This window comes from Balaenoptera physalus (assembly GCF_965194825.1).
Source record: "Balaenoptera physalus genome assembly, chromosome: 4".
In the NCBI taxonomy this organism is placed as follows: Eukaryota; Metazoa; Chordata; class Mammalia; order Artiodactyla; family Balaenopteridae; genus Balaenoptera; species Balaenoptera physalus.
In genome coordinates, this window is record NC_138891.1 from 33,800,790 (window position 1) to 33,922,685 (window position 121,896).

At 35.6% G+C, this 121,896-nt stretch overlaps 1 long non-coding RNA gene across 1 annotated transcript; it reads left to right on the forward strand.

The window, feature by feature from the left end:
- Window positions 1–48,313: 48,313 nt before the first annotated feature.
- On the forward strand, window positions 48,314–121,513 carry LOC309659735. Its single transcript, XR_014262925.1, has 3 exons — window positions 48,314–112,229; window positions 112,534–120,631; window positions 120,951–121,513. It is a non-coding gene; the product is annotated as an uncharacterized lncRNA (long non-coding RNA).
- Window positions 121,514–121,896: the final 383 nt, after the last annotated feature.

A 121,896-nucleotide genomic window follows, 5' to 3' on the forward strand; every position in this document is an offset into this window, starting at 1 on the left:
AGTCCTATAGGAACTTTTGATCTTTGCCAGTCTTATAAGAATAAAAAACGGCATATCAGTTTTGGTTTAATTAGCAGTTTTCATACCTGAAGGTGGAGTCTTTACATATGTTTAAGTACCATTTACAGCACACTTTCTGTAAATTTTACGTTCATATTTGTATTTGTACTCTTTGCTCATTATCTGTTGGATTCTTGGTCATTTTCAAATTGATTTATATTGTCATTGTCTGTGATATGAGTTGGCAATAATATTTTTCTGTTTTGGTCTTTTGACCTTGTATTTTTTGTCATGGAGGAGAACTAATTTAATAAAATAAAAATATTTCCTCTGGGTTGTATATCAATACTGGGAATGCTCCTGACTTGGGGTATTATGAATTGGCACTTTTGTTGCTACTTGCTTTTTTATCAAGTTCATTGTTACTTTTGTTCCCTCCCTAGAACTTGCAAGTACACAGGTTCAGAATATCTATGGCTATTTCCCTTATTTTCCTGTGTATCTGCTTTTGCTATCATGTGTCGCTCTAGAGTCCTGAATAAGATGCACTCTTAGGCAACTGCTCTCCATTTCTCTGATATTTAAACACATCACAGCATTCTTGGAGAAATTCTTCTCCTAATGGCATGGTTTATCTGAATTAAAGGAAAGAATAACCACAATTTCCTCAAAAGTCTAAATATTGTTAATAAATATTCTATGAACTGAAAAAGAGTCTGGTACAAAAAGCACCAAGTAATAAGACAGTAATTCCCCTCTCATTTAACATGATTGGGATAGGCAGTTAGCCAACTAATCAAAAAAAGTTAGAGGGGGTTATCATTTAAAAAGATATATAATCTAGACCAATTTAAAAATAACTTTTTATTTTGAAATAATTTCAAACAAGAATAGGAACTGCAAGCATAGTACAGGGAACTCCCATGTATATCATGAACTTAATCACTACAATATATTTGTTCAATATATAGGCCCTCAAACATAAGTAGCTAATATTGTTGTTATAGTCATTCATTTAATTTTTCAGATTCCACATATAAGTGATAATATATGGTATTGAAAGATAGTATTTGTCTTTCTCTGTCTGACTTATTTCACTTAGCATAATACCCTTTAGGTTCATCCATATTGTTGCAAATGGCAACATTTTATTCTTTTTTTATGGCTGAGTAGTATTCCACTGTGTGTGTGCGTGTGTGTATGTAAATATAAATATATATATATATATATATATATATATATATGGGTCATTTAGACTTTTAAGCCTAATATATATATATATATTCATATATATGTGTATATATATGAATGTACAGTCATTGAACAACATTTTGACTCATCACCAAGGACTTTCTTTTGAACATTGCTTGGTAGATTAAAATTCGGTCATCTAACTGCAAATACAACACTCCTACAATAGCATCGACATTTCCCTGTTTGATTTATTTTTAAAGTGTGTGTTTGTGTGTGTGTGTGTGTGTGTGTGTGTGTTTTAAGCACTCTAAGTGCCAGCCTCTTTTAGAATTTTCAACTTTATTCCAATCATTTATTCCTCATTCAAAATCATTTATTCTATGCATGTGTTAAAGACTGGCCCACTGGCTATGATCATGCAAGATTATGTAGGCATCTATCAATGTGCAATATAGTAAGAATGAAGAGTGATGGTTAATTCAGTGACTTGGTTAAATGGAATTAAATTAAGTACACTTCAATTGTATCTGCCGTGGAGAGTGATGGTTAATTCAGTGAGTTGATTAAGTGGAGATAGATTAAGACAGTTTAAATCACACCTGCCATTTTTACCTTTTTTAGGAGTGACAGACATATTTTCAAATCTTTTAGTTTCTCGATCTTTCATTTTTTAAAAGGCATTTTGTAACAATGTGAAGTTGTAGATATAATCTTGTTCTGGAAAGTGGACTTAAAATGATGTTGGCCAAAAACAAATCTGAGAAAATGATAAAATACTTTTCCCTTTATACAATTGGCACTACTTGATTTAGGATGAGTTTTTCTAAAATATTTTCTGGTCTTTAGATGACCTTTAGCTATAGACAAGCTTACAGAAGTTGACACAAAGGTTCAGGTTCCCTAATTAGGCACGTCACATTTCACTTGCTTTTGGTCTCACCTGGAAATCTGAGAAAATACAGCCTCAGGGACAGGTGCAGGCCACTGGGTCCACTGAAAGATATATACCAGAAAGCAAGTGCCATTTGATATCTGTAAACATGAACATCATCGTCCTCTTTGTCATCATCAGAACTATCAATTACTGAGCATACACTGTATGTCTGGCACTGTCCTCTGTGTTTTATTTTTTAAAAACCTGTAAGAACACTGGAAGGTGTAAATTATTGTTCGTATTTTGCAGATGGGGGAAAGCTCAGTCAGGTATCATTTCATGAAAGGCAGACACTTAACATTTGAAAACAAGGTTAATAATGGTCTTTTCTAACTCTTTCCCATTCAGCAGAAACTTTTTCACCAGCGTACCCTCTGTTAGTCAAAAATCTGGTTTAAAGTAACAGAAATCAACTTGAGTCAACTTAATCAAAAAATGAGAATTAAGGTATGGGATAGAAATTCATTTCATGAATCAGTCAGAGTAACCAGTCAGATGTCAGGTAGGGAATAAGGTCAGCAATTGGAAAGTCAGCAGAAATCCAATCTCTGTCTCATGTCCTTCTTGCATTATTTTGCTTCATTCTCATCCCATCTCCTACCCCCTCTCTGTCCTGGAACCTCATGAGTTAAATGGCTATAGTTCCAGCCACATACAGAAATTGGATCCTACTTTCTAATTCCCTGGAAGGAGAATCTGAATCTGATTGGCCCAGCTTATGACATAGCAGGTGTTCACTATTGATAAATCAGTGGGGGTGGGGAGAAAGGTTACACATTACTAACATAATAGGAGGGTGCATCTCATCCCTGGAAAGGCAGGGACAATTCTCATAAAAGAGGTATAGCAAAGACTGCTAGTAGCTCACAATATAGATAAAAATCTATATTTTCTTCTTGGAACACCGTTGGACTATATGTCTCCTTCTACTTTACAGCTGAGTGTAGCAGAGTGACTGAGTTTTCATCATAGAGTGACTGAAAATGACATGTGCCAATTTAAGACACAGGCCCTTATAAAACTTATATATGTTTCCTTCCTTTTAGGGCTGACTGGAATAGGGTGACCTTGGAAGCTATGTTTTTAAGTTAGCAGAACTTCTGCAGCCTGGATTTCTAATCGACTAGGTGGAGTAGGGCTGCTTTGCCAAACTTCCCAAACTACTCACTAGTGTTACTTGGAAGAAATAAACTTTTAGCATATTTAAGTAATGCATTTTGGGGTCTAACTTTTTTACCAGCAAGTAGGTCTCTCCTAACTCATACCATAGGGGTATGAAAAGACCCCTGGCCTGAAAAGACAACCCAGTAGATATTTTCTATACACCTCCATTGTGAAGAATGAAACAGGACTCACAGGAGAACTGTAAATAAACTGCAAAAATAAAATTTCCTTGAAGCCACCTATTTAATCTCAAATACTTATTTGATCATATCTATACAATGACTTTGTATGCACATCACTAACTGTAATCATGATTACAGTTGAAATCCTATATTATCCATTGCTTAGATTCATTTTGCTTGGTTCACTCTTAATCATATATTGAGGGGATAGAATCTAGTTGTTTTCCTTTTCTCCTTTAGGGAATACTTTCCAGAGACAACTCATGGTCAAAATATATATGAGATTGTTCTAAAACAGTGAGTATATATTTTTGTACATAATTGTATACATAACAATGGAATTTCCAAGTTAATTCAGCACATTGTCCCAAAGGAGATTACTGTCTGCTTGAGCAAAAGAGACAGCACTACAATGATTAAAGAGCAATATAAAGTTTTTTAAGTGGCACTATATCCCACTTTATTAAAATAAATACCTTTTTAGATTAATATGTTACATGTATTTTATATATACACTATATATAATGTATATACATATATAATATATATACATATATATATATACACACACACACAAATACATATATCTCAAAAATGACTGGAGAATTAGTCTCCCAAATATTAATAGTGTTATGTCATCGTGATGGGATTACAAGTAATATTTAATGTTTGTTTTTTTCTGCTCTCTATTTTCTATTCTTTATTCTCTAGTCATCTTTTATATTCTCTATTTTTCTTCTTCAACAAATTCATATTATGTATATAATAAAGAAAATTTTAATGGAGAAATATGTGAGCAAAGAGGGGATTTCTGTTCATTGCCTATGAGTTAATTCTAAAATATTTTAAAAAGAGAGGTCAAGGAAAATATCAAGAGGTAAGCTGTGTTGATTTTGCAATAGAGAGAAGGGGTAAAGGGAGATAAGAAGGAAATTAATGGAACAACCACACCTAAGAACTCTTTAAATATTTGGAGAAGGACTACAGTCCGTGAGAAGTTATTACATTCATGAATACATATTAAGATTTTAATACTAGGTTAACTTAAAAGATACTTTATTCTTTGGGAGCTGAGGTTCTTTTTACAAGTCAAATGGATCTTTTGTATATTACTCTGGCCCATGAGAGGGCAGACCACCACACATAAAGAAATTTAACTTGACCTTTTAAAGAAATAACGCCTATGGCGTGACCAAGTCCTTACAAGAGGAAATGGCAACTCATCCTCAAAATATGTGTTGTTCTTTTCTCTCAATATTTCCATTCCCATTTGTAGCCATCTTCAAACACAAATGCTCCATTGTGAATAAATTATTACTGTAATAACTTTGGTGCCATGATTATTCTTCCTAAAAGGTTTGCATTTATTCTTAGATTAGATCTTTTCTTCTTAGTAGTGAATCCCTTTGAAAACGAAAGTTTGCTGCTTCTTATAAGGGAAACAAACCAACAAAAAGAAATAACTGTAGAAATTATACTTTTAAGTCTTATACTTTTAGGCAAGCAATGGAATGAATGCCAAAGTTGTTTATTTAAAAGAGAGGGAATGATTGTATGAACATGAATAATCTATAGTACACTGAAATTAAACTCCTTGTAGAGAAAAGTTAAACCTATCTCCAAACTATATAATGATTTAATATTATTAAATATATGTTTTAACATTTGAGACAATTTATTTGTTTTAAAAAGATTTAACAGGTGAATTATCACCATGTTAAATTTTTTGAAAGTACCAAATGACTTCATTAAATGTAGCACAGATGAGAACTTGAATATAAAATGGTTTAGTAAATATATCCTATTATATTTTGAGTGCTTCACTAAAATTCACTAAGAATTCATCATAATCTATTGTGTCCTTTTACCATCTGGTTTAAACTGTGTTTGAGGCCAAACCCTAAAGTACAAAATGTCAGGTTGATATTTAAAATAAGTTCAAGGTTTTAAAAGTTATCCAAAAACTTATTTGCCTTTGCTTTTCTCATTCTCTGTTTAATGAACTGATATTAAAATAAGGGCTTATCTTTATTAAGATAAGGGCTTAAAAATTACAAACAAATCAACATAGAACGAAAGTCTGAAATTAATAGGAATTGAAGGAAGACTGGCCTTCAGGACATTTATTTTTCCGGAGTTTTATTTTAGTATCTACTCTTCTGCCAGAGGATACTAAACTAGTAACTGAACAAAGTACTCCAAAAGTTTTAGGTTGCATTATGATAATTTTCAAAACAATGAAGAAATTTATAAGAACAAGTTAATATTCTCCTAAGCCCCCAAAAGATTAAAAATGTGTTGACATATTTAGTTAGGTTATAAAGCTTTAAGTCAGTAATTACATTGACTGAAGCTGTTATTTCCCAAAGATTGGATAAAAATGACTCTCACTCATTATACTCCCGAGTCCTTACTTATATCTCTTATTTTATGTTATATTAGACAATTTTTAAAAATCTCATATCCACATGATTTCTTGCTTGAAAAACATTTCTGAGATGGAAAATTTTTAAATAAATAGGATTAACTTTGAACTTCAAATAGGAAAAATAAGCCTCAATTCAGCTATTCTCCACCTCTGGGTGTGGTTCAGAAGTCACAAAAAAGTACAGCCAGCTCAAAATGCTTGATTTATGACCTATTTCATTGGGTTTTGGTGACTTATTTAAAGCGTAAAACAAATCCTTTCATTATCTTTTCATGTAGTTTGATAACTTTAGCAATAAAAAGGTGGACCTGTATACTAAGGTGCTGTGAAAATGCTTATTAGTAGGAAACAAAGAAAACTAAATACCTAGTTACCAAGATTTACAGCTGATGAGTTTATTTAGCCAGTCTAAAACGTTTGGCTTTTTACATTTATTCATATATTTGGGAACTAGATGGCCTTCCCCTTGCCCTGCCTCCACAGAAATTAAAACATGTCACCCGTTATAGATTTTTAATCTTCCTACATTTATCAGCAATTTATCAAACAATTATACCATTTAAAGTCTGAAGGAATCTTAAAGTTCCTTTCTCTCATTTTGCAGATAGGAAACTAATGTCCTGGAAGAATGCAAAATTTCATTCTGTGGGCTGAACCAAGAATTTTTCCTATTAGAATCAGACACTAAATCATAGTCATTTGTTTAATAATAAAGAATTCAAAGGAACTCAGTGTGAGCACTGTCACAAGGACGAATGATCAGGCCGTAGGAAGGCAGACATGATTAGCTAGTCCATTAGCCATCTGGTTACCCGCACGTCCCACCCATGACCAGCCACATTCCCCAAGCTTGAGACATGTCTTGTTTCATGATGAAACAGGAGCTGTGAGTCTAACCGTTGAGGAAATTGTGGAGAAGGGCTATGCCCAGTTACCTGTATTGGGAGTCCTACCCAAGTGTTATCTGATAGAAATGTAATCTGAGTCACGAATAGAATTTTAAATTCCTACTAGCCTCATTAAAAAAAAGTAGAAACAGGTGAAAATATTTTTGTTTTCATTTTTATTGGAGTATAGTTGATTTACAGTGTTTTGTTTCTGCTGTACAGCAAAGTGAATCAGTTATACATATATAAATATCCTTACTTTCTTAGATTCTTTTCCCATGTAGGTCATTACAGAGTATTGAGCTCCCTGTGCTATACAGGAGGTCCTTATTAGTCATCTATTTTATATATAGTAGTATGTATATGTCAATCCCAATCTCCCAATATCCCTCCCCGGCCACTTGAAAATATGTTTTAAAATATATTTTGTTTAACCCAATACATCCAAAATATCATTATTTCAGCATGCAATCATTATAAAAAATTGTTAATAAAATATTTTACATTATTTTTTTCCATATTATCTTTAAACCTAGGGTGTATTTTACACTCACAGATCATCTCCATTCAGACTAGTGGCTAGCGTAATAGACGGTTTGACACCAACCCTCCTTCACTTACCTGTACAAACTCTAAATAAAAAGAACCAATTAAATAATTATGAAATTCAAGAATAGTTTAACATGATAAGTACAAATAAGCTGATGGTCAGTTTTTAGGCCACTAGAGTACAGTAGTTTCGTGTGCCTAGGTTCTAAAGCCAAATTGCTTAGGTTCAAAACCTCCTTGCTCTGCACTCATTATTACATGTCCTTGGGCACCTAGCTAACCTCCTTGTGCTTTGGTTTCTTCATCTACAAAATATCAGAAATAGAATATTACCTCCCCATAGGGTTACTGTGGGATTAAGTTAAGTCAGTATGCCTAAAAGCAAACAGAAGAGTGCTGGGAAATGTAAGTATTCTGCAGATGTTGGCAACTATTATTATTATTATTATTACTTCTTTAGAACAGTGATTTTCAAAGTGTATTCCGTGGACCCTCAGCATCAGCATTACCTGCAAACTTGTTACAAATGCAGAGCTACTGCTTGAGAATCTTCATTTTAATGAGATTCCCAGATGATTCATATGCACATTAAAATATGGGAAGGAATGTCCTAGAGGTTAAGTAGATTATAAAAATGACACATATGACATCTGGGAATTATAGTTAATGCTTCAATTTTCAAAGAGAAAAACTGGTTTATTAGTCAGGGTTCTCCAGAGAAATAGAACCAATAGGAGAGAGAGAAAGAGATTGATTTATTAAAAGGTATTGGCTCATGTGAGTGATTATGGAGGCTGAGAAGTCCTACAGTCAGCCCTCTGCAAGCTGGAGACCCAGGAAAGTGGGTGGTGTAGTTGGAAGTTCTGAAAGCCTGAGAACCAATGGTGTTGATTCCAACCCAGGTCTGAAAGTCTGAGAACCGGGAGCACCAAGGGCAGAAGACTGATGTCCCAACTCAAGCAGTGAGGCAGAGACAGAGACAGACACAGAGGCAGAGCATATCCGCCCTTCTCCCACCTTTTGGTTCTACTCAGGGCTTCCCACATTGGGGAGGTCAATCTGCTTTACTCAGTCTACCAATTCAAATGCTAATCTCTCCTTGAAACACATCCAGCAAAAATGTTTAACCAGATATCTGGGCATCCCATGATCCAGTCAAGTTGACACATCAATTAACTGTCACACTGGGAAAAATGGAGAGATTAAGTAGGTGACAAGCTGTAAAAATATCAAAATACAAAAAGGAAATTTGGCATAGAGACAAAGTAAAAACCCAAGGAATTCTAACTATGACAATCAACTTCCTTTTTAATGATTCATCACCACCAGAAAGATGAATTCATTGTAGCAGAAGAAATCAAAGAAATCAAAGGTTTGAAATAGACGTTGCACATCAGGGTCTTTCTGTGTCTCACAGCCCTCCCTGGTTAACAGCTCACATTTGCAGAGCAATTAGTTGGAGCCTCTTAACAGCCCAGTGAAGATGTTCAAGCAGGTGATTTCTCCTCGGTTGATAAATTGAGAGGCTGTGACCTGGAGAAATCATGACTTTCCTACATTACAGAGAAGTAAATGGCAGATCTAAAATTGGTATCACAGAAATTTTCTATGTCAGATCCTCATATCACATAGTTTATGCAGGATAGTAATACTAATATTAGTATTATTATGACCTTGGATGCCACAATGTGGTCAATGCCCAAATACTAGTCCTTTTATGAGCCCTACTCATTTGCTGGGTTTTCAGGGGCTCCACTGATACTTTTCCTGATGTGACTGATACTGCAAGCCTCTTCCTCCACGTCACTTGCCAGTGGGCTGTCCACCCCATTGACTCTTGCTGCTGGGTTATTCTCACTTCTCCTGTGACAGCCATCTTGTGGTACCTGCAAGACGGATGCCTAAAGCCCAGCTGCCTTGGGCACTCTCTACCCACAAGATCTCATGGATCTATTCCACTTCAACCCATGGGCCTGCAGGTTGATCCAGCTTTGCCGCCTTTTCCCTACCCCACTTCGCTGTAACCTGCAACATCAACACCAATGTCTGATCCAGGGCTAAGTAGTGGCTTTCACATCAAAAAAAAAAAAAAAGTCATTCATTCCAGATCTAGCGGTGGAACAGATCCTGCACCATAATTGTATAGAAAGCAGAGAAACAATGCACCCATTACCAATACTCTATGAATGAAGAAAGAAAGGGATACTTATGCCCTCTTGAGGTCTGCTCACCCCTACATTTTTGCTATTTCTCTCCTTTCGATATCTCTTCCTTTTAGTATAGTTGCCATTCCAGCACTGCTTGTTTTAGCAAAATTTTATTCTGGAGTTTAAACCCTTTTGTTCTTAGCCTTGAACTGTTTTCAGAGAAAGCCAACAATAGAATCATGAACCCCAGGAGATCATGAAATGTTCTCAATAATCTTCACTTTCTCCCATTATCATAGCAAGTACCCAAATCACAAAGAATTAAAAATCTAGAAATTTAAGTATAAATGGGAAAAAGTTTTTATTTTTCAATAATATATACTGAATTAATAGGTACAAATATTGATAAATGAAGACTAACACTATGCTGAGGGCAAAATACTTTATTCAGCTGATTAAGAATTCCAGTAATAAAATTGAGAAAACTAATACTTGCTCTAATCTATCTAATCTAATCTAATCTAATCTAATCTAATCTAATCTAATCTAATCTAATAGTTGCTTGAATCTTTTGTTTCACAAGGTTTTGGAAGGAGAGGATAGAAGTTCTAAAGCCAGACAGCTACTATCATCAACTTTAGAGATTATTGTTATTATTATCTCCATTTTATGGATGAGCAATATGAGGCTTAGAAGTAATATTCTTGCTCAAGGTTCTATGAAAAGCAGAATCTCTTGGATTATGACAATAATTGAAAGCATCTTGATATTGACTCATATTAAAGATATCCATGGTATTTACACAATCTGTTTCAAATAAAAACATATTAGTTTTTCTGTACATTTGCCAAAATTAGGTGACTATTGTGTAAGAGTAGCAATAGATGCAGCTACTCATGTATGTCCAGGGTCCTATGCTGTCAAACATCAATACCAAAGAAGAGGAATTCCAAATAAAAATGGGAGGAAGCCAAGTTGGATATGTTTCACAAAAAAAACCAAGCAGATTTCCTTGGTGCCAAGATATTTGGCAGCCTTCTGATGCATGACTGCTTCTCCTTCCTATTTCTCTCACTTCATCCCATATCATATTAGCCTTATAAAAGCCTAAGCAAGTGTCTGAGCATTAAATTATAAATTGTAAATCAGCTCATGAGATCTGAGCAGAGATTATCTTAAAATAACAGAATGGCATCCAGGCTTTTCAAGGCCTGACTGTACACTATGTACTAAATCTCCCAGAATTAGTGTTGGCCAACCTTGGAAATAGAGAAGAAAGAGAAGGGTAAGTGTGGAGAATAATGGAAAAGAGAGAAGAAAAAGGGGTGAAAGAGAAGTTGTTGGGTCTGCCTGTCCAAACATGGTCCAAGGGAGAGGATATCTTCAGGCCAACTGTCCATCTGACAACAATATCTCTTGTGATGACTGATTCCTTAGAAAAAAAGTTTATAATCTGTCTTTTATAATTTGCTTAAATGGAGAAATAAGTAAGTAGGACAATACCCTGTCCTGTAATTATCCTAGGTACCTAAAATATATGGTTCTGATTAAATTAATTAATTGTATTCTGGTTTACATACCTCAGACTCTTGTGAATTAGAGTGAGTAACCAATTCTTCTGGCCATGCTAAATCTATGACAGTGATAAGAACCTATATCACATTAGTAAGTATCAGGGCTGGAATCAGGACCATTGTTTTTCAAACTTAGGCTGATCCTGCGCCAGTGTTTCCTAATTTTTTTTAAATTCAAGGACCCCTTTGAAAATCATGAAAACCAGAAGTGCACATATGCATAGACATCAAAAAAAAAAAAAAAAAGACTATCATTTCAAGAGATTCATAGAGCTTGAAGCTTATCCATGGACTTTAACTTAAGAACCTTCCATCCTCAAGAGACTTGCAGTCTGACTTAGTAAAAGATAAACACAAAAATATTCATAGAATAACTAGAGAATGCTATATTTCTCTCTGTCTCTCTCACACACACACAGACGCGAACAGAGTGGAGCTGGAGGTCCCCTTTGTTTAAATTAGCATAGTGATGGTTTTGTGTGTGTGCACGTTTGGAGATAGATTTAATTGCTCTGCCCAATAAAGGAAAGAGGAGAGACCTGGAAGGAAGAATCTTGAGGTTATTGGCCTCTGAAGAAAGAACAGAAAAACAGAATCCCAATAGCATGGGGGCAGAAAGAAAGGTCTGGAGCAGAGCCAGGTCCTTGGCAGCATGAGCTAAGTTAGGGTGAGGCAACACACAATTTCACAACTCAGTGCTTTAGGTGTCTTAACACAATGAAGGGTTTTTTCCCACAAATCACCCCATGGGTCTGAGCAGCTCTCCAGGTCAATTGCCTTTTTAAGTGGCTACTCAGCAAACCAGTCCACTTCCGTCTTTTGTCTCTACCCTCAAAACCTAAGGCTTTCTCATGATTGCTGTAGCTGGGGAAGAGAGAGAGCAGACGGTCTCATATTTGCAATAAGCACATTTCACTTCTATCACAGCCTCTTGACTGAAACTAGTCACATGCTCCCACCCAATGCAAGGGGGCTGGGAAGTAAGGATTTCCAGATGTCCAGAATGAGAGGAAAACCTGATATTAGTGAGTTCCAAAAATGTCGATTACAAGATGTGTCTAATAGAGGAGTCCTAATTTGTTTGTTGGGGGTGTCCGTTAAATTTCTCATTTGCTTCCCCTATGAAATCCTTAATAAAATATTCCTCTCATTCTTTACAGGGACTCAAAGAGGTGCTGAGCTCTGCATATCAGTGGGGCACAAACTAGGTACAGAAAGCCCCACTCTGTAGCTACAGTTAGAGTATTGATGGTAGAGTGCTATGAGACAGGCAGCTTCCCATGGTGGAAAAGAACTTCCTGGCTTCCGATCCAGGCTACATTCTACAGTTCTGAGAAAGTTAAGTGACGTGCCTGTCTGTAAAATGAGTAAGCTGGATTTGAGAACTCTAGTGTTAAATTGTACAGTGCTGGCAATAGATGCAAAAGCAATTAAAGAAGAGAGAAATCAATTTAAGGATAAAATTATTTCTGGCAGGTAACCTTGTTTTTTAGCCTATTTGACCAATCTATGACTGCCTCTGATGATCACTTCTATTAATGAGATTTTATTAGGTAAGATATATCAAAAAAACTAATTTTGCCATTCTGTAAATTTTAGCACTCAGCATAAAAAATACTCTTGAGTCAAATCAAATGGGATAAGATACTGACTTTAAGGTACATTTTATTTTCATTTTATTTTCCAAAAAGTATACTAACATGGGTAAAACTTGCCAAAATATATTTCTCTCAACATTTGGTGAATGTATTTAGGATAATTACATGTATTAAGGTGGTCATACATCAAGGTTTACCTGGGACAGTCACAACAAAATTATGAATTTCATTCTCAAATGTGTCTGAGTTTGAACAGTAAGTTATATGTCACCCAATGTATATGCCATATGATTTTTCAGCAACTGATTTTTGTGTACGCTCAGAACCAGAGCCCTTATTTGCTGCTGTTATAATCAGACCCCAAATTAACCTAAATCAAACACTGGGGACCACTTAGAATTCATGTAAAATATTAATTTATCTTTTATCTCTGTATTATGCACTTCAAATAGAAGGTTTTCCATGTTCATGTCACCAACTAAAGCAATCAAAATGAATGATTGTTTTCTCCTGGATCATTTACAAGAGGAAATCCTCCACTTGGGGTAACAATCATTTCCGATTTCTCCAGGGTAAGCAGAAGCCAGTAATAACAAGCATTGTCCTGTCCCATTTCAACATTAGTCTTAACAAAATACCTGATACAGAGAGCACTGAGAAACACAAACAAAGTCTATAGATTTTTTGGTCTTCTGCAATAGAGGAGCTCATACTATCCCTGAGAATAACTCTTTCCTAACTCAAAATGAAAAACAACAACAACAAAAATTACACTATCCTCTTTAAGCCAAATATAGATCTCCCAATGACCTTCTTATAATCGCTCTAAAAAAGAGTAATTTTAAGTTTGTTTTAGAAAAGTAATCACCTCCTTTTTTGGTTTAAAAATTCAATACATTTTTGATACTTCTTTAATGTTGACTGTTTTTTCCCCATGGTGTTCATTACCTTATATTCCTCTCATTCCCTATGTTCCTTAAGGATCAACAATTAAGTGAAGTAAGACCACCAGATGTTAGTAATAGCAACTCAAAACTGAAGCCAAACTGGTGTTGCCAACAGTACAATTTGCATCACCTCTGTATTTTGCTCGCCTAAGTCTCATAGGTACTATGAAGGATTCTAAGATATAGACATCTGTTAGTTCTCCCTCCCAGACTCCTGGTTGCTCTATTTCATAGGTACATAGGCTCCTTATGTTAGCATGAGCCTAATATAATGGTCAGGAAAGGTAGTAATGTTTTAATTATACACTTAAATCAATAAAAATCTGGGGTGGTGGTGGGGACTTTAGCCACATAGTAAATTTCACAATGTTTCAATAGCAAAATTGCCCTATTTGGTTTATTTTTTTTAATTTAATTTTATTTATTTATTTTTTATACAGCAGGTTCTTATTAGTTATCCATTTTATACATATTAGTGTATATATATCAATCCTAATCTCCCAATTCATCTCATCCCCCCCGCCACTTTCCCCCCTTGGTGTCCGTACGTTTGTTCTCTACATCTGTGTCTCTATTTCTTTGTTGCAAACCAGTTCATCTGTACCATTTTTCTAGATTCCACATATATGCGTTAATATACGATATTTGTTTTTCTCTTTCTGACTTACCTCACTCTGTATGACAGTCTCTAGATACATCCACGTCTCTACAAATGACCCAATTTCATTTCTTTTTATGGCTGAGTAATATTCTATTATATATATATATACCACATCTTCTTTATCCATTCGTCTGTCAATGGGCATTTAGGTTGTTTCCGTGACCTGGCTATTGTAAATAGTGCTGCAATGAACATTGGGGTGCATGTGTCTTTTTGAATTACGGTTTTCTCAGGGTATATGCCCAGTAGTGGGATTGCTGGGTCATACGGTAGCTCTATTTTTAGTTTTTTAAGGAACCTCCATACTGTTCTCCATAGTGGCTGTATCAATTTACACTCCCACCAACAGTGCAAGAGGGTTCCCTTTTCTCCACACCCTCTCCAGCATTTGTTGTTTGTAGATTTTCTGATGATGCCCATTCTAACTGGTGTGAGGTGATACCTCATTGTAGTCTAGATTTGCATTTCTCTAATAATTAATGATGGTGAGCAGCTCTTTATGTGCCTCTTGGCAATCCGTATGTCTTCTTTCAAGAAATGTCTATTTAGATCTTCTGCCCATTTTTGGATTGGGTTGTTTGTTTTTTTAATATTGAGCTGTATGAGCTGTTTATATATTTTGGAGATTGATCCTTTGTCCATTGATTGGTGTGCAAATATTATCTCCCATTCTGAGGTTTGTCTTTTTGTCTTGTTTATAGTTTCCTGTGCTGTGCAAAAGCTTTTAAGTTTCATTAGGTCCCATTTGTTTACTTTTGTTTTTATTACATTACTGTAGGAAGTGGGTCAAAAAAAAATATTGCTGTGATTTTGTCAAAGAGTGTTCTTCCTCTGTTTTCCTCTAAGAGTTTTGTAGTGTCCGGTCTTACATTTAGGTCTCGAATCCATTTTGAGTTTATTTTAGCGTATGGTGTTAGGGAGTGTTCTAATTTCATTCTTTTACATGTAGCTGTCCAGTTTTCCCAGCACAACTTATTGAAGAGACTGTCTTTTCTCCGTTGTATATCCTTGCCTCCTTTGTCATAGATTAGTTGACCACAGGTGCATAGGTTTATCTCTGGGCTTTCTATCCTGTTCCATTGATCTATATTTCTGTTTTTGTGCCAGTACCATATTGTCTTGATTACTGTAGCTTTGTAGTATAGTCTGAAGTCAGGGAGTCTGATTCTTCCAGCTCCATTTTTTTCCCTCAAGATTGCTTTGGCTATTTGGGGTCTTTTGTGTCTCCATACACATTTTAAGATATTTTGTTCTAGTTCTGTAAAAAAATACCATTGGTAATTTGATAGGGATTGCATTGAATCAGCAGATTGCTTTGGGGAGTATAATCATTTTCACACTATTGATACTTCCAATCCAAAAACATGGTATATCTCTCCATCTGTTTGTGTCATCTTTAAATTCTTTCATCAGTGTCTTATAGTTTTGTGCATACAAGTCTTTTACTTCCTTAGGTAGATTTATTCCTACGTTTTTAATTCTTTTTCTTACAACAGTGCATGGGATTGTTTCCTTAATTTCTCTTTCTGATCTTTCATTGTTAGTGTATAGGAATGCAAGAGATTTCTGTGCATTAATATTGTATCCTGCAACTTTACCAAATTCATTGATTAGCTCTAGTAGTTTTCTGGTGTCATCTTTAGGGATCTCTATGTATAGTATCATGTCATCTGCAAACAGTGACAGTTTTACTTCTTCTTTTCCAATTTGTATTCCTTTTAATTCTTTTTCTTCTCTGATTGCCATGGCTAGGACTTCCAAAACTATGTTGAATAATAGTGGCAAAAATGGACATCCTTGTCTTGTTCCTAATCTTACAGGAAATGCTTTCAGTATTCCACCATTGAGATTGATGTTTACTGTGGGTTTGTCGTATGGGCTTTATAATGTCAAGGTAGGTACCCCCTACACCTACTTTCTGGAGACTTTTTATCATAAATTGGTGACGAATTTTGTCAAAAGCCTTTTCTGCATCTCTTGAGATGATCATATGGTTTTTATTCTTCAGTTTGTTAATATGGTGTATCACATTGACTTATTTGCATATACTGAAGAATCCTTGCATCCCTGGGATAAATCCCACTTGATCATGGTGTATGATCCTTTTAATGAGCTGCTGGATTCTGTTTCCTAGTATTTTTTGAGGATTTTTGCATCTATATTCATCAGTGATATTGGTCTGTAATTTTCTTTTGTTGTTGTATCTTTCGTTTTGGTGTCAGGGTGATGGTGACCTCATAGAATGAGTTTGGGAGTGTTCCTTCCTCTGCAATTTTTTGGAAGGCTTTGAGAAGGATGGGTGTTAGCTCTTCTGTAAATGTTTGATAGAATGCACCTGTGAAGCCATCTGGTCCTGGACTCTTGTTTGTTGGAAGATTTTTAATCACAGTTTCAATTTCATTACTTGTGACTGCTCTGTTCATACTTTCTATTTCTTCCTGGTTCAGTCTTGGAAGGTTATACCTTTCTAAGAATTTGTCCATTTCTTCCAGGTTGTCCATTTTATTGGCATAGAGTTGCTTGTAGTAGTCTCTTAGGATGCTTTGTATTTCTGCCGTGTCTGTTGTAACTTCTCCTTTTTCATTTCTAATTTTATTGATTTGAGTCCTCTCCCTCTTTTTCTTGATGAGTCTGGCTAAAGGTTTATCAGTTTAGCTTCTCTTCTCAAAGAACCAGCTTTTAGTTTTATTGATCTTTGCTATTGTTTTGTTTCTTTCTATTTCGTTTATTTCTGCTCTGGTCTTTATGATTTATTTCCTTCTACTAACTTTGGGTTTTCTTTTTTCTTCTTTCTGTAGTTCCTTTAGGTGTAAGGTTAGGTTGTTTATTTGAGATGTATCTTGTTTCTTGAGGTAGGATTGTATTGCTATAAACTTCCCTCTTAGAACTGCTTTTACTGCATCCCATAGGTTTTGGGTGGTCCTATTTTTTTGTCATTTGTCTCTAGGTATTTTTTGATTTCCTCTTTAATTTCTTCAGTGATCTCTTGGTTATTTAGTAATGTATTGTTTAACCTCCACGTGTTTGTGTTTTTACGTTTTTTTCCCTGTAATTGATTTCTAATCTCATAGCGTTGTGGTCAGAAAAGATGCTTGATATGATTTCAATTTTCTTAAATTTACTGAGGCTTGATTTGTAACCCAGATGTGATCTATCCTGGAGCATATTCTGTGTGCACTTGAGAAGAAAGTGTAATCTGCTGTTTTGGGATGGAATGTCCTGTAAATGTCAATTAAATCTATCTGGTCTGTTGTGTCATTTAAAGCTTGTGTTTCCTTATTAATTTTCTGTCTGGATGATCTGTCCATTGGTGTAAGTGAGGTGTTAAAGTCTCCCACTATTATTGTGTTACTGTCAATTTCTTCTTTTATGTCTGTTAGCATTTGCCTTATGTATTCATGTGCTCCTATGTTGGGTGCATATATATTTATAATTGTTATATCTTCTTCTTGGATTGATCCCTTGATCATTATGTAGTGTCCTTCCTTGTCTCTTGTAACATTCTTTATTTTAGAGTATATTTTATTTGAAATGAGTATTGCTACTCCAGCTTTCTTTTGATATCCATTTGCATGGAATATCTTTCTCCATCCCCTAACTTTCAGTCTGTATGTGTCCCTAGGTCTGAAGTGTGTCTCTCGTAGACAGCATATATATGGGCCTTTTTTTTGTGTCCATTAAGCAAGACTGTGCCTTTTGGTTGCAACTTTTAATCCATTCACATTTAAGGTAATTATCAATATGTATGTTCCTATTACCATTTTCTTAATTATTTTGGATTTGTTTTTGTAGGTCCTTTTCTTCTCTTGTGTTTCCCACTTAGAGAAGTTCCTTTAGCATTTGCTGTGGAACTGGTTTGGTGGGGCTGAATTCTCTTAGCTTTTGCTTCTCTGTAAAGCTTTGATCTCTCCATCAGATCTGAGTGAGATCCTTTCCAGGTAGAGTAATCTTAGTTGTAGTTTCATCCCTTTTATCACTTTAAATATATTGTGCCACTCCCATCTAGCTTGTAGAGTTTCTGCTGAGAAATCAGCTGTTAACCTTATGGGAGTTCCCTTTGTTGTTCCCTTTGTTGTTTTTCCCTTGTTACTTTTTTTTGTTTTTAACATCTTTATTGGAGTATAAGTGCTTTACAATGGTGTGTTACTTTCTGCTTTATAACAAAGTGAGTCAGTTATACATACACATATATCCCCATATCTCTTCCCTCTTGCATCTGCCTCCCTCCCACCCTCCCTATCCCGCCCCTCTAGGTGGTCACAAAGCAGCGAGCTGATCTCCATGTGCTATGCGGCTGCTTCCCACTAGCTATCTATTTTACGTTTGGTAGTGTATATATGTCCATGCCACTCTCTCATTTTGTCACAGCTTACCCTTCCACCTCCCTGTATCCTCAAGTCCGTTCTCTAGTAGGTCTGCATCTTTATTCCCGTCTTGCCACTAGGTTCTTCTGACCTTTTTTTTTTTCTTAGATTCCGTATATATATATATGTTAGCATACGGTATTTGTTTTTCTCTTTCTGACTTACTTCACTCTGTTTGACAGTCTCTAGGTCCATCTACCTCACTACAAATAACTCAGTTTCATTCCTTTTTATGGCTGAGTAATATTCCATTGTATATATGTGCCACATGTTTTTATCCATTCATCTGTTGATAGACACTTAGGTTGCTTCCATGTCCTGGCTATTGTAAATAGAGCTTCAATGAACAATTTGTACATGACTCTTTTTGAATTATGGTTTTCTCAGGGTATATGCCCAGTAGTGGGATTACTGGGTCATATGGTAGTGCAATTTTTACTTTTTTAAGGAACCTCCATACTGTTCTCCATAGTGGCTGTATCAATTTACATTCCCACCAACAGTGCAAGAGGGTTCCCTTTTCTCCACACCCTTTCTAGCTTTTATTCTTTGTAGATTTTTTTGATAATGGCCATTCTGACCAGTGTGAGATGACATCTCATTGTAGTTCTGATTTGCATTTCTCTAATGATTAATGATGTTGAGCATTCGTTCCTGTGTTTGTCGGCAATTTGTATATCTTCTTTGGAGGAATGTATATTTAGGTCTTCTGTCCATTTTTGGATTGGGTTCTCTGTTTTTTTGATATTGAGCTGCATGAGATGCTTGTATGTTTTGGAGGTTAATCCTTTGTCAGTTGCTACATTTGCAAATATTTTCTCCCATTCTGAGGGTTGTCTTTTCGTCTTGTTTATGGTTTCCTTTGCTGTGCAAAAGCTTTTAAATTTCATTAGGTCCCATTTGTTTATTTTTGGTTTTATTTCCATTTCTCTAGAAGGTGGGTCAAAAAGGATCTTGCTGAGATTTATGTCATAGAGTGTTCTGCCTATGTCTTCCTCTAACAGTTTCATGGTGTTTGGCCTTATATTTAGGTCTTTAATCCATTTTGGGTTTATTTTTCTGTATGGCATTAAGGAGTGTTCTAATTTCATTCTTTTACATGTAGCTGTCCAGTTTTCCCAGCACCACTTATTGAAGAGGTTGTCTTTTCTCCACTGTATAATCTTGCCTCCTTTATCAAAGATAAGGTGACCATATGTGCATGGGTTTCTGTTTTTGTGCCAGTACTATACTGTCTTGATTACTATAGGTTTGTAGTATAGTCTGAAGTCAGGGAACCTGATTCCTCCAGCTCCGTTTTTCTTTCTCAAGATTGCTTTGGCTATTTGGGGTCTTTTCTCTTTCCATACAAATTTATAATTTTTTGTTCTAGTTCTGTGAAAAATACCATTGGTAGTTTGATAGGGATTGCATTGAATCTGTAGAATGCTTTGGGTAGTAGAGTCATTTTCACAATGTTGATTATTCCAATCCAAGAACATGGTATATCTCTCCATCTATTTGTATCATCTTTAATTTCTTTCATCAGTGTCTTATAATTTTCTGCATACAGGTCTTTTGTCGCCTTAGGTAGGTTTATTCCTAGATATTTTATTCTTTTTGTTGCAGTGGTAAATGGGAGTGTTTTCTTAATTTCACTTTCAGATTTTTCATCATTAGTGTATAGGAATGCAAGAGATTTCTGTGCATTAATTTTGTATCTTGCTATTTTACTAAATTCATTGATTAGCTCTAGTAGTTTTCTGGTAGCATCTTTAGGATTCTCTATGTATAGTATCATGTCATGTGCACACAGTGACAGCTTTACTTCTTCATTTCCAATTTGGATTCCTTTTATTTCTTTTTCTTCTCTGATTGCTGTGGCTAACACTTCCAAAACTATGTTGAAAAATAGTGGTGAAAGTGGGAAACCTTGTCTTGTTCCTGATCGTAGTGGAAATGGTTTCAGTTTTTCACCATTTAGGACGATGTTGGCTGTGGGTTTGTCATATATGGCCTTTGTTATGTTGAGGAAATTTCCCTCTATGCCTACTTTTTTGGAGGGTTTTTATAATAAATGGGTGTTGAATTTTTTCGCAAGCTTTCTCTGCATCTATTGAGATGATCATATGGTTTTTCTCCTTCAATTTGTTAATATGGTGTATCACATGGATTGATTTGCATATATTGAAGTATCCTTGCATTCCTAGGATAAACCCCACTTGATCATGGTGTATGATTCTTTTAATGTGCTGTTGGATTCTGTTTGCTAGTATTTTATTGAGGATTTTTGCATCTATGTCCATCAGTGATATTGGCCTGTAGTTTTCTTTCTTTGTGACATCTTTGTCTGGTATTGGTATCAGGGTGATGGTTGCCTCGAAGAATGAGTTTGGGAGTGTTTCTCCCTCTGCTATATTTTGGAAGAGTTTGAGAAGGATAGGTGTTACCTCTTCTGTAAATGTTTGATACAATTCGCCTGTGAAGCCATCTGGTCCTGGGCTTTTGTTTGTTAGAAGATTTTTAATCACAGTTTCAATTTCAGTGCTTGTGATTGGTCTGTTTATATTTTCTATTCCTTCCTGGTTCAGTCAGAAGGTTGTGCATTTCTAAAAATTTGTCCATTTCTTCCAGGTTGTCCATTTTACTGGCATATAGTTGCTTGTAGTAATCTCTCATGATCCTTTGTATTTCTGCAGTGTCAGTTGTTTCTTCTCCTTTTTCATTTCTAATTCTACTGATTTGAGTCTTCTCCCTTTTTTTCCTAATAAGTCTGGCTAATGGTTTATCAATTTTGTTTATCTTCTGAAAGAATCAGCTTTTAGTTTTATTGATCTTCGCTATTGTTTCCTTCATTTCTTTTTCATTTATTTCTGATCTGATCTTTATGATTTCTTTCCTTCTGGTAACTTTGGGGTTTTATGTTCTTCTTTCTCTAATTGCTTTAGGTGAAAGGTTAGGTTGTTTATTTGAGATGTTTCTTGTTTCTTAAGGTAGGATTGTATTGCTATAAATTTCCCTCTTAGAACTGCTTTTGCTGCATCCCATAAGTTTTGGGTCATTGTGTTTCATTGTCATTTGTTTTTAGGTATTTTTTGATTTCCTCTTTGATTTCTTCAATGATCTCTTGATAAGTAAGTAGTGTGTTGTTTAGCCTCCATGTGTTTGTATTTCTTACAGATTTTTTCCTATAACTGATACCTAGTCTCATAGCATTTTGGTCAGAAAGGATACTTGATACGATTTCAATTTTCATAAATTTACCAAGGCTTGATTTGTGACCCAAGATATGATCTGTCCTGGAGAATGTTCCATAGGCACTTGAGAAGAATGTGTATTCTGTTGTTTTTCGATGGAATATCCTATAAATATCAATTAAGTCCATCTTGTTTAATGTATCATTTAAAGTTTTTGTTTCCTTATTTATTTTCATTTTGGATGATCTGTCCATTGGTGAAAGTGGGGTGTTAAAGTCCCCTACTGTGATTGTGTAACTGTCGATTTCCCGTTTCATGGCTGTTAATGTTTGCCTTATGTATTGAGGTGCTCCTATATTGGGTGCATAAATATTTTAAATTGTTATATCTTCTTCTGGGATTGATCCCTTGATCATTATGTAGTGTCCTTTGTCTCTTGTAATAGTCTTTATTTTAAAGTCTATTTTGTCTGATATGAGAATTGCTACTCCAGCTTTCTTTTGATTTCCATTTGTATGGAATATCTTTTTCCATCCCCTCACTTTCAGTCTGTATGTGTCCCTAGGTCTGAAGTGGGTCTTTTGTACACAGCACATATACGGGTCTTGTTTTTGTATCCATTCAGCCAGTCTATGTCTTTTGGTTGGAGTATTTAATCCATTTACATTTAAGGTAATTATCGATATGTATGTTCCTATTACCATTTTCTTAATTGTTTTGGGTTTGTTATTGTAGGTATTTTCCTTCTCTTGTGTTTCCTGCCTAGAGAAGTTCCTTTAGCATTTGTTGTAAAGCTGGTTTGGTGGTGCTGAATTCTCTTAACTTTTGCTTGTCTGTAAAGTTCTAATTTCTCCATCAAATCTGAATGAGATCCTTGCTGGGTAGAGTAATCTTGGTGGTAGATTTTTCTCCTTCATCACTTTAAATATGTTCTGCCACTCGCTATTGGCTCGCAGAGTTTCTGCTGAAAGATCTGCTGTTAACCTTATGGGGATTCTCTTAGGTGTTATTTGTTGTTTTTCCCTTGCTGCTTTTAATATTTTTTCTTTGTATTTAATTTTTGATAGTTTGATTAGTATGTGTCTTGGCATGTTTATCCTTGGATTTATCCTGTATGGGACTCTCTGTGCTTCCTGGACTTGATTAACTATTTCCTTTCCCATATTAGGGAACTTTTCAACTATCATCTCTTCAAATATTTTCTCAGTCCCTTTCTTTTTCTCTTCTTCTTCTGGGACCCGTATAATTCGAATGTTGGTGCGTTTAGTGTTCTCCCAGAGGTCTCTGAGACTGTCCTAAATTCTTTTAATTTTTTCTTTATTCTGCTCTGCAGTAGTTATTTCCACTATTTTATCTTCCAGGTCACTTATCCGTTCTTCTACCTCAGTTATTCTGCTATTGATCCCTTCCAGAGAATTTTTAATTTCATTTATTGTGTTGTTCATCACTGTTTGTTTGCTCTTTAGTTCTTCTAGGTCCTTGTTAAACGTTTCTTGTATTTTCTCCATTCTATTTCCAAGATTTTGGATCATCTTTACTATCATTATTCTGAATTCTTTTTCAGGTAGACTGCATATTTCCTCTTCATTTGTTAGGTTTTGTGGGTTTTTGCCTTGCTCCTTTATCTGTTGTGTGTTTCTCTGTCTTCTCATTTTGCTTAATTTACTGTCTTTGGGGTCTCCTTTTCGCAGGCTGCAGGTTTGTAGTTCCATTGTTTTTGGTGTCTGTCCCCAGTGGCTAAGGTTGGTTTAGTGGGTTGTGTAGGCTTCCTGGTGGAGGGGACTAGTGCCTGTGTTCTGGTGGATGAGGCTGGATCTTGTCTTTCTGGTGGGCAGGTCCACATCTGGTGGTGTGTTTTGGGGTGTCTGTGGCCTTTTTATGATTTTAGGCAGCCTCTGTGCTAATGGATGCGGTTGTGTTCCTGTCTTGCTAGTTGTTTGGCCTAGGGTGTCCTGCACTATAGCTTGCTGGTCGTTGAGTGGAGCTGGGTCTTGGCGTTGAGATGGCGATCTCTGGGAGATTTTCACCGTTTGATATTACATGGAGCTGCAAGGTCTCTTGTGGACCAGTGTCCTGAACTTGGGTCTCCCACCTCAGTGGCACAGCTCTGCCTCCTGGTTGGAGCACCAAGATCCTGTCCTCCACACAGCTCAGAAGAAAAGGGAGAAAAAAAAGAAAAAAAGAAAGAAGAAAACAAAATAAAATAAAAAGTTATGAAAATAAAAAATAACTATTAAGAAAAAAAATTTTTTAATAATAATAAAAAAAAAGGACAGACAGAACCCTAGGACAAATGGTAAAAGCAAAGCTATACAGACAAAATTCCACACAGAAGCATACAGATACACACTCACAAAAAGAGAAAAAGGGAAAAATATATATATATCGTTGCTCCCAAAGTCCACCTCCTCAATTTGGGATGATTTGTTGTCTATTCAGGTATTCCACAGATGCAGGTACATCAAGTTGATTGTGGAGATTTAATCCGCTGCTCCTGAGGCTGCTGGGAGAGATTTCCCTTTCTCTTCCTTGTTGGCACAGCTCCAGGGGTTCAGCTTTGGATTTGTCCCCGTCTCTTCGTGTATGTCACCTGAGGGCGTCTGTTCTTTGCTCAGACAGGATGGAGTTAAAGGAGCAGCTGATTCAGGGGCTGTGGCTCACTCAGGCCGGTGGGATGGAGGGGTACCGAGTGCAGGGCGAGCCTGCGGCGGCAGAGGCCAGCATGACGTTGCACCAGCCTGAGGTGCACCATGTGTTCTCCCGGGGAAGTTGACCCTGGATCCCAGGACCCTGGCAGTGGCGGGCGGCACAGGCTCCCCAGAGGGGAGGTGTGGATAGTGACCTGTGCTGCACACAGGCTTGTTGGTGACGGCAGCAGCAGCCTTAGCATCTCATGCCCATCTCTGGGGTCTGCGCTGGTGGCCGCTGCTCGCGCCCGTCTCTGGAGCTCCTTTTAAGCGGCGCTCTTTATCCCCTCTCCTCGCGCACCAGGAAACAAAGAGGCAAGAAAAAGTCTCTTGTCTCTTTGGCAGCTCCAGACTTTTTCCCAGACTCCCTCCCGGTTAGCTGTGGTGCACTACCCCGCTTCAGGCTGTGTTCACGCGTCCAACCCCAGTCCTCTCCCTGGTATCTGACCTCCGAAGCCGGAAACTCAGCTCCCAGCCCCCGCCCATCCTGGCGGGTGAGCAGACAAACCTCTCGGGCTGGTGAGTGCTGGTCGGCACCAATCCTCTGTGCGGGTATGTCTCTGCTTTGCCCTCCGCACCCCTGTGGCTGGCTGTCCTCCGTGGCTCCGAAGCTTCCCCCCTCCACCACCCGCAGTCTCCGCGCATGAAGGGGCTTCCTAGTGTGTGGAAACTTCCTCCTTCACAGCTCCCTCTCAGAGGTGCAGGTCCTGTCCCTATTGTTTTGTCTCTGTTTTTTCTTTTTTCTTTTGCCCTACCCAGATATGTGGGGAGTTTCTTGCCTTTTGGGAGGTCTGAGGTCTTCTGCCAGTGTTCAGTAGGTGTTCTGTAGGAGTTGTTCCACGTGTAGATGTATTTCTGATGTATTTGTGGGGAGGAAGGTAATCTCTGCATCTTACTCTTCTGCCATCTTGAAGCTCCTCCTCCCTGTTACTTTTAATAATTTTTCTTTGTCTTTAATTTTTGTCATTTTGAATACTGTGTGTCTCATTGTGTTTTTCCTAGGGTTTATCCGCTATGGGACTCTCTGTGGTTCCTGGACTTGGGTGGCTATTTCCTGTCCCATGTTAGGGGAGTTTTCAACTATAATCTCTTCAAATATTTTCTCGAGTCCTTTCTCTCTCTCTTCTTCTTCTGGGACCCCTATAATACGAATGTTGGTGCATTTAATGTTGTCCCAGAAGTCTCTTAGGCTGTCTTCATTTCTTTTCATTCGTTTTTCTTAAATCTGTTCTGCAGCAGTGAATTCCACCATTCTGTCTTCCAGATCACTTATCCGTTCTTCTGCCTCAGTTATTCTGCTATTGATTCCTTCTAGTGTAGTTTTCATTTCAGTTATTGTATTTATCATCTCTGTTTGTTTTTTCTTTAATTATTCTAGGTGTTTGTTCTTTAATTTTTCTAGGTTTTTGTTAAACATTTCTTTCGTCTTCTTGATCTTTGTCTTCATTCTTTTTCTGAGGTCCTGGATCATCTTCACTACCTTTATTCTGATACCCTTCTCTGAAAGGTTGCCTATCTCCACCTAATTTAGTTGTTTTCCTGGGGTTTTATCTTGTTCCTTCATCTAGTACATAGTCCTCTGTCTTTTCATCTTGTCTGTCTTTCTGCGAATGTGATTTTTGTTCCACAGGCTGCAGGATTGTAGTTCTTCTTGCTTCTGCTCTCTGCCCTCTGGTGGATGAGGCTATTTAAGAGGCTTGTGCAAGTTTCCTGATGTGAGGAACTGGTGGTGGGTAGATCTGGGTGTTACTTTGTTGGGCAGAGCTCAGTAAAACTTTAATCTGCTTGTCTGCTGATGGGTGGGGCTGGGTTCCCCTCCTGTTGGTCGTTTGGCCTGAGGCAACCCAACACTGGAGCCTACCTGGGCTCTTTGTTGGGGCTAATGACAGACTCTGGGAGGGCTCACACCAAGGAGTACTTCCCAGAACTTCTGCTGCCAGTGTCCTTGTCCTCACGGTGAGCCACAGCCATCCCCCGCCTCTGCAGGAGACCCTCCAACACTAGCAGGTAGGTCTGGTTAAGTCTTTTATGGGGTCACTGCTGGGTCCTGACGTGCACACTACTTTGTGTGTGCCCTCCAAGAGTGGAGTCTCTGTCCCCCCAGTTCTGTTGAAGTCCTGCAATCAAATCTCACTAGCCTTGAAAGTCTGAATCTCTGGGAATTCCTCTTCCCGTTGCTGGACTCCCAGGTTGGGAAGTCTGATGTGGGGCTCAGAACCTTCACTCCAGTGGGTAGATTTTTGTGGAATAATTGTTCTCCAGTTTGTGAGTCACCCACCCAGTAGTTATGGGATTTGGTTTTATTGTGATTACGCCCCTCCTACCATCTCATTGTGGCTTCTTTTCTGTCTTTGGATGTGGGGTGTCTTTTTTGGTGAGTTCCAGTGTCTTCCTGTTGATGATTGTTCAGCAGTTAGTTGGATTCCGGTGCTCTCTCAAGAGGGAGTGAGCACACGTCCTTCTACTCCGCCATCTTGAACCAATCTTATTTGGTTTAATATCACACATTGCTGACCATTTTCTGTACAATATGGAAAATCTTCATTTTTAGACCCTTAATTTAGAGTTTGATTTGCTTCTGTTAACACTGAGCTTGAGCCACATATATTGTGAATGGGTCTAAGCTAATTGTCACTGAATGCAGGAAAAGGTACAGTGATACCAGGAGGGCAGTTTTTCATGACATGAAAGGACTTGGGCTCCCTCCTTCACTGCCTCTCAAAGCCAATAGATACAAAAAGTAGAAGGAAGCCTGAGACATTTGTAATTAATTGAGCAGTTGGTGGTAGGTATGTTATCTTAAGCAAATTCCAGACAACACATTATTTTATCTGTAAGTATTTCAGTCTGTATCTCTAAATCAACTAAGGATTCTTTTAAACCTAACCACTATCTCATAATTATACGTTAAAATGACAATAAGTTGTTAAGTCTATCAAAATTCCCAATTGACTCACTAAAATTTTTAATTTTTAGTTTAATTTTTTGAAATCCAAATAAGAATCTTACAATGCAGTTAGTTGATGTCTTATAAATTAAATCTCTTTTACTCTCTATCTCTCTTTCTCTCTCTCCTTGCAAATAATCTGTTGATAAAAAGCAAGTTATCCACATTCTGTGGAGCATCCTATACTCCAAATTTTGTTAATTGCATCCTATGGTGTCATTTAACATCCTCATCAACTCTTAATCTTTAACATTCATCACTCTTTGGTTAAAACTAGGTAAAATTTATACAGAAAAGGTGGATAAATGCTTGCTTTGTCCTTTTATTTATCTACTTATGATCATGCTTTGGGAACTGGGAATTGATTCCAAAATTCCTTATTCTCAGTTCAAGTTTCTTCCCAATACACATGCAGGCATCTATTAACTTCTACTTATTTTCTTATCCATTGTTTGGATTTCATACATAGAGTGACTCTGGAAAGTATCTTGAAGAATACAGTTTAATGGAGAGGATAGAATTGTAGGCTGAGCCGTCATAAAACAGCTCCTCACACTGGGATGTAATGAGTTAAGAGTGAAAAACTCTCAATGACCATGTCAATGATTTTTCATCATCTTACAATAAAGTGCTGAGGCTACACCCAGTAGCAGTTTGAATAACATCCCTAAAAAGTGTGTTTCTCACAGTAATATTAGCTGTTTAATTTCGTGCACTTTTTCCCCAGACATTATTTCATAAAATATGAACTCCTCAATTAATAAGCTTGTATTTTGTTCTAACAATTTCTTTCTAAAATATGGCTGTAGAAAAATAGAGCTAAGACTCTCAGGTTCCAGTACTTGGACATATCATGGTTTATATGTGAAAATCTCTGATTAAAATCTATAAATTCTAATAGATGTTGATTTGTTGATTTAAAAACATCTTATTTATGTCCTAGTTGCACAAGTGGGAATAGGCAATACTTGTCTTTGCTGTTAACTGCTTGCTTTTCCCTTGGTTTGTTTGCTTGTTTGTTTTAAATTTTGTCAGTATGTCAACCCTTCAGAAGTTTGAAAAAGGGCTTGGAATTTATACAGTTAATATTATATGTGGATAACCACAGTGTTACTAGAACTTTTAAAATATATTTTGGAAAGCCTTCACTTGTCTTTAGCTATGTTAATCAATGAAACTGAACTGATATCATACTAGTCCTTTTCTGTTGCTGTTTCCTTGAAGAAATTACTGGATCATGTGCCAAATGACCTGAGTTCTGGCCCTGATATTTACTAACTCTGGGAACATGAGAAGGTCACTTTTACTCATGATACCATTGGGAGTCAGTTCTCCTGAGTTTCTGCATTTCTTGTGAGTAGAGGCACTGACAGCCTTTGTTGGGCCTTGAAAAGATTATCTTTCCAAGGATGTTTGTGTAGTGAACAGCCTTGGAAGTCAGAAGGAGAATCTTCCCCCAGAGCAGAGGGCAAGTTTATTTATTCTCCAGCATAATAAAGATAATGTTTTCTTCTGGGCAAAATTTGGGCAGGTTGCTCTGCAACCCATTATAAAATAGTAGGGTTCCCTAAGCTTGGGGCTCCTCAGCTGTGACACAACTCATTGCCCCCATGTGCATAGCGCATGCCCCTCCTCGGCACTACGAAGGCTTGGTCTGGTACATCTCAGTATTGTCTAGAGTAGCTGTATGATGTAAACCTGAAGCCCATGCTTCTTGCTGTGTTGTGAGTGATGAATTGTTCTCTTTCTGACCCAGGAGTCTTATGACTTCTGTCAGTTTCCATAATACAGTAGCAGGTTAACTTGCTAGCTTCCAAGCAGAGTAAAAGCTTCACAGTTCTTAACAGATCACATAATTTGCTTATTTTTAGAATTAAGGGATTGGTCTATAAATTGGTTTAAATTTATTTTTTAGTTCTTATTCAATACAAAAAAGAAAGAGTCTTGTTTCATGTCCTCAAGGACTTAAAATCTTCCTGAGGCTGAAATGTGTAAAGAAGTGTTGCAGGCACTGTACCTTCAGCCCAAGTGGTCATGTCTATAACCCGTTTGGAGAGCCCAGTCAGTTGGAAGGTGAGAGGAAAGAGCAACTTCCTGAGGGCATGTGTTTATCTTATTGTCTGGCAGAAAGGAAGAGAATGGAAATTGTTATCTGCCATGACTAGGAAGTCTAGAAAAGAAAGACAGCCCCCCAGGGAATGGAATCTGATCTCAGAGGTGAGAGGGACTACAGGAATTATTTTCATGAAAAACCATTGAGATACAGGGACACAAGCAGAGCTGTGTCTCCAGTGACGAAGCATAAAACAGGATGGGAGAGGTGAGAATCCTTCCCTCTTCTACACAGAACAGCCTTCGCAGCGCCAGGAAGGCTCAGTCTGGTACATCACAGTATTGTCTAGAATAGCTGCATCCGAGAAGCCACAGATACCATGGTGCTCAACAGGTAACCAACATCTGCAGTGGACACAGCAGTACCAGTGTCAGCCTGGAGGGAGACAGTGGATGTCATTTGTAGAACCAGCTTCTAAGTACATGTGAAGCTACTCTGGGTATTACTAAAAATGTTTGACAGGTAATTCCCAGGGTACTGAGTTACTACTTGGGCAGGTTGGGACAAAACCTAATTCATTTTTACTCATTATCAACCATTTGTACCCATGACTAGTGAGGCATGAGGAAACTCAGGTTACACAGTAAATACAGTGGAACATGATGTGTTGTAACAAAGCTCAATATTATGGAAACACAGAACAGAAAATGATAAATAGGCTTTTGCTAAGTAAGCAATAAAGAGAATCCTTTATGGAGAAAACTATTGCAAAGGCATAAACACTGGATTACAGATTTCAAATTGAATTTTTAAATTTTGATTTGCAAGAACCAAATTATCAACATTTTCAAGATTGAATTATACCCAACTAAGAACAAAAGGTACATTTTACATATACAAATCCAAATATCTCACCTCAAAAATTATCTACAGTGGTAGTGCTCCATGCTTTGCAAACTCAATTTCTATTGATAAAATACTCTTCAGTTACATTCTTGGGTAGTATCCTTCCCTATATATATGTACACATTCATTCTGTGCCAGTTTGCCAATAAATATTTTCTTCAATTTTTTCCCCAAAATGCCATATATCACCTTAATATTTTATTTTTCAATTAGTGTTTAGCCAATTATTGATTTAAATAAATTGCAATATATGCATAAATCTTTAAGGATATAATTTCTTACCCATAAGCTATTTACCTCTATTTTCAACTTCTGATCATCAACCAAGGCCAGTTAGGAGAGTTTGAAAGAATGAATATTTGAAGATCCTCATGTTTAGGCAGACATTTGAAAACAATGGGAGAAATAGCTCTACACAGTTTGCGCATTGTATTTGATAGGGAGTATGCTGTGGATGAAAAATGCTTTGGCTGGTCTTTGTGGCTTGATGTCTTAAATTTTTTTGTCTCATAGTTATTAAAAGAATCAAAGTCAGATACAGCCTAGAGAAGTGAGGCATTACTAAGTTTGAAAAGTTCTAAAAGTTTTCTTATGATTTCCCATATATTCTTTGATCTTTTATTTGGGAGTTTGCAACCTTATATGTTTATAGGTGTCACAACATTATCTGGTAAGTAATATAATAAATTATAATATTACAAATAAATTTGATACATTAAATCCCTCTGTTCAATTGAAAGGAAGAATTTTCTTTCCTAAAAAGTGATGTGACTTTAAACCTAGCTGATACAAAATATCCAGCAGCATAAATATTTGTCTTTTTATTTAGACTAATTATCCATTATACCCAGTATTCCATTTCTGACATTGACATTGTAGTTGTTTTATAACGAACTACTTCATTGGTCTCCATGACCCATAATTCAAGGTAAGATATGTGTAGAATATATCAACAATATCTCCCATTACACATGTTCTTCTTACCATGTGGCTTTGACACTCCTCCCATTAATAGGTAAGGTCTATGTTTATTTATCTTGAACCTGGGCAAGCTTGTGAATACAGTGGAAGCAAGGCTATGTGCTTTCTGAGGCTAGATTTTTAAAAGGCCATACGGCTTTTACCTCTTTTTTGGGGGATGCTCGCTCTTGGAATGTGACTACCATACTATGAGGAAGCCCAAGCAGCCACACTGAGAGGTCCAGCTGAGGTTTCAGCTGACAGCTAGCATCCGTACACCAATCATGTGGGTAAACGAGCCTTCAGATGATTTTATTCTACCACTCGCAAGTCATTTCCAGCCTTGGAGGCTTCCTAGCTGAGAACTCAGACACGAAACAAAGTCAAGTCATTCCAACTAAACTCTTTTAAAAAGTTCCTGACCCACAGAAATCATGAGCATAATAAAATTTTTGTTTTATGCCACTAAATTTGAAATTGTTCATTATGCAGCCACAGTTACTAGAACAATATACTGTTCCTAAAATCCTAATTCCTTTAATAACTCATCTATATTATTGTGCGTTAACACTTTTCCAATGTTTGAATTTTTGGCTTGTATGACTTATACTAAAAGGTACTTTCTTTCATTTGACCGAAATTCTTTTTCATGGCCATGGCCAAATTTTGCAATAATCCTAAGGAAGAATATTCAGAGCAGAGAGAACTGCAAGTACAAAACCCTGAAAGTTTGGAGAGCTTGAGGGACTGAAAACAGATATGGCTGGAGTGTAGGGAGAGAAGAAAAGAGTGGTAAAGTTGTGTCACAGACAACTCTTACCTTAGGAAGCAAGATGAGGAGTTTGCATTTTATTCTAAAAACTCTAGAAGGTTTTACACAGGATAGTCATGCGCTTTGATTCACATTTTGTAAGGTCACTGAAGCACAGGGAATGGTTTGTAGCCTTCAGAGGAAGCAGCGCTACAAATCAGGGAACTAAGGAAGGAGTGCAGACAAGAAACAAGGGGCCTGAGTAAGGGTAGTAGCAGCAAAGCTGGAGCAAAGGACATAAATTTGGGGTAGATTTTGGAGATAGAAATGACAAGAATATGACATTTCATGACTGGGTTTGAGACAAGGAAATGAATTAAGGATTACACCAGTTATGTGACTGGGATAACTGAACGGATTGGGAGGAAAGAAACAAAATTGGGGAAAACATAATATCACAAAGGAAGAGGTTTGAGGTAGGTATAAGCAAGAGTTAAATTTGAGATATTTTTGTCAGTTCTGCTTTTAAGTCCCAGTGAAAACAAACAGGCAAACAGACATGCATTATGGTACAAGCTGGTATGTTGATCTGGTCAAAGTCCAGTCCATGCAAAAAAGAAGAAAATATATTTTTTATCTAATAATCATTTTAGAACCAACTGCATTCTTCCAGATAGGCTATATTTCTTGTTCTTATTTCTCTCTCTAACATAGATAGGTTTGATGGGTAGACCAAAGTTTAATCCAAAGTGGTTTTGTTCCCGTATTTTTATCTGTTTTATGCCTCAGTTTTCATCAACTGGACTTCCTTTCTCTACTACACAGTGATAGAATGAAGAATACAATGTACATAATGCACAATATTCTTAGAAAACACATAAATATGAATTTGTCGAGGCGGATTACCTATCAAAAGCCTTTGGCAGATTTGGAACACTCTTGAGAGGGAGTGTTCGAAGTTGCTAAGGTCAGAAACCCTGGCCAGGTAATAAAACTGTAAACAGCGAGGAGCTATTTTTCAGTATCAGTGAATAGAATATGGGTAACTCATAAGCAAGATCCTCCCCTCTAAAGAATTTTATTCTTGGCATCCATTTGTTGGAAAAACTAGATACTTAGGGGCGTGTCCTTAAAAATACTAAAATCTTCCATTTGTGGAAAGTTTAGTAGTACTAGTTGCAAATAATTACCCTTAAGTGGAGAAAAAAAAAATATGTGTATATGTAGTTCTCATTGATGTTTAAAAAATAAGCAAAACAAACCCAACAAAAACTACTAATATTGGTGTGATCTGAGTGTTGCTTTCTCCTCCTACGAGCAATATTGCCACACTTTGTCTAAGAGGAAGATGTTTAAGGTTACTCTTTCCTTATATGGTTCAATTGTCGTGTGAGAAAAAGAATTCACTCTTCACAACAGATAAGGGAACACTGCCCCCAGATTTGTTGTTGCTGTTATATAGTGGATCAGAGGTAGTCAGGGTAGCTGCCTTCTGCATCCGTACAGGTGGTTATAGTGTCGATTGCTTTTAAACAAACTATATTAGTTGTTTTCAACTTCGACTATGTGTTGTGTGTGTTTTGTGTGTGTGTGTGTGTGTGTGCACAGGCATACAAAATTGATGTGTTTTTTAGACATCAAAGACAACATGACCACGTAACTGTTGGGAAGTCAAAAGCGTTTTTCTCTAGCTCTGTCTCTCTTACCACTTTGGGTTATGAGTTTCCACCACTAGACTATACATTGTTGCAGGCAGAAACTGTATCTACCTTCGCATTTAGCTTAGGTTAGTACTTAACACATGCTAGGAAGTAAACATTTGTCAAATTGAGTGTAATTGCTCTTCCAACTGCTGCCTCTCTCTTTTCTGTTCCTTCACACACCTTGCAGCAGCAGTCTTCTCTCATTCATTATTTATTCATGTTTTTAGGCAACATCCTTCGCATTCTGTTGAAGGTGTTTACATCTAACAACAGTGAACAGTAATCATTTGTTTGCTTAACTCAATAGCTTCTTATCAGGCCTCATCCTGTTTGACCTCTTTGCAATATTTCTCGGAGTTATCCACACCTCATACTTGAAATTCCTTTGGCTTTTGTCTGCCTCCTTCACCTTTTCCCCTTTCTATCTACAGAATCTCTCCCTCTTTTCGTTTACCATTACACTGGGTAGTTAGGAAGGTTTTGCGCTCAGACCTATTCTCTTCTCACTCTACCTGCTCTTTCTAGACATTTTCATCCACTCTTAGGGCTTCAGCTCTCAAATCTATATTGATGATGTCTACATCTATGTGCAATTGTCGACATTATTTTCTGAATATTTTGCTTTGCATATTGAACATCTCCATTCAGACATAGTATAATCTAACTTTGGCTTAAAACAACAACAACAATAACAACAACAACAGAAATGGACTCTGGCTAGCTTAGTCCAAAACAAAGCAAGAAAGGGAGGCTTACTCGAGTGTGATTACTAGAGAACTCCAGGAGCCTAAGGGATGGAAGGTATGGCTGCCCCAGGAGGCCAAAGTCCTGAGAGGAAATCAGGAACGTTCCTTCTCCTTCTCTCCCCTGCACCTCTCTCTGAGTATCTGTTTATGCCTTCTCTCACACTGGCAACTAACTTATTGTATCTTTCAGCCCACGTGTTGGAATGTGACAACTACCGGTCACCAAATTCACATATTCCCAGTTTCAGACATTCAGAGAGGGACCAATTTTGCTTTCTGTGTTTCAGATTAATAATTGGAGGCAAGGACTCTTAGTGACCCATTCTAGAAAGATATTACCCCCCAACTGGTTCATCCTAGCCACAGGAAATGTCCCTTGTATAAATGATGACTGCTTCAAACCCATGGGAAGGGAGGAGAGACACGTCTCAAGAACAGGAGATGAGTGAAGAGGTAAAATATGCTTGGCTAGAGTAAATAACAGGTTTCCATTACAGTGCCCCGTAGGCACATTAAACTCTTGTGCCAAACTCATTATTATCTGCCAACCTGGCCTGACCTCCTGAAAGAGAGAGACCTCCAGATCCCTTCGGTAAGGGATATAATCCTGCCCAGGTGTTCAAAGTGGAAATTGCTGGATTGTCTTTGACTCCATCCTCACTGCCTATATTCAGGCATTTTCTAGTCTGTCAATTCTGACACTGAACTGTCTCACGGCCTCATATTTCCCAGCCCCACTACCACTGTCCTCTCATGGCCTCTCATCTCCTGACTCTATCATCTCCTTCTCCAGTCTTTGTCTATACTAGGTTAGCAGGCTATGCCACATCACTTCTGTGTTTAAAATCCTGTAGCATAAAACACAAATGGCCCAGCTTTATGTCTGGCCCCTCTTCATTCAGAGAATCCCACCATTATCCATAGATATCCTTTACTCGATCTCATAAACTATGCTATTTACTCAGTCCCCTGGACTTTTGTATATGTCCATTTCTAACCCTGAAATTGCCTTACCTTCTTGTTAATTTGGCAAAAATCTTTCTCATCCTTCTGGATGTACCTCAAGACCAAATTCAAATATATCCTCCTCTCTGAGAAGCCTGTCTTGACATTTCACATCACCAAGGAAATAATCTTACCTACCTGAACTTCACTCAGTACAATATTTTTAGCATCTCTTAGTTTATGTACAGTTTTTATTTGTTTTATGTATTAGCATTTGGACAATTTAATGCATTTTATATTTTCCCCTCTCCTTTAGAACCTCACACAGTCTGGTGTGGGGAAAGAATACATGAATATTCATGAATAAAAAAATATGAATATTTTCATTATCAAATGTGGATTTTATTTTATTTTTTTAAAATTATTTATTTATTTATTTATTTATTTATTTATGGCTGTGTTGGGTCTTCTTTTCTATGCGAGGGCTTTCTCTAGTTGTGGCAAGTGGGAGCCACTCTTCATCGCGGTGCGCGGGCCTCTCACTATCACGGCCTCTCTTATTGTGGAGCACAGGCTCCAGACGCGCAGGCTCAGTAGTTGTGGCTCACGGGCCTAGTTGCTCCGAGGCATGTGGGATCTTCCCAGACCAGGGCTCGAACCCGTGTCCTCTGCATTGGCAGGCAGATTCTCAACCACTGCGCCACCAGGGAAGCCCCAAATGTGGATTTTAAATGGGCTTCTTTTTGGTATGTAAATTTTTAAATTGTGAGGAATCTGTTTCCAGTAGGACGTCTTATACAAAATTACTCAACTTAAAAATTGTTACTGAGTTCTACCTATGTGATCTATGGCACTGCTGAAATAGCACCACCACCAAGCAGTTCACTCTGTGGGGCTGAGAATGACACATAAACAAAATATTACAAGTCAGATGATAAATGCTAGAGGTACAAGAATATGCCTACAGGAAAAAAGAGAAAGGAAAGATTAATTTTGGTTGGAAACTAGCTCTACAAATGAAACCACATAAAGCAGAGGGGCACATAGTCTCAAACGGCACCCAAAATGGTCAACTAAATGAACACTGCTTTTTTTTTTTAATTCTGCATAAATGTGGAACATAGTGTACAAATTCTGTTCTCTAACTACTAAATTATTTTTGTTACTTTACAACAGCAGTCATGATTTATAATGCCTACAAAAACCAGCATAAAACAAACATTCTTAAACACACAAACACTTACACATACACAATTGCCAAAGGTGGTAATTTCATTGGCTGAGCTTTCAGCTCTGCGTTTGAGTTAAAGGTGAAGACTAACGTGTTAAAGTGAGGGTTTGCTAAGGTTTAACTATGGATGTTAGATTTCCTATATAAAGCAGTAAGTCAAATATTAAGCCAAGACAGAAGTGTTTGTTCTTCACTTAAACTTCCAACCCCAGGCATCATGTATTTAAGACCAAGCTTAAAGGCAAGCCTTTGGAGAATACAGCATAATGTTGGCAAGCAAGTCATTCCCAATTAAGCAAACTAAGTCTTGAGAACAAAACTATAATAAATGGTCAGTGAATTTAAGAGAACAAAGCTCAATGTGTGATGAAATCTTGTTTTTCTCATTTCGTTGCTTTCTTCCCGGTCCCTCTCATTAAGAATTGGCATTAAATGCTCTGTGGGATCAGATCAGAAGTGCACAGAGGATTTAGGCCTGCTGTAAGAGCACTGGCCTCCTTGGGATTGGTAGCAGCTGTCTGAATGAGTAGTCCCTGTGATTTTAGGAAAGATTAAGGAAAGTCTTCAACTGGTGACTTCAACTACCGAAGGCCTTAATGCACATATCAAGTCACGTAAGTAAATATTACTTCGGGGAACAGAGAGAATGGCATCTTCACATTTATCCCACTAAAAGGCAAGTTAGTTGGCTAGACTTGGAAACTTTTAATTTTACTTTAAAAGAATAAAAAATACATCTTTTCAGACTATCACAATTGGCTACCAAAATAAATAATTCCATTAGATTGATTTTTCCATCAAACATTTGATAAATGACACCTCAGTTTCTTATTCAAATTCCCCATTGTTGGGCTCTATTATTTTCATTTGTATTATTTTGAAAACGCATTTTTAGTTCATACATAATGAATGAGTGACTAATAATATACATATATATTCCTAAGTGCTTTTATTCTTGATTATTCATGACATCTATTTCTTATTCATCTGGCAGGGTAAAGAGCTCTAGGGAACCAAATGACCTTTTCATCCATGACCAGTAAAAGATGGAAATGCATTTTATATGAGTAATCTCTCTATTGATCAGGATTCTATCAAGGATTATCTGAGATGAATGATTGTTATTTGGCCAGTACATACCAATATGCCGTAGTGGTCAGCATCGGTTTTGATTAGTCAGTGCCCTGCTGGATAGCTCTAGATGGGTATATACATATATGACAGTTATTTGTCTCACGTTATATTGTGCCTTTTCATTTTTTTAAGTAAACTCGTTTTCAAGGCTAACTGAAAGAACATTTGGAAGTAATACTCATATTACTATGGGCACTAATAGCTTTCACTTTTTGTGCCTGCTTCTCTACCCCTGCCCCCATGGCATCACCCACCGTGTCATTCTGATATGTGCTCTTCCCCATCAATTCTCAGAAGCAGACTTCATATGTTATTTATTTTACTTAATCTGTTTAAAAACTTTAGTATATTTTTTCATATTTTACATTTAAAAAAATTATATATCTGCCACCTTCAAAGAAGATTCAAGTGCCAGGAAGCTGTAGGCAAGGTGGTGTGCTTGGTTAGTTATTCAATCCATGTATGTTGAGGTTCTACCCTGAGCCAGGAACAGCTAGAAGTATGACAGCAGATTGAAAGAAACAGGTTGGGGCCTATCAGCTGGGTTATGGTAGAATCTTGAATTATTGAGTTAACTCTTTTACTCTAATAGGAGCTCTGATTGGCCTATTTTGGCCTGGGAAACCAGGTAGTGTTGACTATAATGCTGCCACCATAATTTTCAAGTTTAAGACTTTTTTTTCCGTTCACCTTTATACCTCTTCATAGGATGGTTAAGTCTGACAGAAGCCTATTATGTCATTTCTCAATGCAGTGCTTTATCTGATATTAACTCTTACTTAAGTAATACCATTCTGCGATTCATTAATAAAAAGCACCCAGAGTATGAATTCTCACGGTAAAATCATCAGTGTCATCTCTATTTTACAGATGAAGTCACTCACAACCCAAAGTCTTGATAACCTTACCAGGGTCTTACATCTATTAGCAGCAGATCTGACATTCTTATCCTAATTCTATCAGAGACTTGACTAGAATTAGTCAGAATTAATATTCAAGGATCATTTTTTGGTCTATTTATTCATATTAATTAAGCTATTATTGATTGATTGATTAAACTAATATTGATTAGTTTACCTTTTCATTGTTAACATAAATTTCATTAATTTGTATAAATTTATCCCATTCCTAGGATTGCATGGCCACCATGCTCTAATACTCAAAGGAATGATATTTACTCCCTATGCGTACTCCATGCTCATAATACTCCTTATCTAGATACAGGCAAATATGTGCAGTTCTATATGATGGGGCTCGGAGAAGACAAGATTGAATGAAAACTTGGTAAATAAAAATTCTGTATCCATTTCCCAAAATATTGATCTTAATAATCTGTATTTTAAACAATAAGAAGCAAAATGACTGATGCCATATATTTAATTTTCCTCCAGAATTAGAATTTGAAAACTCGGAGGCTATTTCAGAATGCATGCTGGTTCCTGTTGCTTACCAGACTACTTGAATGTATTCTTTACACTACCCACTTTTGTTTTATTAATGTCCTACTATCCTTTTGCCAGAAAATGTGATGCTTTGTGTTAGAATAACAAACAGAAGAGGAACTTGTTTCAAAAACCATTTATTATTGCTCAAAACATTGTAATTAACCATACTCCATTTGTTCTCATACATAAACATAATAAAAGGGACAGCTAATGACACCTCAAAGGAACAAATAATTCAAAACTGTACCTAATAATTTATTGGTGTAAGTAGCTTAACTGTAAGGGAAACGGCATCTAGTGCTTGCTCGAAAATATTTAGCCTCTGGATTATAGTGAAGGAGCACTAAAGGAAGGGGGGAACACAAGCAAATAATATTGTAGGACTCTGGGTTTTTTTTAATAGGCTTTATTTTTTAAAGCAGTTTTTAGGTTCATAGCAAACTTGAGCAGAAGATACAGAGATTTCCCATATACCCCCTGCCCCATACATGCATAGCCTTCCTCGTTGTGAACATCTCCCACCAGAGTGGTACAATTTGTTACAATTAATGAACCTACACTGACATATCGTTATCACTCAAAGTCCATAGTTTACATTCGGGTTCACTCCTTGTGTTGTACATTCTATGGGTTCAGACAAACGTATAGTGACATGTATCTACCATTATAGTATCATACAGAGTATTTTCACTGCCCTAAAAACCTGTGCTCCACCTATCTATCCCTCCCCACCCCCTAACCCCTGGCAACCACCGGTCGTTTTATTGTCTCCATAGTTTTGCCTTTTCCAAAATGTTGTATAATTGGAATCACATAGTATGTACCTTTTCATGTTGGCTTCTTTCACTTAGTAATGTGCATTTAAGTTTACTTCATGTCTTTTCATGTCTTGATAGCACATCTCTGTTTAGCACTGAATGTACTCCATTGTCTGGATGCACCATGAGTTTGTTTATCCATTCACTTACTAAAGGACATCTTTGTTGCTTCCAAGAGCAATTACCAATAAAGCTGCTGTAAACATCCCTGTGCAGGTTTTCATGTAGACATAACTTTTCAGCTCCTTTGGATAAATAGTAAGGTGCATCCGTGCTGGATAGGACTCTGTTTTTTAACCAACAGGATTTAGATGGCAGGTGGGAAAAAGATTCATAGTGGCCTCATTCTTTATTGTTTCTCTAAAATTTTTGGAAAAAAAGTGTTGTCTCTCAATTCCCAAGTCATCTGCCTGAAAGTCATAAGTACTGTTTGGGGCTTCCCTGGTGGCGCAGTGGTTGGGAGTCTGCCTGCTAATGCAGGGGACGAGGGTTCGAGCCCTGGTCTGGGAAGATCCCACATGCCGCGGAGCGGCTGGGCCCGTGAGCCACAGCTACTGAGCCTGCGCGTCTGGAGCCTGTGCTCCGCAACAAGAGAGGCCGCGATGGTGGGAGACCCACGCACCACGAGGAAGAGTGGCCCACACTTGCCACAGTTGGAGAAAGCCCTCGCACAGAAACGAAGACCCAACACAGCCATAAATAAATAAATAAATAAATAAATAAATAAATAAATAAATAAAGTACTGTTTGTAGCTGAGCCTACCTGCCAGGGGTTTGCCATCTGCCGTTTTTCCGTAGAGCCCTGCACATATCCCACGAGTCAGTGCTTCTGATACGGCATTTCCTGACGACTCTACCTATTGAGGACTACGTTCTGTGCTTCTTCCCTTACCCATATCATCTATACATGTTACAATAAGACCAAAATGTGTGCTTTTATAATTACTAGAGCAGTAAACACAGTTCTTCTCCAACAAGATTATCACTATTTTCAGCCACTAAAGGAATTATTTAATTTACCTTTTAAAGATAGAACAATAAAATTGTTCTCTCACCAAAAAATTAATTTCTATAACCTTTTAATTTATAATGAAATCAAACAATTATTTAATTAATAATCATTAATTAAATAATTTTAATTGATAATAGATTATTAATTAAATAACTATTGATTGATTAAATAATTATTAATTAAATAATTATTTGATTTATAATTAAAATAGTCAAATGTTTGCAAATATAAATTTGTGTATTTACAAAATGCAGCTTTTAGTATGAATGAGATTCTGCATATCTGATCAAATGATTAAGGGGAAATAAAACAGGAAGTTTTAAGAATCACTTCTCTAGGATATTAGAGATGATTATACTTATTTTTTTCCTTTTAATTCAAGATATAATTTAGATCTGAATTGGAATATATAAAATAAAAAGTGATGGAAACAAAGGAAAGTTTTCATGTAGTGAAGACCTCTTCATAAAGAATGCTTTTGTGAACTCTTACTGTTTTAAGATCTATGGTAATAAATTTCTATGGTAATCCATAGAATTCTACAGGTTGATGTGCTGAGTTAAGCTCCTAATATATGTTAAAGATATAGAGTTGTGAGACTTTGGTATTCATAGTGAATTCATGAAGATGGCCCAATAGAATTTCAGGCCAGAAAAACTTATCCCTTTATTAATTCATTAATCTAGTATTTCAGTGTATTTTACTGTGTTAGGTACAGAGATTGTAAAGCCTTGCCCACATTAAGATATGTCAGTTAGGACTCTTACCTAAACTATTGCAACAAACCCCTAACTGGACTCTTTGTTTCTACTCCTTCTCACTCTAACCTGTTTTTCACATTGAAGCCAAACTGATTTTTCTAAAATCTGGTTCTTATAATTCTATGCAAATCCTTAACCAGTAAATGGCAACCTGTTGAATTTAGGATACAATGTAAAATCCTTAACTTGGCCTTCCAGGTTCCTTATGGTCTGACCCCTGCTTCCTCCAGCCTCACCACCACATGGTCTCCCTCTCTGCTCACTAGACCACAGTTTCTTGCTGTGGACGCTGGCTCTTTGGTTCTTTGAGCCTTCGCTTTTGCCTGATATGGTCACCTTCTCATTCTCAGGCTGGCCAAACCCTGCTCATCCTCAGCTGTCTGCTGAAAGACACTTCATCAAAGCAACATTCCCTGAATTAGATCCTCCTCATAGTCTCTTTCATCAGTCTTCATTTGTAATTGTTATATGTATCTCTACAGTGATTTAATAGAAGTCTCTCTCAAGAGACCATAACTCTATGAGTGCACAAATTGTGTCTACCATATCTCCATAATGCTGACAGTATTTAGCATAATTCCTGACATATATAAAACATATACTCAGAAATTAATTATTAATATTTAATCAAATGAGTGTGTGAATGCTCTAATGGTACCTAGATACATGCAAGCTTCTCCCTTAAATTAAAATTAATTCACCAATCTTTAATCTGCATGTCCAATTTCTAAATTGAGATGTGTGAAGATAACTAAAAGAGGGGACTTTGTAGAAAGACTGGCATAAAGATCTTACAGCTTAAAGTAGAGAAGGTGAGTAAAAGAGCAAAAGAGAAAAAAAATCAAAGAAATTATTAGAAAAATAAGTTAAAGTGAGGAAAAGTGGAGTGCTAGTTTTAATTTAACAGCCATGCTATAAATCTTTGCATTTTCAGTGGTATTTTTTAATATTCTGGATTTTTCTGGGAAGTAGACTCTCTTTCCTTCCAAAACATCACACAGGAAATGCCTTTTATTGTCTACTCCAGGGCTTCCAGGTCCAAGGGTTTGACTAGGCTCAATAGTTAGATACCCAAATTCACCCGCTGGGTGTTGAGATCAGTATAGAATCAGAGACTCTCCTGCCCATGTGTATTCATTTATTACTTAATCCTTAATCCATTTTACTTCTTCATTAAAAGCAGAGTTTTCTTTCCTACAGAACTTTTGAGAATCAAGGCACTTTCTTCTCATGTTACATGTCATGGAAAGTTGCAATAAAAAGATTAAATTAAAAAACCAAATTATGTGGGTGTACTAAGTGTGATAGGTTTTCTAAGCCTGATCTGAATTGAAAGGACTCTAGCTTTGAAGTAAATACAAAAATATGAGTTCTAATTGTACAAGTTCAATTTTAACAGAAGACCAAAATCAATTTGAATCATTATAGTTAAAATATGTAATTTTATTTTCCAGATTAATGAATAAAAACTATTTTGATATCTCATTTATAATTACCTTAAAATTCAGCTGGTTTAGGTAGTATGATGCCAAGTCAAAGTTAAAAACATGTTTTTCTGAGTGATGCATTTAAAGGTTACCAAAAAGATATTTTAATAGGAACACAATTAACACCCCATAAAGAATTAATAAAAATGTGTCTATTCTGACATTATAATTCAGTAAGGTCATAATACTACTTTAAATTATTATTTAACTTAATTATTCTTTAAATTACTTAATTATCTTTTTCCTTAAGGATCTATTTAAATGTGTATACTTTTCACTACAGCAGTTGAAACCACATAATTCCTATGCCCAAAAATGTTATTTCACTACACAATAGAGGTGAAGGACCAAAAGGACTCCCCCCCCAAAAAGCAGATGAATATTGTACAGCTTTTTTTTAAAGTACATATACATCTAATAGGAAAGTGATAAGGAATGGTACTCAAGATGAGATATGAAGAAAAAGTAAAAAACTCTGAAATAACAATTAATGAGGTTTATTATTTAACTCTGAAAGAATGTTGAAGTTTTTAATAGCAAAGAGGAATCTAGTAGAGAAAAATCCTCCTTTCTTTCTTTTTTTAAAAATCTACTTAATTAAATTAATTAATTTATTTTGGCTGTGACGGGTCTTTGTTTCGGCTCTCACTGCGGCATGCGGGATCTTTAGTTGCAGCATGCAAGCTTCTTAGTTGCAGCATGCATGCAGGATCTAGTTCCCTGACCAGAGATTAAACCTGGGCCCCCTGTATTGGGAGCACAGAGTCTTACCCACTGGACCACCAGGGAAGTCCCCTATTTTCTTTTTAGCATTGGCTTTGACTGTGAAAATAGTCAGTCAATGCCTTTGATGTCTTCAGGAACCACTGTTCAAAACATTAAATTATCAAATATGTCATCAAATAAGAGACTTTTAGAGAAAAAAAGTCCATCCATCTACATTATACATATTCAATTTCAATTTGCATAGTGAAATACATTGAAATTTTACCCTCAGTGTGATGGTATTAGAAAGTGGCCTTTTGGAAAGTAATTAGGTCATGAGGGTGGAACTTTCATGAATGGGATAGTATCCTTATGAATGGGACCTCAAAAAGCTCTTACCCTTTTTCACCATGTGAGGATACAATGAGAAGTCAGCCCTCTGCAACTTTCTCTGAGAGCCCTCACCAGAAGCTGACCATGCTGGCACCCTGATCTCAGACTTCCAGCCCCCAGAACTTTAAGAAGTAAATTTTGTTGCTTAAAAGCCACCCAGTCTATGGTAGTTTGTTACGGTAGCCCAAATTGACTAAGACATCATTATATGTTATTTCCTTTTCATATAAAGAAAAACTATTGCTTCTTGAAATCACCTATCTTACTAAATTCTCTTATTCTGTCTTATATTGGGTGGGCCAAAAAGTTTGTTTGGGTTTTTCCATAACATCTTATGGAAAAACCAGAACGAACTTTTTGGCTAACCCAGTAGTTTACCAGGTATTTCTCTTAGACGTTCTGGCTATGTAATCATACTTCCTGCAAATAATTTTAATTATATTTTCTCCTTTCTACTTTTTATACCACTCTTCTCTTTTCTAATTAAATTGAACATTCTACTAGGACAACATTAAATTTCTTGTTAATATTGATAGAAGTACCTCTAGTATTTTACAGTTAGGCATGATTCCATATTTCTTTTTTTTTTTTTTCTACTGAAAACTTTTTTTTTTAAGTTTATTTTTATTTAAAAAAATTTTTTCTTATTAGTCATCCATTTTATACACATCAGTGTATATATACCTGTCAATCCAAATCTCCCAATTCATCACACCACCACCCCCACCCCACCGCAGTTTTCCCCCCTTGGTGTCCATATGTTTGTTCTCTACATCTGTGTCTCAACTTCTGCTCTGCAAACTGGTTCATCTGTACCATTTTCTAGGTTCCACATATATGTGTTAATATATGATATTTGTTTTACTCTTTCTGACTTACTTCACTTTGTATGACAGTCTCTGGATGCATCCACGTCTCTAAAAATGACCCAATTTTGTTCCTTTTTATGGCTGAGTAATATTCCATTGTATATGTGTACCACATCTTCTTTATCCATTCGTCTGTCGATGGGCATTTAGGTTGCTTCCATGACCTGGCTATTGTAAATAGTGCTGCAATGAACACTGAGGTGCATGTGTCTTTTTCTTTTTTTTTTTTTTAGCCCAGAAAACTTTATTTCTTAAAAAAAGAATATCCTTCTTACATAACTGTAGTAAAATTATCAAAAATAACATTGATACGATACTGTTATCTACCCTACCAACCTTATTCATATTTTAACAAACATGCTAATAATTTCCTTTGTAGCAAAAGTCTTTAATTTTAAAATATTTTAAAAGATGTTTCTCTGCTCTAGTTAGGACCAGGTGCCGCATTCAACTATTGCGTCTCCTTAGTCTTCTTTAATCTCTTTCATGACCTCAAGAGCTCTTTTTTTTTTTTTTTTTTTTTTATACAGCATGTTCTTATTACTCATCAATTTTATAAACATCAGTGTATACATGTCAATCCCAATCGCCCAGTTCATCACACCACCACCCCAACCCCTCCAGCATGTGTCTTTTTGAATTATGGTTTTCTCTGGGTATATGCGCAGTAGTGGGATTGCTGGGTCACATGGTAATTCTGGTTTATTTCTTTAAAGGAACCTCCATACTGTTCTCCATAGTGGCTGTATCAATTTACATTCCCACCAACAGTGCAAGAGGGTTCCCTTTTCTCCACACCCTCACCAGCATTTGTTGTTTGTAGATTTTCTGATGCTGCCCATTCTAACTGGTATGAGGTGATAGCTCATTGTAGTTTTGATTTGCATTTCTCTAATAATTAGTGATGTTGAGCAGCTTTTCATGTGCTTCTTGGCCATGTGTATGTCCTCTTTGGAGAAGTGTCTATTTAGGTCTTCTGCCCATTTTTTGATTGGGTTTTTGTTTTTTTAATATTGAGCTGCATGAGCTGTTTATATATTTTGGAGATTAATTCTTTGTCTGTATATTCATTTGCAAATATTTTTTCCCATTCTGACAGTTGTCTTTTCATCTTGTTTGTAGTTTCCTTTGCTTGGAAAGCTTTTAAGTTTCATTAGGTCCCATTTGTTTATTTTTGTTTTTATTTCCATTACTCTAGGAGGTGGATCAAAAAAGATCTTGCTGTGATTTATGTGAAAAAGTGTTCTTCCTATGTTTTCCTCTAAGAGTTTTATGGTGTCCGGTCTTACATTTAGGTCTCTAATCCATTTTGAGTTTACTTTTGTGTATGGTGTTAGGGAGTGTTCTAATTTCATTCTTTTACATGTAGCTCTCCAGTTTTCCCAGCACAACTTATAGGAGAGACTGTCTTTTCTCCATTGTATATCCTTGCCTCCTTTGTCATAGATTAGTTGACCATAGGTGCATGGGTTTATCTCTGGGATTTCTATCCTGTTCCATTGATCTGTATTTCCGTTTTTGTGCCAGTACCATATTGTCTTGATTACTGTAGCTTTGTAGTATAGTCTGAAGTCAGGGAGCCTGATTCCTCTAGCTCCATTTTTTTCCCTCAAGACTACTTTGGCTGTTCGGGGTCTTTTGTGTCTCCATACAAATTTTAAGGTTTTTTGTTCTAGTTCTATAAAAAATGCCGTTGGTAATTTGATAAGGATTGCATTGAATCTGTAGATTGCTTTGGGTAGTATAGTCACTTTCACAATATTGATTCTTCCAATCCAAGAACATGGTATATCTCTCCATCTGTTGGTATCATCTTTAATTTCTTTCAACAGTGCCTTATAGTTTTCTGCATGCAGGTGTTTTGTCTCCCTAGGTAAGTTTATTCCTAGGTATTTTATTCTTTTTGTTGCAGTGGTAAATGGGAGTGTTTCCTTAACTTCTCTTTCAGATTTTTCATCATTAGTGTATAGGAATGCAAGAGATTTCTGTGCATTAATTTTGTATCCTGCAACTTTACCAAATTCATTGATTAGCTCTAGTAGTTTTCTGGTGGCATCTTTAGGATTCTCTATGTATAGTATCATGTCATCTGCAAACAGTGACAGTTTTACTCTTCTTTTCCAATTTGGATTCCTTTTATTTCTTTTTCTTCTCTGATTGCCGTGGCTAGCACTTCCAAAACTATGTTGAATAATAGTGGCGAGAGTGTACATCCTTGTCTTGTTCCTGATCTTAGAGGAAATGCTTTCAGTTTTTCACCATTGAGAATGATGTTTGCTGTGGGTTTGTTGTATATAGCCTTTATTATGTTGAGGTAGGCTCCTCTAGGCCCACTTTCTGGAGAGTTTTTATCATACATCGGTGTTGAATTTTGTCAAAAGCTTTTTCTGCATCTATTGAGATGATCATATGGTTTTTATTCTTTAGTTTGTTAATATGGTGTATCACATTGATTGATTTGCATATATTGAAGAATCCTTGCATTCCTGGGATAAATCCCACTTGATCATGGTGTATGATCCTTTTAATGAGTTGCTGGATTCTGTTTGCTAGTATTCTGTTGAGGAGTTTTGCATCTATATTCATCAGTGATATTGGTCTGTAATTTTCTTTTTTTGTAGTATCTTTGTCTGGTTTTGGTATAACGGTGATGGTGGCCTCCTAGAATGAGTTTGGGAGTGTTCCTTCCTCTGCAATTTTTTGGAAGAGTTTAAGAAGGATAGGTGTTAGCTCTTCTCTAAATGTTTGATAGAATTCACCTGTGAAGCCATCTGGTCCTGGACTTTTGTTTGTTGGAAGATTTTTAATCACAGTTTCAATTTCATTACTTATGACTGCTCTGTTCATACTTTCTATTTCTTCCTGGTTCAGTCTTGGAAGGTTATACCTTTCTAAGAATTTGTCCATTTCTTCCAGGTTATTTTATTGGCATAGAGTTACTTGTAGTAGTCTCTTAGGATGCTTTGTATTTCTGCCGTGTCTGTTGTAACTTCTCCTTTTTCATTTCTAATTTTATTGATTTGAGTCCTCTCCCTCTTTTTCTTGATGAGTCTGGCTAATGGTTTATCAATTTTGTTTATCTCTTCAAAGAAGCAGCTTTTAGTTTTATTGATCTTTGCTATTGTTTTCTTTGTTTCTATTTCATTTATTTCTGCTCTGATCTTTATGATTTCTTTCCTTCTGCTAACTTTCGGTTTTGTTTGTTCTTCTTTCTCTAGTTCCTTTAGGTGTAACGTTAGATTGTTTATTTGAGATTTTTCTTGTTTCTTGAGGTAGGCTTGTATAGCTATAAACTTCCCTCTTAGAACAGCTTTTGCTGCATCCCATTGGTTTTGGATCATTGTGTTTTCATTGTCATTTGTCTCTAGGTATTTTTTGATTTCCTCTTTGATTTCTTCAGTGATCTCTTGGTTATTTAGTAACGTATTGTTTAGCCTCCATGTGTTTGTATTTTTTACGTTTTTTTCCCTGTAATTAATTTCTAATCTAATAGCATTGTGGTCAGAAAAGATGCTTGATATGATTTCAATATTCTTAAATTTACTGAGGCTTGATTTGTGACCCAAGGTGTGATCTATCCTGGAGAATGTTCCATGTGCACTTGAGAAGAAAGTGTAATCTGCTGTTTTTGGATGGAATGTCCTATAAATATCAATTAAATCTATCTGGTCTATTGTGTCATTTAAAGCTTGTGTTTCCTTATTAATTTTCTGTGTGGATGATCTGTCCATTGGTGTAAGTGAGATGTTAAAGTCCCCCATTATTATTGTGTTACTGTCAATTTCCTCTTTTATAGCTGTTAGCAGTTGCCCTATGTATTTAGGTGCTCCTATCTTGGGTACCTATATATTTATAATTGTTATATCTTCTTCTTGGATTGATCCCTTGATCATTATGTAGTGTTCTTCCTTGTCTCTTCTAACATTCTTTATTTTAAAGTCTATTTTATGTGATATGAGTATTGCTACTCCAGCTTTCTTTTGATTTCCCTTTGCATGGAAAATCTTTTTCCATCCCCTCACTTTCAGTCTGTATGTGTCCCTAGGTCTGAAGTGGGTCTCTTGTAGACAGCATATATATGGGTCTTGTTTTTGTATCCATTCAGCAAGCCTGTGTCTTTTGGTTGGAGCATTTAATCCATTCACGTTTAAGGTAATTATCGATATGTATGTTCCTATGACCATTTTCTCAGTTGTTTTGGGTTTGTTTTTGTAGGTCCTTTTCTTCTCTTGTGTTTCCCACTTAGAGAAGTTCCTTTAGCATTTGTTGTAGAGCTGGTTTGGTGGTGCTGAATTCTCTTAGCTTTTGCTTGTCTGTAAAGCTTTTGATTTCTCCATCGAATCTGAATGAGATCCTTGCTGGGTATAGTAATCTTGGTTGTAGGTTCTTCCCTTTCATCACTTTAAGTATATCATGCCGCACCCTTCTGGCTTGTAGAGTTTCTGCTGAGAAATCAGCTGTTAACCTTATTGGAATTCCCTTGTATGTTTTTTGTCGGTTTTCCCTTGCTACTTACAATAGTTTTTCTTTGTCTTTAATTTTTGCCAATTTGATTACTATGTGTCTCGGCATGTTTCTCCTTGGGTTTATCCTGTATGGGACTCTGTGTGCTTCCTGGACTTTGGTGGCTATTTCCCTTCCCATGTTAGGGAAGTTTTTGACTATAATCTCTTCAAATATTTTCTCTGGTCCTTTCTCTCTCTCTTCTCCTTCTGGAACCCCTGTAATGCAAATTTTTTTGCGTTTAATGTTGTCCCAGAGGTCTCTTAGGCTGCCTTCATTTCTTTTCATTCTTTTTTCTTTATTCTGTTCTGCCGCAGTGAGTTCCACCATTCTGTCTTCCAGGTCACTTATCCATTCTTCTGCCTCAGTTATTCTGCTATTGATTCCTTCTAGTGTAGTTTTCATTTCAGTTATTGTATTGTTCATCTCTGTTTGTTCTTTAATTCTTCTAGATCTTTGTTAAACATTTCTTGCATGTTCTCGATATTTGCCTCCATTCTTTTTCCGAGGTCCTGGATCATCTTCACTATCATTATTCTGAATTCTTTTTCTGGAAGATTACCTATCTCCATTTCATTTAGTTGTTTTTCTGGGGTTTTATCTTGTTCCCTCATCTGGTACATGGCCCTCCTCCTTTTCATCTTGTCTGTCTTTCTGTGAATGTCCATATTTCTTAAAAATACATTTTTGCTACGTTAAGAAAATACTCATTTGTGTTAATTAAAAGTTTACACCAGAAAGAAAGTTGGATTCTATCAAATACCTTTTTAGTTGCAGTCTTTGATGGGAGATAATGAAGAAAATTAATCAATTTCCAAATATTAGCCATCCTTACATTCTTGAGAGCAAATACAATTGGCTGGACTAATTAACTCAATTAATATGCTGCTGCATTCTATCTGGGATTAATTTCTTTAATATTTCCATTACTATATGTAAGAATTACTTTGAATTTTTTCAGTATCTAACAGAATGTTAAAGTTGACATTTTTGACAAAGCAGCAAGATAAAATATAATGTGCTATACATTCCTCCATTCCAAAGTGGGTGTTATACCTCATGTAAGATTTACAATGAAAATATCCCTAAACTGGCAACACAACTCTTAAAGCCCTACATCTCCTTGAAGAATATAAATGGTTGAGAGTTGGTATTAGAGAAAAGGTTTTGTTAAAAGTAATTTCGAGAGCATCACCAACATGCTAGGTATCTCAGTCCCATAACAGGGAAGGTTTGGGCAGTGTCTGGTTCTTACTTCAGTGTGATGAAAGAAGTTTTGAAGGGACTACTTAAAAAGCTTTATTTGTGTTGCCCCCAAATTTGTGACTTGTGCCTGAAAAAGCTCAAGTGATCTTTGAATGAAGGCTGGAACTGAGAAGTTACTTCTTTCTCTCCAAAAGGGAGTCAGATTTGGGTTAATCATGGTGACCACATATGATTTCCAAGTAGAAATGTCATCCTTGGACAATTTTAAGTCTGATCCACCTCGGGAGCATTGCCTTTTAGGTGAGGAATATCAGCTGGAAAAGGATGCAGGGTACCCATCCAGAAGAAAATCCTCTATGAGTGGAGATAGATCTGACAAAGGAAAGACCTTGCCCATGTCACAGGAGTTTTAGAAAAAGGCACTCCAGAGAGAATTCTTCAGAAAACCCACAAGAGTGCCCAGGAAGTGAAAAAAGTTGGCTTTAAATATCTGTAATGTCCAGAAATCATGACGATATCTGAGATATGTAGAAAAAGTCAAATACAAGCTTCCTACTTGCCTTACCTCTTCTCTCACACTTAATTCTTCTCACAATGCCACCCCCACAACTTTGATGGTGTTGGATTAAGAGATATCAAGTGGAACAAGAGGTTAATGAAAAAGAGAGGAAAGTAATTAAGCACCATATCTTCTTCTGCAAGTAGTCAGCCCAAAGAAAACTCCAGCTGGAAGGAAAAGGAAAAGACAATTAAAATCAACTTCAAAGATTTGATCATTACACAAGACTAGATGTTTAAAAGGCTTGCAACTTAAAGGACTGATCAGAAAGCAATAGCACTTCATCCAGAAACAGAGTATTGACAATACTCACTAAACAGGTTTAAAAGAATGGTGAGAATTAAAAATACATTTGCTTTTTAATTATATACTAGGATTTCTTCTTGTTCAGTGTACAGTTAGATATTATTTTTGTGAGATTTTTGTATACATAAAATGCCTTTAGCATTTAGAACATTTTCTTCTTTCTTAGAGCTTTAGAACAGTTTTGATAGACAGCTAAACCAACTTTGTGCGAGGTCATAAGAAATGATTGGTTATTTAATTTTCTTCTCTCCTTAGAAACCAGTTTTGGTATAAATCACTTTTTAAGAAGGTCCAGCAACTTATGAGATCGATTTATCTTTTGGGGTCCTCAGTCTTCTTGACCTTTGTTGTAATACCTTGATTTTGCTAATACTCATTTTCCAAAGACCACGAGAAAAGCATGGTGGTCAAGAAAATTAAGTTCATTATACCATTTGTAACAAGGGAGAACTTTACCTTGACAGAGTCTTAGAAGTGTCTGAGAGGGGAACATCAAGAGAAGTATATGGTTTTAAGGCCTGAGCAGGATTATTGTAATTTACATCTTTTTAAAAAATTAATTAATTAATTTATTATTTATTTTTGGCTGCATTGGGTCTTTGTTGCTGTGCATGGGCTTTCTCTAGTTGCGGCGAGTGGGGGCTATTCTTCGTTGCAGTGAGCGGGCTTCTCATTGCAGTGGCTTCTGTTGTTGTAGAGCACATGCTGTAGGCGCACGAGCTTCAGTAGTTGTAGCACATGGGCTCAGTAGTTGTGGCTCGCGGGCTCTAGAGCACAGGCTCAGTAGTTGTGGCGCACGGGCTTAGTTGCTCCGCGGCATGTGGGATCTTCCCCGACCAGGGCTCAAACCTGTGTCCCCTGCATTGGCAGGCAGATTTTTAACCTCTGTGCCACCAGGGAAGTTCCATAATTTACATCTTAAAAGGTAAGAAAACAGCTATAGTCAGGCAAAGTTTATGATATAATGACCTTGGATTGGGGGGCACAACAAAGTGAGGGTGAGATAAGATTTTTTAAGCATCTTGATGAGCAAGCTCTGAGTCTAATTAGTAAACTATTTTAGTGGTTTCACACTCTTATCTATCAAGAATAAATTTTTCCTGAACCAGTAGCTAAGTATTTTTTGCTTCTTCTTAGTATTGTTTAAATATGACTAGGCAAGTATGCTCAATCACAGAATTTTTTAAGTTGGGTACAGAAAAATATATTTAGTCCCAGTATTGTTTTACACAGAGAAAAGGACTTCTGTTGGTTCCAGCTTTCAAATCCAGTCCCATAGATTTAAGACGTAGAAAGGCAAATCTCTTAAAGTTACAAGAAGGAGCTATGCACCATTAAAGATTATGCCTCATTGAAGGAACACACAGAAGGACACACAGAAGCATGGGATTTTTCTGATTGGCTGCAGATTGCCAAAAGTCTCAGGATTCATGGGTTTCTTAAATGACTTTAGAAATAGTTTATCATGGCCAAAGAAAATACCCTCAGCCTAGGAAACATAACTTTTCCTTGACTGAGAATTTATCCTTCTTACAAAAAGAGAATTTGATTGAGCTAGTTGCCTTCATTGCTTACATGAAGGGCATTTATTTTTATTTTTCTTTTATATTGGAGCATAGTTGATTAACAATGTTGTGTTAGCTTCAGGTGTACAGAAAAGTGATTCAGTTATACATATACATGTATCTATTCTTTTTCAAATTCTTTTCCCATTTAGGTTATTACAGAATATTGAGCAGAGTTCCCTGTGCTATACAATAGGTCTTTGTTGGTTATCTATTTTAAATACAGTAGTGTGTACATGTCAGTCCCAAACTCCCAATCTATCCCTCCTCCCTACCTTCCCCCTTGGTAACAGTAAGTTCATTCATTAAGTCTGTGAGTCTGTTTCTATTTTGTAAGTAAGTTCATTTGTATCATTTTTTTTTTTTTAGATTCCACATTTAAGCCATATCTTATGATATTTGTCTTTCTCTGTCTGATTTACTTCACTTAGTATGATAATCTCCAGGTCTATACATGTTGCTGCAAATGGCATTATCTCATTCTTTTTAATGGCTGAGTAATATTCCATTGTATATATGTACCACATCTTCTTTATCCATTCCTCTCTTGATGGACATTTTGGTTTGCTTCCATATCTTGGGTATTGTAAACAGAGCTGCAATGAACATTGGGGTACATGTATCCTTTCAAACCATGTTTTTCTCTGGATATATGCCCAGGAGTGGGATTACTGGATCATACGGTAGATCTATGTTTAGTTTTTAAGGAACCTCCATACTGCTCTCCATAGTGGCTGTATCAATTTACATTCCCACCAACAGTGTAGGAGGGTTCCCTTCTCTCCACACCCTCTCCAGCATTTATTGTTTGTAGACTTTTTGACGATGGCCATTCTGACTGGTGTGAGGGGATATCTCATTGTAGTTCTGATGTGCATTTCTCTAATAACTAGTGATGTTGAGCATCTTTTCATGTGCTTCTTGGTCATCTGTGTGTCTTCTTTGGAGAAATGCCTATTTAGGTCTTCTGCTCATGTTTTGATTGGGTTGTTGTTGTTTTTTTTTGATATTGAGCCACATGAGCTGTAGCTACATATAAAAAAAAAAAGAAATTAGAACATTCTTTAACACCATACACAAAAATAAACTCAAAATGGATTAAAGACCTAAATGTAAGACTGGATACTATAAAACTTAGAGAAAAACATAAGCATAACACTCCTTGACATAAATTGCAGCAATACTTTTTTGAGCCATCTCCTAGAGTAATGGAAATAAAAACAAAATTTAAAAAATGGGACCTCATTAAACTCAAAAGCTTTTGCACAGCAAAGGAAACAATAGACAAAACAAAAAGACAACCCACAGGATGGGAGAAAATATTTGCAAATGATGTGACTGACAAGGGATTAGTCTCCAAAATTTACAAGCAGCCCATGAAGCGCATTTATTGGGCATTTATTTATTTATCAAGCTTTTCAGAAATAGTTGTCCCCCTCTCATTCCAGCTAAGCCCACACATAAGCTTGAGAATAAAGTGATGAAAGCAAAAAAAAAAAAAATAAGAGAAAAAAAAAAAGTTCCTCAAAAGTGTAATGAAATCAGGTCATTAAATTATGATATCTAAATCACAATTCAGTGTTTCCTGAAAAAAAACAAAAATCACAAACTTTTCATTGAGATAGAAGCAGAAAGCTACCACCACTGAGTCTATCATGTAAACTGTCACCTTTGATATTTTGGTCACACTATGTGTATGGTACATGCCTCCATTTCTGATCCAAGTAGTTGTGATCAGGGGAGCCATGTTCCTTTCACCTACAGAGTCAAAGCTGGAGCCATAACATCTAATAAAGAGTCATTCGGGACCACATTCTACAGAAAGTTTCCGGGAAACTAAGAATTCAGGACCCAATCTGTTTAGTATATGAAGTTTTCAAAGGAATATATGCATCTGTCCTGGATTGCAAAAACTGCCATTCTGGAAATTTGCCACGAGGTGTCCAGTAGGACATTGTCCACAGGTCTGAATGAAGAGATACATAATATATGTGAGACCCAGAGGCTAAATTCTGCTCAAAACGCTGCAAATTACTAATACTGAATTACCCTACATTCATAAAAACGTATTTAATTATTTATTTAAACAGCTTTAATCAACATGAATCTACTATTCATTGCAAATGTCATTTAAAGCAATTTAAAGGCATAATTTTAAGAGCAATTTAATATTTACCTCAAGTCATATTTATCTTCTTAATCATCTCACCCTGAATCATAAGTCATATCACAAAGATATACCTGATAATTTGTCCATTCATGCAGCACAGGGTTTCATACTAGTAGTAATGCTGACATTTTGGGCTGGATAATTGTATGTTGTAGGGGGCTGTCCTGTGCATTGTAGGATGTTTAGCAACCCAGTAGATATCAGTGGCAACTGACTCCCCCCACACACATCAGTTGTGACAACCAAACATTTCTCCACAGACTGCCAGCTATACTGAGGTGGAAAGTGCGGGGGGAAGGAACCACTCCCAGTTGAGAACCACTATTGTAGCAGGATATTAAGGCTTCCCAGTTTGCATATCTTGCAGCAGTTGCTATCTCAATCCTAGGGAGCCCATCGATTATAAATGATTAGGTCTAAACTAACTGATCCTTAGTCTGCCTTTGCAACCTCTTTCATACTCAAACACACATGGCAGGAAAGAAAAAATTAGGGCTTGAGATACCTCTATGAGCATCCTTATATTTGTTCTCTTAGAAGGTGTTATTTTCCTTCCAGAGGACTTAGCTCAATACTTTCTTCCTCCACTTTAGAATCAGTTATGGGTTCTACATTATAGTTTCATGTCAGTTTCCAATAGCAAGATCCTACTAACCAAGTCCAATCTGCATAAATGCTGTTTTCCGTGGTGAATTTCATCAGTTTAATAAACCGTGTCTTACGCAAAACAAACCATTTTGAATACAATAAAAGCATTATTTTTGAATTGAAATTTATCTTTGTTTCATGAGAGGCTGTTATAGGAAAATCATGACTGCTGTTCACTCTAGACTGAGCTGTTGTTAGTCAGGAAGAGTCATGAATTTCCCATTTTTCTTTCTCTGAGTGCTTCCCTCACTCCCATGGGGGTGATTTATGCAATGGCAGAGTGAGTCTGATTTTCCTCCTGCTTCACTTTCAAATTGCTGCATGAATAATATTATCAGATCTTGATTGGTGGTTCATGAAAACTGTATTTAGTTTCTTATTTCAGGAAAATCTTTCACTGAAATGTTTAGCTTTTTAAACAAATCTTTGCACGACTTCACATTTTCAGCTTGTTTAGTAGTACCTGTATACATTTGGAGAGAGAGGGGATTTGGAGAGAAAAGAGATAGGTAGCAACCAAATACATAGGCCTTCAATGGGCGAGATGTCTCTCTGTCCACTACCAAAACTAAAGTCTATGGTGTAATTTCTTTGGATATATTTCATGTAAATAAGTGCAGTGCGACGGAAAGAAGAGTAACTGTGATAGACCGGCAAGAAACTTGGCTTCACCACCTTAAGACATTTAGTATCCCCTTGTTTGCTCTATTCATAAGTAAAGGTAAATAAGTTTCATTAATCTATTCAATAAGAATTTATTAAATACCTAATATGTGCCAAACATTACATTTTGTGCTTAGAACACAAAGTAAATGTGAAATACTTCTAGGTTGCCTACATTAATATTAATATGTTAGTGTTCAAAAAGAACTCATTTGATAAGCAAAAATTATGCAAATAAAGCTTGGAACACAAAATATAAATCAAAACAAGAGAGTTTAGCAATTAATGATAATATTCTGTGAATATATATTGTACAGGATTATACAAATTTATGTGCTCTATTTCTGTACATAAAACTTGCCAAAAGAACGTAAAAGATAACCTGAATAAATGGTGAGAAATATCATGTCCTTCCATAGGAAGGCTTAATGTTATATAACCCCACATCAGTTTATACAATTAAAGTAAATAAAACAAAAATTCCTAAGGAACAGAGAAGGGAGGTTTCTAATGCTTTGGTTATATTCAGCGCAATACTAATTCAAGCATACTTAAGAAATGTTTATTAAATCTAAAATGATCTAGGTCAATTATACTTCAAAAACAAACAAACTCAAAAAAAGAGATCAGATTTTTGTACCAGAGGTGGGGGGTGGGGGAGGGGGAATTGGATGAAGGCCATCAAAAGGTACAAATCTCCAGTTATAAGTAAATAAGTACTAGGAATGCAATGTGTAACATAAATAATTTAATTAACACTGCTATTTGTTATATATGAAAGTTAAGAGAGTAAATCCTAAGAATTCTCATCACAAAGGAAATTTTCTTTCTTTAATTTTGAATGTATACGAGATGATGGATGTTCACTAAACTTATTGCGGTAATCATTTCACGATGTACGTCAAATCATTTTGCTGAACACCTTAAACTTATACAGTGCCGTGTGTCAATTACATCTCAATAAAACTGGAAGAAAAAAAATCTAAAATGAGCATATCCTTGACATAGCATTTTTCACTTCTAGATATTTATCCTCCAGAAATAAGTACCAAAGTATGATAACATATATGTATAAGAATATTCACTTCTGCTTTGTTTTGATAGCTAAGAACTCAAATATCCATCAATGGGGAAAAAACTATAATAGACCCATTTAATGGAGTAGCATGAAGCTATTAAAAATAATGAGATACAGCTAAATTTAGCATCATGAAAAAAGGTTCAAAATATATGGCTAAATGAAAAAAGTACAATTTTAGAGCAGTATATATTGTATGACATTTTTCTATAAAAATAGGACACTAACAGTATTAGCAAATGTACTGAAAAAAAGCTGAAGGACTATGTAGCCAGCAACTAAAGGGGTGAGATTATGGAGGACTTTTATTTGTTTTATTCATTTCCTTAATATTTGAATTTTAACTTTTTCTTACTTTTATAATTAGAAAAAATTAAGACAATGTGAAAATATATGTTAATAACATTGTCTTCATCAGGATTTGACGTTAGAAAAATTATGGATCAATTCTGCTTATTCTGTTTTTATACCAGTTAGAACTTCTAAGCTAAGTAGCATTAACACTGCTAAACATTGCTATCCCAAGTCATTCCTTAAATAGTTTTTAATTAGTCTTTCCTTAGAGAAAACATGAGCTGCTACAGAGAGAGTTTGTCTAAACAAAAATGATTTAAGAACTTGCATCATAAGACTTACACTCAAGAAGTATTTGACATCTTTCTCTGCAAATTTACCAGAAGTTTAACATTTTTCAGTTTTATTTTTTAATGACTGTACTTGTGTATAATTACATTGTAAACAACTCTGATGAATTACTGAAAATTTTTTCTCAGCTTCTTCTGTTTTTTTTTCCACTGATCTTGATCTCTTTTAATTAATTAGGCTGGAAAAAGAACCCGTGAAACCCTAATCTAGTTGGGTAGTTGCTCAACCAATTACAGGATGAAAAATGTGAATTATAATCACTTCACCTCGGAAAGTGCTAAAAAAGAGAGAGACCTGTATATCAGCCAAAACAACTGGTTCAGAAATCTTTTAAAAATCTTTATACATCTTCAAAACGTCAGCCAAGGTGTATTTCCAGATAGAATACATGGTAACATCAACATTTCTTTAGCCTTTATTGCAAGTGCTTTGTTTATTTCATATTTACACAGGACACAGACTTCAGAAAACTTGTGGTTAAAGTTGGCTAAGACCAATAAGCTTTCATTACAGAAAGTTACATGTAAGATTTCCTTATGAATATAATAATCCTGGTGCATTGTACTCTAGTCTAACAATTTGCTGAGGGGAAAAAATGCATGAAATGCACTTTCTGGCAAAATAGAGTAAATCTGAATTATTCAGGGTAAATTGAACAAGCTCAGTAGTGCTTTGTGACACTCTTTACAAGCTCATGACATTATTGTCTTTGACACCATTAATGTTATCTTGCCATTCTTTAGCCAACTGGGTATTAGGAGAAACTTAAATGTTACAGAATAAATAATAGAATGTCATATAGACCATTAGTCATTGAAATGAAATATTTATACATTTGTATATATAAGGAACATCACCAATTTTACCTTCATGGTGGTCCAGGTCCAAATCCAAATATATGTGCCAGTGTCATTATGTCTGTTGCTAGATTTTTAAATAAAATAAAGGCAAAGTTGAATTTTAGTAAAATTCTACTTCTTGGCTAAAGCAACCATATTTAAATTCTTAAACACATTATTCTTAAGTATATCAGCCCATTCAATGGCCACTTCTCAGTTCATACATTCCTATGATAGCCTAAGGTTCCCAATGGAACTTATTGGTAACATAAACTTAGTTTTACTAAGCCTGTTATTTGACGATAGAGACAGACTACAAGCCTGTACTTGGAATTTAAAAATGGTTTTTCAGAGTAGGTGTCATCTAGGCAAGAGAAGGATAAAAAGACATTCCATTAGAGGGTATATAATGTACAAAGATTTAGAACAAAGAGACAGAAGTTTAGAATTGATTGAACATAGAATTCTACATTTTTAATTGATTAATCTATTATATTTCCATGGGGTAAAAATAAGATTATAAATTTATATTTCATTTTTTATTTCCTAAAACCATAAGGCTTTTAATATTAAATATTTTTTTCTTATGGGTTGAGCTATTGTTACAACTGTTTTTAGGAAAACAGAAGCAAAATCAAAAGCCTGCTTGCAAAGAAGAATGTGTGGTCTGTGTTTACTTCTGCAAGATCAGGTATTGGGGATAGGGATCATAGAAAATTCAATTAATATTTCTTTTCATTTTTCAAGTTTCTTTAAAATCAAGGCCTTTCTATAATCCTCTTTATAACTTTTTAAAAGTTCTATATTTGCAATGATGTTAATGTTTAAACGTAAATTTCCCCTGAGTACGCCTGCTTTAGAATCCTAGATTTCTTTTTATAAAAGAATAATACAAAAGATCAGTGCTACTTCCGCGTTTCTGTTTTTTAAACATCAAGTTCAGCAATGTAAAGAAAGAAAAATGATATGAAAGTACTATACCTTTTTGATAAAACTTTCTGTATCTTTACTCAAATATCATTGAATACACAGAAAATCAATACACTGATTACTTAAAACCATAGTTACAACATGTAAACAAGCTTAAGCCACAATGCAAATGCAGTATATTATTAATAGTGTTATATTATTTTACATTAATATTATAGCATTATATTCACCTTTAGAACTAGATGGGTGGGATGGGGGGGATGGGAGGGAGGTCCAAGAGGGAGGGGATATGTGTATACATATAGCTGCTTCACTTCGTTGTACAGCAGAAACTAACACAACATTGTAAAACAATTATACTCCAATAAAAAAAACCAAGTCCTACAGCTGTTAAAAAAAAAAGTTTTTAAAATGTATCCTTTATAATCTTGGAGCAAAGGCACTAAAAAAAAAAAAAACCTAAGGGACTTCCCTGGTGGTCCAGTGGTTAAGACTCCACGCTTCCACTGCAAGGGGCACGGGTTCAATCCCTGGTTGGGGAACTAAGATCCCGCATGCTGTTTAGTGCGGCCGAAAAAAAACCCTAAGAAATATCCATAGAACATATTGTTGCTCCAAATTAATTTCAGTGGGTAGACATGTGGTGATTGATTCCAAGTGCCCCTTGAGTGTCCATAGAGTGACAGTTTGTGCTCACAACTTGCTGGAAACTGGTCTGTGAGTTAAAAGACAGGAAAACATGATCAAACTTGGCTTAATTGGTATCTTGGAGAGGACCTGACTCTCATGAGCTTTGATGTCTTTCCTCTCTTAGGCTCTCCTCAGTCAACTCTGTTGGAAACAGGAGTGTTTGATGTCTAGGCAGGGTCTGCTTTACAAGTACTAACAATGAAAAGCAAAGAAATGGACTTGGTGTTCAAAGGGCTAATCCACATGTGAGCTTGGCCTGCATAATAAGAAAGGAGCCATTTCCATATCATCACAGGACCAGGAACAGCCAGCCTTTGACAGGGCATCAAAAATGTGGGGCGTCTTGCTGGTACCCATTCTACCCTTGTCACAGACATTGAAGCCAGTGGGCTTGGATAAATATAAAACTGGGCCTCACGTTGCGCTCCTCCATTACACACATGTCAATATGTGGAGATTTCCACCTAAGAGGAAACCATGAAAAATGGAAATTCAACATATGGTCAATGAGGGCTGCAAAAGCCATGGAAAGAAACCATTGCTCTCCTGAGGCTTTCAGTGGCACTCTTAGGTAATTGCTTAATTGAAATTTTATTCCTTTCATTGAACCTCACAGCAGGAGTGAATCTACAATTATAAAGCAAGTTTTGATATTTCATTCCTGCCCTTTATAACAATGTTGGTGAAGAAAGAGCATTAATTAAGGGATAGCAACAAAACAAATTGTTCTGGAGGGGAAGAAAAGGAAGAGGTGTGAGAGTGTATGAACGTAATTAAAAGGGGGGCGATCAGAAGCACATAGAAGAATTTTCTTTTTCCATGGTATTAGTAACAGCAACATAGGGAAATGATTTTACTATAGAAGAGTTTGTCCTTTATGGGTAGATAAGAGGGGCAATAATTATAGTGAAAAATGTATTTTTAAAATCAGTCATAGTCCAAATTTTGTTATTTACAGGCCAAGTGACTTGAGTAATTCACTTTACCCCTAAGAGCCTCAACTACCTATGAAACAGGAATAATAACTGCAAATTGTTTACTTTATAGGATGCTTGTGAGAATCCAGTGAGTTATTACATGGGGAAGCATGTTGTAAATTGTAAAGCTCCTGTACTCAGGAGATTGATTAATTCGGAAAAGGAGTTAACTATTAATTTATTTCCTAATAATGTGAGGGAGGGAAGTAGGAGCTAGGAAGCAATCAATATACTCCTTATTAATACTCTAACAGACTTTAACTTTACGAAACTAGTATGTAAGGGGAACTCAGTCTGTCTGCTACCAGTAATTAGCCACAGGAAAGAACTATAATGGAATTGAAACTTTAAGGTGTTTTGGAGCTTATTTACATATGTCCTTAATAGGAATAACTGAAATAGGGTTGAGTTGGCAGTGTCTCATGCCAGCTCTCTGGCTCTTAGACTATTGAGAACATAAATTTATTACTTTTATTTGTGAATAATCCTATGAGATTATAGTCCAGCTCTCATTAGTCTCTTAAATGTCGAAAGGCAATATCTGCAAGTATTGATAGTTCTGCAGATGAATGAAATTTAGGGTTTAAATAATTTTCCCAGTTCCCTACAAAAAAGTATGCTTTTAGAGAATGGAGCAAAGTAAGTGTGGCTTTAGATGAACAATAACAGATAGGGCCAGCTAGGAGAAAACAGATTCTCTCAGCCAACCTGAGTCTCTTTATTTTTTTCTCACCATTATAAATATATCCATGGTTTGAAGACCATAAGAAGCAAATAATTATAAAATAATAAACAAAGACAATGGGCTAATTACAATTCCACTGACATATGATACTAATATTTTATTAAAATAACCACATTCTCATGTTTCTATCCATGACAGAGCAAATTGGATCCTTATGTACTATCCATTCTCACCTTCTGCTTTAGGAGCAAACAAACCAATGTTATTTGGGGCAGTGATATGCCTGATAAAAATGTATTATTTCCCAATCTTCCTTTTAGCTTCAGGTTTCATATGACTAAGTCCTGACCTATGAGTTATAAGTGGAAGTTTTGGAAAGAGAATCCTAGAAAGATTCCTTAAGGGTTAATAGTTCCCTTTTGCTTTTTTACCCTTCCCCTTTCTTGCTGTCTGGTAATGGATGTGAAGGCTGGTGCCCCAGCAGCTGTTCTGAACAGTGCATTGCTTTGAGTATGGAAGCTATTTACTATGTGATTGTAGAGAAAAAATATAGATGGAGAATGAACACAGTGATTCTGGAATCACCATATCAGCACTAGGTTATATTCTGTTTTGTTTTATTTTTTATGTTAGAGGGAAAAGTGTGATGTTTTTGTCATCTTTTTAAATATTTTTTAATGCAGACAACCTAATCTTAATTGATATATAACAACTAGAATATAAGTTCCTTGAAAGCAGAGGTCTTTTCCATTTTGTTTAGAGCCTAAGACATAGGCAGGCCCATAATAGAGGCTAAAAAATACTTGTTAAATCTGAACACCTAAGTCTAACCCTTTTCTTTGTATATTGTTTAAATAACTCTCCTCTCTACCTCTTATTCTCTTTTCTACTTTTCCTACATAATTTCCCAAATTATTTCCTCTTTTGTCCTTTTATTTACTCTTCCATCAATCTTTGTTCCTAAAATTGACCACTGTAGTTATCTTCTCCCTTCTTATTTAGATAGTAGTTTGGCCAATGAGAAATGAGCAAAATATAAATCCAAAGCCCATGACAATTTTTCTTGGTTATTTTCTTTCAAATTTGGTTTAAATAGAGACCAGGAGGATGGGCCACTGTATAATTCTTTAAGAATGTTCCCATTTTTAAAAATTATAGTTCTATCTTCCCAGATGTAAAATAATTATTCCCTACATTCTTATAAATATTTTATAATGGAACCATGACCTGAAAACAAAGATTCAAGTTTCATAGTCACTGTGAATTAAATTTGAAAACATCAAAGTTTATATATTGAATAGGTCAGTGGGGGATACATTTGCAAGAGAGTCTGAAGAGCTCATGGGAAAATGACAAATCAAGTTGGAGAGTTGGTCCCAAATATTAAAATTTCCAGTGAATCAAGCAACAAAGAGTCACCTCCTAATCCCAAGTAAAATTATAAATGGGAAAAGAATTCATGCTAGAAAAGGGGAAATGAAATAAGTAATCTGAGCTGATTTTTAAAGAAACTTGATCCTCTGTCATTCAAATTGCCCAGCCCTGTGCATTTGTTTTTGCATTTTTAAAGACTTCCGAGGATAAAGGATCATAGAATGAATTAAATTAGAGAAATACATCACTATAAGGATATAAGAAAATGAAAAAATGAGAGTTACTGAAAATCTGAAAACTCAATGTGTGTTTTTTCTTTACTCTGGCTGCTTTTAAGATTTTCTCTTCTTTTACTTTTTTCATTGTTTTTAATACAGTCTGCCTAGATGTGATATTTTTGCTATTCATAATTTTAGGGAGCAGTAGTGCTTTGCAAAACTGTATCTTCATATCTTTCTTCAGCTTTAGAAAATGTTTCACCAGTTTCTACTCAACTATTGCTTCACTCCCGTTCTCCCTCTCCTCTTTTTCTCTTCTACACATACATTACATCATTTTCAATATCCCTTAAGTCTCCTAATCTCTTTCTGTATTTTCCATCCTTCTTTTCTCCTTGTATTTTAGTCTGGTTATTTTATATCTCTCTTTTCTTGTAACTAATCTGCTAGTAATTTAATCACTAAGTGCTGAATTTCAATTATTGTATCCTCCAGTTCTAGAACTTCAATTATTTTATATATATTCCCATACTTTCTAAAACTCTCCCTCTTGCCATCTATTTTATTGAACATATTAATTACAGTTATTTTTAAGTCTATGTTTTGTTACTTCAATAACTAGATAATCTGTAGGTCTGTTTCTAGCACCTTTTCCTTCTCTTGTTTTTTGATCATTTGGTACTGTTCTCTTTTAGGCCTGTTTTTTTGTTGTTGTTGTTATTGTTGTTTTAATTGACTGCTGAGCATTTTATGACTGCCAAAGTAAGAAGCTCTGGATGACATTATCTTCCTCAAAGAAGAGTTAATTATTCTAGCCAGTGTGGTTAGAGGAGGGGCAGGTTCTCTTGGTCTAATCAGGGATAGATACAGTCTGAGAATAGGTTTCAAACTTTGTGAGAGTTAAAATCTGTAGTGTTACCATTGCAGCTCTTCCTCAGCAGACTCTAATTTCCAATTTGTGTTCCTCCAGGGTTGTGAGACTTCTAAAAGTTTTCCTTAGCCTTTTTGCCTGCTTTCTTCCTAGTTTCTCAGTCCCTTACACTCTGGAAGTTTTATGTTGACAAATGCCTCAAGGACAAGAATGTAGGCCTCACTTCTCTATAAACCCATTTTCTCGAGATCTTGGTCCTTTGGGTCTGGCCTACCTTAGTAGTCATTACATTTTTATCTCCTCATCCCAAGAGCTTGACAAAATTTGGGGCAGACACTTTCTGCTTAAACTCTGTGCCCCATGCTATGAAATGGCAAATAATATCAAATTCCTCAATAGAAAAAAGCAACTAAGCAAGTATAGCTTCTTTCAGTGTATTTCCCTTCTCTTTTGGATCTCCAGTCCTCACTACCTTAATTGATCACTAATGCCTAAGTAAGCTAAAAAAAATTTTAACTGAGTAGCTTTTAAGTGGAGGATTTGTCTGATACAAGCTATTCCATCAGAGCTGGAAGATATTTGGAGCCAATTTTTTGACCTTTGGGTTTCCCTCTAGTCCTAACTTTTTGTTATGTGGATAATGTGCCTATTTGAAGTTTTTCTTAATATACTAAGTAACGTTTTCTTACCTAACATTTTAAAAGTACTGGAAAATTTATATGGAAAAGTGTGACTTAGTTGTTTCGTCTCTAATCAAAAAATGAAGAAGCTGAGGAGGAGGACATGAATTTATCCCTGTGGGATAAGTTGCTTTTATTGTTTATGTGCTCAGGGAGGCATATATAAGAGAATTCATTAAAACTGAGCATTTTTGTTTTGTTTTCCTTAAATAGAAATCCCAAAGGAATTAAATTATATTTTGGCTAGCTTCTTACATTTATTTGCCAATGGACAAGTCCAAATATGAAGGAATTTTCTTTTTATTTGGACTGATATAATTAGCCTGTCTACAAATAGATTATTTATACAGGCATACCTCAGAGATGTTGGGGGTTCAGTTCCAGACCACCGCAATAAAGCAAATATCACAATATGGTGAGTCACACAAATTTTTGCTTTCCCAGTGCATATAAAAGTTATGTGTACACTATACTGTATTCTATTAAGTGTGCAATAGCATTATGTCTAAAAAAACAATGTATGTACCTTAATTTAAAAATACTTTATTGTTAAGAAATGCTAACCATCATCTGAGCCCTCAACAAGTCATAATTGTTTTGCTGGTGGAGGGTCTTGCCTTGATGTTAGTGGCTGCTAAATGATCAGGATGGTGGTTGCTGAAGGTTGGGGTGACTGTGGCAATTTCTAAAATAAGACCACAGTGATGTTCGCCACATTGGTTGGCTCTTCCTTTCATGAAAGATTTCTCTGTAGCACGCAATGCTATTTGAAAGCATTTTACCCACAGTAGAACTTCTTTCAAAATTGTACTCAATCCTCTTAAACCCTGCTGCTGCTTTATCAACTAAGTTTATGTAATATTCTGAATCATTTGTTGTCATTTCAACAATCTTCACAATGTCTTCATCAGGAATAGACTCCATCTCAAGAAATCATTTTCTTTGATCATCCATAAGAGGCACCTTTATGCTCCTTATCCCTTAACATTTGATTATGCGACTGGAGCAGTGCAGTCACATCTTCAGGCTCCACTTCTAATTCTAATTCTCTTGCTAGCTCCACCACATCTGCAGTTACTTCCTGCACTGAAGTCTTGAACCCCTCAAAGTCATTGATGTGGGTTGGAGTCAACTTCTTCCAAACTCCTTTTAATGAACCTAACTGCAGTGATGACCTCTTCCCATGAATCACGAATGTTCTTCATGGCATCTAGAATGGTGAATCCTTTCCAGAAGGCTTTCAATTGACTTTACTCAGACCCGTCAGAGGAATCACTATCTATGGCAGCTGTATATAGCCTTACCAAATGTATTTCTTAAATAATAAAACCTGAAAGTTGAAATTACTCCTTGACCTATGGGCTGCAGAATGGATGTTGTGTTAGCAGGCATGAAAGCATCATTAATCTCACTGTACATCTCCATCAGAGCTCTTGGGTAACCAGGTGCATTGTCAATGAGCAGTAATATTATGAAAGGAATCTTGTTTTCTGAGCAGTAGGTCTCAATAGTGGGCTTAAAATATTCAATAAACCATGTCATAAACAGATGTGCTGTCAATCAGGCTTTGTTGTTTCATTTGTAGAGCACAGGCAGAGTAGATTTAGCAGAATTCTTAAGGGGCTAGGATTTTTCATAATGGTGAATGAGCAATGGCTTCAATTTAAATTCACCAGCTGATTAGCCCCTAACAAGATAGTTGGCCTGTGCTTTGAAAGTTTGAAGCCAGACATTGACTTCTCTCTGGCTAAGAAAGTCTTAGATGGCATCCTTTTCCAGTATAAGACTGTTTTCTCCACATTGATAATCTATTGTTTAGTGTAGCCACCCTCATTATTTATCTTAGCTAGAGTTTCTGGATAATTTGCTGCAGCTTCTACATCAGGACCTGCTTCTTCCCCTTGCACTTTTATGTGATGGAGATGGCTTATTCTCTTAAACTTCATGAACCAACCTCTGCTAGCTTCAAATTTTCCCCCTACAGCTTCCTCACCTTTCTTAGACATCATAGAATTGAAGAGAATTAAGGCCTTGCTCTGAATTAGGCTTTGGCTTAAGGGAATATCGTGGCTGGTTTGATCTTCTAACCAGACTACTAAAACTTTCTCCATATCAGCAGTAAGTCTGTTTTGCTTTCTTATCATTCATGTGTTCACTGGAATAGCACTTTTAATTCTCTTCAAGAACTTTTCCTTTGCATTCATAACATAGCTAACTGTCGGTGCAAGAGGCCTAGTTTTCAGCCTATCTCCTCAGCTTTCAACATGCCTTCTTCACTTAGCTTAATCATTTCTAGCTTTTGGTTTAAAGTGAGAGACATGTGACTCTTCCTTTCACTTAAGCACCTAGAGGCGGTTTTAGGGTTATTAATTGCTTAATTTCAATATGGTTGTGTCTCAGAGAATAGGGAGGTCCAAGGAGGGGAGAGAGATGGGGGAAGCTGCCAGTTGGTGGAGCAGTCAGAACACACACATTTACCAATTAAGTTTGCTATCTTATATGGGCACAGTTCATCATGCCCGCAAACAATTACAATAGCTGTATCAAAGATCCCTGATCGCAGATCACCATAACAAATATAGTAACAATGGAAAAGTTAGAAAGTACAAAATGTGACACAGAGACACAAAGTGAGCAAATGCTGTTGGAAAAATGGTGCTGACAGACTTGCTTGAGGTAGGGTTGCCACATACCTTCAATTTGTAAAAACTGCAATATCTGCGAAGCACAATAAAGCAAAGTGTAATAAAATGAGGTATACATTTATCTATATATTATAGCTAATGACTTGTCTTATAGAAGATAAATCCTTATTTTAAAAGGTCCAGAGTATTGAAGAGAAGACCCAAAGGAAGCAAAATTTGTTTCTGCTAATGTAGTGCATACAATACTAGGAAAGATGGGGTGGGGGGAGAATGCATATGCAAAAAGTGTAATCTCAAAACTGACATGTATTACAAAATGAATAATCATGAAACACACAATATAAGAAAAACCATTCAAAGACATAAGAGAACTATGGGTGAAGAATACAAAACAAGATAAATTATTGACTAGAATTTTAGGAGTAAAAGTTTTATCGATGTTTCTGCTTGACTTTAACTTAGATATGAGAATATAGTTTCATAATGTTTATGAAACTGGTGTATTTATTGCTTTAGTCCTATGCAACCCAACTGAAATGACATATCTGATATTTTGTGGCTTAATTGCAGAACATAATGCCCATTACAGTTGTTGCAGAAACCCTTTAATATTTTAGGTTGTGATGACAATACAAAGGTACTTATCTCAAAGAACTATATTTTGATACACTTATTGACTTTCCCCTCAACCATTTTAAATGGAGAGATATAGAAATGAAAGTTCTCTGTTCTTTGTTCTCATGTGATAACTGTTAAGGTGAGACTCAGAGTGTATTAGAAACATATGGTCTTAGTGACACATGAAGAAAGTAATGTCCATCTTCATGGAAGCAATCAAATTCTAATTAAACATGCTTTAATTAAACAATGTCATATATAGTAGTTTGAAATAAGGCATTATATCTAGCCTTGCTATGTTCTTTTAACATTTAAAAAAAACTGTTGGAGGGATTATTGCTTTTAAGCTTCAGTAAATTCTAGAGGCTTATTGTTTCCTCATAATTCACCTGAGGATACCTGAGAGTTGACTTGTTCATGGTCACCTACAAAGCCAGGAATGTGGCTCAATTTTTAAATTATAATCTACTGTCTTCTTTCTAAATTCTACAGAATTTATTAATTAGCAATAGAAAATAAAACAAAACAGTTTTTATCTTTAACATCCTACTAGTTTAGTCAAACTTGCTCTGAAATGGAAAGATTAATAACAATTATAAGATTTCATCTTTGCTCATCATCTCTTGATGAATTGTTAGTGTGATTTCTGATCAACAAGAATATTTGTCTTCTTTTTGCTCATATGGACTGTTAAGGAAAATAGTTATGCAGAGTGGGTGGTTACCTATTGTAATATCAGTATTTAATCTAACATAATAATGTTTATATATTCTCCAAAGATTCTCACAAGGATTATATACCTAGATAGATAAGAAGCTGATTGCTAAAAGAGAGAATTTGAGAAACTACAGAACACAAAATGAAGACATATGACTGAGGCAGATGAGAAAAAAATACAGAGAATTTTCAATTTCATTTTCAACCAGTCAGAAAGGCTGTATAGAACAGGTTGCATTTCCTACAGAAGAAAAATAGGTATTTTGATCATCTGGCAAAGAGAAGGCATTTTAAAAGCAATTTTGATTCATTTGTAGACTTACCCTAATTTTAGACTTTATATTTTAAAATTTGCTGTTAAAGTATAATTAGAAACAAATGTAAATTTTCTCCTCTGCTTTAAGAACCTGGACATTTAGCATTTCACTTTAACAATACCTTTCTTACAGCGTCATTTCCTTTTGTAATCATTAGACATTTAAAAATTTTTTTCCACTTTCACAGAAAAAAAATTAAAAACAGTATCATAATAACTGACAACTCAAAGGCAACAAAGGGGCCCCAAGTTGCAGATAGCTAAATAAATATAAAAGGAAAGTTACATACTGCTCCTAAGAAAAATTAAATTATAGCTGTAAAAATACAAACAGCTCAGTCTGTATTATCTTTTGTTGATCCAACAGCTTGTTGCTATAATAATACTGACAGTTATAAATACAGTCCTTTCCCTTCTGCCAATGAAGCTATCATATCTTCCTATGAAAGTCACAAGTGAGAGATGAATTGACATCCTGGGTAGGAAATTGAATAGAAGCAAGAAATCAAGTAGAAATTCAAATCTCTCCCCTGACTCTCACAGGAACATATGAAAGTGACTTCTATTATGGCAAGATTTTCTGAGAACATTAAATTAGAATTTTAAGGACATGTTTATTCCAAATCAATACGACTCAAGAGATTGATGCCTTTTGAGAATAATGCATGGTGTCATTCTGAATAGGCAAGCCATACTTATGAAATGTCCTAAAGAACAAAGAATAGAACAGGGGGAAATATTAAATTTACTTTTATTATGAAATCTTCCCAGAATTTAACTTAATTTAAAATGAAAATAATTCCATCTTCATTATTTTTTATAATCATTGCCGAATGTTTATTGAGTGCCTTCCAAGTACGGAACAGAGAATTAAGTGTTGCCAACCCAAAAATATATGGTAGTCTCTACCTGCAGGGGCACACTATATGGTTGGAAAGGAGAAAGTTAAGTTTCAATTGACAGATGTTCCTATTACTTATATTACTCTCTTGCCCTCTTTGGAGCCATACAATCCTAATAATTCTTTGGGCTTTCATTTAATACAGATTTTTATTTCTTCTTCTTAGGACAAGGCAAGACAGTGAAAAATTTTGGAAAATCTACCTCAAATCTCAGTGCATCAAACCCTGCTGTGTCCTCAGCAAAAACTCCAGGTATCAGTAACTCTCTACTGAAATCAGAAATTAATGGTCAATATGTTTTGGTTTAAGTTTGTGCTATAGTATTAGAAGTCTCCAATCTAGAGTCATTAGAGAAAATGAGAAAACACTTTAAATAAAACCTAACTATTTTTTAAAAGCTATATCATTTGCAGAATATGAGTCACACTGTGTAGTCACCTAGCAACTATTTACTTGATATGGAATTTTAACCTAAAATGGCTATTTTTCCCATGACTAAATTCCATTTCAAGTCTATCATGTCTAATTAATTTCCACATGAGTGCCCTGATAAAAACCATAATAACTTAAACTAGGACAGGCAGGAGGCAGTTCTGCTTATAGCACAAACTGCAGTGGGAACCATAGCATAAGATGCTGGGTCGTACTCTGGACATGGTAAGGATATTATTTCATGGACCATGTTCAGAATGAGAAGAAAATCCATGGGAAACGTTACTGGATTAATGAGAGAAAAACTTGATGTGCCCATTGTCCTCTACTTTTCTGGGCTTCCCTGTGGCACAGCACTGGAATGGTCTATTTTCTACCCAACTAAAGTGTAGACTCTTCAAGTTAGTAGAGTCTATATTACTTTTCAAGGGGTAGGCAAAGTGCTTAGACCATAGTAGATCTCAAAAATGCTTAAATGGCAGAATGAGATGAGAATCTAAGATGGTATGATAGCTATCAGAGACATAATGAGCAAATAGTAGATAATTTAATAGGATCTTGAGACCCATGATTTTATACAGCGTGGCATAATTAAGGAACAAGAAGTGTAGAAGCTTGGTATTCATCTACAGCTGGCAAATTACTAACCATGATCTTCTAATTTGTTGAATAAATATTTTATGAATGCTGAAAGAAAGAATGAACAACTCTGAAGCAACCCTGACATTCATAATTTGGAGTTATGAAGTTTTGCTCCATCACAAATTATCTCATGTATTCTGAGTGAGCTGGTGAGTCACTTAGCTGGTGACAGAGCCTAGCCTTGAACATCCCAGCTGATGATCTGTCATAGCTGTGAACCCTGAGAGTTTGCCCCTCTCAGCCCTCAGGCTGTAATATTCTATACGTCTCAAGATACAAAAAAGAGGGAAAACACCAGCTTAGCCAATCATTTACTATCTACCTCTCAGAGCAACTTTGATTCTTCTCTGTACATACTTACCCAGCAACCCTCACAAAGGGATTAAAAACTTCCTTTCAGTGTGAAAATTGCAATGGAGGAAAACTTTTCATTGAAAGTTAAAAAGGTTGTGAGATGATAGGAGGAAACATTATGCTCTGGAAATGGCATTTAGATGAAAGCTAGGAGCCTGTGCGAACATTGTGGTATACATAAGTTTCAGGTTTCAAGAAAATTTTGAGATTTATCTTTTTCATGAACTTCACAAGCTTAATGTTTATGAAAGAATAAAGGAAAGAACATTCGGGAAACAGAGGAGATGTATTTATTGAACACCCACATCAAAGTCTCCTATGAGGCACTTGTCTTGCAAAGGAAGTGGTAATTTAACAAAGTTCAGAAAAATCTGACTCTTTTCCAAAAGTACAATAAACAAGAGATCTCTTTTGGTTTAGATAAAATCAGACAAAGAAAAGATAAACATTGAATAAATTGACACCATGATTTCTAAATATAGAAAAGTAACAAAAGGTAGAAATTATAAGAGAAATAAGACACAAATTCAGAGATAAAGCCAAAAGCAGTGAAAGTTTAAATAGGAAATAGAGTGTCATAATCATTAGAATTGTCCATTACACTTGTACAAATTATACCAGAAATTGTCCTTGGATTTGAAGGCACATACAGATCCAATCAAGTAACAAAATTATATGCATTTTCTTCAAAAATATGAATATTATACTTGTGCTGCTCATCAATAATATTTATAGCTCTCCTGTACACCTGCCAAATTGTCCTTGATTATTTAAATGTATAATGGCAATTTTCCCAATAGACAGAAAACTTCAAGAGGTAAAGACCATGCCTGACTTGTTCACTGTGAGACTTTCAAAGGCCACATGAGTAACAACTGCAATTGTGCTTCTTTGATTTTGGAAGAAGACAGACCATTTTAAAGTATTATGGATTGCATATACACTAGATCTAATAATCTATGCTATTTTCAAATACTTTTTAGAATAAAGGAAATATATTGGTAGTTATAGGACTTTACCAGTTCTACCTATAACTCCCTGTGAGACCTTTGTTCTCCAGGTTCCTCTTTTTGATAACAACATGTTGCACATTTTTAAAGCATGCAATTTGATTAGTTTTCACATATGTACACACCATGAACCACCACTACAATCAAGATAATGAATATATCAATAACTCCCAAAGGGTCCTTGCAATCATTCCCATCCAGCTTTCCCTGTCCTTCTCCCATTTCCAGGCAACCACTGACATGTTTTCTGTCTTTCTCTCTCACATATATATAATTAAGGGAGAGCTGACATCCTAACAAAACCAAGGCTTCAAACCCAAGAGTATAGTTTATCTCCATTTATTTAGGCATTCTTTAATTTCTCTCAGCAATGCACAGGGAGCTATACTTAATATTTTGTAATAATCTGTAAGGGGAAAGAATCTGAAAAGAATATATATATGTAAATATATATTTGTATTTTATATATATATGTAAAACTGAATCACTGTGCTATACACCTGAAACTAACACATTGTAAATCAACTATACTTCAATAAAGATATATATTTATATTAAAATAAATAAATAAAAGTGGGCACATACTTCTACTAAAAACAAAAAAATTGCATTAGTTTTAGGTGTACAACATAATAATTTGATATCTATTGCAAAATGATTGCTACAATAAGTTTAATTAATATCCATTACTACACATAGTTACAAATTTTTTTCTAAAGAAAAGTATTCTTTTTTCAATTTTATTTTCTGAACAATTATTGCTATGGTAAAGAAATAAATGTTTGTATATTGGTCTCTTATTCTGCAACCTTGATAAATTCATCTAACGATTGTAGTACATTTTTGTATATTCTACCAGATAAGGATTGTTATATTCTCTTGAATTGACCCCTTTACTATTATGAAATGAACATTTTAATGCCTGGCAATAGTATTAGTCAGGACTCTACTTTGTCTGATACTCATATGGATATTCTAGCATTCTCTAGTGTTAGCATGGTATATATACTATGGTATTTTCCGTATTTGTGTCTTTCTTATTGAACTAAATATCTTATAGGCAGTATAGAGGAAGATCTTGTCCCTATTATCCAATTGAACAACATTTGCCATTCACTTGGAGTATTTAGACCACTTGCATTTAATGTGATTTTTGATATGGTTGGATTTAAATTTACCATCTTGCTATTTGTCTTTTATTTTCCCTGTCTGTTATTTATTTCCTTTTGCCTCTTTTTCTGCTACCTTTTGAATTAATTAAATGTTACCTTATGGTTCCATTTTATCTCCTTTCTCTGCTTACTAGCTATAACTGTTTTGTGATTTCTGGAGGGTTTAGAGTAAACATCTTTACTTATCACCATCTAATTTCAAGTGATCATATACCTATTCCATTCACCTGTAATTTAAGAAGTTTACAATAGTTTCATTTCTCTTCCTCCTCGCCGTTGTGCTATTGTTGTCACATATTTTATCTTTATATATGTCATAAAGCCCACAATACATTGCTATTATTTTTATTTAAAGTCAATTATATTTTTTAAAGCTGTAAATAATAAGAGATAAAAATCATAAATACTTACCCATGAAGTTACTATTTCCAACACTTTCCATTCATTGTATAAATTCATATTTCCATCTGGTATCATTTTCCTTATGTTTGAAAGACTGTTTTTAACATTTCTTGTAGTGCAGGTCTGCTTGTGAGGATTTCTCTCATTTTGTATGTGTTAAAGTATTTGTCTTGCCTTTCTTTTTGAAAGATATTTTGAAAGATATTTTCTGGGTATAAATTTACAGTTTGAAAATATTTTGTTCTTTCAGTATTTAAAGACATTGCTCCACTGTCTTCTCATTTACATTGTTTTTATTGTTGTTATTTTAGAGAAATCTTCTGTCATTTTTATCTTTGTTCCTCTATACGTAGAGGCTGCTTTTAAGGTTGTTATTTTATCACTGGTTTTGAACACTTTGATTACGATGTGCCTTGGTATAGTTTTCTTCATGTTTCTTGTGCTATGGGGGTTCACTGAACTTGTACCTGAGATTTCTGATAAATTTTAGTCACTTTTTTCTTCAAACAATTGAATCTTCTTCAGAGATTCCAGTTACCTTTTAGTAGACCCTCATAAATTGTCCCAAGGATCACTGACCCTTTGTAATTTATTATTATTATTATTACTATCTTTTCTCTTAGTGTGTCATTTTGGATAGTTTCTATTGCTATGTCTTCAAGTTCTCTAATATTTCTTTTCACAATTTCTAATTTGCTTAATCTCATCCAGGGTATTTTTCATCTCATACATCAGAGTTTTTATATTTAGAAGTTGAAATTGGGAGGTTTTTATATCTTCCATGTCTCTACTTAACTTTTTGAACATATGTAATATAGTTATAGTAACAGTATTAATGTCCTTGTTTGCTAATTTTAACTTCTATATCAGTTCTAAATCAGTTTCAATTTATTGCTTTTTCTCCTCAAGATTGCTCATGTTTCTTACCTCTTTGCAAGTCTATAACGCTTTTGTTTTTGTTTTTTCCAGTCATTGTGAATTTTACCCTATTGAGTTCTTGATGGTTTTGTTTTTATATAACTATTTGTGATCTTTGTTCCATGATGCAGTTAAGTTACTTGCAAACAGTTTGTTCCTGTCAGGTCTTGCTTTTATATTTGTTAAGCAGAATCAGAGCAGTGTTTAGTCAAGACCAAAGATTCCCAATATTCAGGCAAGTTTCTTTTGTGTACTCTACCCAACACCCTTTGAATCATGAGGTTTTCCAGTTTGGCTGGTGGTAACAGGCATTACTCCCAGTCCTGTGTGAGTGTTAGGCACTGTTACTCCTAACACTACTATCACATGATTCTTTCCTCAACCCAGTGTATAATCTCCTTGTATGCATGTGTTAGTCAGCATTCAGCTGCATACTCAAGAGGTATCTTTGCCAGATTTCTGGAGCTCTCTCTCTCTCTGTGCTGCTCTCTTCTTTCTGATACTCCATACTGTAGACTCTAGCCACCTAAGTCTACCCACACTCACAGCTCCATCTCCTCACACAGAGTCTACTCAGCTCCTACTGGATCTTTCTCCCTTGGCTTGGAAAGTCTGAAGGAAGTAGGTGGCAGCATTCACTGCGCTCATCTTTTTTGTTTCCTATTTCTCAGCTACCACTATCCTTCATTGTCTGATGTCTAGTGTCTTGAAAATTGTTGTTTTGTTTTAAATATATACCGAACTTTTTTGGAAATTGTTTCAGTTGGGAGGATAAGTTCAGTCCCTATTACTCCACCTTAACTGAAAATAGAAATATGTCCTCATATTTTAAAGTCACATTTGGAATAAATGATCTTTAAAGATCAACCCAGCTGTAAAAATCAGCAGTTCTTTCATAGGACAGAGTATCCACAGCTGTGTCGGTTCACTAGATCCAGTTATGCACTGCCCAATAGGCTCCTCTGACTCCTACTCTCCAGACCTCAACTACTTGCCTTTGTTCTTGGCCTGAGCAGCCCTAGCTTTGACTCACACAGTTTCGGGGGATTGTAAAGTCCAACCATGACCATAATCACTACAGATCTAGAAGTCCCCAGCTGATAAGTACAGACCGCTGTCCCTAACCACTTGCCAGAGTGGAGCTGTGGAGGCTGTGACTTCTCCATCAGCTGTTGGAAGACCTGCATGGTACAACTCAGGAGTGTGGGGAGTTCATGGCCCCTGGTGAGGACTTGACCAATGAGAGACAGTGGAGCCATAAGACGAATTACTCACTTTTCTACCCTGACCATAGCTCCCAGATATAGTGATTTCATGAACCTTGTCCTGAGATACCCCATATGACTAAATAACTGACTGCATTTTCTTGTGAAATCACAGGCAGTACTCCCCTTTCCTGCCTCATTTCCCTTTTTCCTTCACGCTCACTTTGCACGTAGCCATCCCACCCCTGCCAAAGAGCATTAGTGTGTACATTTTGGTTCAGACTGTTTCCTAGGGGACTCGGTCTAAGAGAGTGAGGAAATAAAAGAATGTAAGAAAACAAATCATTCCATTATGTAATATCTCCTTGTTCCATTTTTATACCAAAATTTAAAATCTGCTCCGCATATTTTAAATGAAAAAATAAAATATTTTCATTTAACATGCAGAAAGTATAACCCAACTTTACAGAGCTGGGAGAAATATTATCAAGAACTATCAGTCTTGCTGAAGAAAAATAACAAAACATGACGACTCAGTGCTAAACCAGCTGCCAACCAGCGTAGGAGAGAATTCCATATGCAGGTGCAAATGTTACTGTGAAAGCTGGAATTTCAGGGCTCTTATCTGAAATATGATTTGGAAGGTTTGTGGGAGAATGATGATCTAAACAGTTGAAGCAACGTGTAGTTTGCCTGCTTTTGTAAATACCAGCATGACTTTAAATGGAAGAAGCTAAAAATGTTTTTGCCTCAGTGCTCTGTCCTGTGTCACAGCTTTGTGATTTGTTTAAACAGGCTTCTTCAGCACAGTGGAGTGATATTAAGCATGTAACACCTAACCCAAGTCACAGACTGTGTATTAGTAGAAAAAAAAGGTCAGTTAAGTATGAATTAGAAAATGAGTAAATAAATTTTAACAGTTTATATAGACAGCACATTTCTGATAAGAAACCCATGATAATGTGAGATTTATTCATGAAATACTGGATTGGCACAGTGAGAGTCCAAACCAAACTATAATTTTTTAACCTTCATTTTATAAATTAATCTTGCTTATTCAGAGGAACCAGTAAAGTGAAATACTGGTAGCTGGAAGAAAGTTTTTCCCATTTCTAATGCAATTTTTTTTGAAGAATCCTAATACCTAGCATTATGGGTTGAATTGTGTTCCCCAACAAGATATGCTGAAATTCTACCCCACTACCTGTGCATGTTACCTTATTTGGAAATAGAGTCTTTGCAGATCTAATGAAGTTAAAATGACTTTATAATAGATTAGGGTGGGCCCCAATCAGGTGACTTATGTCCCTATAAGATGAGGGAAATTTGGTTACTGTGTCCCTATATGATGAGGGAAATGTGGATGCTGACACAAAGAGAGAACACCACATGTGGGATATAATAGAAGATTTTATTGTTTATAAACCCAGTGTATGGTGTTTATTTTAACAGACCAATAGATAAGAGCATTAAAATTATAGTTATCATTTTTTCTGGTTCCAACAATATGCTCTCATTATAGAAAAAAAATGGAAAATACCAAAAAGAATTTCATAAATCAGGGGTTCCCAACCCCCACGGGTCCGCGGCCTGTTAGGAACCGGGCTGCACGGCAGGAGGTGAGCGGCAGGTGAGCGTGCAAAGCTTCATGCCCCGCTCCCCAGCGCTCGCATTACCGCCTGGACCATCCCCACCCCACCTCCGCAGTCTGTAGAAAAATCGTCTTCCACAAAACCCGTCCCTGGTGCCAAAAAGGTTGGGGACTGCTGTCTTAAATCACTCATACTTCAAATACCAGAGATAATTTATTAGAATTTGACATATATCTCTGTAATCTTTCTAAACAAATACTGTATAAATCCATTGAAATCTATTAATCATATATTTGGGATTATACCAAAGATATAGTTTTGTGTGAATACTACTTTTTAATTTAACTGTAATATAATGTTAAACCTGGTTTAATGTTTAATATGTCATTAAACCAGGGTATTGTGTACACAAGTATAGGCTGGGCACTGCACAATTCTAAAAGATACTCACTTAGACAATGACACACTTCCTGGAGTTGTGTAATATGACAGCCATTGTTAAGCATTCTTAGAATACATTTGAAATGGCCACACAATTGCTCATTCTTTATTAAATACTAGTCTACTGCTGGATGTTTAACTTGTTTCCATTCTTGTTGTTATAAATAATGCTATATGAAATGATCTGTGTGAAAATATTTGTATTCATTGTTCATTAATTTAAGGAATATCCTTAAAAGTAGAATATATATAAGTCAAAGGATAGGCATATTTTAAAGATTCTCTACACATATTGAAATGTATGTCAAATGCTTTAGACTAATTTCTGTGGAAATTAGTCTAAATTTCACTTCCTTTCCTTAACCCTGCATGTTCATCATAGTTCCCTTGGTTTCAAGTAAAAGAAATTTATTTCAATTAGAAGAAAAATTTATATCTATATATGTGTGTGTGTGTTTGAAACATACAAGAAAATATCACAGAACCCAAGGCACTCAGGTCTCGTGAAGAAATGGAACCAGGAACTCAAAGTCATTAGGAAATTAAGCAGTACTAAAATCTCACCTGTCTCTGCATTTGCGTATTATTCTCCACTCTTTATCCCTTCCTCTTTTGGAATTTTCCACGGTCAAAAATATCCACATCACAGCTCACTTTTTATCTCCACTCAGTTGGTCAGTCCAGATCAAAGTAGCATCTTTGATCTATGTTACATGTTCCTAGGAGGTAAACTTGATTGACTTTTCTTAGGCTAATTGTTTCTTCTCATTCCGTTGATAACAATAAACATTGAAGAGCCATGTAGCACAAAGATGACTATGACAGCCCATCACAGGAAGGAATTTCTAAGAGAAAGGCAAGCACTATGATGTGTACAGACACTGTAAATGTCTGGGACTCTTATTTCAACTACAGCTGTCCACTTGTTTATGTATTGACCTTTCTTGTAAGCTTTCAGAGAAAGAGAGAGAGTGGGAGAAAGGAAAGTGGGGGAAGGGAGAGAAGGGAAGAGAAGGAAAGAGAGAATTGTGTGGCTAAAACTCATCTGAAATCACTTATGTAATCCACTCTTTTTTTTTTTTTTAATCCAAACAGGATCTTTTCCTTAAAATGTAAGTGGATCTAGAATATGGATGTATGGATATCACATTTGTTTCATTATGGGATGCCAACTCTCACAATTTCTCGAATTTCCACTGATTTTACCTTAAAGTCTTTCTATAGAGAGTTCCTTTGGGAAACATTTTTTTGGATACTCTTTCCTAAGACTAACACTCATTTATGGAATACCCAAGAATAATTCTGAAACTACCCAAGAGCTCTAAAGAGCAATATATTGTTGTGGCAGCTAATGTAGGAATTATTCTGCTTCTTACTGAACTGTCATTGTCCCCTGTTTTAGTAACCTGATGGCCCTATCTTCTCTTTTCCTTTCTCCCTGAAGCAACAACCTTGTAACCAATTACCATCAATCCCTTCTGTTGTGTTGCACATTTCACAGCACAGGCATTAAATAGCACTGGCTTATCTCCTCCATGTAGGACAGGGATGGGACTCATAGTCCCATGTTTGTTTTTCCCTCAGAAATTGGTGGAGTAACTGCTGGTTGCCTGGGTGAATGAAAGGAGAGGTAGAAAGACAGTGGGATTTTCCATTCTGTGCTGTATTTAATATTCTCTTATAATATCTAAAATCAAATACAAAATTTCTTTGAATCCATCCTTCCCCAAGAGAAACATGTATTTTCCATTATCTTAATTTGACTATTTCATGTAAACTAATATTTGAGCTTATTACGTTAAAGACTATTTATCCATTGCTTGCAATCTCTGAGTTACTTAAGAAAGTATCTTCCATTAACTTGACAATAAAAAAACATTGTCAAATAAATTATTTCTCCCTAATCTGGGAGGCTCAATATTATTTTACTTCCTCATCTTGGAATAATTAATATGCTTAAAATAAGGAGAAAAGGCACTTAAAGCAACTTTAAATTGGCACCACAGTTTCATTTTTAAAAATAGAGGAAAAGATTTTGATTAGAACTTTATCTTAAAAAACGAAACCAAAATTGTAAAAATGTGATAAAATATAATCGAATATTTAACTAAATTTAGTTTTTAATTGCAAACATGGTTCAATTCTTAGAGAAGACAAAGAACATTGTTTTCTCCTTGGTATCATTAACAGACAAATTTGTACTATTGCTTGATAATGTATTCTGCACAAAACATTTTATTTTTTGGGTATAATAATAAGGAGGATTATTTTGCAAATATGTATGTGCTTAATCAATTTTTTCAAAGATCTCTCGTAAGACTTTGATTTTTAAATCATTCTCTTTGAAACTCCTATCCTGTCCTCATCCCTGTTAACTTTTTCTTCTTCTCCCATTGTTAACTGCTCATTTGCCAGTGGCTTTAAATGAGATCTAAGTATTTCTCTAATAACCCTTTCATGGTTTCCATGGAATCCTGTACTTTTTGCAAAGCCTGAAGTTTCATTTGGCAGTAAATTTGCACTATATTGGCCTTGAAAACATCCAAGAATAGAAACAGGCCAAACCACAAAGAGAAGGGAAGTCGCAGGAGAGGGCTAAATTGATTCTACTATTAAAGCAAGATGGAGGTTAAAAGATGTTTGAGGGGAAACAATTTTCATGTCGTTTGTTCATTCATGAATTTTATTTTTTTTTGATTCTCTATGTAATCTTAGAGTGCAAGTCCTTGGAAAACAAAGACACAGATAAAAAGCTACCCTGTGTATAAGAAAAATGAGGTACCATTCAATTCAGTTGACTACCCAAATCCCTTAGAGAATTAAGAAAAAACAGCCAGCTCCACATTTCTTAGTTTAGCCTAACTTTACAGATCTTCACAGATTTGTGTAGATTATGCAGCCAAAAGTCCTATGAAATAATTTGTAAAATAACAGTCCAAGCAGTTGAATATATTTATATTGTACCCTGGGTACTATTTGGGCTGGTTCCAGGCAACGCTGTGATCTAAAATGAGAAGATATTGGTGCTTACTGTCCTCCAGTTTCCATTAGGTAATTTTCTTAGGTGCTTCAATGCTTGCTCTCTTTCTTTCCTACCCTTCCAATCCTGCTTTTCTGGTTATCAGTGGTTGCATAACGAACCACACCACAAGCTAATGGCTTAAAACAATAATGTATTATTATCTCTCATGATTCTGTGGGTTTATTGGGTCGACCGGGTGGGTCTCACTTTGCAGTCTTATATGTAGTTACGGGCAGATGTCAGCTGGGCTGCAGTCATCTAACTCTGTACTAGCTGGACATCCAAAATGACTCATTCACACAGTCGGTAATTAATGGCTGTCAGATGGGAGCTCAGCTAGGACTGTTGAGCAGAGCACCTACTCTTGCCCTCTCTGTGTTGCTTGGGCCTATAGCCATGCCTTCTTCTAGGAAACTGAAAAGTAATGTAGGTTAACCTGTTAATAACTACTGAGTGTTGCCTAACATTGGCAAAATATTTGTCTTCCAGTAGTTTTCTCATGGCAAATGATTTGACTCAAAATAACTTTATGAAGAGAGAAATTTGGGGAAGTTTCAAAATGTACCACAAATAGCAAATGGCTTCTTAAGGGCCATATAGTAAACTCAGTGATATACACATAGTAACTCATTTAATCTTCCAGCAATCCAATGAATTAGGTGTTATTTGTATAGCCATTTTACGGGTAAGGAAATTAATGCTTGGAGGCAGTAAGGGACTTGACAAATGTTTCATGACTGTTAAGAATTTCTTGGATTTCTTCCCAGATGTGTATGGTATTCAGTAGTTGTTCTCAACCACAAAGAATATTGCCTCCCAGCCTTACAAAATCTGTCTCTATTCCCAAGAATGTAGAAACATTCTGAATTTCTTTTTCTTCTAGTGTTTCACAAGCCATTAAACTTTCATCATTTTATGAGATAATCAAATAAGATACCAAACTTAATTGACCTTAACTCATCCTACCCCTCACCATAGACACAGTGGGATATATAACAGTGGGATGGAAAAAATAGTGAAATAAGTAGATTATATTTAACACACATATTCAACACACATATACGTATGTACAAACACCACACACGCACACAAACACACACTTTTAAAGAAACAACCAGCAGAACCTTTAAATTTGGAGTCTGTCAAATTACCCTGCTTCAGTCAGAGCAGAAGTATCTCTCATTTACTCAAATTACCTAGTACATTTTGGAACCAGGGCTCAAAATTAGCCTCAAGTTGAACTATAAAGTGGCTGCACTGACAATATTTCCTTATTAAGAAGTACAGGGGAAAAATAAAAGAAATACAACAAAAGATTTCAAATATGTCCGGAATCTTTGTCTTAACTTACAGGAAATTCTCAGTTCTACTGATATTGCATGTATTTATTATCGTCTGGAAACATCTCCTGAGATTTACTCTCCTCTCATTTTCAGTCCATATGTTTTAGGTGCAGCTGACCCACCCTTCAGTTCTAGGGGTGAAACATGACCTGGAACTTTCCAAAAGAATGTTTCCATGGCTCCAATAATCGATTCAGAGGTAAGCATGTGACAAAGCCCCAACAATCAGAGTCTTCACAAAGATTTTTGCAAGAACTCTTAGGCTGAAAGCACTCCTTCTTTGCTCTGTGAAAGCTAATTATGAGAAGATATAAGCCAAGGCTTACCCTGGGCTATCACTAAGCAGTGGCAAATTGTCCTCATTAATTCCTCCCCTCCTTGCATGCATGCCCTTTACAATGTAACTTTGCTACCGCTTCCATCAAGAGATAAAGTTTTTAAAAATTATGTAGAAAGAGTTTGCCTGTGAATAAATTCATTAAGAGTAAAGCAAAAAGAGATAAGGAGAAAGAGGGAGACAAAGAAAGTGAGAGAACTAACAACTTCATTTATGGTCCTGTATCTAGCCATGTATGAAGTACATCCCTGGATTTTATAGATTTATGAGAAGATAAAATCTATTTTCACTTAAACTATTTGAAATGAGGTTTCTGTCATCTGTGCCCCAATAGATCTTGGCTTACTCTCCAAATTATGTGTTCTTACCAACCTCAAGTTAAAATTGCATAATTAATTTAAGATGTAGAAATAATGAAATATTTGAGGTAAGCATCAAGCAGTAATTACTATCTATATATGCATTAACTATTAAATGTAATAGTTATATTTATATATACATGGGTAACATTAAAAAAATTGTTTAGGTAAATATAAATATAGAGATACGATTCTCTATTACTTTTTCCTGATATTAGCAGATGTATTAATATATTATTCATGGAAACATTTGAAATTTATTTTACATATATGTATGTATATATGTATGATTCTCTATTGCTTTTCCTGATATTAGCATATCTATTAGTAAACTTTATAGCTAGTACCCTCAAATTCCAAACTCATATTATTTTTAGTTACTGCCCAACTTCTTGACCCATCCTGAACTATTGAAATACACCTAAATTATGGAAATTCATACTTTGCCTACTTCACATATATTAACTATAGCTTTTTACAGTTTTTTGATTCTTCAGTGCCTTCATACATTTTTAGTCACTCAACGAATATTCACTGAGTATATTTTTTAAATGTTTACTGAGTATATGTCATATGCCAGACACAATTCAAGTACTAGAAACATCTTAATGAATAAGATATATAAAGTCCATTTTCACACACAGCTTAAGTTTTATTGAGGTTGAGAAACAATAAGCAAATAAATGATTAAATAATATAATTTATACATCTTGATAGATGTTAGGAAGGACAAGGGGATAAAGTGACAGAAAGAGAGGTGGCATTTTGGGTGGCCAAGGAAGACCTCTCTGAAGTGGTGACATTTTAGCAACATAGACCTAAATGAATTATGAGAAGGAGCCAACGATGAAAGTATCTGCTTAATAGTGTTTCCAGAAAAGGGAATAGCAAGTTGTCATTTAAACTAAAATAGAAAAAATACGTACATAGATAGATTCTGCATATAGAAATACACAGATTTTTACATCACTTTTATCTTCTCTAAAAGTATTATTTTTTAAACATATACAATGTGGAGTATGATGTGATTAGATAGCACTCCAAAATATTACCACTAGGTTAAGGTTTAATAACATTATATAGGAAGTATCATGGCACTATGGAAATGAAAGATCTGTTTTAACACGATTCCAAGCAAGAAGTAAGTCTTCCTATTTAAAGAATTTGCATAAGTCCCCCCACCCTTCATGATCAATACAGAGACTACATTCGTCCAAAAGAATTCTGATACCTCAGGGGGAAACGGTTATCAAAGGGATTGTAGGAAAAATTATGCAGATTAGAGTGACTTTCCTTTTCCCTTTCTTCCTTTCTGTCCCTAAACAATTCTGTAGAAAATCCATTAGGTAGTACCAAGCAAGGTAAACATAGGGGCCACGGTGTCAGAGTCCGAGAATATTAAGGAGGGCATCTGTGAGGAGGGGAGATGGTGATTCAAGCCTGACTGAGGTGAGGAGGTGTATTAGTCTGCTGTGGCTGCTGTAACAAAATACCCTAGGCTGGGTAGCTTAAACAAAGACATTTATTGATCACAGTTCTTGAGGTTGAGAAGTCCAAGATCAAGGTGTCAGACCACTTGGTTCGTAGTGAAGATACTCTTCCTGTCTTGAAGATGGCCACCTTCTCACTGTGTCCTCAAATGGCAGAGAAAGAATGATCTCTCTCTCTTCTTTCTTTTCTTATAAAGTCACTAATCTGATCCTGAGGGCCCCACCTTCATGACCTCAATTACCTCAATAACCACAATTACCTCCCAAAGGTCCCATCTCCAAATACCATCACACTGGGAGGTTAGAGCTTCAACATGTGAATTTAGAAGGGACACAGTTCAGTTCATAGCAAGAGGATATCCACAAAGGGGTGAGCTTCAAGAGAGAGGGCAGCCCACCTTAGGATGACAAAGCCCCAAAAGAGTAAGCAGTGTTTCCTTACATGGGTGGGGGGTGAGTATCCCATTATGTGGTGTTAGCATCCAAGCAGAGTCAGGTGTGTGTTCCCATGGGAAGGGAGGACAACAGACTGCTGGTTGTCCAAGCTCAAGAAGGATGGGGAGGGTATACCATTAGGAGACAACCCTGACAGAGGGTCAGAAGCCAAACAGTTTGAGGAGAACATCTGTCCAAGGATGGTGGTGGCCATCTGATAGGAGGTGTTGAAATCTGAATGGAGTGAGCAGAATATCTGCATGGGAAAAGGACCAGTGACAGTGATGACTTTGCACAGCATATTAGAGCCCAGTGTGAGCGACGAGGGCATGCAGATTGGATATAGTAGCATGACATTTAGAAATTGGATATATAAAAATAATTGATCAAATAAATATATTGAGGATAATGAGAACCTAGTTTCTCAATGTCATACCAAAAAGTTACAAATAAGAAAAGGGAGAAAACTAGAATGAACTCTGTGGTGTTGCATTGGAAGTGGAGATATTGATGTGAACTATTAATATTCCAGATAGATAAACTATTTATGGATGTAAATGTAAATCAATATGTAAATATATATCCCTACCTATTATAAATATTTATATTTTTACCTACTCTGGATATATTCCCTACCTCTCTCCACTGAGAAGCTTGAAATCAGCAATCTCCAATAGTAATGAGCATACCTCTCACTCAGATTTTGGTTTCTAAATACCATTGTCCACTTAAGGGAAGCACAACTCTCTGGACAAATAATTCAATCTGTGACTGGGCAGAGAAATTAGAAGATGAGCCTGGGAAATTTTGTTGCATCAGAAAGAAGGAAATTCTCAGAAAATGGTGGAGAAATATCAAAAGTACAAAGATGGTACCTTCAAAGGGGAGCCAATAAGGAAATGTGGGACAATTTTAACATTATAATAAATATGAGAATATTGGACTGCAGCCTATTAAATAAAACAAGAATCTATCAATCCATAGTGGTATGAATAAATGAATAAATTAAAATTTTGCTGGGAAGTGGAATCTTTACCTAGCCTCAAAGTACCTCCCCCACAAAATACTTATTATTTATAAAGGGGAAAAAAAAATGTAACTTCATGGTAAGGAGCCTGGCAGATACCACCTAAATCAAGTGATCAAAATTAACATCGCCAGTAATGGAACAAATCAAAACCATGTGTCACCTGATAGGATGAAAGGAGAAGAATGCAGGGTCACTTTTGTGATGTGCCTGCCTAAGTTGCATAACCTTGATTTAATCATAAGGAAAACATGACAAACCAAACTGAGGGACATTCTACCAAATAACAAGCGTATAATATTCAAAAATGTCATGGTTGTGAAAATCAAGAAAAGACCAAAGAACTATTGCAGACTCAAGGAGTTTAAAGGATCTTGACAACTAAATATCATGCAAGATTCTGGACTGGATTATTTTCTTATAAAGGACTTTATAGAGACTATTGACAGAACTTGAATGGAATCTGAGGATTAGATAGTAGTAATGTATCAATGTCAGTTTCCTGGAGAGCTGTATTGTGGTTATGTAGGAGACTGTCTTTGTTCTATACTAACATGTTCAGGGGTGATGGGACATCATGTTGGTCTCTCAGTCTCAAATTGCTCAGGAAAATGTTATTTGGATTATTCCTGCAATTTTTATAAGCTTTAGATTGTTTAAAAATAAAAATATTCCCCCCCCGGACTTATTTATTAACTAAAAGTTTGTACCTTTTGACCAACTTCATCCATTTTGCCCCCCCAACCCCCCACCTGTAGCAACCACCAATCTCTTTTCTGTATACATGAGTTTTTTAAGACTCCACATATATGTGAAATCATATGGTATTTGTCTTTCTCTTTTTGACTTATTCCACTTAGCATAATGCCCTCAAAGTCCATCCATGCTGTTGCAAAAGTCAAGGCTTCATTTTTAATGAGTGAATGATATTCCATTATATATATATATATATATATATATATATATATATATATATACATTTTTATCCATCCATCAAGTATTTTGATTAGCTATGGTCACCAGTTGTTATAGGGAATATAAAGGTAAATAAAACATTCTCCTACATTAAAGGCAGAATATTGAGGAGAAACAATACATTTATGCAAATAATTTTAAGACAAGGCAACTATTATTATACGCAGTACAATAAGGGAGTGACTAAAGAGTTTTGGGGTCTAAGAAATTGTAAATTATTGAGATTCTAATCCACGTGAAGATAATGAGAACTTGATTGGAAATGATAATCTATAACTAAAAAGGAAATTTTTTTTTTTTGCTTATGTGTATTTATTTTATTAACATTACTGTGTACCAGGCACTGCACTAGACTCTTAGAATAAATAGTACATAAACCTTGCCATCAAGCATTTAGGTTCTAGCAGAAAATGGGTTTCTAAAATGCTTCAATTAGGGAATTCCCTGGGGGTCCAGTGGCCAGGACTCCAAGCTTCCACTGTGGGAGGCAGGGGGCGGGTTCAATCCCTGGTCAGGGAACCAAGATTCCCACAAGCCATGAGGCTGGGGAAAAAATTTAATTAAATGCTTCAATTAAAAAAAAATTTTTTTATATATACCAAAAAAGGAAGCAGTGCAAATGTTAGTTAGAAATAATAAAAATATGACCATCCGACTTGAGAAAGAGAACAATAGCTATAGTGTTGAATCTCCCTGTGTAATTGTAAGTGTCCCATGACCACCACCACCCTCCCAACCAGGTAACCACTATTCTGAATTTTGTGCTTGGGATTCCCTTTTATTTTCTTGATAATTTTTTGTCACTTTTATAGACTTATCTTTTTACCCCATTGGTATCCTTAAACAATATACAAATTTAGTTTTGCTTATTTTTAAACCTTGTTTAAAAATCATAATGTATGTGTTCTTCCTCAACTTGTTTGTTCCATAGTTTCTGAGATTAACCCATGTTGATACTGGAAGCGGTTCATTCATATTGGCTGCTGTATAGTATTCAAGTGTATGAGTAGAGCATAATTTATTAATCCATTCGCTGTCAATGAACATTTGGGAAATTCTGATTTTTTCCTTTTATACATAATATGGCTTTGAATATTCCTGTACCTGTTCCCCCAGGCACATGTGCTAGGGATCTTCTATGTGACGTTATATGCCTAGGAGCGGAACTTTGGGGCATATGTTAAGAGAATGATCAGCTTCAGAAGATAACCCAAATTTGTTTTCCAAAGTTTTTGTAACAATATACATAGTCCCCAGCAGTTTATGAGAATTCTCTACTCCACATTCTCACCAACACTTGGTACTGTTATATTATTAATGAAATCAAGCACATTTTCAATCAATGTTCATTGGCCATTGAGTTTCCTCTTTTGTGAAGGGCCTGTTAAAAACTTTTGCCCATTTTTCTATTGGGTGGTTTTTTTCTTATTGATTTGAAGGAGTTATTCACGTATTCCTGAAAACAGCTTTGTGAATACATAAATGGTGCGAATATCTTTGCCAAATTGGTGGCTAGATTTTAAACTTTCTTTGAGGGGGTCTTCTGATGAAAAGGGGCCCTTAATTTTTGTGGGGTTGAAATTTTTAACTTTCCTTTTATGCTTTGTTTATTTTGTGTCTTGTTTAGGCAATAAGTTCTATTTGGAGCTCATATGATTTGTTCCCTAAAATTTTAAAAGACTGTTTTCCCTTTATATTTGAATACTTAATCCATACAAAATGGATATGTATCATGTGAAGTAAGGAGCCAGTTTCATTTTATGCAATTGTTGAATCAATTGTCAAGCATCTTTAGTGAAAATTCCACCCTATTTACATTGATCTGTGATACTGATATATATTGAGTATTTACCTATGTCTGCTTCTGCTCCTGGGTTCTCTATTTTCTCCCAATGGTCTATCCCTGGCCCAGTACCATGATGTCCTAATTACCTTAAATTTATATTAATAGTTTACAGGAGAAATCACTCCCTACTCCATCATGTCATTATTTCACTTTGTTTCCTAGCTATTCTTGACCCTTGTTCTTCCACATTAATTTTAAAATAAGCTTGTCAATTCCATGAAAAACCTTGTAGTAATTTTGGTTGGAATTTTATTGACTATAGAGATCAGTTTGGTGAGAACTATTATCTCTAAGATGTCTAGTTTGCCTATGGCGACTAAGTTACAGCTCTCCATTTATTTAGTTTTTGTAATCCCCTTAAGTTTTTTTTAAAGTCTTTATTAATCCCAGTCAATAAGTTTTTTTTAAGTCTTTATTGAATTTGTTAATATTGCTTCTGTTTTATGTTTTGGTTTTTTTATAGAGACTATTGACAGAACTTGAATGGAATCTGAGGATTAGATAGTAGTAATGTATCAATGTCAGTTTCCTGGATAGCTGTATTGTGGTTATGTAGGAGACTGTCTTTGTTCTATACTAACATGTTCAGGGGTGATGGGACATCATGTTGGTCTCTCAGTCTCAAATTGCTCAGGAAAATGTTATTTGGATTATTCCTGCGATTTTTATAAGCTTTAGATTGTTTAAAAATAAAAATATTTTTTAAAAAATCAAGTGACAACTGTAAAATCATTCAGCAACACCTAGTGATAACAATATAAGAGTAAGAATTATAATTAGTAATTAGAGCTGGGCAGCAGCAAGAAACGATCTCAGCACAAACCACAGAGGTATAATACGAAGATCTTCAGTGATCCAAAGTAGAAAAGCCCACTCTGATAAGGTCACCCTATTATCTATACTGGGTTAGGTTGTCCACAGCAGGCTCTTAATCCTCGGTGTGGAAGAATTGGAAATTAATATCAGATCCTACCATACAGATTTTGGACTTTATTATAAATTCTATGTTGTTCTCTCTAAAATATGTGGTACAGTGATTCTAAACCACATTTTTGTCTTAAAATTCCTCAGTCCTCCATGAAACCACTCAGTATACATATTACCAGATTACATGGAAATATATATTTTAATATAAATTCCTGGACCAGAGGTTCATACATAAGCTCCAAGAGAGCAAAACTAGGAAAGTGGTTCCCCGTATAGAATTCTTTCTTAACACATAATAGTACTAATTTTGCTATCTATGATATTATATTGAAAAATACTTGGCTAAACTGAATGTGCTATGTATATTTATACAATAAAATTCCCAAATTAAGTCTACAAAACTTAATAATAAATGAAGATCTAATATAAACATTCTCTGGATTTTAGTGTAGGAGTAATGCTTCAATGTATGCTTAAGGATAAAAGTAATTAATAATAAATCACTCCACCCTCAAGAGTTGTAAATCTGTTTGCACTTGAAAATCTCCATTCTTCTAAACTACATCCTAGTGTTTCTTTGGAAAGTGATGAAATTTACACAAAATCAGAGGATTAAGTCTCCTTGACTCAACTTTGCTCTCCTGTAAAATGGGAGTTATCAATTTTAGTTGGAGGACAGACTAATTGAGGGATTAATTCTTGTTTGTCTAGTCCTTTGAAGATTAAGCATTACCCAATACAAAATTATTAAGCTTTATTCATCACTCTTAAAAGCCAAGCTTATCATAAATATAAACTCCCCATAATCAATCATTCATTTACAAGTAGAAACATATTAATTCTATATACAGAAATTGAAATAAAATGTAAGACCCCAATAACCCCCCCAGAAAATAGCAGCAGTTAGAATCAATGATTGTGACAAATATATATAGGGACAAACTACAGTCCCTAGCAAATTGTTTTATTTAGAAATACTATAAACATTGCAGAATGTACCAAAATCTATCAGATTTGTTGCATCCTCATTTTACTCTTATATAATATTGTGTTGCTTTTCTTAACTATTCCATAAATATAGATTGATGCTTAATCTGAACACAACTTCTTCAAGCTTCCGAAGCTTATATCAATTGATAGAATCTTCCTTTTATGTTAAATTTTTGCTTTAGCTTAATTTTTAAAATTTATTTGGAGACATTGGGAAAAATTATATCTATATGTACTGGAACTTCCAAAAATAATCTCTAAGTATTTCTCCTAGGTAGTATTTTTCTTGGTCTACCATGACAACAGATAAAATTCCACACTGAATCATGAACCATGGTGTGCTCTTGGACTAGTGCTAAACACATTTGTCAAAGAAGCAGGCCAACACTGTTTAAAGTAGCCATGTGATACCTCTTATTTTATTTTAGATGTTCAGAGGACTATGTAAACTAAATGACAATTTGTTTTATTTAAGACCAAACTGAATTCTTGGCTCCTTTCAGTGGAATTACATATGATATTTGAATATATCTACTGACTCACAAACCGGTCATACAAATGTTTATTGAAGGTCTTTCATAATCTCAACTCACTGATAGATGTTGGACAGGAGAGAAGAGAATTTTAAGCACACCACCGTGTTCCAAAAAGGATTCAAAATGCTTTACACGGATAAATAAAATAGAAGCAAGTTAGGGTCAAATAAAAATAAAAAAGAAGAAATATTAACAAGGGTAGAAGCATAACATGTTATATAATCAAGTGTAAAAATGTAAACTTCCTCCCCAACTTCATCCCATGCACCCATTCTCTTATATACTCACTCCAGTCACATCAGCCTCATATCAGACTTGTCAACTTACCAGCTCTTGGAACTTGCTCTTCCCTCTGCTATGTTCCTCACGCTTGGAATGTTGACCCTCTCAACTACAACAGTGCTCTACATTTATTCTGTTTATTATCCTTCATTACTGTCTTCAACGCACTTATCACTTTGGGAAATTATTCTTTATTTGATAGTTTGTGTGTTTACTGTCTGGTGAACCCATTAGAATGTTAGCTCCCTAATGACAGGAACTCCCCTTTCTGTTACTGTATGCTCAGCACTTAACACAACATCTAGTACATCAGAGGTGCTTAATAAAGGTGCTTGATAATTCAATATTTGTTGAATGAAGGCACTAAATGTAGAGCCTGTTATCATGTCATTCCCCTATTCAGCAGCCCTAAATATAACAGCAACAAGTCCAAATCTCTTTAAAATTGCCAACAATATAATGCCTCCATAATATGGCTCCATTCCACCCTCTGTATTTACCTTTTGACCTTTCTTTGACATCATTTGTCATGTTTGATCAACACTACCTTTCCCCAGGAATTTCCCACACACCCTGTATTTTCCCACAACAGGACCTTAGCCCACATTGTTTCCTCTTTCCATCTCTACCCATTAATATCACATCCATTCTTCCAGGCAGGGTGACAATATGACTTTTGTGAGCCTAGGTCACTTTGTCTTCAGGGGTCCCTTCCTGCATAAAAATATTAAAAATTATTGTGTTGGAATAAAGACAAATATATTCCTGGTTGAGTTCATTCTTATATATCTTATTACTATTATATTCAATTTTAAAGGAAATTAAAATTAAAGCATTTTATTTGTGGGCCCCTGAAAGTATCATGGGTCCTAGGCAGTATGCATTATTGTGCCCTTTGGGTTAGTTGACTCTTCTTCCAAGCACAATTTAAATGTCAACTCATCCTGGAAATCTTCTCTGAGCACACCCCCCAACGCACACACAGATACACACACGCACAATGTGCATTACTCTTTTCTCTCCTCCATCTTCATGGTACTTTCTGTGGGTCCCATTAATCTTAGTAACAGACTAGAAGCAAAATTGTGACTAATTCATCTTTATGCTCCTCAAAGTTTCCAACACAGAGCTTGACATCTTCTAAGCAACAATAATTGTATTTTGATTTGATATTTAATTCATGAACTAAGAATGTGGATTCTAATAGTTAAGGAAGTTTTCAGTAAAGAAGACAACTTTAGATGGCCCTAGACACACTGATGTGTCAGATCCTAGGCCATAAACTAATAAATCTGTATGATAGAAAGATTCTATGGATCACATCTACCAGAGTAGTAGGTGATGAATTTGGTTAGATAAATTGGGACCAGATAACAAAATACCTTGAATTTCACGTAGAGAATTAGGGTCTTGTTGCTGTAGGATATGGGGAGACCCTGCAGGTTCTTAATTAGGAAAGCAACATGATGACAATTGTATTTTTGCAAGATTTATCTCTGAGTTGGGCATTAAAGGGGTCAAAGCAGGGAAAGTCTGGAGGCAAAGAAACCAGAGAGATTATAGAAATGGGCCAGTATGGCTGGACTTTGTGCCAAGTTTTAGTTTTATTCTCTTTTTGCTTGGTTTTACTCTTGACTTTATTTCACAGTAAATACAGGCGTTCTTTTCAGGATATTCATTTTGTAAGCTACTTCTAAAGTTTTTAAAAAATGATCCTAAATATGACTTGATGTATGTTTCATCAGAAACATTAAATATTTTTTCCTCACGTGAAGCAATAAAGTTCTTTTAAATTTGCATTCTAATCAGTCAATAAACAAACGATTTTTGAACGAACAATGTAGGTAACATTGGTTTAGGTTTAGGCCATAGCAGATTCAAATGGAAAAACATAATAAAAGTAACTATTTTCAATAAAAGAATTTTAATTACCTTATTTTATCTAATTATATCAACAACCTATTGGTATTATATTAACCCCATTTTATAGACAAGGAAACTGATAAGTTATAACACTAAGAAGGGAATCTGCACATCTGACTTAGAACCCATCTGCCTTCCATCAATGTTCTCAAGGAAAGCAAAACCAGCTGAATTGTAAACAGGGAGACAAGAGTCCCTAGAGTAACCTATTACCAAAGAGAATGCAGGCATCTATCAGGAAAGCCTGGAAAAGTATAGTCCATCTTCTGAAAGAGGACATTAAAGAAAGAAATGAGTTTCATAGAGAGCATATATTTTCAAGTATATAAGATCAAGAAAAGACTTGATATGGTTAAAACAGAGATAGGGTGCAATTGTGTAAAGATATGATGCTCAGGTTTTCTTTTCCATCCACCTTGCGTAGAAGAAACAGAAGAGCAAGATTTTAAATTTTGCTCTCCATAGTATCTATCAATATGTAATGACTACCCACACCGCAGGAAGTTCCCTATATAAATGGGGCCAGGGATGATTGGTCAAGACTACACTATGTCAGGGTAGAAACAGGCCTTTGCCATATGCTATTGAATTTAATGCTCTCAAAAAATCATGAGGTAGTAATTGTTATTGTCTTCAAGTTGAACAGGCAGGAATCAAGCCCATACTACTAGTTCACTGGATTGGAGAGCCAGTGTTCAATCCCCAATTTGCCTAACTCTCTCCTACTATATTGTAAACTTCACTAAAATTAATTACCTGTAGGAAAGCCTTGATGCTGGAGTACAAATTCGTAATCGAATGTGTTCCAAATTATAGCTCACACTTCACCACAATGCAAAAGAGGTGAGTTCCTTACCAACTCTACTCACCATTGCTCAGTTACAAAGAATTAAAGATATTTAACATATATTAAAATAATTAAATAAACCCACCTTAATTCCATTCCTCTTTTTCTGTCAAAACCTTTTAAAGTATCTACTCTGTGCAAGTCTGTGTGCCTCATCCCCAGTTCTTTTCATAAACAAGTGGAAGTGAGAAGTAAGAAATAAGAGAGTTTATTTTTCTCTGGTTTTCCTCAGCTTCTGGTGAAATCCCATTTAAATATTTTGTGGTAAACTCATTCCTTTCCTAGCTTTCAGATAGTGAGCTTTTTAGTCATCGTTTTAAAAGGCCAACACATTTGTTAACTGGAGCAGTCATAGAGAGGCCAAGAGCAATAACTCTTATCATTTTATTCTGAGGGAGTGAACCTATTTTATACCATCTTTGGATGCAATGTAAATCTCAGAGAGAATCAGAAGCTAGTCTGTGTTTAAATTAATTAACTGAAGTCACCATGATACCTTGAGCCATATATTAAGCTTATTTAAAAGAATTCAGTAGAACATTCCAAAAGTGGTTACAGAACCAAACAAGAGACTGGGATCTTTTACTTTTAAAGGAAGTTATTTCTAATAGCATAAGCTAATAAAGTTCACCGTTTTTATTATTGGTATAGTATACTTTAGAGCCCCAACAATGAAAGAACACTGCAGTAATCCTCCTTACTAAGAGCACATTGTAAACTTGATTTCCCTTCAAAGTTTCTGTGAGAAGAACTAATATGATATTTTCTCCTGAAATAATAAAATATAGGGAAATAATATTTTTATATTAGAAAAAACTAGAATAATAACACACATTGATTTTAGGTGTTTTATGAAAGAACTGTCTCTTATAATTGGGATTGCATTATTCAAGTCTATTAGTAAAAATTTTCTTATTAGCTCTAACTTGGCTGTACAGGTATAGAAAAAAATATGCATTCATGGACCACTCAGTAGGTACTCTACATACATTACCATATTTTCTTAATACAGACCCTGGGGAATAGATATTACTGTTAACCCCACTTGATAAAGAAACTGAGGTTCAGAGGGGTCATCATTTGCTCAAGGTCGCTCAGCTTGCCAGCGGCCCAGCAGGCATTTAAACCTCTTTAACTGCTTGGCAAAGTTACTGTGTTTCTATTTTTTTAATTAACTTTATTGAAGTATAATTTACATATGATTAATGATATGCACATTAAGTGTATAGTTCAATGAGTTTTGACAAGTAGAGGCACCGTAACAAGAAAGATGTAGAACATTTCCACTATTCCCAAGTGGGTCCATTTGGTGCCAATATCCCACCCTTTTTACCTCTCTGACAATCACTAATCTGCTATCTCTAGAAATATTTTTTCATTTTATTGCACATGTGTTCTGTTTAACAAGACAGTTTTACACACAATGCCGAATTTGCATTTCTTCATTCTTTATGGTAGTTTGAAATGATACAGTTCTTCTTTTAATATCTGTTAATATTGCCAAATCTAAGTTTTAAACAGATGTATGGCAATTAATTAAGGCTTAATGGCAACAGGGAGGGGAAGAAAAGAGCCTATACATTTATTTTGTAAAATTAACTGAATGAAAAATTAATTCAAGAAATAGTAAATGCATTGAATATGGTCTTATGTGTACCAAAGTGGTGGTACCTGACTTCGAGGGGTGATCACTAGGTCCAGATGATCTGGACTTCAGAGTTGTGGAATCACCAGTCTTCTTTCTACCAGACATAGCACTTCCCATCTCCTTTACTCTCCTTCCTTTCTATCAGCTTCTCTGCTGTCTTCCTCACGGGGTACATGAGACTCACCAGACACCCTTAATCGTGGGCCATGAATCACTTGTTCTGACCTGTGATCCAGGAAGCAAGTGAGAAAACCAAGTTGCTACAAGGCTTGATAATCCAGGATGAGATAGTTTTAGTCTTTTATTATATGATTGGTGTGGTTTAATTGAAAGAAATAAATAATAACATAAATGGATGAAGTACTTTGAGTGGTAAATAGAAAAATTACAACATTCAGATATTCAAAGCAAATGTAGTTTTATTTTCTATGATTGATCTGATTTTCCTTTGAGAGCCTCGTCTCTTTGAGCAGTAAAAGGGAAAACCAAACACTCTTTAAAATTCCTGGACTATAATATTTCATCTCGTCTCCATCAAACTGTCTCTTCTGGTTGATTCTGTCTTTCTTGGGTAAGTCTTTTAGAAACCCTTTCTTTTTCCATGCATTTTGGAGACATTCTGTCTGGGTATAAATGAGCTTTCTTAGCTAGGTGGAGGTAGCAGAGAAGGAAACCCAAAGCCACAATGTTTTCAGGAAAGTGTCTCTCCACAATAGATGTTCTTTTCTCTTCGGATCAGGTTTTATCTCCTCTTTCCACAGTCTAATGGAGCACTTAGGTTTGGCTCTGACTTCCTCTTCTTTTCTGCATCACATCTTGCTTCTTCCCAGAGAACTTAGCCTCAAAACAGAATCCATTGCACACTGGGGAAGGAGTGCTAAGATCTAATTAGACCACTGGCTCCAGATCCCTGTGGAAGCTATAGAAATTTGAAAATTCTTTTTATATTGCAGCAACAGTAAAATTTTAAGGCTATTGTCTTGCTAACAACACAAAAATACATTGCAATTCAAAACTTAGTCCTGATGTTCTTCTCTCTCTCTCACCCTTTAGTTGTTGTTTTATTCTCTGATGTAACAATACTAATCTTCCTTGAGGCAGAGAGAAGCAATTTGGAGGCAATATGAAGGATTAGACCCAGGAACATTAAAAAGAAAAAATCATATTAATAGACATTTGAATTTATTACCATTATTGTATTTATAAATGTCATGGGAAAAAAAAAGAAAAAGAAGAGGAAAATATTATATCTTTGTTTAATATCATTTCATAGTGTACCTTCCTTCAGGGTTGAAACTTCATAGCCAAGCATTCAGAATTTTCCATAAAATTATCCATTTTATAACACACGTTAAACACGTGCAAAAGACAACAGATTAATCATTGTTTCTCTAAACAATGTCTACTTTTCTGTTTCCATATCTTTGCTCAAGCCATCTTCACTGCTTTTGATAAATATATCTGAAGCATTTTTCATTCATTTGGGTCCAGCTCAAATCTCATCTCTGCCATGAAGTCAGGCAATATTGATAAATCTGTCTTGTACTCCTGCATAATTCTATCATATATTATATCTCCATTATAACAGTTTCTCTTTTTCTGGTATGTATTAGTGATTCTTAATTGGCCTGTTTCCCACACTAAAGTGAGTGGCTGCAGGGCAGGAACTGTAAACAATTCACCCTGGTTTCACTTACAATACCAGCAAGGTGCCTTATACATTGTATGTGATATGTGGTATGCAATCATACATATCTGTGATGTTGGTTGAATGCAACTGGAGGGGGAAAATGTCTTCTAATTATTTATTTCTCATAAAATTCAAAAGAAGTATGTCTGTCCTTTTGGAACTAAAAAGAACGTAATATAGAAATTCTACCTATAGTCTGTATGACACAGAGGCCTTCCAAAAAGACAGAGAATTTCTTATTTTTAAAAAAAATGCGTTCCTAGCAACTAACAGATTGAAAGACTATTTGGAAATTTTACTTTAAAATTTCTACATTTTTGGAGGCAGGATCAAGATGATAGAGTAGGAAGATGCTGACCCACCTCCCCACATGAACACATCAAAGCTACAACTACATATAGAGCAACTCTCACAAAGAATGATCTGAAGACTAGCAGCACAGCTCTTCTACAACCAAGGCTATAAAGAAAACCACATGGAGTCTGGTAGGAGGAGAGGAGGAGCAATCTAGTTGGGACCTGCACCCATAGTGGGTGACCCAAAGGAGGACGAGATCCCACAGACTCCAGGATCCTCCCTAGAAAGTGAGGGGTTTGAGCCACAGATTAGACACTCCATCCCTGGTGTCTGATACCAGAAGACACACTGCCTTAGCTGGTTTGAAAACCAGCGGGGCTTTCCAGAGGGCTGTAGGAAACCAAGACTCCGTCCGCTCTTGAAGAGTGCACACAGACTTGCTTACTCTCAGTCCCAGTGCAAACACAATAGATTGAAAATGGTCTGGTGCTCTGGCTGGCCTGCCAGAACTGCCCCAGCACCCCACCCCCCTGCCAGTGCACACCAGCCTCCTGCTCCAGCCCCTCTTGCCCTAGTGCTGTTCCCTGCTAAGGCAGAAGCCACCATTGCCAGCAAAAGTGTTCACTGGAGAAGGAGAAAAGCCTGTCCAACCCTGGGCCTGCCTCTAACCAAGGCAGAGACTGCCATTGCTGTAGCACTCACACAACAGAGAAGGAGCAGGACCAGCTCAGTAGTGCAGCTCTAAATCTTCTGGCCCCAACCTCTCCTCTAATTAAGGCACACACACTGGGGAAAAGTGGAACCACCTCAGAAGTGCAGCCCTAAGCCTTCAGGTCCTGGCCACACCCCCAACCAAGGGCAGAGACTGCCATCACACCAGGGAGAAGCCCAACACCCTCAGGGCTTCTGCTCCAGGTCTGCAGGCTATGGCCCTTCCCCAGTAGGGTGGCAACCACCATTAAGCATAGGAGAAAACTCCAGCTGACACCTGGCTGTCTCTAACCCCTCCAACTTCAGCCCTACCTCTCACTAATGTGGTGGCTACCAGTGCACCCTGGGAGAAGAAGTAGCCTGTGCTCACTTCAGATCCAACTCTCCAACCAAAGCCACTGGGCATACACAGACTGTATAGGGATGGTCCCAAACAGGACATGCCCTCAAGATAGGTAACTATTTCACCTAATTGTGTAGAGACAAATAGAGAAAGTTAAACAAAATGAGAACTCAGAGGAATATGTTTCAAACAAAAGAACAAGATAAAACCTCAGAAAAAAACCCTAATGAAACAGAGATAAACTATTTACCTGATAAAGAGTTCAAAGCAATAGTAATAAAAATGCTAAGTGAACTCAGGAAAAGAATAGATGAACACAGTGAGAAATTCAATGAAAACTAGAAAATATTTTTTTTAAATCAGAGCTAAAGAATACAATAACTGAAATTTTAAAATACCCTAGAAGGAATTAATAGGAGATTAGGTGATACAGAAGAATACATAAGTGATCTGTAATATAGAATAGTGGAAATCACCATACCAGAACAGCAAAAAGGAAAAAAAAAAATTTATGAGGATAGTTTAAAGGAACTCTGGTCCTCTGGGTCAACATCAAGCATAATAGCATTTGCATTATAAGGTTCCAGAAAGAAAAGAGAGAGAGAAAAAGGTAGAAAATGTGTTTGATGAAATTATGGCTGAAAACTTCCCTAACCTGGAGAAGGAAACAGATATCCAGGTTTAGGAAGCACAGAGAGTCCCAAACAAGATGAACCCAAAGAGGCCCACACCAAGGCATATTATAATTAAAATAGCAAAAGTTAAAGAAAAAGAGAGAATTTTAAAGGCAGCAAGGGAAAAACAAGTAGTCACATACAAGGGAACAACCATAAGGCTATCAGCTGATTTTTCAGCAGGAACTTTGCAGGCCAGAAGAGAGTGGCATGATACATTTAAAGTACTGAAAGGGGAAAACCTATGAACTAGGATAATCTACCCATCAAGGTTATTATTCAGAAATGTAGGAGAGATAAAGAGTTCCCCAGACAAGCAAAAACTAAAAGAGTTCATCACCACTAAACCAACCTTACAAGAAACGTTAAAGGATCTTCATTCAATTAAAAAAAAAAGTCTGTAACAAGAAATAAGAAAATACAGGTAGGAAAAAATCCCACTGTTAAAGGAAAATATATAGTAAAGGCAGTGGATCAACCACTTAAATAAGCTAGTACAAAGGATAAAGGACACAAACTGTAAAATCAACTATAATTACAATAAACAGTTAAGGGATAAGCATAAAGATGTGAAATAGGACATCAAAAATACAAAATGTGGGGGGAGTAAAAAATGTATATCTCTTAGAGTGTGTTTGAACTTAAATGACTCTGAGTTTAAAAGAAGTAAATATAGTTAAAAGCAACATATATGAACTCCATGGTAACTACAAATCAAAAACCTACAAAGATACACAAAAATAAGGGAGAAAGGAACACAAATATAACACTAAAGAAAATCATCAAACCACAAGGGAAGAGACTAAAAGTAGAAGAAAAGAACAGAGAAGACCCACAAAAACAACCATAAAACCAGTGACAAAATGGCAATAAGCACATAACTATCAATAGTCACTTTAAACGTCAATGGACTGAACGCTGCAATCAAAAGATATATGGTGGCTGATTGGATACAAAAACAGGATCCATATATATGCTGCCTACAAGAGACTCACTTCAGAGCTAAAGATACACACAAACTGAAAGTGAGGAGATGGAAAAACGTATTTTATGCAAATGAAAGTAAAAAGAAAACTGGTAGCAATACTCGTATCAGACAAAGTAGACTTTAAAACAAAGTCTATAACAAAAGATAAAGAAGGGCATTATATAATGATAAAGGGATCAATATAAGAAGAGGATATAACATTCATTAACATATATGCACCTATACAGAAGCACCTAAATATATAAAGCAAATATTAACAAACATAAAAGAAGAAATTGACTGTAATATAATAATAGTAGGGGACTTTAACACCCCATTTACATCAGTGAATAGATCATCCAATGAGGCAGAAAATCAATATGAAAACAGTGGCCTTAAATGAGATATCTAAATGAGATATACTAATATATCTATAGGACATTCCATTCAAAAACAGCAGAATACACATTCTTTTCAAGTGTCATGGAATGTCCTCCAGGATTGATCGCATGCTAGGCCACAACACAAGTCTCAATAAATTTAAGAAGATTGAAATTATATCAAGCATATTTTCTCATCATAATGGTATGAAATTAGAAATCAATTACGGGAAGAAAAATGGAAAAAAAAATATGGAGACTAAACAACATGCTACTAAAAAACCAATGGGGCAATGAATAAATCAAAGAGGAAAACAGAAAATACCTTGAGACAAATGAAAATAAAAATGCAAATTTTCAAACTCTATGTGATGCAGCAAAAGCATTTCTTAATGCTTTTAGAGGGAAATTTATAGTGATAAGGTCTACCTCAAGAAACAAAAGAAATATCAAATAAACAACCTAACCTATCATCTAAAAGAATTAGAAAAAGAAGAACAAATGAAGCCCAAAGTCAGTAGAAGGAAGGAAATAGCAAAGATCAGAGCAGAAATGAGACCACAAAAAAAAAAAAAAAAAAAAAAAATCAATGAAACCAAGAGCTGGCTTTTTGAAAAGATAAACCAAATTGATAAACCTTTAGCCAGGCTCATTAAGAAAAAAAGAGAGAACTCAAATAAAATTAGAAATGAAAGAGGAAAAGCTACAGCCAGTGTCAAAGAATTATAAACAATCATAAGAGAATACTACCAATAACAAACAAATAGGATTACCTAAAAATATGGACAAATTCCTAGAAACATACAATCTTCCAAGACTGATAAGGAAGAAGTAATCCGAACAGACTGATTACTAGTATTGAAAGTGAATCAGTAACCAAATCTCCCAACAAACAAAAGTCCAGAACCAGATCACATCACAGAGGAATTCTACCAAACATTTAAAGAAGAGTTAATACCTATCCTTGTCAAAATACTCCAAAAAACTGAAGAGGAGGGAATGCTCCCAAACTCATTCTATGAGGCCAGCATTACCCTGATTCTAATATCAGACAAAGACACTATTTTAAAAAAAGAAAGTTAAAAGCCAACATTCCTGATGAGCATAAATGCAAAAAATCCTCAACAAAATATTAGCAAACCAAATTCAACAATACATAAAAAGGATAGTACAGCATGATCAAGTGGGACTTATTCCAGGGATGCAAGGATGGTTCAATATCTGCAAATCAATCAGTGTGATGCACTGCATTAAGAAAATGAAGGATAAAAATCACATGATCATCTCAATAGATGCAGAAAAAAACATTTAACAAAGTTCAACATCCGTTTGTGATAAAAACTCTCCACAAACTTTATACAGAGGAAACATATTTTAACAAAAGAAAGACCACTTATGACAAAACCACAGCTAACATCATACTCAATAGTGACAAGCTGAAAGCTTTTCCTCTAAGATCAGGAATGAGACAAGGATGACCACTCTCACCACTTCTATTTAACATAGTATCAGAAGTCCTAGCCACATCAAACAGACAAGAAAAAGAAATAAAAGGCATACACATTGGAAGGAAAGGAGTAAAACCGTCAGTATTTGCAGATGACATGATACTATATATAGAAAACACTAAAGCTGCCACCACAAACTATTAAAACTAATAAATGAATTCAGTAAATTTGAAAGATACAAGATTAATATACAAAATCTAGTTTCTCTATCCACTAATAATGAACTATCAGAAAGAGAAAGCAAGAAAACAATCTCATTTACAACTGCATCAAAGAGAATAAAATATCTAGAAATAAATTTAACCAAGGAAGTGAAAGACCTATACTCTGAAAACTATAAGATATTGATGAATAAAATTGAAGATGATACAAAGAAATGGAAAGATATCCTGTGTTCATGGATTGAAGAATATTGTTAAAATGTCTCTACTACCCAAAACAATCTATAGATTTAATGTAATCCCTATGTAAATACCTATGACATTTTTCACAGAACTAGGACAAATAATGCTAAAATTTGTATTGAACCACAAAAAAAAAAGTGAAAGCAATCTAGAGCAAAAAAGAACACAGCTTGAGGTATTACATTCCCTGATTTCAGATTATACAACAAAGATACAATAATCAAAACAGTATGATACTGGCACAAAAATAGACACAAAAATCAGTGGAACAGAATAGACAGCCCAGATGAACTTATAGTCAACTAATCTATGACAAAGGGGGCAAGAATATACAATGGGGAAAGACAGTCTTTTCAATAAGTGGTGTTAGGAAAACTGGACAGCTACATGTAAAAGAATAAGATTAGAACATTTTATCACACCATAAACACAAATAAACTCAAAATGGATTAAAGACCTGAAACCATAAAACTCCTGGAAGAAAACACAGGCAGTATGCTCTTTGACATAGGTCTTTGCAATATCTTTTTGGATATATCTCCTCAGGCAAGGAAAACAAAAGCAAAAATAAACAAATGAGACCTAATCAAACTTAAAAGCATTTCACAGTGAACGAAACCTAACCTACTGAATGAAAGAAGATATTTGCAAATGATATGTCTGATAAGGGATTAATATTCAAAGTATGTAAAGAACTTATATACTTCAATATCAAAAAATAGATAAATAATCTGATTAAATAATGCTCAGAGGGCCTGAATAGATATTTTTCAAAAGAAGACATGCAGATTGCCAATAGGCACATGAAAAGATGCTCAACATCACTAATCATCAGGGAAATGCAAACCAAAACCACAATGAGATATCACCTCACACCTGTCAGAATGGTTATGATCAAAAAAAGAAGAAATAACAAGTGTTGGCAAGGATGTGGAGAAAGAGAACCCTACTACACTGTGGGTAGGATTGTAATTTGGTGCAGCCACTATGGAAAAATTATGGCAGTTCCTCAAAATATTAAAAATAGAGCTACCATATGATCCAGCAACTCCACTTCTGGGTATATATCTGAAGAAAACAAACAGTGGAATATTACTCAGCCAAAAAAAAGAATGAAATTTTGCCATTTCCAACAACATGGATGGACCTGAAGGGTGTTACGCTAAGTGAAATAAGTCAGACAGGAAAGACCTACTATCAATATATGTTTTCACTTATATGTGGAATCTAAAAAAGTTTTTTAATGAATATAACAAAATAGAAACACAGAATATAGAGAATCACAGATATAGAGAAAAAACTAGTGGTTTACCAGTGGGAAGAGGGGGGTGGTGTGGGCAAGATAGGGGAAAGAGACTAATATGTACAAACTACTAGGTATAAAATAAATAAGATACAAGGATGTAACAGCCAATATTTGTAATAACTTTAAATGGAGTACAATCTACAAAATGTCAAATAACTGTTGTATACCTGAAACCAATATAATACTGTAAGTCAACTTCACTTTAATTTTTAAAACTCTACATTTTTTACAAGTAATAATGCATTTTCTTAATCCATTTAGAAAGTTACATGAAATTAGGTATTTAGATCTCAAGATCCAAATATTGAAACAATATAGATTATTTATTGTGATTTCAGAAGATCAATTACAATATTTATTGGGTCAAGAATAATCAAGAAAAATTAAAAGTAAAAAATTAACATACTAATTTATGCCTAAAAAAGTGCAACTTAAAATATATTGACATATTTAAAGTGTGGGAAGGCAAGAGAAGAAACTATTTTTTACAAGAAGATAATTAGGAATAACTCAAATCGCCAAAAATTGTGTGATGAATTAGATAGAAAGTAATGGCAACAAATTTTTGGTAGTTAGATGAAAGTAGAGAAAATATGCTGAACAGAGCACATCATCATCAAGAAATACACTGACATTAATGATAAGTTGGCATAGTGATAGCCAGCATGACTGAATGTGCCCAATGCCTCCCAACCTCCACAGATCTATAGATAAAACCTACAGAAAGTAAAACATGGATTGTAAGAAATTCTGAAGAGGAACAAAAAATAGCTCTGAAGTCATAAAAGTGTTAAAAAGTAATCTCAAATAAATAGAAAACCACAATTTTGTTATAAAAGAAATGCTTTTTCAAGTTGTAATGCACATTTGCCATATCACCCACGAACATTGTCATTACTCATTACGTGATCTCTCCAAAGCAGCATATGGAAAACTGTTCAGCATCAGACCGTTTAGCAAGAAATGCTCTCTCTGATAGCAGTGCCCAGGGACATGTTGTTGATGGATATGATCAATCACAAAGTCCTCTATTCCCACTGTCATGCTTCATCCAATCACTAGATATTATCTGTACTTTTCTTCATGTGCAAGAAAGACTTCATTCTAATTTCCATATTCTAGAAGACTGAGTCATAAAACCTGCTCTTAAGAGACCACAATCCACACTAGAAGAATATCGGTACTTCTACTCTAGGAGGAAAAGAAGTTAAGTGCCACCAGAATTTCTTTCAGGATTTCATAGAAGAGAGATTATTAAATATTCTAGCTCAGTGCCTTGTATACTATCAATGTTTGTCAAATGGATAAATAAATGAATGAATTATAAATCCAAGAATGTACATTTCATGTAAATGTGTTTGAGATTTTTTTAGCCTATATTATGTCTAGAGCACAAGATTTATTTTTTTTATTTTTTATTTTTTATTTTTTTAATTGGCATAGAGTTGTTTTACATTGTTGTATTAGTTTCTATTGTACAGCGAAGTGAAGTAGAGTTCCCTGTTCCATACAGCAGGTTCTCATTCATTATCTATTTTATACATATTAGTGTATATATGTTAGTCCCAATCTCCCAATTCATCCCACCTCCTCTTCCCCCCTTGGTGTCAATACATTTGTTCTCTACATCTGTGACTCTATTTCTGCCTTGCAAACTGGTTCATCTGTACCATTTTTCTAGATTCCATAAATATGCATTAATATACAATATTTGTTTTTCTCTTTCTGACTTACTTCATTCTGTATGACAGTCTCTAGGTTCATCCACATGTCTACAAATGACCCAATTTCGTTCCTTTTTATGGCTGAGTAATATTCCATTGTGTATATGTACCACATCTTCTTTATCCATTTGTCTGTTGGTGGGCATTTAGATTGCTTCCATGACCTGGCTATTGTAAATAGTAAAGCACAAGATTTAGAGTTAGCTCTACATTATGTACCTATATGTGCATTAAAATGATGTCATGCAAACTTTTAAGAGTAACACTGCTTTTATGATGCTTGGGCTAATTACTAAATTTAAGCATCACATGTGTGATTTCATGCACTTTGACCACGTTATCTTAGTTTTAATTACTTAAGACTTTAAATGTCATAATTTTCCCTTTTTTTTTCTTCAAAGATTCTCCTATCTCCTGGTTGTCCTCCCACCCTCTGGCCTCATGTTCTTGGTCTCTTTTGTGGCCTTCCCTTCTTCCATCTATGCCTTTTATTTTGTTGTTGCCAGGGTTCTGTCTTTGGGTTTTTACTCTCTTCATTGTACATTTTGCTCTAAGTGAAACATCCAACCCCATGGGTTCAGTGACCCATCCTTATACCATTCCCACATCCAATTTCCCAGTTTAGGCATATTTCCTAAGCTGAAATCCATACATCCAGTTCTATACTGGAAGCTACACCTGGATGACATGACACACAGGCACCTCAGATGGACTAGTTCAATATCACTTCTCTGATTTTTCCATTTCATGCTTACTTCCTCACCATCACACCAGGATCCATTCTACACACCACTGAGAGACTGATCTTTGGAAAGCTAGTCAGATTTTGTTACTTCCCAATTGAAAATAACTTAAAAAATAACTAGCATATTATACGTTGGCATTTATGATCTGGGTCCTGACCTTTCTGCCTTCATCTTTGATAATACTTCTTATTCTCTATAAACCAACCATTAGTGAATTTTAAGGTTTCTAGAATGTCTTCTTTGGGTTCATGCCATTACAAATGTTTCTTTCTCTTCCCTTTCTCTCTTCATCTGATTAATACCTACTCATACGTTAAGTATTTCTCCTAGGATATCTTCTTCAGAAAGTCTTCCTTAACTATTGCAATCTTCTATATATGGCACCAGATTTAGTAGACAGATTGTAATCTTTGTTGTTGGTATAAGTGTTCAATTTAAGGCTTTGAAGACCTTTTTTGCTATTGGGAAAATTGAATGAAAAGATAATATGGATTAAAATGTTCATAGCTATGTATGTTAGTGGTTAAGAGCTACTGATCTAAAGACAGGAGTTTTAATCCTGTCAATTACCAGTTTGGTGACCTTAAGCAAGGATTTTTTTTTCTTTTTAACCTCTCAGTTTTCTGTTCTCTGAAGTGAATATAATTAACTGCTTCACTGGGGTTTTATCATATTAAAGGAGATATTAAATGTAGAGCACATTACATCACATGGAAGTAAAAAATTATCCTAGAAAACCCTCCAAATCATCTAGTAAGTCCATTATATATAATTTTTAATATTTTTAAAAGGTGTAGTCTGAAAAAAGGTGTAGTCTGTAGTCATTTATGAATAAAATGATATGGTATCTGTGATTTGCCTCAAAATAATCCAGTGAAGAGAAAAATCAGAGGTGTGATAAGGTAGATGAAATACGGTTATTTATGAGTTGCTAATGACTGAAGTTTGGTGATGGGTACTTGGAGGGTCCTTAACACAATAACGTCTATATGAGTATGATATTTTCCAGAATAAAGTTCTGTTTAAAAAATATACTATTACTTGTAATACATATATACTTTATATTTCAGTGCCTAAGTATGCACAATTTCTTTTATCAGGATCAATTGAAATGTTGGCTTGCATGTAGGAATCCCACTGCATGAAAAGTATATATCTTTGACTGGAATCATTCTTTGTAAAATGAGAAACTCACACTCTGAAAGGTGTGAGGGAGCTGAAATGATTAAGGGAGCAAGAGGTTCAGGACTCCAATCTCATGTTTACTTCAAGGACATATGCCATTATTTCCTCTGGCTGGCAGATGTACCCAGAGTATTTAAATTACTTCTCTGTCTTTTTTTCAACAAGCATAAACATTTGAATTCATGTAATATAAATGCATGTATGATATGACATCAGAGTATATGGTTATAGATAGCAGAATTGCATTTTTTCCATATTGGATTTGCAACTGCTCTAAATTTTATACATGTGGTCCCTTATAAAATTAATGTAGAATTCATGTCAATTTTATAATCATTAAAGGGTAATTTTTCCATTTATAGTAAATACCTATGCAGCACTACATAAAGGAAGAAGATTTTTGGGACTTCCCTGGCAGTCCAGTGGTTAGGACTCCACGCTTCCACTGCAGGGGGCATGGATTTGATCCCTGGTCAGGGAACTAAGATCCCGCATGCCACATGATGTGACCAAAAACAGAAAAAAAAAAAAGAAGAAGAAGAAGAAGATTTTAATTGTGTATCAGGAGTATGTAGTCTTAAGCTTGGTTTCAAGTTTTCCTACCTGCCTGGCCATAAGCATATCACTTAAACCTTGAGCCTCAGTTTCTTGATCTGTCAAGTGGATGTCCTAATGTCTCATTTTCAGTGTTGCTTTCAGGAGTAAACGAAGGAGAGTGAGCTCTCCAATAACTGGTGCTGGGAAAACTGGACAGCTACATCTAAAAGAATGAAATTAGAACATTTTCTCACACGATATACAAAAATAAATGCAAAATAGATTAAAGACCTAAATGTAACACCAGAAACCATACAAATTCTAGGAGAAAACTTAGGTGGTACACTCTTTGACATAGGTCTTAGCAATATCTTTTTGCATATGTCTCCTCAAGCAAGGGAAACAAAAGGAAAAAATAAACAAATGCGCACTAATTAAACTCAAAAAGCTTTTGCACTTCAAGGAAACCATCAACAAAATAAAAAGACAACCTACTGAATGAGAGAAATATTTGCAAATTATATGTCTGATAAGTGGTTAATATCCAAAATATATAAAGAGCTCATACAACTCAATATCAAAAGCAAAACTCCATTAAAAAATGGGCAGAGGATCTGAATAGACATTTTTCTAGGGAAGACATACAGATGGCCAACAGCCACATGAAAAGATGCTTGACATCAATAATCATCAGGAAATGCAAATCAAAACCACAGTGAGATACCACTTCATATCTCTCAGAATGGCTATAGTCAAAAAGACAGGAAATAACAAGTGTTGGCAAGGATGTGGAGAAAGAGAACTCTACTACACTGATGGTGGGAATGTAAATTGGTGCAGCTATCTTGAGAAACAGTACAGAGGTTCCTCAAATGAATGAATATAATAAAACAGAAACAAACTCACTAATACAGAGAACAAAGTGGGGAGAGGGGCAAAATAGAGGAAGAGGATTAAGAGGTACAAACTACTAGGTATAAAATAAATAAGATACAAGAATAGATTGTACAGCACAGGGAATATAGCCAATATTTTCTAATAACTTTAAATGAAGTATAATCATTAAAAATATCAAATCACTATCACCTGAAACTAATATAACATTGTAAGTCCACTATGCTTCAATTAAAAAAAAATAGAAAGAGGATGAGAAGAATTAATGTTTTGTGTACCTATCACGTGCTGGGCACTGTGCTAAATTCTTTAACATAAGAAAAGATTCCTTCAGCAGTATATTATTTTCCTTTTTTTAACTTAAGAAAATTGGAGTTCAAGGAGAGTAAACAATGAGATAATCTGGGTCAAAATACTGGTTTGGAATTAATGGATTTTAATATTCAAATCTAAAGAATGTGATGACAGTTCTTTCATCTGATTTAAAACCACAAAATATTCTTTTGATGGTTTTTGTTTCTTGCAGGTTCTTTTCTTTCTGTGGTTTTTAATATTACATTGTGACAAATCTGTGAACTGACCATATTAAACTCTCAGAGGACAGTTTAAATACAGATACAATTAAATATAGTAAAAATTTATTTGAAAATTTGAGATGAATGAGAATTAATACACATGGCCTACATGTTATTTGTAAAATAAATAAATGAATGAATAAATGCATGAATAAATATACCTATGAAGAGTCTGTAACGCTTCTGAGTCTTGAGTATATACACCTTTATTATTAAGAATTTTATACACATTTTACTTTTCAGAGTCAAAGTTATTTTTAAAGAAAAATTTATGTTCCATGTAGTCTGCCTTTGTGAAATTTAGGAGGTCTTCATGGTTGGGAATTTTAGTTAAAATAGGACATAAAGTTTTTTGAGTATTGAAGTGCCTATTGGAATGTGACAGTTCCCATTTAATATCTATATTTATTTATACTTGATGCCTCAATTTACATACATAGTGGTGTTCTTTGGGAGTTCTGTAGCTTTTGGCTTTAAGAATTGATGACATTTTTTGCAAACTGGAAGTCATGTTCTGGATGCCAAAATAAGTGAAATTACTGCCCAGGACTTCTGGAAGTTGTTAAAATACTTTAAGGATGCTTTTCATTGTGTTTATGAAACCATGAATATTAAAATGGTAAAAATAAAATCTTACATAATTTAAAATTTTCAAAAAGTTTTTCCTGCTTTGGTTTGCTCAGTCCTGGATCTTAGAAGCATTTTAGAACTTACACATATACACCATAATAAAGAGTAGAATTTAGCTTGAATAGAGCTTATGTTAACATTAAATCCCTAGATCATTTCTGACCTCAGATATCTTCTTCTACTGACTCTTTATATGGATTCATCAGCATTCAGATTCCTGCTACTTGTTATCAATCATTTCTCACTACTATGTCCTCTTTAACTATTAACCTTCTCTATGCCCCTTGACCCAAGTATTGAAGCAAATCATTCTTTTTCATCAAGCAAAATATCTTAAAAGGCTAGATTTTTTTTTTTTTTTATTTTTTTTTATTTTTGACTGTGTTGGGTCTTCGTTTCTGTGTGAGGGCTTTCTCTAGTTGCGGCAAGCGGGGGCCACTCTTCATCGCGGTGTGCGGGCCTCTCACTGTCGCGGCCTCTCTTGTTGCGGGGCACAGGCTCCAGACGCGCAGGCTCAGTAGTTGTGGCTCACGGGCTTAGTTGCTCCGCGGCATGTGGGATCTTCCCAGACCAGGGCTCGAACTCGTGTCCCCTGCATTGGCAGGCAGATTCTCAACCACTGCGCCACCAGGGAAGCCCAAAAGGCTAGATTTTGCTAACGATCTAGGGAAAAAACACTTAAAATTGAATATCAGACCTCAAGCCTCCTAAATTTCCTCAATCTTTAATCTTTTTTTTTAACCGTTAATCTTGATTTGGAATTTTAAAAATAGGATCACAATGATGAGTGCATCATTTATCTTTCCCCAGCAGCAGAGGAAAGAAGATTTGTGAAATGACAGCCGTAATTTCTTTGACTTCCTTAGAAGAAAGTTTCAAGTTAATTTAAAGGTACAATATAAATAATATTACCAGTGATCAATGAGTTATTTATCTGTAATTTATATGTCTCTGAAGCCTCCCATGTCCTGAGGAGACTCTTTAGGGTTGCACTATTACTCACCTAAAGACAAATGTAATTATTTTTTCTTCTTCCTTTTCTTCCTCTTCCTCATTTTCTTCTTCTCTTCTTTCTTTTTAAAGCAATTTAATCCTAAAGCTATTAGATATAGCTGCTAAGTGCCTTCACAGGTGCCGTGGGTGGGGATGAGGAGTCCCCCGAAAAGGAGTGTTCTGGTTTGGGGTACCTAAGCCCAAGCAGGGTAAGGAGGGCGCCTTTCCCTGAGAAGAGCCAAGCATAAGGTATCATAACTCAAGAAAGTAAAACAGTGTTCCACATAGGAGACAGTCTGGCACGAAAGGTCTAACAAGGTGAGGAGGGTATTTGTACAGAAGAAAAGAAGGCAGTGGTGCTGGAAGATTGATGATGTAAAGGGAGATTGATCAAATAATTAATATATTTAAGATAATAGGAGTCCGCTTCCTCATTGTCACAGAAGGCAGTTTAAATACAGACAGGGAAAAAGTAGAATTAACCTGGTATGGGAATTAGTGATATCAATATGAAATAATGGTTTTCAATATGTAAAGAAAGACAACAATAAGTATAGATATAAACGTGTGTATCACGTGTATAGGTATTTTAAGCACGTGTATATATGTGTGTAAATACATATACACACATATATACTCTAGTTCTGTCCACTGAGTGGTCTGGGAGTAGTGACACACTAATAGTCATGACCACACCTCACATGCAGATCTAAATACCATTCTCCTCTAACAGGAAATAGGGCTTGTTGGAGAAAGGACTAATTTTTGGTCTGAGCCAGGGCAATAAAAGATATATGCAGACTATCCTTTGGGTCCAGAAAGTAAGGAAGTGCTCAAAGAATAATGAAGATATGTCAGAAGAGCACAATAGGAACCTTGAAGGGTATTTATTGACCAAAACAAAGGAAAAGTTGTGCTTCTGGCCAGTGGAACAAATAAAGAGTCCAGAAGTACGTACACATGGTGGATTGTTTTTAGACAATGACGCAAGATAATTCAGTGTGGAAAGTATAACCTTCTCCAACAAGATGCCAGAACAATTTTATATATGCAAAAAAGGAAAAGAAAAAGAAAAACAGAACCTCAACCCTTACTTCACACACTGTATTAAAAAGAAAATAATGCAAATGTACATAGACTTAAATGTAGGAGCAAAACCTATCAGACTTCTAGAAGAAAATGTAAGATAAACTGTCAGTGAACTTCAGTTTAGTGAAGATTTTTAAAAATACAAAGCAAAGCACAGTAATCATTTAAAATTTTTGAAAAAGTTGGACTTCATGAAGAATTTTCTTCAACGTTTTAAATAGAACTTGTATCTAGAATATATAAAGCACTCCTACAACATAATAAGAAGACAACCCAAATGGGAAAAAATGTGGACAGACATTTCACCAATGAAGATATATGGATGGTGAATGAAAACCATAAATAAAAACTACTACAAGATAACACTACACACTCAATAGAATAGCTAAAATTTTAAATTTTAAATACTGACCATACTCAAGTATCAGTGAGTTTCAGAAGCAATCAGAGCTTTTATACACTTCTGGTAGAAACGCAAATTGGTACAGTTACTTTGGAAATGAGTTTGGTATATTTTTTAAAGTTAATGGGATCCAGCCATTTCACTCCTAGGTATTTACTCCCCCAAAATAAAAGCATATATCCATACAAAGACCTGAATACAGATTTTCACAGCAGCTTTATTTGTAATCGCCTAAAACTGGGAACAACTCAAATATCCATCAGCAGGTGAATGGATAGACAAATTGGGTATAGCCATATAATGGAGCACTGTTCAATAATAAAAAGTAACGAATTAGCAAAATATCTGCTTAAGTTCTTCTACTTGTACCATTCCTTCAAATAATTTGGTACTCCCTGCTAATAAAGTAATGGATTACTGATATATGCAACAAAATGGATAAATCTCAAAATTATGATGGTGAGTGAAAGAAGCCAGGCAAAGAAAGAATACATAATGCATAATTTCATTCATATAAAATCCTAGTAAATACTAACTAATATCAGAGGATGCAATGAGAACACAATATTATTTCAGTGATGTTCCTACCAAAAATACATAATCAAATCCAATCATGGAAACTATCAGACAAACCCAAATAGAGAGGTATTCTATTTTTAAAAAATCCTATAGTCTTCAAAAGTGCATTGAAAGGCAAAGAGAGACCAAGGAACTATTTGAAAGACACTGAACTTGGTATATTTTCTATAAAGGCATTACTGAGACAATTTGGAAATTTGAATGGGGTGTGAGGATTAGATTAGACTCAAGAATCTTAGAGTGTATTAGAACTATTAGAACAATTGACAATACTTGAATGGAATCTGATTAGATGTAATTATATGTAAAAAAATATTTCCTGGTTTTAATCTTGTAGTTATGTTGAAAAATGTCCTGGTTTATAGGAAATGCTAAAATATTAGGGGTGATGGGGCCATCAGTTTGGCCACTTACTCTCAAATGCTTCAGGAAAAATGAAATTGTTCTTTGCGCCATACTTGCTGTTATCTATACATTTCAACAGATGGATTGATAGATATAGATATACAACAATTGTTTGTTTGTTATTTTTATACACTCTGTTCATTTTGATCCTATACAGCAATTCAAAGAGTCCTTTCATATAATTTTCAGATTCTTCTGGTAGAAATTGTCAGATTTCTACCATACTGCTCCTACTTGCTTCTCTCCAAGACTATATCTAGGTGTGTAAAAGGAGAAAGACTTAGGTAGTGTAACCACCAAATTAAAGTGTGCCCAGACAACAGACATCCTGAGTCATCCTGAGAAAACAAGGGAGGATGATGGTCAATTTAGGTTTGTGATGTTGGAGATTGATATCATTTCAGGCCTGTGTCCATCTTTTGTTCTCAAAGTCAGTGACACTCTTCTGCAGCTTGCAGTTGTGCTGGCAGTAACAACTGGGCAACCCATAATCGGCTCTCTCTGAATCATTTCAGGGCCTCATGTTCTCTCCTCTATTTGGATCCTGCCCTACTTTGGCTTTCACAGGCATTACAGAAACTCCTGAGATCTGCCTGGCTATGACTCCCATTTGGACCAGTATCATGAGGTTCCTCCTGAAATGACTCAGCCCTGACAAGCTCCCCAGACAATTTCTACCCCCTAGGGGTTCTGCCCGTAACACAAGAGAACATGGAGTGGTCCAGAAAGCTAAATATTGGGTCCTTCTCTGTTTTCTTCTTCTCACAAAATCTCTGGACTTTTGTTACATCAGTGAAGACATAGTCTCTTTCTTTTGGACATCAGCCTCTCGGCTAAACTTTAATAACACACATTGGTATTTTCTCGGTGTTAAGGGAGAAGATCTAAGATTTGATTATTGGACATGGTCTTTAATGTTGTTATATATGAACTAAAGGAATTTGGAAATTACTTCCTCTCAAAAAACCTCCCTTTGTGATGTTTCAAAATCCTATTTTAAATGCCAGATGTTGAATATTAACCCTTGCTTTTTCATTGCAATCTTTCTGTAACAATCCTAATATGACTCTTCTCTTAAGCTGGTCTGAGAAAAGCACATTTCAGAAAGAAAAAAGAATAAAACACAATAATATTCTTTCTTTCTTTTTTTAAATTAATTTTTATTGGAGTATATTTGCTTTACAATGTTGTGTTAGTTCCTGCTGTACAGCAAAGTGAATCAGCTCTATGTATACATATATCTGCCCTTTTTTGGATTTCCTTCCCATTTAGGTAGAAAACACAATAATATTTTTTCTAGTGTTTCTTTCATGATACATTTAAGTTAAGTAACGTGTCTTGTGCCATGTAACTACTGGAAGTCCAGTAACCTCTTTTAACTTTCCAAGGATCCCAGGGATGTGTGAAGAATGCACATGCACTGTTGATATTCATCTCATGTCTCTGAATAAACATTTCTGTTACTGATTCAATTATCAACCTTCCTTACCATCTTGTCTTCTAAACATTGTACTTTCTCCACACTCCACCGCAAGCATTGGCCCTGACCATTCTCTTTCATTATGCAAAACATCTCATATGATTGTTGTGTGTAATAGACGCTTTCTGTACCTATCTGTAGTTCCATAGTTGCTCTCCTTCTAGCTTTCCAACACTTGTTTGGGAAACCCTTAGCCCTTCTAGCCCCTTTCCCACTGTATCCGAGAATTCAAAATCTTTGGGATTCTTGTTACTTTGTTATTCAAAGAAACTCCTCCCTCTTTTTGCATCAAAAATTTCCCAGTCAAAATGGTTAACTAATAAGAACCTGCTATATAAAAAAATAAATTAAATTAAATTAAAAAAAAATTTCTCAATCAAACAGGCTCTCGAGACTTCCCTTACCTAACAACATGTCTTATTAAGATCTCCACTCCCACCACCACCAAATGTACAAATTTCTCCCTAGAGGAACTCTACCATCCTCCTCCAGCAGAGGTCTATAACCAGGTAGCCCAAGACTTTAATCTGGCCAAGAGACATATTTTATTCATCTGCAGAATTTGTGTCTTCATTTTACTTCTATACCTGTTTCACCATTGAATTTTGGAAGCAGACAATTTACTTTATAGTTTGATAGGTCCAGAGATGGAAAGAGGTTTTGCTCCATGATGGATCATGCACAGAGTCACATTCATATATGATTTGGATGATTTAGATGATGATATCTGGGATTTGAGGGCTCATGAGATTTAGACGAGATTTTAGCCTTGAGCTGATGCTAATAGGCTGAGAATTTGGGGGATGCTGGGATGGGGTAAATGTCCACGTGGGATGAATGTGAGCCTTTGGGGCCAGAGGGCGGACTGTGGTAGTCTGAAAAATGACCCTCCCCACCTCAAAAAAAAGGTATTTACATAAAATCCCTGGAAACTACAAATGTTACCGTATTTGAAAAAAGAGCCTTGTCAGATGTGATTAAATTAAGGATCTTGAAATGAGGAGATAATCCTGAATTATCTCGGTGGGCCCTAAATCCAGTGACAAGTTTCCTTTTCAGGGAAAGGCAGAGAGATATTTGAGACAGACAGAAGAGGAGAAGATACCAACACAGAGTAGAGAATGCAATGTAAAGACAGATTCAGAGATGGAGTGATATGGCCACAACCCAGGAATGCCAGGATAGCTAATAGAAGCTGGAAGAGAAAAGAGGCAAGTTGTCCCTTAAAGCTCCCAGAGGAAGTATAGCCCTAGAGATTTCAGACTTCCAGACTCCAGCATTGTGAGAGGATACAAAAAAAAAAAAAGCAAATCCTTGTTATTCCAGTTGTAAGAACATCTCTGGAGAAAGACTTTAAATTAACAGGAGAATTGGTATATGGTGTTTTAGACTATCTTACCATGCTACATGAAAATATTTCTACAAAAAGAAAAAAAGCCATTTTTATTATAATATGGTGAAATATAATAAAAGTAGAGTTTATTATTGGAAATGGCTCTATTATTGACCAAACTAATTCTCTAAAATTTGAGCAGTCTACTTTTTGCCTTTCATTCAGTTTATTCTAAAATAACTTTAAGAGAGGCTGTTTTGACCAAAAGGATATCAGATATAGCTAAAATTAATAATTTAAAATCTTTGGCAGTATAAGTTATTAAGAACACTTCTTTTTTTTCTTTTTTAGTTAGTAGCATCTGGTTTTAAATCCTTAGTGAATACTTACTAGCTGTGTGACCTCAGACAAACTGCCTCATCACTATGAGTCTGTATAAAATATTTAATAAGAAGACAGCAAAGAAAATTTGAGGCTATTGCTAGACTTCTTTGATGTATAAAAGTGAGTAGTAGAGGGAGAACCAAACTAGTCACCTGTAACCAGTATCCTCCAAGGACTACCCGGAAGACATGTATAATATCACTCTAAGATGTAGTTTATTGTGGGACCAGTGATTGGGCTTGCTTCATGAAGGCTCTAAGGTACAATTTAATAGAGTTTCACAAGTCTATTTTCTTGGGTAATTTCCACATTCTCTTGGGTTATTTTCACATTTCTCAGAAAACTCAGCTATAAATAAAATTGAGGGAGTTTCTTGACAAAACAGAAGAAAATCAAGGTCTAGACAACTAGCTTTTAAAGAAACCCTAGGCTAAGAAATTATGCCAATAGTTAAGAATGATGCCACTTGAAACCAAAAAATTGAGACTAAACTTGAAATTTCCAGAAGATTTCCCAAGGAACAGAAAGTTAAGGAAAGGCCAGGGAACTTTTGTTATGACTATGGGAAAAGATAGAATGCAGAATCCTAGATGTAAGACATGAGAGAAGAAACAATGTTTACTCCACACAGCAGGCAATTAGAGCCATCAATGGACCATCATGGATGACAGAATACACTGAAGGAAGAAGAGGACAGAAATGAATGCTTATTTAATGTCTAATGTGGGCCTCAAAACTTTGCATTTAAGATTTAGAGAAGCACTTTTATTTAATTCTCACAATACTTCTTTAAATAACTAATATTATCTGTGAAGTCATGCTAATCTATCTCACTTCCAAATCCATGATCTTTCTAGACAATTTAAAAGGAGAGTGGGTATCATATGGTCCCTAGACATGAGCTGTGAACTACACCCAGAAGGTTAGAAACAAACTCCTGAAGAATTTGCAAAAGAGCATCAGGATGAGAAAGGTCTTCTAACACTATGGCTACCAGCTCTGGTCATTTCAATTATTTCAAAGCAAGGAAGGAAATATCGATTGCTTTAACCCCTCTAAAAGTATCTGCATGATTAGGATAAAACTTCATAGTATTCCACAAAACAAAGAAAATAATAATGTCTTACCAGATGACCAAGTCAATTTCAGATTCCAGAAACCGCATGAGAGAGGTCCTGCTAAGTGACCATGTTAGAATGCTGGTTCTCAAGAAAGGTGAAGTGGTGAAAACTTTGAAGCTAGAGGTAATTTCAGAGGAAATAATGATTGTGAAAATATGCTCCACTTTGGTTTGGTTTGGTTTGGTTTTGAAGTGAAATTACTGCAACAAAGAATCTGGTGTAAACCACAAAAGAAACCTTAATTTTTAAATTTAGGTGGACTGTTTGTGTAATATAGATATGCCTCTTGGTTTTTGGCTTGGTTTGTTTTGCTTCTGCTTTTTAGTCAAAGGTGTACTACTGACATTTACAAATAATAGGTCTTTGGGATATGTTTGATTGTTTGGAAATTTAAAAGTGACTATGTATTTGGGGTTTTTGTTATTGCTGGTTTTCTGTTTTCTGTTTTTTGTTTGTTTTTTGCTATTTTTCATTACTGATAAATGCATACAGAAAAATGAGTGACATCAAGGTCTAAACATCCTTCGGTAAAATTTCTTCAACTGCGTCCAATAACAATATATTAGTTATCTCAACAAGCACAATGGAGCAAAGGGAAGTGGTTTCTTTTCAGACATTTTGTCTGTGAAATTTCTCTGGTGGGTTTTCTTTGTATTTTAATCTGGCAATAAATTTCCTGATGACATAAACTTTATCATCTTATTTCACTTTGTAGAGGTCTGGGCCAGCCTCATATTCATATGTTAATTGAATTTAGAAAAAAGGTGATTATTTGGATTTCTATTAACCAAAAAAAAAAAAAAATCAGTTTTTATAGGTTAAACTATATAAAATTACTGATAGTAAACTGTTTTTTGCTTCTAAATTGCAATTTTTCATATGCTTCAATCTAATGTATTCCTAGTACTTTTACTGGGAATAAGTGATTCCCTTACTAATATCTCTATATAGCTCAGTAGGATTCTGGAATATATTCTTTTTTTTTTTTTTTTTTTTGAATTTATTTATTTATTTATTTTTGGCTGTGTTGGGTCTTCGTTTCTGTGCGAGGGCTTTCTCTAGTTGTGGCGAGCGGGGTCCACTCTTCATTGCGGTGCGCGGGCCTCTCACTATCGCGGCCTCTCTTGTTGCAGAGCACAGGCTCCAGATGCGCAGGCTCAGTAGCTGTGGCGCACGGGCCTAGTTGCTCTGCGGCATGTGGGATCTTCCCAGACCAGGGCTCGAACCCGTGTCCCCTGCATTGACAGGCAGATTCTTAACCACTGCGCCACCAGGGAAGTCCCTGGAATATATTCTTGATTATAAGAGGGATAAAATACAATTATTGTCTGAGAGACTATCATCTAAATTTTTAGAAGTGGTAGTATTTGTAAAACATAGCATTCTATTAACCACATACTTTATTAATTTTTGTTTGTTTCTTCAACAAGTACTTTTGAACATGTACTATAATATGGTGATTTTAACATATAGGTGTCAGAATTCATGGATTTCAATCCTGGTAGTCCCCATATTTTAGTGTGTAACACTCTCCATATTCATGTATATCTTCAAGTCAAATGTTTCTTTTCTGTAAATGGGGACAAGAATGATGACATCTGGCTCACAGAATTGTATGAATTAAATGAAATAATAACTGTGCTTCACAGTACCTGGCTCATAGTAACCACTCAGTACAAGGGAGAAAAATAGGTAATCCTGTTGTCATGGAGCTTACAATCTAGTAAGGAATACAGACATAAATTATCACAATTGTCATAAGTTTTATAAAGGAGAAGTACATAGTCCTACACAGGTGTGAGTAAGAGTACTCTGTGGCAATCAGGGAAAGCTTTCTTTGGAAAATGAGAATTGAGCTGAGATCTGAGTAAGAGTACTCTGTGGCAATCAGGGAAAGCTTTCTTTGGAAAATGAGAATTGAGCTGAGATCTGAAGGATAAACACTAATAAATCAGGTAAAATTTTGATGGAAAGCATTCCAGGCAGAGGAAAATCCATGCCCTATATTTTGCAAGAGTATGACATTTTTGGGGAACTGAATAAGGCCAGCAAGGCTGAGGTGTCAAACTTCTGCAGGTGAGGTAGAAGTGGGAGCCCAGTCTCATGGGGTCTGTTAAGCCATGTAAATTCCTTTAAATAGAGGAGTGAAGTCATTGCCCAACTTTGCTGCTTAATAGAAACCTTATTCTTTTTTAAATATCTGGTGTGACTTACTTCTTT